Source organism: Durio zibethinus, chromosome 2, assembly GCF_047325235.1.
Source record: "Durio zibethinus cultivar Kanyao isolate XHJ-2024 chromosome 2, ASM4732523v1, whole genome shotgun sequence".
In the NCBI taxonomy this organism is placed as follows: domain Eukaryota; kingdom Viridiplantae; phylum Streptophyta; class Magnoliopsida; order Malvales; family Malvaceae; genus Durio; species Durio zibethinus.
The window spans coordinates 8,315,311-8,437,206 of record NC_143163.1 but is presented as its reverse complement, the minus strand read 5'-3'; the positions used below and the strand labels follow the sequence as shown (position 1 = coordinate 8,437,206).

General features: G+C 30.4%; 1 pseudogene; it reads right to left on the bottom strand.

Moving 5' to 3' along the window:
- Positions 1-363: 363 nt before the first annotated feature.
- LOC111308095 (putative 3-hydroxyisobutyryl-CoA hydrolase 3) lies at positions 364-72,141 on the bottom strand (annotated as a pseudogene).
- Between the last annotated feature and the right edge of the window lie 49,755 nt (positions 72,142-121,896).

The following is a 121,896-nucleotide window of genomic DNA, read 5'->3' as shown; positions in this document are numbered from 1 at the left end:
CTAGGTTCTTCGAATTTGGGAGTTTGGGGTTTGGGTATTAAATTTGGGGTTTATTGTTTAAGAGAAATTAATTTGTTTGGGGTTTAATTTTATTTTTTTTTAATTTTTGATCACGTAAGTAATTCATATTATGTTTACACGTCATTTTCTGTCCATATGACAGATTTTTATTAGTTAAAATAGTCAAGTCAACATCTAGGCTAACGGAATTAACTTTTAGATCAAATTAATACATAATTTCATAATTTAGATATTTGTTTAGCAATATTTTTAGTTTAGATATCAAATTCACTAAACGGCAATAGTTCAAGGGCCATTTAGGATATTATCCCAAAGAAAAACCTTACTCTCGTAAGCATAGAATTAATCTTTCTTACTAGAATTGTCACAACTACGCATCACCACTGTAGAGCACAACAACCACGACTCCACTACTGCAACTTCCAATCCACAATCTCTGATTTCCTCACCAAAACCAATCACCATTATCATTAGCAGTACGTACCAATCAACGCCAGAGTCTCCACTATTACATGAGAATCCATAGAGCAATACATATCATCCCAAAAACAATTCCCCAGTCCCTCCCTAATATACACAACATGTTGCAGCCTACAACAGAAACCATTAAAGAATTCATTCTTTACCATCGTAAGCCCACCACGTCGCCAAAATAGCCTTATCATTTTCTGCTGTCTACTGCTTGAACCACCATACAGCACAACTTGAGACTCCCACACACATAACCCACAGTCCAAATTGCCACAATCCACACACGATGATAGCAAGAATTAAACACAGAAACATTTTTTGCTTTGAGAAATAAATTCCTTATAGGATTCGGGCTCAGTTACCTTTGGATATTTAGGGTGCTTCGAATCGAGATTAGATAATAAAAGAGAGAGTGGATCTCGGTTGATTAAAGACAACGGTGAAGAAGGCAGGTGTTTTGGGTTTTTGGTTTTCTTGAGTATTAGAGATTCGAACCGGTGAGGAGAAGCGAGTTTCGACAGTTGAAACACCTAGATCGGTGGAAGCCATGGCTTTGAAGGGTTTCTAATTTCCTTCTTCTCGTAAGAACTTTCAGTCAAACAAAGGAAAAGAAAAACAAAGCTAGGAAAGAAAGAAGAAGATAATTAGTTGTGGGCAATTCAAGCTCCACAACAATGCTGCTGGTTAGAAACGGAGAGGTACCATGGTCAGTAGCAACTTTTGGTGTGTTGAAGAAATAGAGGAAGAAAGTAAAGAAGATAAGGGAAGCTATTGAGGTTGTCAGCAACTGGAGTTTAGTGGTCGATTTTTTCTGGTCTTGTAGAGAGGCAAAGGTTGGTGCTGTTTGAAGAGAGACTAAATGTATATGAATTCAATATGCTTTAAATAAAATAAGATAATAATTTAACTATTATTAACATTATATATTTTAAAAAATAAATAAAGTTCTCCAATTATGAAATTTCCAAAATCAAGAATGACTGATTTTTAAAAAGTTTTAGGTAAAAAGTTTTCTCCTAAATATTTCCAAATGATGGATATTAATTTAGATAAAAATTCTATAATAATAATAATTGTCATTTGTTTTCAATTAATAATAAAAATGAACAATTTTAGAATTTTTGAAAATAAATGAAATTATCTAATGATAAAATTCTAAAAATCAAGAACGGTTGAATTTTTAGAAAATTTTGAGTGTAGAATGGTGGAAAATTTACATAAAATTTTCAATAGCCATATTGATATTTGTTTTTAAATAATAAAGAAAATATAAATTAAAATTTAGAAAATTTTAGAAATAACAAAAATAAATCCTAAAAATAAAAAGAAGGTAAATTCCATCATGAAATTCTAAGAAATTGAGAATAGTTGATTTTCTTCGACATTTGTAAATAAGAAGATATTTCAAAATAATTTTTTAATGATGAAAATATTAGATATATTTTCAATAAAATAAAGGGATTAAAACAAACTAAAAAGGAAATCAAATAAACTATATTGAATGATGGGGTCTATTCAAGCATATAATTGGGTATTTTTAAATACTTTTAAGATAAAGAATTTTTTTAGAGATTTTACGAAATGGTAGAGAAGACCTAAAATTATTTTTAATATTTAAATGATGAAAATTAAAATACCATTTTAACTAAGATAATTTAGAATTAATTGAGGTATCCCTGGGATTGACATTGTGGTAGCATTAGAAACTTCCTCATGTAATTGAACTCCTAAATGCATTTTTGATTAATAGATTAAAATTTATTCTTTTAAAGATTTTTAATCAAATTTAAGACTTTTTAAAGGGATAAATTTATTTAAGTGACTAATCATATTAAAACAAAAATATTAGTGATAACTTCTTTTGTTGTGTCTAACGATTAAGTTTTTAAATTTATACGTTATGACAAACTCTATTATTCTTAAATTTTTTCTTTTATTATTGTTATTATTTTATAACCTCCATTATTGATAAGCATACTAATGGTTTTATCAGAATTACAACTTAAATAGAGTACATTTTCTAGCTTAACACACTTAAACCAATAAAAATATTAAAAAAAGTAAAAATAAAAAGGTTTCAGGATTTCCACAAGGGTGTGGTGTCCCATTTTTGACATGGCAAGACCAGACAAGAGCTACCTAAGACCAGACAGGAGATAGTTCAAATCTTGGATTTCAATGTTGGATTTCAATACATCAAAGCAGTTGGGCTGTCGTCGATGAACAGGAAGGCGTAGGACTTCCCACGGGGGATCATCAACCTTTGTAAAATAACGATCCACCGTTTCTTTGTTCACTGACTGCAGATTTGAAAGCTCCCACTAGTGTTGCATTTATGAATGATCAGAAAAACAAAAATCCAAATTAGCTCTTAAATTAACTTGGTAGGAAGACGGTTCAGCTATTATTCTTAAGTTTTAATTATTAATTAACACTTTTTTCTCTCTATTTTCAGCTAAGAAAATATAGCATCCAACATTTTGTACACTTTAATATAAGTAGTTTTTTCCATAATTTTGACAACATTTCAATAATAATAATAATAATAATAATAATATACAATAGTCTATAATTTTATTCAATAGAAGAATGGAAAATTGTTGCAAATATTAGATATCATCATATAATGTTAAGAATACCTTAGGTTTATTGTCCTTCTCAATTAGCTTGGTGTCCTTCTCAATTAGCTTGGCTCTTGTACCCTGCAAGCATATTGTATATATTTTTAAGGCAACATTATATTAATTACTACGAAGTAACAAATTAAATTAAACTAAATATTTAATGTTGAAACCGAGAAATCGTCAGTCTTTCATTGATAAGTACCTCGTACAAATCATTACCAATTGATCCTTGAAGAATGTTAGATGAGATTATATACTCACGAGCAAAGCACTGCTCAAGTGTTTGTTCTCCGCCTTCCCTGATCTGTTCATCGATCAATTTAAACAAAAATTCATAATCATCACGCCATTGCAATGCCCTACTATTTAAAATTATTGTTTTTTTTTTTTGTAAATAAATGAAAGAAATATATGAAAATCATCGATCACTTACTGATCCGAGAAAAATTTTAACGCTAATAGGACTAGCAGCTTTCATGGATTTAACAGCCTCGGTCATCCATTTTTCCGCATTATGTTCTGTCTCCTTCTCCTGCATACAAAAAGCAAAGCAAATTTGTTTTATTAATTTCTAAGTTCGTTCTTTTTTTTTTATCATAGAAAAATATGTGCACATTAAGATACACTTACAAGGGCTAATAATATTTCTTCAACAGTATTCTTTGACAAACATTTGTTTATAATCTTCAATCTAATTCAACGAAAAGGTAATAAGAAACAAAAAAATTATAATAAAACCATGCAAAAGGAATGTATATGAGTGAACAATTATTATTTCCTTGCATAAGCACTCTCTCTCTTAACAGGTACTGCACTCGAGAATGCGTCAATTTTCCTGGCAATCTTTATTGTCTCTGATGTTCCCACTTCATTAAGTTCATTTTTGAGCAAAACTAGGTCCTAAAACATATATCAAATGTCATGTTGTTTGTTAATAGTATCGTATTTGGGGAAAGAAAATCCCTTGAAGCATTAAGAATTTACCTTTGACAGAACAAAATGAGCTGCAAGTCCACAAGCAAGCATTTCCATTCCATCCAACCTTGCGCCACTTAGTCCCAAATATTCTCCTTCATTAATATTAGACATGCAGGATTAATTTAACAAAAATATTAATTTGTTAATTCCATACAAGTTTAATTTCAATTTTGTACGTTTGCATCGATCAGGAAAAGAAACCGTAACCGAAATAGCCAGGAAGTATAGAAAGAAAATAGGAAGCTCCAACATCAGGAAAAAGCCCTACGGCTGCTTCTGGCACGGCAAACACCTGTTCAAGTTTTCCCAAGTTCCTTTTAATGTGCCAAAATAAGTTCACTAAAAGGGGAAAAAAAGAAAAAAAAAAAAACTTACAGCATTTTCGGTAACAACTCCAAACTTTGCATGAATAGACATGCCAGCACCACCTCCCATAACAACACCATTGATAAGTGAAATCTTACCAAGCGTTTCTTATATGTTGCAAGTAGGTAGTCTAAAGCATATTCTTTTCGGTTAAAATCTGCCCCGAAACTCCAATGACCTGATTAGTTAATGATAGGGGATTTTATATTATGTATGAACAAAACATATATAAGTGATATATATTAGAAAAAGGAGTAATTGTGTAAAAAGTAAGTATCCATCAACAAAATACCCGTTAAAATCTTTAATAATTTGTCCAAAGTAGGGATGTTAATTTTATTTATATCTAATGAGAGATTTGGTTTTTATTTGAATGGAGATGATGATAGATATTACATTGTGGGTACGTGACGAGGATATGTATAATTTTAAAATTTTATTGGTATGAAAATGAAAACGAGTAACATAGCACCTGCTCAGTATCTGTCTCTTACATATATTTATTTAATAAATAGATTTGTATTAAATAATAATATAAATGATTATTTTAGATTAATTAGAATTAATATATTTTTATTAAAATATATATTAACATATATTTATAAAAAAATTATCTAAATATACAAAATAAAAATAAAAAAAGCTAAAAAAATAAATTTTTATTTTTTTTCAAAAAGCTATGGGTATAAGAATTGTCCATATTTATTAAATATTTGTGTTCTGTAAGGATGAGAATAAAGATAAATTTGAAATACTTGTTAGATATATGTATGAAAATGGATATAAGATAAAAATTCGGTCACAAAGATGTGGAATATTCTGGCTGCCTTATATCCTAATCATTGATGTCCTTAATCCAAAGTCTAACTCAACCTAGTTATAAAGTCCCGTTTAAGCTTATTACAATATAAATTTTAAAAATTATTTTTATATTATTTTTTAATATTTTTAAATTAAAATTATATAAAAAATATTAATAAAATAATATCGAGCCGAGCTGAACCCTATTTTGCTAGCACCAATTCCGGAAACAATATCACCCCCGGCACAAAATGCTCTAGTGTTGCCCTACACGATCACTACGTATGATCATTAGTGATAATAAATGTGTCAATTGTTTGGATATATAGCTGGAAAGTGAACCAACACAATGACCAGTCTAAAACTCTCATAATTTTTTTTTTGGTGATAGAAAGTCTAAAACAAAATTAATTAAAAGATCATTAATTCTTCAGTATCTTTTTGGATTCTGACGATCAATTTTACCTTCAAAATCACAAAATTTGTTGTAGAATCTTTCTTATATATTTGGAATTTTGTTAGCATTTGACAAATCTGCAAACCAAGTAGAGTTCATTCAACAAGGTAACTTATATATAAGCATATTTTCATAAAATAGAAGAATTAAAATTTAGTAGATATAATATATAATAAGTATAAAATCTCAACATTTCATAATTTAGGATATTTAACTTCTTGGGTCTATTTAAAATCACCTTCTTCACTAATAAATCTCCTTCAAACAGTACCTATCTAGGTTATACCATGAAATTTTATGTCACTGAAACCAGTAATCACAGAAAAATGCAGCAAATGTCTACTTCTATGTTTATCAACAAAATATTAAAAGAAATGACGGGTTTAGGTTTAATTGTAAATAAATATAAAGAAAATGTGATAAAGAAGGAAGAGCAAGAATTTAATTGTAAACTGACGGTGCTCTTTTTCTGATGTATAATGGAGGGATATCAACGAAGTGTTGGTTCCGTGATAAACAATCTGATTCTAAGCAAATTTTACTTGCCAAAATGATAGAGATTCGAAATTTAGAGAAAACCTTCGTTGAGAAGAAAAGTAATTTAAGTGAACATTATTCTTATATGACTAATGCTTCACTTCTCAAAATGATGATATCATTTCCACCACCACTTTCTTACAAAAAAAATTGGAGGGACATGATTATATTAGTTTTTTTTTCCTTTCTAACTTATAATGTTAAGAGTAGTCGCAATTTCAAGGCTAGGAATAGCTCAAGCGTGAAAGCTATAAATATATAGAGAGAGAGACTATAGAGTCTTGTAGTCAACGCTTGAGAGTTTAAATATTATCGGTGTTTATTATCAAGAATGACAAGTACTATGTTATGCTGAATAGCTTTTGGTCTCCAAGTTTAAATATTATTGTTATTATCATAACATATAAATAAGAAATTTTATAGTTAGATTTAACAAATAAAGTCATCATTAATCTTTTTTACTAGGTGTGATTGGTCACCTAAAGAATCTATCATCTTAAGGAACTCGTAAGCTTGATTAAGGGTCCCTAAAAGAATTGGTTTGAGTCTACAAACTAGAACATGATTCGAGAGTTCGGTTACATATGGGAAAAGTTATAGCACCCCCACATGCTCATCCAAATGATGGTATCATTTTATTTTAAATTTATTCTAAGGTCTTGACTTTAATGGTTTCAAAATTTTATGTTAAATATTGAAAATACTTCATAAGATTTTTTCATCAATTTGGTAGAATTTTAAAAAATATTTTTTCACCTCAAGAATATTCAAAAATCTTATTTGTTTTTTTGAAGAGGCTCCATCGTCGGAAAAAAGGTTGAATTATTTTTTTATTTGAAAATACATATAATTATTCCACTATTTAGGCTAAATTAGAAATATTTTCTCTTTCAAAATTTTTAAATTCTCCACCATTTGGGCCTATTTGGAAATTCTTTTTATTATTATTTTTTTTGGAAAGAAAATAATATGACAATTATTTTTCTTGAAATTTCATTTAAATTTTTCGACCATTTGAAACAAATTTAAAGAAATTTCTTACCTAGAGATTTCTTAGGAATTTATTATTTGAAACTTTTAAGAATCTTATCATTGGATAATTATCAAATATTTTTAACCAAATTTGGAAAAGAATATAATTACTTTTATTAAAATTTCATCTAAATTATTCCACAATTTGGGACAAATTTAGAGAAATTTCTCACCTAGAGATTTCTTAAAAAATTTACCATTTGAAATTTCTAAGAATCTAATCCTTGGGTAATTTATATTTTTCCAAAATTTTATTAAATTTTAATTTTTTTTAATTTTTTTAATTTTTTTTTTGAAAATAATATTAATTATTGCGATTGAAATTGTATCTATATTATTCCATCATTTGGGACAAATTTAGACAAAATTCCTCACCTAAGAATTTTATAAAAATTTATCATTTGAAATTTCTATAAATTTCATCATTGGATAATTAATATTTATTCTAAAAAAATATTTTATTTTTACTTTTTATTTTTTTCCTAAATTTAATCATGCAAAAATACTAAAATATAAATAAAATACTAAATAAAATAAATAAAAAAAACCAAAAAATAGAAACCACTCAGTTGGAGCTGCTTGACGTGACTCGGCTTTAGGCACAGAATGCAGCTCAGGGACGAGGCTTAGCAGCTCGGCTTAGCTGAAGGGATCGACTGGTACACGGGTAGACAGAAACGGATTATGCTCGGGTCAGGTCGCCCGAATAAAAAACGCTCGGATCTTGGGTCTTCTTAAAGTGAAAACAGCGTCGTTTTGGCGAGGCTATAAATGCCTGAATTCTAATTTTTTCCTTAGATTTTCCTGCCCCATTTTCTTTCCTCCATTTCTTTTCTCTCCCTCTCTTTTTAAACCCCCTAAGAACACCGATTTAATTTCACCAGATTTTGAAAAATCTTGTTAGAATCTGGGTTATTTATCGAAAGTTCACTGAAAAATTTATCGATTTTCTGGAAATGTGACGTTAAAAACTGGGGATCTCGCTTGAAACTGGGAATTTCACTAAAAATTCACTGAAAAATTTAAATTTCATCGAAAAATTCAACCGAAATCTAAAAAATTTTAAAAAATTTCTAGAAATTTTTTAAAATTTTTTAGATACTAGAATTTTTTTTACCCAAAAATCTCTCTACAAACTCCTGAATGCTTTTTTTGCATGTGCTTTTCCTGATTTTTGCCTTTCTTATTTTTTGTGTGTCATTTTAGCCTCTAATCAGTGGGTATTTATAGGGTTTAATCATAAGAGTTTCTGATTAACTCTAACTCCCACTTTGATAAGATTTCTGCATTATCCCGTAGAAATTAAATTCATCCACGACTTTGTCACCACCCCAATCTTGGCAAAACTTTTTTTTTAATTTTTTCCTTTTACTCTTATCATTATCCTATTATTAATAACTAATCTAATATTAAAAAAACCAAAGATAAATCAAATAGGAAATTAAAGAAATTAAAGATAAATAAAAATACAGAAACGAATAATTAGAAGATAAAAACCAAAAAACAAATAAATAAAATATAAAATATAAAATATAAAATATAATGATTAATTAGGCTAAATATATTGGACCTTATTAGACCAGGCTCAATTGATCCAGATCTGGGCCAAATTGGGTATTTACAACTACCCCTCTTTTCGTATTTTTTGTGCAACAAGAATTATGCAAAGACGTAGACACCTATCTTATCCAAATAACCATCTCAACATATTCAAAATTTTTTTTGACTCAAACTCCTCGAATAACATAAAAACTCCTCTAAACAAAGACTCTACAACTTGAAAAAAGTAAACAAAGCTCTTTTAAATAGAGGCTCAATGACTTTGAAAAAGATAAATCAAGCTCCTATAATAAGAGGCTTAACGACTTTTAAAAATAAATAAAGCTCCTCTAAACAGAGATTCAATAACTTTGAAAAATAAAGGATTCTCTAATCAGAGGCTCAACAACTTTGAAAAAGATAGATCAGGCTCCTTTAGGTAGAGGCTTAACAACTTTAAAAAATAAACAAGGCTTCTCTAAGCAAAGGCTCACAACTTTTGAAAAAAATAAATAAAGCTCCTTTAAATAGAGGCTCAACAACTTTGAAAAATAAAGGCTCCTCTAATCAGAGGTTCAACAACTTTGAAAAGTAAAGGCTCCTCTAAACAGAGGCTCAACAACTTTGAAAAAAATAAAGGCTCTTCTAAGGAGAGGCTCAACAACTTTTGAAAAAATAATGGCTTCCTGACAATTATGTCTAGAGGAGTCATAAATCGTGTCTGAAAGAATTTTAAGAGATTATGCCCGAAGGTCTTACAGATCGTTCCTAATACTGAAAAATATCCTCTCCCAAAGATTAGAATATTATCTTATAAGTTTATTTCAAACAAGAATTTAAAACTCTTTCATTGAAAAGTTTTCACATCTGTGGGATCTTGAAATATCTCTGCTTCCTAAATTCATGCACTAGATCTTCTCAAATGTATGATATGCATTAGACATTTAAAAATGTAATGCATCTATGCAAATATTGGTTAATTAATTTCTCTTTAATTGTGGTACTCAAGTTTCTCAAGCTCTTTTCTTAGGCCCCAAACCTTTCAATCTTTAGGTACTAAGACCAGATCAATGTCATTATCAATCATCCATCTCCTTTAACTCTCATATTTTCTTTAAAGAAAATTTTTTTTCCAAATTTAATGTCCTTATCAGGAATTGAACATTTCATATTTGTCACTTTCACTCTTAACTTTTCCAATGTAGTGTAGAAATCTTTCATGTTGTTATTCATTTATCAATCATTATTTCAATATCAAAGAGTAAAAATGTAATCATACATTTCTTCATTGTAAGGTAGTAAAGAAAAAAAAAGTTAAAATGGCATGAAAATAATCATCAAAAGAGAAACGTAAAGAATGAAGTGGAATATCTCTTATTAGCAAAAATGATAGCACAACTTTGGCCAATGTGAAAAGAAAAGAATTACAAAAATGGGTATAGGGAGACAATGCCCAAAATAAACAATCAGACAATCTTGATAACATATCTTGAAGTCCTTTTCAAAAAACTCAACCACTTGATGCACTTAACAACTTAGAGCTCATTAGAACATGCTAACCTCTATGCTAGTAAATTTCTAAATTTGATGCTGTATCTTCCTTATCTAAGTCACTTTTTGAGGTTTTCAACTTAAATAAATCCTCTTTGACTTAAATCGCCCTTTTGGGATTTTTGACTTAAGTTCTCTTTTTTTATTTTTTCTCTTTTTTTAAGTATAATATTTCTTCACAACATTAGAATTTATAGGATGAGGTAGGTCATCTCCATCCATCTTAGTTAATATCAATGCCTCACCTGAGAAAGTTCATTTCACAACATACGACCCTTTCCAATTCAGAGTCCATTTTCTTTTATTATCATGCTGGTTTGGGAGAATTCTTTTTAAGACCAACTCTCATTCCTAAAAACATCGAGGTCAAACCTTTTTATCATGAGCTCTTATCATCTTTCTTTGATATAGCTGACTATGGCACAACGTTGTCAATATCTTTTCTTTAATGAATTTCAACTTTTCATAGTGCTTTCAAATCCATTTAGCCTCTTTCAGTCCAACTTCCTTTAAAACCTTTAAGGATGGGATTTTCAATTCTATTGGCAATACAGCTTCTATCCCATAAATAAAAAAGAATGGGGTTGCCCCAGTAGGTACACACTGATGTCCGATAAGCATGCAGCATAAATGGTAACTTCTCATGCTAGTTTTTATAAGTCACGATCATCTTTTCAAGGATTCTTTTTATATTCTTATTTGTTGCTTCAACTACCTTATTCATTTTCAAATGGTATGGCATCAAATCATGATGCTTGATTTTATACTGAGTACATATTTCCTGTATCATCTTACTATTCAGATTCTTAGCAATATCTGAAATGATTCTTTTTGAAAGTTTATATCTACAAATAATCTCTCTTTTTATGAATTTACAAACCACAGATCGTGTTACACTTTCAAATGATGCTGCCTTCATCCATTTTATGAAATAATCTATCATCACGAAAATGAACCTATGCCCATTAAAAGCCTTTGGGGTAATAGAACCAATGACATCCATGTCGTACATAGAGAATAGTTAGGGTAATGCCAAAACATGTAAAGTAGACGATGGAGCATGAATCTTGTCAGCATAAATATGGCATTTGTGACATTTTTGAGCATAGTCAATGTAGTCACTCTCCATTGTCAATCAATAGTACCCTGCTCTCATGATCTATCTTAGCTTTATATGTCTATTTGCATATGCCCCACATATTCCATTGTGCACCTCCTTAATAATTTTATTAGCCTTGATCTTATTTATACATCTTAATAATACTTGATCATGGCCCCTTTTATACAAAACATTTCCATCTAGGAAGGAGTTCATAGCTAGTCTCCGAATGACCTTTTTTCATTCTCAGTTGCTTGGATGGGGTATTATTGGTTCTTAATGTACTATAAGATATCATAATACCAAGGCTTCCCATCTTCTTCCTCTTTTACATTAGAACAATGAGCTAGCACATTCTTGACATCTAGGTTAATGAGCTAAATGTCAGTATTATCACTAATTCAAATCGTTACCACCAAGGTAGCCAAGGCATCAACAATTAAATTCTCCTCTCGAGGTAAATGATCAAACTGAATATCTTCAAACTACTTGATCAACTTTAGGATATACTTATGACATAGGATAAGTTTTAAATCTCTCATCTCTCATCTTTCATTCTTCATTCAATTGATATATAACTAGAGTTGAGTCTTCAAACACTTTTAATGCTCTACCTCTTTTGTCTATAGCAGCTTGTAAACCCATGACACATGCCTCATATTTAGTGATATTATTTGTGCAATTGAAATTCAACATCGCTGTTATAGGATAGTATTATTCTTCTGAAAAAATTAAAACTCCTCCAATTTCATATCCCAAGGCATTGGCAGCTCCATCAAAATATATTTTCCAACACTTCTCTTCATGCTCTTCCTTTTTTAATTGAGAAACAATTATCAAATCTTCATTTGAAAATTCCAATCTCATTGGCTCATAATCCTCGACAACACGATCTATGAGAAACTCGATTATAACGCTCCCTTTTATTGCCTTCTGGCTCACATATACTATATCATATTTTGAGAGCATTAATTGCTATCTAGCAATTTTTCAAGACAAAGAGGACTTTTTGAAGATGTATTTAATTGGATCTAGTTTTGCTATAAGCCAAGTGATATGATAGAGCATATATTATTTGAATCTTTTGGTAGTCCAAGCTAATGCATAATATATTTTCTCTAAAGATGAATATTTGGACTTGTATTCTGTGAATTTCTTACTTAGGTAGTAAATAGCTTTCTCTTTTCGGCTAGACTCATCTTGCTGTCCCAACACACATCCAATTGAATTTTCACACACCGTTAAATATAAAATCAAGGGTCTTCTTGGAATAAGTGGTACTAGTATCGAATGATTTGATAAGTAGTGTTTAACTTTATTAAAAGCTATTTGGCATTCCTCATTTCATTCTCTAGGGTTACTCTTATGGAAAAGCTTAAAAATAAGATCACACTTATAGTTAAGCTAATATATGAACTAAAAAATGTAGTTCAATCTACCCATAAAACTTTGAACTTCTTTCGATATACTTAAAGGTGATAAATTTTAAATGGCTTGTATTTTATCTGGATCTACTTTAATCTATTTAGCATTTTTCATTTCATTCTCTAGGGTTACTCTTGTGGAAAAGCTTAAAAATGGGATCACACTTATAGTTAAGCTAATATATGAACTAAGAAATATAGTTAAATCTACCCAGAAAACCTTGAACTTCTTTCGATATACTTGGAGGTGATAAATTTTGAATAGGTTGTATTTGATAAGTACTGTTTAACTTTATTAAAAGCTATTTGGCATTCCTCATTTCATTATTTAGGGTTATTTTTGTGGAAAAGCTTAAAAATAGGATTACACTTATAGTTAAGCTAATATATGAACTAAGAAATGTAGTTCAATCTACCCAGAAAACCTCAAACTTCTTTCGGTATACTTAGAGGTGATAAATTTTAAATGGCTTATATTTTATCTAGATCAACTTTAATCCTTTTTTCACTGACCACAAAGCCTAGCAATTTTTCTAACCTTGCCCTGAAAGTGCTTTTAGCTGGGTTCAACTTGAGTTGAAATTTTCTCAACCTCTCAAGTAGCTTTTTGAGGTTGGTGACATGACTTTTATCTTCTTGAAATTTTGCTATCATATCATCTACATACACTTTAATCTCTTTGTGCATCATGTCATGAAAAAGCGTTACCATGGCTCTTTGGTATGTTGCTCTAGCATTCTTTAAGTCAAAGAGCATGACTTTATAGCAAAATATCCCTCACATGGTCACGAAAGTGGTATTTTCTTTATCATCTACAGCCATCCTTATCTGGTTATACCTTGAGAACCCATTCATAAAGAAAAACATTGAATGCTTGGTCGTGTTGTCCACTAGTGTGTCAATATGAGGTAAAAAAAAGTTATCCTTTGGGCTAGTCCTATTCAAATCATGATAGTCTATGCACATCCACACTTTTTCATCTTTTTTAGGGATTGGTACTATGTTGGCCCCCATTCTAGATATGTGGCCACCTGCAAGAAACTTGCATCAAACTACTTTTTCTCCTCTTCTTTGATCTTTAGCAACATCTCAAGTTTCATTCACCTTAATTTCTGTTGGATTAGTTTACATTTTGGCATTAGAGTTACTCTATGTTCAACTATTTCTATACTAAGCTCAAGCATATCCTGGTAAGACTAAGCAAACACATCACGAATTCTTGAAGTAGATTTTCCAATCATTGTTTGTCTCCTGATGAAAGTGAAATGCCAATTCTAACCTTTTTTTTATTCTCTTTATCTCCTAAATTCGCTAATTCAGTTATCTCTTAATGAGGCTCAATTGGTTTACTTTTTTACTCAATCAATCTCATTAAGTCTGAAGGGATAACATATTCTTCAGAATCATTTTCATTATCATGTTCATCAGTATTAACTGATTTTTCAAAATTAACCCCTCGATCGTTATCATGATTATCTTTTTGTTCATTTAAGGACCTGAAATTAAATGAAATGGGATATGTTGGCAATATGTGTTTAGAAAAATGAAAAACTGAAAAAAATGAAGGCACAAGAAGAAATGAATGAAAATGCATCCTTCATAATCTTTATTAAAATAATAATAGATAAATGGCCCAAACAAGAAAGACCACCCCAATGCCTTAAGCATAAGCTATTGGGATGTATAATTACATTGAATTAGTCTTAAGAGTAAAAGGCATTTCGATGATACTTCAATTGTTCAGCTCATGATTTAGCAGACAAGGGTGAACCCATATTTCTTGCGCATGCCCCTTTTCATCTTCAATTGCATGGATAGACAATTGAGCGAATGCCTACTCCATACTTTATTCTAAATCTTCTTTTGTAGTTGGGTACATGAACCCTTCAGGTTTGAAAGTCTCGTACAAGTGTGGGATGATCATTAGTCTTGCTATAACTACAGGGTTTTAGGTTTTTAGTGGCATTTTTTTAACGTTTAGCAGCGTTTATCAATGCCACTAAAAACTTTATGGCGTTTGAGAAAAATGCCACTAAGAGTGCTGACTATACATGCGTCATAAAAAATAATAGTGTTTTTTAAAAAATACTTCAATATTAGCTACGTTTATATCTGAAATATCACCATTTTAGTGGCGTTTCTATCTTTGAGATGTTGCTAAATTAGTGGCATTTTTATGAGAAAAATACTGTTGCTTTGATGGCGTTTGTAACTGAAAATACTGCTACTTTAGAGGCGTTTGTATCTAAAAATACCTCTATATTAGTGACATTTTTTTCTTTAAGATGCCACTAATTTAGTGGAGTTTTTATGAGAAAAATGCCATTGCTTTGGTGGTATTTGTAACTGAAAATGCCTCTATATTAGCAGCGTTTGTATATTTGAGACGCCGTTAATTTAGTGACGTTTTTATGAGAAAAATGCCGTTGCTTTGGTGGCATCTATATAAAAACTCCACTTAACTAGCGGCATTTGCTGGTAAGAGCGTCACTACTTTTAGTGATATTTTATGATACAAAGGCCACTAAATTATTCATTTAGTGACATTGTTGAACGCAAACACCGCCATTATGTTAAAATATTTTTTTTAATTTCTATTAATAAATTTTATTTTCATTAAAGAGCTTAAATTCAGAAACTGAAATTAATATAAACATAATTCATGTTTAAATATGCATATAATTAATACAAAGTTTAATAATTAGTATAATAACATTCAAATATTTTTAATACCTTAACAAAATAAAAATTTAAAATGTATGAAATGGATGATTGCATACATTTTGTTGGTTGCCAATTGATGAAGAAAATTTGTCACCTTTGTCACTAGCGTGCTCAAAAACCTACTGAATAATACCATACAATTTTTAACACTTCATTGTAAGCTTTTTTTATATTTAAAAATTTAAATATTTACTAAATAAAATACCTGACTTGGTGAAGCATCAAGATCATTTCTTAAAAATTGTTGTTGCATAAAATTCATAAGATGATCGAATCGATCATGCAACTATTGAAATTTTGCACGCTCTTACTCCATTCTAGCACGTCTTCCCCAATTTTGGCATGCTTATGTTCTCTTTCTGCTTCCATTGCTGAAAACATTGTTGCATAGTTTACAACTCTCCTCTCAATATTGAAATGTCTCGCGAAGAATGACTTACTAAGAATGTAAATTGCTGAAAGCTATGTCCATAGTAGGCAGATGGTGTTGGACCCAATCCAAGGCCTCAGACCTGTCCATGCCTTTCTTTTCCAACAACTTCTATGAATATTCGATTTACCATTACTTGCATGTTGAAAGAACCATTAGATGCTACTTCAATATCAGTGATCATTTTCTTTTTTCGCTTTCTTCTATGAATTTGTCATATACAACTATCAAGTTTAATGATTAATTGATAATATGTTAAAAAGAGTAAATATTTACTTTCTATTAAAATAGATGATACAAATTATCATAATTTTTTGTGTTTCGACATTCATGTAAGATCTGTCTTTTTTTGTGTGTGTTATGCGAAAAAGTTCCACACATCCAATTGTACCGCCCATCCCATTCTCCTATATAAAAACATATGTTATTTGATAGGATACATATTAACCGCATCTTATTCATGCATATCAAGCCTATCAATCAAGTATTAACATTTTGAATAATTTTAATCTCATGTATTTATATTTTGACCTTGTAACAACACAATAGTCTTAAACATACGCAAAACAATAAAAGCATTTTGGGCTTTCACACATATCGATTATGGAAACTAAATTCAATTATTTTCTCCTAGTTTAATATCAAGGATTGAAGCCATTCAATATGTTGAAAGCCATCCAAAAGTTTAATTTATATATTTGCCTTTTATATGGAAAAATAGTCCCAAATAGACATAAACAACAACTTTTTCTCTCATATCAACCGTAGAAACCAAGTTCAATCAATCGGACAAGTTTAATATCAAGTATTGAAGCCATCCATACTGTTGAAAGACAATAATAACAACAAATTTGTATTTTAACCTAAATATACGTAAACAATAACTTTTTCATACATATCATCCGTGTCAACTAAGTTCAAAACTTTCGATAAGTTTAATATCATGTGTTGAAACTATCAAAACTATTAAAACAAAACAATAATTGTTAATTTGCATATTTGCCTTTTAATGGCAAAAAAAGTTCATTCATTGGAATAAGTTTATAATCATAAACTTACATTTCTTTTTGTTTTCTTGCAAAATTTTTTGATCCACTTGTGTGGCTATATTTTTGTTCTTTTTTGCTACCAATCCCAATTTGTTCTTTTTTCTGTCATAAAAAATAATTACGTGTATGATAGAAATACAAATATTACCAACTTAAACCAAAAAACACTTTCATCATTTCATTCTACTATACAAAGTTATAAACTAGTACCTCTATTTTTCTTGAGAACCAAAATCTAACTAGTTGTTCATATTGCCACCTTATCACATTGCGAGGTAGATTTTCCATCATCGCCTCTACAGTAGTATTTCGATCGAAATACTTATTCTTCCAACTATGCTTGTAATCTTTCCATTTCTTTCCTAATGACTTAAGCATAAATGAAGTTGGTATTTCAAGTACAAATCTTGACTGTAATAATACAATAAAAAAAGTTTAAATAAGTAAACAAATGTAAAATAAAAGTTTTTTATATCTAATTAATTATACTAATACCTCAATAAAGTTTAAAGCATCAGCCTTAACTTCTTTTGAAACTTTTTGCCATGTTTCATAATGAATAAGCAATTTCATTCCATTACGAGCTAGCATGCCTAGAAATCCAACCAACAGTTGAGTCTCTTCATCAATTGATTGCCTATCAGAGTTTGCAGACACTACAATACACTTGTTAGGAGGTAGTGCAAACAATTCCTTCAAAGTTGTTCAACTTTTGGTCTTCCGTTGACCATTTTTATCAACTGCAACAAATAAAAAATGAATTTGTAAAATCATAATACTTTTATCATTATACTCGAATTCTAAAATTGGAGTATATCATACCTATATTCAAATTTAAAGCATAATCAATTGATGGGTTTGTAGACACCCCAATCTATCTGGGGTTCTACAAGATCAACTTGACAATTAAAAAATTAAAAAAATAATAAAAATGAAAAAACAAAAAAAGGTGTTTGAGTTTGCATAAAACTGGGCTGCTAGAGTTTGGATTGGATTCAAAGATTGAATCTCAATCACAAGAAGGAATTAGGATTGATCAGAAACTCCTCTGATCAATCCTTAAAAGTAAATGCTAGAACACACAAGAAGAGGGAAAAAATTGACAGCAGGCAAGGGAATGTGAAGCTGCTGGCGCCAAAAGAAAAAAAAAAGAAGAGGAACCAAAAAGAAGACTGGGCAGCAAGAACAGAAGAAGCTAGCAGGAAACAAAAAATAGCGGAAGGCAATAGTGGAGGGGAACCACATGTGTGTGGAGCAAGTGCCTTAGTGTGCTTTGATGCTTTAGTGTCATGTGATAGGTTAGCACATTGATTTGGTAGAATTTTATCCCAAAGGCTCACGGCAACTTTAGTACTTTTACTTGATTTTATTTATTTATTTATTTTTTCAAATTCTTTAATTGTTTGGTATTTATTTTTTTCTCTTTATTTGATTGTTTATTCATTTGTTTTGTTTTATGCATAATTGTTTATTTATTCACTTTGTTTTATGGTTTTCATTACTTGATATTAAATTTAATAAAATAATAAAAAATAAAAATTTTGAGAATAAATATTAATCATCCAATGATGGAATTTATAAAAATTTCAAATGATAAATTTTTATGAAATTCCTAGGTGAGAAATTTTGTTTAAATTTATCCCAAATGGTAGAATAATTTAGATAAAATTTCAATAACAATAATTAATATTTATTTTCAAACAAAAAAAATTAAAAAATTAAAAATAATAAAAAACATAAAAATATAAAATTTTTGGAATTAAATACAAATTACCCAAGGATAATATTCTTAGAAATTTCAAATGGTAAATTTTTAAGAAATCTCTAGGTGAGAAATTTTCTCTAAATTTGGCTCAAATGGTGGAATGATATAAATGAAATTTCAATACAAGTAATTGTATTCTTTTCTAAATAAAAATTTGGATTAAAAATATTTGATAGTTATCTAAAGATGTTATTCTTAGAAATTTCAAATGGTAAATTTTTAATAAATCTCTAGGTGAGAAATTTTCTCTAAATTTGACCCAAATGGTTGAATAATTTAGATGAAATTTTAATAAAAATAATTGTCATATTATTTTCTTTCCAAGAAAAAAAAGGAATTTCTAAATAGGCCTAAATGGTGAAAATTTTAAAAATTCAAAAGAAAAAATATTTCTAATTTGGCCCAAATGGTGGAATAATTAGATCTATTTTCGACGAAAAAAGAATATAATAATAAATAATAATAAATAAATCTTTTTTTGACGACAAAGCCTCTTCAAGAAATCAAATGAGATTCTTGAATACTTTTGAGGTGAGGAAGTATTTTTTAAGAGTTCTACCAGATTGATGGAGAATCTTAAAAATTGTTTCCAATATTTGAAACCATTAGACTTTGATCCTTAGGATAAATTTGAAATAATATGGTACCATCCCTTGGATGGGCATGTGGGGGTGCTATAACCTTCCACATATGTAACCGAACTCTCGAACCTTGTTCTGGTTAATAGACCCGAACCTATTCTTTTAGGGACCCTTAGTCAAGCTTAGAAGTTCTTTAAAAGGATAGATTCCCTAGGTGACCAATCACACCTAATAAAAGATTGGTGGTGATTCCATTCATTTGTTAAATCTAGCTATATATTTTCGAATCTATATGTTATGACAGTTTGGTGACTCCACTGGGGACATTAAAGAGTCAAGCCATAATTTCTGAATTTATCCTATCCTTTGAACTAATGGCTTTAAGTTATTTGTTTACTAACATTTTTTCTTTTTCGGTTTCTTATTTGATTTATGGGATTGATAATTTTGTGTTCCTTCACATACACTACCACATGCATTTGCATTACATGAGCTCTATACCTAGGCTTAGTCCCTCTTAGGAGGAAGTAAAGTACCTATGCTCTAGTGAAATGATAATCTTCATAATGGCTAGTGAAATACTCCCACTCAAATTGAATCCTTTTCATTGGTAGCCTGTGATGGATGAGGATTAGACTGCCTTATTAGTTTGTGATGGACAATGATGTAAGGAACAATTTGGGAACCTTTTAGTGGTTAAAAATTTCTAACCCTGCATATAGTTCACCCCTAAAAAACCAACTTAAGCCCTTCCTATCCATCAATAGATACAACCCAAAATTAGGGCACAAGAAGGAACAATTTGTTATCTAACCATTTTGTCTGCTTGATTTTGTGCATCTATATGTCATTTCATTCTTATGTTTTAGCATTATCATATCATCATATTTAACACTATCGTTTGCATCATTTTCATATAGGAAATATTTGTCGCATATCAGTTATTGATAAATTAGATCTTACACTTACATCCATAGAAAGCCAAATGCAACCAAAGTCTACATCAGTCCACTATGAGTCTGTTCATCAATTGAAAATTAAGTCAGAAGAGGGTCAAAGAAAACAAGGAGATTGCTTACCTAAGGATTTTATTTCATCATTACTCGAAAGAGTTCATTTAGAGCTACAGTAAAATGATCTATCCGACTTAAGCAGTATATGAGGATGCATGAATAGAATAAGACAGGAGGAATTTGAGAATATATATGGAGACATAACTTCACTGCTACAGGTGCAAGTGGATAATAATTTGATTAGGGCTATCATTCAGTTTTAGGATCCTTCATATAGATGTTTTGTTTTCAATGAAGCAAACATGGTGCCCACAATTGAAGAGTATATGGTCCTACTTCATTTCGATCTAGGAAACCCAAACAAGATTTATTGGGCCAACAAGGTGGGCTATCGTAAAAACTAGTGCAAATGCTTGGACTTAGTTTGCTTCAAGTCAATTCATGTGTTAAGATAAAAGGTGAAAGTAAGGCTATTCCATGGAATTTTTTACGAGATTTCATCCAGGGGCACATAGATGATGATCATGGATTAGTAGCTATGGCTATAGCTTTATATGGATTGGTGATCTTTTCGAAAGTCATCAGATATGTTAATGTTGTAGTGGTGGATTTTGTTGATCAGTTAGCATATTAGGTCAATGCAGCACCAACCATTTTGGTAGAAACCATTCAATCTCTAAACTTTTGTCATAGAAACGGTAAAGGTCGACTTAATGGATGTTTACAGTTGCTTTATGTATGGATCAAGAGTCACATGGAATGTAAAGAAAGTCAATTTTGCAAGCCATACCTTCGTTCCAATATCCCTATCAAAGAATTCTATTATAGCACATGACCTCAAGCAAAGTCAAAAAAGGAATGGGTTTTTTATTTTCGAGCCCTTGATAGTCAAGGGATAGTTTGGAGAGCACCTTGGATACGTCATGATATGATGTTATACAGTTGTGGAAATCAGCCATGGGTGTTTTTATTAGGCCTATAGGGTGCTGTTACTTATGCTCCAGCTTTAGTGAGAAGACAATCCAAGTGTGAGCAATTCATTCCAAAAACTTATGGACTTAACCAAGGGGAGTTCTCATTCACTGATAAAGAGGCATATGGAATGGTTGAAAAGATCAATGAAGCATGGAAGCAAACCACCAAGGTTAACCAAGGGAGGTTTATTTATGACGTCACTCCAGAATATAGTGTATGGCATACGAGGAGGGGAAAAGACAATGTGATTCCCAGTGAACAGTTAGGGCATTCCCTAAAACCCATTCTTCAAGATCCTTTGCTTAAAATGAAAATAGCTAAGAGAAAACTCCAGTCTGAGAAAGATGAGTTAGAACAAGAAAACAAGCGATTGAAGATAGAAATGAGAGAGTGTTCATGACTTCAAGAATTGAAAATCCAGAGCCTTACAAAGTAAAAAGATCAATGGAGAGCCTTATTTAATGATTTAGATATGACACATTCGTCAATCACACCCGAGCTTGCCTGGCTTTTAAAAGAAAATGAATTGTTAAAAGCAAGGGTGGAGAAAGAACAAAAGGCTACTACTAGGGCATATAGACATAGCCAAATGCTATAATAGATAGTGGATTAATGCACAGCACAAGTAGAAGCTTTGTCTGATGAATGCAAGAAACAAGCTCAATAGAGTGAGTTATGGAAAGACATGTGTACAGAAAAACAAAGGCATCTAAGGCATTTGTTTGATTAGATATGCATTGTTGCAGACAAAGCATCAGAAATTGAAGAAAAAGTGAAAAGTTTGAAGGCTATGGTGCAACCAGTGGGAGTACATGGGTGATATTTACTTGATTTCCTAGATGAGGCACAAAATCATTACCAATAAGCTAGGAAGTTTATAAGGAGGCATTAGAAATAAATAATGATGTTTAGGACTTTAGAATATTGCTTTGACTTTATTAGGATGTAATTTTGAAATTTTATTTAATAAAGTTTCAAATGGAGATTTCTTTTATCAATATCAATGATGTTGCAAACATTAGTACATTTCATGCATACATTTGCATATCATACATAGTTTCTAATTGTAATTGTGATGCTCCATCCAGTAAAAACCCCATCCACCGATATAATACAAGAGCCAAGGGCAGACAAATGGAGCAAAAAAATTCTCATCAATTTGAAAAATTAGAAAAAGCTTAGAAAAAGATTGAGAATGAGTTAAGTAAAATTTTGGATGCTCTCAACAAATTAAATAAGGGGAAATGAGTAGAAGAGAACACAAGCCAACAAGGTCCTGTATCACAAGAAGTGACTAACCCCTTATATCCATTCGGTTTTGGTCCACCTCAAGCCTAGTCTACATAAGAGGTTCCACCATAACACTTCACATATCCTACATATCCTGGAATGCCATCAGCCTCTAATCCAGGGCATTACCATAGCTATGTGAATCTTATCTTTACTGAAAAGGCAGTTGAACCAATTCAAATCCCTGATCTGGATGAACTGAAAGAAAAAGACAAGGAAAAGATAAAAGTGGAAGCTCAGGAAAATTCTAAAATTAGTATGCTAGAACAAAGGCTACGGGCTGTGGAAGGAATTGGTTTCTATGGTTCAGTTGATGTTACTGGGCTTTGCTTAATCCCTGATGTGGTCATTTCTCCTAAGTTTAAAATACCAGAATTTGAAAAATATGATGGCACAAAGTGCCCAAAAACTCATATTATCATGTATTGTCGAAAGATGACAGCCCGTACTCATGACGAAAAGCTACTAATGCATGTTTTCTACGACAATCTTACTAGTTCTACTGTTAGGTGGTATATAAAGTTAGACAGAACTCGTATCCGTTCTTGGAGTGACATGGCCCATGATTTTATTAGTCAATATCGACATATCATGGATTTGGCCCCTGATTATTTGTCTTTACAAAATCTGAAGAAAAATGCCAATGAGACTTTTAAAGAGTATGCCTAGAGGTGAAGGGATATTGCTTCTCAAGTACAGCCTTCTCTGACTGAGAAAAAAACTACAGTATTGTTTGTTAGCACTTTGAAATCTCTCTATTATGAAAAGATGATAAGGAATGCAACAAAGAATTTCATCGACATGGTGATCTCTAGAGAAATTATTAAAAGTGCCATCAAGAATGGCAAGTTGAAAGGAGGAGAAACCAAGAAGGCATTAGAAAATAAAGAAACTGAAGCTCAAGCTATGAGCTTTGATAAACAACAATTCAGGGGTTATCAACCCTATCCACCCTAAGGTTACTCTCCATACTATCTTGCTGTGAATAATGCCTCATCCTACCCATACCAGCTAGCTCCACAACCACCTTATTCATCCACATACTGATCAATTTTTAGCCTTCAAGATCTTACATATAGCCTTAAAATTCAAACTCCTGCAAGAGCCCAAATTCGCCCTACTAACCCAATAAGTGGTTCACAAGAGCAACTGATTACTCAAGAAAAACTTGTATTTGATCCAATCCCCATGACTTATATTGAGTTATATCGAGAACTCTATAATAGCCACTTGATTGGCCCCAACCGTGTGGAGTCACTCAAGCCACCCTATCCTAAGTGGTATGATCTTACAGCCCACTGCGACTACCACTATGAAATTACTGGCCATTCTACTGAAAATTGCACTGCTTTAAAGCATAAGGTGCAATGGTTAATCAATGATGGAATGGTAAGTTTTGATCAAGGAAGAGCAACAACACCTAATGTTAGTGGCAACCCATTACCAAATCATAATGCTCTGAGTGAAAATCAAGAACACATTGGTCAGAAAGGGTCCGGAGAGTCACAATGAATTGAAGGGCAAGATGTCAATAAAGATTCTTCACCTGATCGGATAGGGGGATAATTTTAGAGAATGGAGATAAGGCTGATTGAAAGTTTCTTGTCATTTTAAGATTTTATTAGAGTAATGTTAGGTTTCTTTTGGGCAGTAGGATTTCATTTGTTATCATTTCAATAAAAGGCAATTTAATGTATTTCATTACATTTTTTTCTTCATTCAACTACTGTTCTATACTTTGTCACCTTTCATAACTTTTGTTCCCATTCTTGAATTTCAAACGATGAATGTTTAGACAATGGTAGCAATAATTTTGAAATTTAATTTTGAGAACTCATTCACATTGATTTAAGGAGATTATTGAGCAAAAAAAAAAAAAAAACCAGCTACTAACAGATGTGAGATTAATATATCTTGAAGATGGGCAATTTTTTTTTACAAATCCGTGAGCTTGTTCTTGCTCAATAGATGAGGTTCAAGAAAAGTATCCACATTGCGAAGAAAAATGGCCATATTTCTTTTACTATTTGAAAAACCATTCATTGCTACCCTTTTGAGCCTATTGTGATTTTCTTTTCTAAAAAACCTTGACCAAGGATCACCCTCCATACTAGGGGATAATTTTTTTTGAAAAAAAATAGTCTAAAAGATCTAAAAAAAAAAAACAAAGAAAAATGCCACAAATGATTTGAGGTAAAGAAATGAGAATCTTTTTATGAAGAATGAGATAGAAAAAGAGAAAAGTAGTAAAATGATATAGAGTGAGGCAAAATGCCAAGCTGCATCAAGTGATGATCTTTTAGTTTTGAACCCTTTAAACATATATATTGAGCCTATTTTATCCATTTCTTTCATTACCCCATACCATGGCCTACATTACAACCTTGAAAAGTCCATTTGGATCAAGTGTGAATGCTCAAATTAAATAATCATATGTTGGGCAAAAGCATGCTCATGATAGAATCATGTTATTGCCCCAAAGATTAATGTGTGAGAGATATCAACAATGGATGAAAAATGAGAAAAAAAGAAAAGAAAATGATGAAAGATGAAAAAAAAAAGAAAAATGGGAAAATGGATGAAAAAAAAGAGAGAAAAAAGTAAAAAAAAAGAAAGAAAAAAAGAAAAAATAAAAAAATATTTGAAAAGAGAAAAAAAGAAGACTCAAATTGAAAACCCGAAAGGGCAATTTGGGTAGACCAAATTTTTGAGTTGAAAGTTGGATAAACAGTTCAAATATATAGAAGATCAAGGCATCTAAAGATCCTTGAAGGCTAGGGTAAAGTTTGATGAACTCAAAATGATTTTGATAATCAATGAAATGAGTTTTTGAAAAAGAATGTTGAATTAATGTTCAAAATTGTTTGAATATTCATTTGTCCCAATGTCATACATCCAACTTGTTTCTTTCCCTATTTGCTTTGGTACCAAGACTCACTTCTCATTCTCTCAATGCACCTTTTGCTCTTTTGTTCTCACATCTCTAAAATGAATTGAGAAAATGCTTGATTGCATTGTATTTGTCAAGAATTGAAATGATAATGAATGAATGAATATGTGCTTAAAAGAGTCTTGCATTTATTTGAAAAGAAATCCAAGTTGATAAAGAAAAATGAAGAAATCGTAGAAGCCTGAGAAGGATGATTTGAGATAACACGTGGTGTGGTCAAATGATGAAAATGGTGATGGGTTGGCCAACAAATGAAGAAAATGCAAAAACTTGAAGAGGTGATATGACCAAGTGATGAATTGGTCGACATGACTTACGAGTTATGATTGAATGATGAAAATAATATGGATCGGTGGATAAAGTGGTTAGGGTTGAGAAACTTATGAGTGTATCATAGTGACGGATGATGAAGTTTGTTCGAAATGGTTAATGTTGAGACACCTATGAGTAGTGACCTAGTGATAGTGGATGAAACTTGTTCTAAAATTTATTAGTGTTGAAAAGCCCATGAATGATGGTCAAGTGATAATCGATTGATGAAACTTATCCCAAAGTATTGAGAAATTGAACAAGGAAGAAATTCGAAATGGTGGAGTTTTGAGAGCCATATTACCACAATTATTTAGGATTTCATGACATTATTAATATCCGTATTATATGTATCATGTTGGCATCATTGCTTGAATAATACATGCACATAATTTGATGAATTAAACTTTTTTTGGACATGTATGGCACTATGAGAATCTAGGTTGTTGCATTTGCATCATTAAGAAGGCATTTGCATTTTTGGTCATAACATTCATTCATGCAGATTTTTGAGTCACTTGAAAAACAAATTATGAATATTTTGATGAGAATTTTTGAAAACTCAAATGAGAGTCTTTGAGTTTCAAAATGAAAATCTTTAAGGAGTGAAACCCTAAAGTTCATCGAATGTGAATCTTTGAACAAATGAAAAGTTTTGAACTTTTGGATGTGAATCTCCAAAATACAAAGCTTCAACTTTTTGGATATGAATTTCTATTGTTTTAAATGAGAACCTTTGAACTTAAATGTGAAATTCTAAGTTTTATTGCATGTGAGCCTTTGAACTCAAATGAGAAGCTTTGAATTTTTGGATGTGAATCTCCAAAATTCAAATAAGGATCTTTAAATGTTGGATGTGAGTCTTGCAAGTTGCAAATGCAAATCTCGAGATATTATAAATTTGAATGAAACTGAAATTTTGAGAATCAAATTTCAGTAAATTCTTATGAAGTTGAAAGATTCTTGTGAATCTGAACCTCTGAATGTTAAACTCAAATTGTGAATCGTTGAGTTCCCATTACCAAATTCCTTCAGTCACGATCTATAACTCCTTTGGACATGATTGTTAAGGAGCAATTTATTTTTCAAAGTCGTGGGTGCCTCTATTTAGAGGAACAATTAACTTTCAAAAGTTGTGGTGCTTCTATTTAGAGGAGCAATTTACTTTCCAAAAATTGAGGTACCTCTATTTAGAGGAGTAATTTACTTTTCAAAGTTGTGGTGCCTTTATTTAGAGGAGCAATTTACTTTTCAAAAGTTGCGATGCCTCTATTTAGAAGAGCAATTTACTTTCAAATATTATGGTGCCTCTGTTTGAAGGAGCAATTTACTTTCAAAGTTGTGGTTGCCTTTATTTAAAGGAGCAATTTACTTTCCAAAAGTTGAGGTGCCTCTATTTAGAGGAGCAATTTACTTTTCAAAAGTTACAGTGCCTTTGTTTAGAGGAGCAATTTACTTTCAAAAGTTACGGTGCCTTTGTTTGGAGGAGCAATTTACTTTCAAAGTTGTTGTGCCTTTATTTAGAGGAGTAATTTACTTTCCAAAGTCGTTGAGCTTTTGTTTATTTTTAGAGCCTCTGGTTAGAGGAGCTTTATTTATTTTCAAAGTCGTTGAGCCTCTATTTAGAGGAGCTTTGTTTATTTTCAAAAGTCATTGAGCTTTTATTTAGAGAAGCTTTGTTATTTTTTCTTTTCAAATAAAAAAGTGTCAAATTGATTAGGTTGTCTACATCTTTGCACAATTTTTGTTTCATAAAAAATGCACAAAGAGGGGCAACTATAGACACCCCAATCTGTCTAGGGGTCTATAAGATCAACTTTGACAATTAAAAAATTAAAAAAATAAAAAAAATAAAAAAATAGAAAAAAGTGTTTGAGTTTGTATAAAACTGGGTTGGTAGAGTTTGGATTGGATTCAAAGATTGAATCTTAATCACAAGAAGGAATTGGGATTGATTAGAAACTCCTCTGATCAATCCTTATAAATAAACGTTGGAGCACATAAGAAGGAAAAAAAATTGACAGCAAGCAAGGGAACGTGAAGTTGCTGGCACCAAAAGAAAAAAAAAAGAAGAGGAACCAAAAAGAAGACTAGGCAACAAGAATAGAAGAAGCTAGCAGGAACCAAAAAACAGTGGAAGGCAATAGTGGAAGGGAACCACATGCGTGTGGAGCAAGTGCCTTAGTGTGCTTTGATCCTTAGTGTCATGTGATAAGCTAGCACATTGATTTGGTAGAATTTCATCCCAAAGGCTCACGTCAACTTTGGTACTTTTACTTGCTTTTATTTATTTATTTTTTTTTTCAAATTCTTTAATTGTTTGGTACTTATTTTTTTTTTCTCTTTATTTGATTGTTTATTCATTTGTTTTGTTTTATGCATAATTGTTTATTTATTCATTTTGTTTTATGGTTTTCATTATTTGATATTAAATTTAATAAAATAATAAAAAATAAAAATTTTGGGAATAAATATTAATCATCCAATGATGGAATTTATAAAAATTTTAAAGGGTAAATTTTTATGAAATTCCTAGGTGAGAAATTTCGTTTAAATTTATCCCAAATGGTGGAATAATTTAGATAAAATTTTAATAACAATAATTAATATTTATTTTCAAACAAAAAAAAATTAAAAAATTAAAAATAATAAAAAACATAAAAATATAAAATTTTTGGAATTAAATACAAATTACCCAAAGATGATATTCTTAGAAATTTCAAATGGTAAATTTTTAAGAAATCTCTAGGTGAGAAATTTTCTCTAAATTTGGCCTAAATGGTGGAATGATCTAGATGAAATTTCAATAGAGGTAATTGTATTATTTTCTAAATAAAAATTTGGATTGAAAATATTTGATAATTATCTAAAGTTGAGATTCTTAGAAATTTCAAATGGTAAAATTTTAATAAATCTTTAGGTGAGAAATTTTCTCTAAATTTGACCTAAATGGTGGAATAATTTAGATGAAATTTCAATAAAAATAATTGTCATATTATTTTCTTTCCAAGAAAAGAAAAGGAATTTCTAAATAGGCCCAAATGGTGGAAATTTTAGAAATTCAAAAGAAAAAATATTTCTAATTTGGCCCAAATAGTGGAATAATTAGATTTATTTTCGACGAAAATTGATAATAATAAATAATAATAAATAAATCTTTTTCTGACGACAGAGCCTTTTCAAGAAATCAAATGGGATTCTTGAATACTCTTGAGGTGAGGAAGTATTTTTTAAGAGTTCTACCAGATTGATGGAGAATCTTAAAAATTGTTTCCAATATTTGAAACCATTAGGCTTCGAACCTTAGGATAAATTTGAAATAATATAGTACCATCCCTTGGATGGGCATGTGGGGGTGCTATAACCTTCCACATATGTAACCGAACTCTCGAACCTTGTTCTGGTTAATAGACCCAAACCTATTCTTTTAGGGACCCTTAGTCAAGCTTAGGAGTTCTTTAAAAGGATAGATTCCCTGGGTGACCAATCATACCTAATAAAAGATTGGTGGTGACTCCATTCATTTCTTAAATCTAGCTATAGATTTTCGAATTTATATGTTATGACAGGGGTATTATCTAAACCTGGACCTCCTGTATTGCCAGATCCAATATCAGTTGAAGGTTTAAAAGTGACGGAGTTAGATCTGATAGTACATTCATTTCCCTCCAAAGGATTCAGTCCAAAACCAATATCTACAGGTCTTGCAGACGGTTTTGAACTAATAACTCTGATATGTTTTGCTTTCAACTTACTCCTTTGTATTGTAGCTACCTTATATCATAAAAGTGAATATAGAAAAGATATTAGTTTAGAACATATATAAAGACATTGAGAAGTTAATAAATCAAAACCTACGATATATAAAGAACATATCAATTTAATTAAATCAAAAGATAATGTATGATTTAGAATACAATAATTATACAATAGCAAATGCAACATTAATTACATACAATCATTTACTACATTATGTCTTAAACACTCAAATTGTAAATTATAGATGCACCATTTCATGGTTCATAAATATCTTCAGTAACATCTTCGCAGACCCACTGAGCGTAGGTACTGGAGATATTTTCATCTAAGTTTTGTTCAGCAAAAGGATAACATTCAGTTCCATGTTTAACATCATCTTTGGTATCTAACCCCATATCAAATAAGTCTCTAGGTGTGTTTTGAAGAACAACAAACCAACCCAATTCTTTAGGATCTTCAAAGTAAAATACTTATTTGACTTGAGATGAAAAAACATAAGGTTCATCATTGAGTTATTGTCCAGTGTGAATTAATCAAGAAAAATTCACAATTGTAAATTCATACTGATATTTCTTAATACCCCTCGTACTATTCACATCAGCCCAATCACATCAAAATAAGATGACTTTTCACTTGCCATAATAATCTAACTCAATGATGTCATTAATCATGCCATAATAGTCAACATTTTCCTCTAAAGGGTTTGTGTCCCTAGTACTAGCATAGCTAGTAGTTAATGAAGTCACAACAACTCTTGAATTTTATGTACTTCAAAATCTCTCATGGGATTTAGTGTAAAATCTAAATCCATTGATGATGAAACTTTTGTACCATTTCACAATCCAGTTTGGATTGTGTGAAAGACACTTCACCTCTTCACTAATAAGTGTTCCACTTCAAACATATAAATGTGGAATAAATATATATATGTTATTAATGTTATTTATACCATAAGCATTCTATGTAGATTTCTCATAATGGAAAGTATGACATTACTTACAGTTGCTCCTAACCATTCATGAAAGTTTTCAATGAACAAGTTATCAAACTCTCGAGGGTTTGATTGTCAATAATGTGTAGGATCTCTCAAATTATTTCTATACTCACTATAAAGTATCATGATAAAGTATTAACAAAAAAAAAGACAATAAATTATGCTTGCTAAAAAACTTACGTGCAAAATGATTCAATTGAGTCATGATGAAAAAGAACTTATCAATGTGTTTGTACCTAAAATTTATCATTTAACTCCACCAATTCAACTTTGCTTATTGGTTGTCCAAAACTTTGAAAAAAATAATTGTAGGCAGAGTTTGTATGCTGCATACCAACATTTCTCGATGGTCTATTAAATCTCATTTCAACATTTTTCAAATAATGAGAACAAAATGTCATACACTCTTTTGCTAAATATCTTTTAGTAATAAAACCTTTTGAAAAGTGTTTATTGTGACAATAAGACTTTAACTTCCCCAAAAACCTATAGCATAAGTCATATGTTATTTTAAGTAGAGTGGCTTGATCATCAATAAAAACGTAATCAATTTATTAACAAATAATACCTTCATTGATAATAAACTGGCCCACCAACTTTTACTTCATATGAAAGGTGGATAACCAAATACATTATAATAGTGAAGAAGTTTGGAGGGAAGATCTTCTCTAAATGACATAAAGTAATCGCGGCTTGATCTTAAAGTTTGTCAAGTTTTTCCACATTCAAACATTTCTAACATAGAGATTTAAATATGTTACTTAATTCAATTATCACAGAAGTGACTTGGTTTGACATTGATGAATGTAAAGCAATCAGAAATAAGTCTTGCATCAAAATGTGATAATCACGTGACTTCAATGAAGAAAGTTTTCAGTCTTATAGATTAACACATATCGATATATTTGACGCATAGCCATCCGAAACTTTGACATTTTTCAAAACCCTACAAAACACATCTTTTTCAGCTTTAGAAATCCCGAAAACAAGAAGCAGGCAATCGATATTTACCATTAAAAAACAACTTTAGATGAAGGTCTAAGCGAATCCCCATATCAACTAGGTCAAGATGACTCTTTAAGTCATCATTGGATCTTTTATTTACATTGAGAATTGTCTCGATAAAATTTTCATAAACATTCTTCTCCATATGCATCAAATCAAGGTTATGACATAATAAATTATATTCCTAATATGGTAACTAAAAAAAAATACTTCTTTTTTTCCATAACTCAAACTCGGTAGGGTCATTTGCTTCATTGTCTTCTTTATCAATTTGAATATCACGATCACCAACTTGCGTAATACGAGGCCAGACACCTTCAAAGATGTTCTTCACTCTTTTCCTTGATAGAGTCATTTTTTCATAAAGGAAATTGATATCTTTTAACTTTGACAAGATATTAGACCCATTAATGTGGAAAGACGATCTCCTCAACTTTTCAATTCCATCAAAGAGATGTTTTTAGAATTTAAATCGATGATTTGCATCTAACCATTGATGATGCCCCATATAACATAACTTTTTATCATTAGGTAACCACGTCGAACATGTCTGTGTAGCACAACATGGACAACCATAACGACATTTTGTACTCTAACCAGATAAATTCGTATAAGCAGAAAAATCATTGATAGTCCATAATAAAGCAACATGCATATTGAAGTTCTTTTCTTTTAATGCATCATAGGTCTCAACTCTTTCCCATAATTACTTTAACTCTTTAATAAGGGTTGTAAGTAGATGTCTATATCATTACTCAGATATTTTTCCCCAAAAATTATAATAGACAATATAAATGATTGTTGCTTCATAGCAATCTATGGTGGTAAATTATAAGGAATCAATATAATTGGCCAAGTATTATAAGAAGTAGTAATCATTTTGAACGGGTTGAATCCATCAGATGCTAGTCCAAGCATAACATTTTGAGGATCAGATGCAAAATCTGGAAACCTAGAATGAAATGATTTCCATGCCAAAGAATCTGTAGGATGCCTCAATGATCCATCATTCGTCCACTTTTCATGATGTCACCTCATTGAATCTACAGTTTTGAAAGACATGAAGAATCGTTGAAGTCTTGGTATTAATGAAAAATAGCGTAAAACCTTAACATGCTTCTTTTTGACATATACCTCATCACCATCCTCATTCAATCTTTCATCAAGGTTTTTGTCTACCAAATGAGAAATACCACACAAATGACAAGATTCTTGATTTTTTCTATCCCCCCAATACAACATGCAATCATTGGGACAACTATGAATTTTCTCATATTCGATACCAAAATCTTTGATCATCTTTTTTGATTTCTTATAAGATTTAGAGATTTTTACAAAAAGAAATATTTCTTTCATAAACTTTAATAATAAAGTTAGAAAGTTTCCTGTCCGTCCATGTAAGCATTTCAAGTGAAAAAGATGAACACAGAAAAATAATCTTGAATGCTTCGATCCCTCAAAAAGTTCTTCATTCATATCCTTAAGCAACCTATAAATTTTTGATGCTTCTCATCTAGGTTATTGGTCACGTACACCTATCCCAGGTTTACCAAAATCATGCTTTTCAACATTAGACTAATTAAATACTTCATTTTAGGGAGAATGATTATGAAAATGTTGGTTATGAATGTTAAAAGCATCTCGCAACATACCTTCAATATCATTTATTATAAAAGGATCATGTTGGTGTTAAGGAGCCCTTGAAGTTGAAAAAACTCTAGTGGAAGACCTTGACGGTATAGACTCTTCATGAAAATACCAATTAACATATCCCAAAAAAAGTTCAATACAAATTAAATGTTCAAAAATAACTTGACGGATTTGCCACTCAATATTAGCACACTTTACACATGGGCATAATATCATATTATCTTCACTTATATTTTCAAATACAAAATTAAGAAAAATTTCCACTCTATCTCTGTACTCTTGACTTAATCTTGACTTTTGCATCCAACTCTTATCCCTTTAGTACTTGCTACATTATCAGATCAAATGTATATAAATAATTTATATGAAAATGAACATGTACAATACTTACATTTACTATGTTTTAAACAAGAGATAATAACAAGACCAATACTTACACAAAATAAGAACTCCTTGTTGTGAAGTAATTTATTAGCTACCAGATATTATGAATGTTAAAACTCTGCTGCTAAGTAGATAGTATCCAAGAGTATTTGTAGTTAGGGTTGAAATAAGGTGAAATAAAGTGAAATAAGGTGGATTTTGAAGAAAATTGTTTACACAAAAAAAATTACGAATTGTAAAAGGTAAAAGAATAGTCGAATGAAGTAAAAGCTAAAGTAAATAAGTAATGAATAGTCAAAATAGAGTTCTAAAAGACAATGCTCAAATACTAAAAGCTGAAGGAAAGGGAAAGTAAATTGTACTTGGTCTGGAAAGAAAAATAATATAATAATAAAGATGAAGCTTGAAGTTAGTGATTGGATGTGCTAAATTTGAGAAGATTTTTATTGGACTAGATTATGGAAGGTGTTTACTAAGAAAAATGCCTGCAATAATTTCATCTTAAATATTTTTTGAATATATTATAGGCGTCTTCAATAGAGTCATAGTAGAATTGTTTGGGATTATTAAAGGCATTTATGCCATAAAAAATGTTGTCACTAATTTATCTAAATTTTTGTGTATTTATTGAAGGCATTTTTTACATAATATGCCTTTAATAACTCTCTCATTTTTGTCTTACAATATCAGTGAAAATGATTTTCTACAAAAAATACCTTCAATAATTTCTTTTTAAAAATTGTTTGAGATTATTAAAGGCATCTTCTATTGAAAACGTTTTTAATATTACACAACTTAAATTTTAAGAGGTTGTTGAAGGCTTTAATTCCAGAAAAATACCTTGACTAATTCGTTTTATTTTTTGAAGTAATTTATTGAAGGCATCTTCTAGTGCAAAAAGTCTTTGATATTCTATTGCTTAAATTTTAAGACGGATAGTGAAGGTGTTTATTGTAGAAAATGTCATTACTAAATGCTTTTATTTTATTTTAAGTACAAACGCATTGAATAATTTCTAATTAAAATTATTGGTATTATAAATGGCATTTTTCTAATGAAAAATGCCTTCAATAATCGAAAACCAAAATTTTTAACCGTTAATGAAGGTGTTTATTCTGAAAAAACACCTTCACTGAGTACAATTCATTATGTACATAATTATTAAATGTGTTTTTTATAACAATTGCCTTCAATAATTTTTGTTTAAAAATTTTGAGATTATTAAAGGTGTCTTCTACTGAAAAATGTCTTCAATATACCACTATGATTGTAAAAGGCATTTATTCTATAAAAACACCTTCAATAATTTCCCTTTAAAAAATTTTGAGATTATTTAAAGCGTCTTCTATTGATAAAGGCCATCAATAATTCCTTTTAAATTATCTACATAGATATTGAAGGCATTTCATGATAATAAACACCTTCTAAAATTTGTTGAGATTATTAAATGCGTCTTCTATTGTAAAACGCCTTCTATATATAGCTACACAAATTTTAATACGATAATTGAAGGCATATATTCAAGAAAAATACCTTTAATAATTCCTTTTAAATTTCATAGATAATTAGTGAAGACGTTTACAGATAACAACCGCCATCAATAATTTTTTTAAAAAAATTTTTGAGATTATTAAAGACGTCTTCTACTAGAAAATGCCTTCAATATACAACTACAGTTATAAAAGGTATTTATTCCAGAAAAATACCTTTAATAATTCCTATAAACTTAGTAGATAATTACTAAAGGCGTTTGTTATTAACAAATGCCTTCAATAATTTCCCTCTAAAAATTTTTAGAATTATTAAATGCATCTTCTACTAACAAACGCCTTCAATAATTCCTTTTAAATTATCTTCATAAAAATCGAAGGCATTTTTTGATAATAAATGCCTTCAATAATTTTCTTCTAGAATTTGTTGAGATTTTTAAAGGCGTATTATACTGTAAAATACCTTCGACATACTGCCACACAAATTTTAACACGGTTATTGAAAGTGTATATTCAGGAAAAATGCCTTTAATAATTCTTTTTAAATTTTATAAATAATTAGGGAAGGCGTTTATAAATAATAACCGCCTTCAATAATTTCTTTGAAAAATTTTTTGGGGTTATTAAAAGCATCTTTTATTATGAAACACCTTCAATAGTTTGTTATAAACTTTTAAAGTCCATAATTATTGAAGGCGTTTCTATATAATACGCCATCAATAATTTCCTCCATCCTTATCACAAGCATATCAATGAAGGTGATTTTCTACTCAAAACACTTTTAATAATTTCTAAGAATTATCAAAGGCATTTTTTTGAGGATAAATGCCTTTAATAAATTCATTGGGAAATTATTTTTTGGATTACTAAAGGCATTTTTTTTGTAAAAAATACCTTAAATAATCTCCATTAAAATTTTAAGGGGATTATTGAAGGTGTTGTTTCCAAAAAAATACCTTTAATAATTATTTTTATATTCATTTCCCTGCCTTGAATATCGAAATCACAAACTGTTAGTATATAGAATGATTAAAAGCTGCGTTATTCAACCAAACCAAACCCTTAAACACATTTCTATCAGACCATTGGTTTCTTTATCCCTATCGTCGCTACCGACCTTCAACAAATCAATGGTGTGCACCTCTTTTTTTATCGATAAGTCTTTTTTTTAGTTTACTGTATTATTTATAATATTCGATAGAGATTTTTTTTTCGATTCCTTAATATTTACATATGCGTTTATATATTTTCATTAACTTCACCGTAAGCATAGTCGTCCAAGCACTTTTAATTGCTTGTATGCTATTCTATGTAGTACGCCTTAAATATTGTGATTTGTTAAACCTTGTTGTCTGATATTTTTTTGTTGAATGGTATTGTATGATATTGAGGGGCTGAATCATATGTTGAATGGTTTGCTGAATCTTGTTGTCTAATATTGTTTTGCTGAATGGTTTCGTATGATATTAGAGGCTTGAATTGTATGATGGATGGTTTGCTGAATGGTGTTTCTAAATGGTTTACTGAAGGGTGTGTTTGAGCACATTGCTAATTGGTGTGCTGAATGATGTTTTTGTACGTAGTATGGTATTGGTTGTATTTAATTACGTATGGTGTTAAATTTAGACGATCATATTATGTAATTTGTATAATTATGATCAAAATTACAAGTATCATGGACTCTGAAAAAGATCATTCTCTTTTTAATAAACATGCATAAGACATAATTGGAGGCCAAAAAAGAAAGAGAAGGGGCTCAAATAAACAAATTAAAGTGAGTGACATAAAAATTCATGTTGACTTCAATGAAATTGGGCAGCCTATGTCTAAAGGAGCTATCAAGATGTCTACTCATATTGGAGCCATCGTCCATTATAGGATTTTCATTACGTACACCGATTGGTGATGAGTTTTTGATGGTCTAAAGGATGATATATGGCAGTCGATTATGGTATGTTTATTCAACTATTTCGTAAAATTTGTTAAATGATCATTTAATTGAATTTCAATGTGTTCATACTAATTATGTTAACTTATTTAGGAACAGTTCGATGTCCTAATTAACTGTAAAAAGATTGTGTTGCAATCTGCTAGAAAAGCATTCAGAGACTTTAAAAGTAGATTGACAACCCAATATATTTTACCGTTGGTTAGTGAAAGTGATGTATTGGCTATTCCACTTGCGGCATATGCAGATGTCATAAGTGTTGAAGATTGGATAAATTTTGTTCAATATCGACTTTTAGAAGATTTTTCAATACGCAAACCCATTACCAAAAAAATTGTTTATAAGTCTTTATGCAATATAACCTTTGATCTTAATATGTGATTGACGTAATTTCTTGATTTTGTAGAAAATCAAAGAATAGCAACGGGACATTCAGGCCAAACAACAATATCACCATCAGATAGTGAGAAAGGGATATACAAATGTGAAGTATGAGCTTGTATGTATTCGTACAATTATTTTATACTCATTAATGAATATTTTGAACATTCATTTCATACATTCTGATTCAACTTATTACGATAATTTAATAAGAATCAATGAGCTCTGGCACAAAAGTTTTCAGATGGGATGTCTAGAAACAAAGACATCTACAAAAAGATGGATCTTTTGTAGATGAAACAATCGAAGAAATGGTAAAAAAGATTGTATGTATAACTATTTTTTTAGTATAATGTATGATTGACATTGTTGTTGTTTGCATGAGTGTCTACTAGCTTGTATAGATTTGTTGTTACATTTCATCTTATTATTATTTTTTAGGATGATTATGCTGCCAAAGTCAAATCTGGTGAACTGGCAACCCAGTATGGCAAAGATCCTTTGTCTTTAGCATTAGGTGCTAAAAAAAGGCCTAGTCGGGTTCGTGAGATTGGTAAATTTTTCTTGCCATCAAAGTTTTTTGGTAATCAACAAAAAACCCTGCGAATGAGAAATGCACAATATGAAGAATCATTGAGCAACAACAGCAATGAATTGATTATCAAGAGCAATGCCTCAATGAGCAACAGCAAAGACTCGTTGCTTTGGACTCCATGTTGGCAGCATAACATGCCAGTACACCGGTCTGACAACATCATCTTCGTAGGTGAAGCTTCTATTGCAAGTAAGGAGGCGAATCCATCCTCCGTTACCACCTAAAAAGTATGATATTGTTTATAATTTTAATATTAATTTGTTTATTATATTGATTGATTTGGTTTTAATACTTATATTTCATTAAATATTATAGCAGGATGTTCGGACTTATAGTATGTCCCATGGTCAGGCTTTCATGGATAAGTTATCCAAATATTCGCTGGAGCATTTATCCAGAGGAAACTTCATAACCATTGAGTCTGAGGAATGGTTATTTGATAAACCATTATTTTCTTTCACTAGTGTGGAGGAGGTTAAAGAATTTTGTGAACTGGATGAATTATTAGTTGCTGATATCATTCCTTATATGAGGTTAGCTTATAAATACAAATATATATTCAATATGTAGTAATCTATATTAGGGTGTAATACTAACTAGCAGTGTTGATTATTATCATGCAGCTTCCTATATAGAGAGCTCAAGGGGAGATAGTTGACCAATAGATTTAGATTCATTGACCCTAGCTTTATTAGTGAGTAAAGTGGCACAGTCGCTTATCTTGCTAATCATGTGATTCTATATATGAAAAGACCTGTTGATTATTATTTGCTCTTGTATAATGCGCAGTAAGCTATATTCCAACCTTAATTACTCCAAACTTACCCAATTCTAATCTGATGCGTAATATGAGTATATCATTGTTATTATTTTACAGTCATCATTGGGTGCTTATTGTGATTGACACCAAATCTTTAATGCCATACTTACTTAATTTAGTTAATCCAACGGCAATGCCTAATCCCGATATTCAAACGTTTATAAAGAGGTATTATCTTTATTATATTATATATCTTCTGTTTCTTCATAAGTAATTTTATTTATGTATTATGTAGAATATTAAGGGCATTTTGGGTAAAAAATACCTTCAAGAATCTATCTCATCTTTTTTGTATAAATTTTTGAAGGCATTTTAAAAAAATGTCTTCAATAATACAAACTAAAAATTAATTGAATGGATTGTGAAGGGCATTTTCCTACGGGTAACACCTTGAATAATCCCTAACAAAATATTATTGAAGGCATTTTTGAATATAATTGCCTTCAATAATCTGACCATTAAAATTTATTGTCTAGAATATTAAGGCGTTTTGAGCCAAAAATGCCTTCAAGCATCCGTTCAAACTTTTGTCTATGGATTATTGATGGCATTTTTGACAAAAACTGTCTTTAATAATCATAAGAAAAATTTATTGATTTGATTATAGAAGGCGAGTTCGACTAAAAATGCCTTCAAAAATTGGCTTTATATTTTTTCTATGGATTATTAAGGGTGTTTCTCTGTGAAAAACGCCTTCAAAATTCTTTGCAAAATTTTTTAAAGCAATTGGTGAAGGCATTTTTACTAAGAAAATGCCTAGAATAATCAATTACAAATAATCTATGCAAAAACCTAAAAAAGGCTAAAGGGAGGGATTAAACCTACAACTTTATGATTAACATCCGTACGATCTAAACATTTTGATATGATATTTGTTAAAGGCATTTTTGAACAAAAATGACTTCAATAAGCCTATAAAATTTTTTGATCCAATTATTAAAGGCGTTTCTTATAGAAAACGCCTTCAATAATCTCATATAATTTTTTATTAGGTGATTATTGAAGGCGTTGTTTGCCAAAAATACGCCTTTAGTATTCACTAAATTTTTAAGGCATGATTACTCAAGACATTTTAGTCAAGAAACGCCACTGATATCAAGTCTTGGGTGGTATTTATAAGTAATAAGCCACTATTTAAATATTTAGTAGTATTTTGATAATAAATACCTTAAGTTTTATAAAAACACAGAAGCTAACGATGTTTGTAAATGAAATGCCACTACAAAATTACTGCTAATATGTCATTTTCTTGTAGTGTATCTTACTTGCTTGTCTCCTTTTGACCTCTCATTCTTTTGCTTCATGGCCTAGGCCTAGTCTTTCACTGTTGTCCATCATTGTTGGGGGCTTCTTTATCATTTGCAAATTTTTTCCTAGCCCTACTCTAAGATACTAGCCTTTATTGATGACCTGACTTACCACTATCTTTAAGAATTGTTGGTTTTTAGGTCTTTTCCCCACAGAATTGACCAATTCAAAAGACCAATAAGAACACTCCATTACTTTTTCAATAGCTTTCATATATGGGGCATTTAAGGGTTGAGTTACTAGCATGTCTTCCTCTCCAAATACCACTACCAATTGACTTTTTACATTAAACTTGATATTTTGGTGTAGGGTAGAGGAAATAGCACCTGTCATGTGAATCCATGGCCTTTTTAACGAACAACTATAAAAAAATAGAGATATCCACCACTTAAAATTTTACATTGAAAGTGCACGATCCAATTTATAAGGGTATTTCTATATCTCTCAAGACTTTTTGCCTTGTCCTATCCAAAGCTCGGACAACCATTTGGCTATCTTTCATATGTGAGTAGTTGACAAGTAGCCTCACCAAGGTTGACATAGGCATGATGTTGATAGCGTAACCATTATCAATAAGGACCTTGGCTATGATATGGTTCTTGTACGTGATCATGATATACAAAGCCTTGATACTTCTTCTTCCCTTTCGGAGAAATTTCATCATCACTAAATGATATGTAATTTGGCATGACCAGATTTCTAGCTAAGTGGTTCACTTGTTCAATAAACATATTATACACCATATATGCCTAGTTTAACACATTCAGTAAGGCATTTTAGTGTGGTTTTGAATTCAATAGCAGTGATAATAATGAGATTTATATTAGCAGCTTATTCAACTGTTCAACTATGGAGTATTCATTATGTTTCACCAGTTTTAAGAATTCAAAAGCCTATTTTTTTGACACTAACTTCTGATGTTCTTCTTTAGGTACCACTTTCAGACCATTATGCTTTTCTCTTACCTTGGTTTTTTCTCTTCTGGCCCTTTTCAGCATTTATAGAGTGTAATATCTTCCACTTAAGGTGATGCCCCCTATACCAGTTATGTTGGTGGCATTAGACTTAAAGACATTCTCCTTTTGCCCTTGGACTATGATGTCGTAACCATATTTTTAGGGTGCTGCATTATCATCCTTATATAGGAATAGAGTTGGAACTCTAAAAGTTACTAGCCTAGGAATAAGCTTGTCTATCACTAACTTTTGCTTATCCCCACAATGAATTGTTATTGGTTTTGAAAACAGTTTCGATGGCCTGTCAATCATAGATACTTTAACACTCTTTGAATTCTCTTTTTTTTTTTTTTATAAAATTCAATATGGTATGAATCTATAAGCTTTTGTACCTCATGGTGAAACTACTTGCAAGTCTCAATAAAATGGCCAGATGCCCTAGTATGATATTTACAGCTTTCACCTGCTACATATGTTTCATGATAACTGCATGAACTTATCGGCTGTATCATGTTAGCTTTCCATAAGGTATCAAACAGCTGATTGAGAGGTATCTTAATTTTTACCAACTTTTTTTTTCAAGTGATGCTCTCGTTTCTCACTCAGAGCATTCACATTATGGTTAGGCAAATGATTACCATTAATGTTTGGTGTAGTTACCCTTTTTGTATCAAAATTGATCATTCTATCATTGATCAATCATTGCACTTTGTGTTTTAAGGTAATGCAATTCTCAATGGAATGGTCAGCAATCCCATAATGATAGTCACAATAGGCTATAGGATCATACCACTTAAGGTAAGGTGGCTTGAATAGCTCTAATCGGCTATGAATGATCGAGTGATTATTGTAAAGCTTTCGATACAATTTAGTATAAGTCATAAGAATTAGGTCAAATACGAGTTTTTCACGAGTAGTTTGTTGCTCTCGTGAACTACCCATTGGGCTAGCATGATAGGTCTAAGGTCTCGAAAGAGGTTGAGTGTTAGGACTATATGTAGTAGTCTGAGGTCTAAAAGAGGTTTTATAAGTCGTAGGGTAAGATGGCTATGGGTTTGGTTGATATGGGTAAGAGGAAGCATTATTCATAGTGGGATAATATGAAGGGTAACCCTATGATGGATAGGGTTGATAACACTTGAATTATTTTCTATCAAATCATATAGCTTGAGCTTTAGTCTTTTTTTTTTTTAGGGCTCTTTTGATGGATACTTCCATTTCTTCTAATTTGCCATTCTTAATGGCATTTTCAATGATTTTGCCTGAGATCACCATGTCGATGAAATTTTTTGTTGCATTCCTTATCATCTTTTCATAATAGGGAGATTTCAATGTGCTGACAAACAACACTATGGTTTTTTTTTTAGTTAGAGGATGTTGTACTTAAGAAGCTACATCTTTTCATCTTTGGGTGTATTCCTTGAATGACTAATTTACTTTTTTCTCCATGTTCTGCAAAGACAAATGATCAGGAGTCAAATCCATGATATGCCAATATTGATAATGAAGTCATGGGTCATATCACTCTAAGAATGAATACGGGTTTTATCCAGCTAGACATATGACCTAGCAATGGAGTCGGTGAGGCTTTCTTGAAAGGTGTGCATTAGTAGCTTTTCATTATAGGCATGGGTCATCATTTTTCGATAGTACATGGTAATATAAGTCTTTGGGCATTTCATATCATTATATTTCTCAAACTTTGAAAATTTAAATTTTAGTGGTATAACAATATATGGGACTAGACAAAGCCCAGCAGCATTAACAGAACCATAAAATCCAATTCCTTTTACTACCCGTAACTTTTCTTCCAGCATGCTAATCTTTGAGTCATTAAGAGACTCAACCACTTTTACTTTTTCTCTTTTTTTTTTTCTTTCAAATCATCCAGGTCAGAAACCTGCATTGGTTGCACTACCCTTTCAGTAAAGACAGGATTCACATAGCTATGGTAATACCTTGGGTTCGAAGCTGATGGCATTCCAGGATATGCAATGTATGTAAACTATTATGGTTATACCTTTTATTTGGACTGGGCTTGAGGTGGACCAAAACTAAGTGGATATAAAGGGTCAATCTCCTCTTATGATGGATGGTCCTATTGGCTGGTATTCTTTTTTATTCCCTTCCCTTTGTTTAACTTATTTAGATCATCCAAAATTTTACTCAACTCATTTTCAAGCTTTTTTTGGGCTTTTTCTATCTTTTTAAGATGATAAGAGTTTTCTTGCTCTATTTGTCTAGCTTAAGTCCTTGTGTTGTATCGATGAGTGGGGTTTTTACTGGGTAAAGTGATCTTTAAACCTTGAATGCCAAAGTTATATGATTATTAGAAATTATGTGCTTTATGTTTGATATGTTAATGCATGAATAAAATGTACTAATATTTGCCACACCACTATTACTGATAAAAGAAATCTTAACTTGAAACTTTATTTAATAAAATTTCAAAATTACATCATAGTAAAGCCAAAGCAATATTTTAAGGTCCTAAGCATCATCATTCATTTCTAATGCCTCTTTATAAATTTCCTAGCTTGTTGGTAATGATTTTGTGCCTTGTCTAGGAAATTAAATAATTGTCGCCTATAAGTTCCCACTAGTTGCACTACAGCCTTCAAGTCTTTCACTTCTTCTTCCATTTTTGATGCTTTGTCGACAACAATACATAGTTGATCAAACAAATGGCTTAGATGTTTTTCCTTTTTCGTGTACATGTCTTTTCATAGCTCATTCTGTTTAGCTTGTCTCTTGTATTCATTAGACAAGGCTTCTACTTGTGCTGTGCATCGATCAACTATTTTTTATAGCATCTGACTATGTTTGTGTGCCTTAGCAGTGGCCTTTTGTCCTTTTTCCACCTTTGCTTTCAATAATTCATTTTTTTTAAGAGTTGGTGAGCTCGGGTGTGATTGATGAATGTATTTTATCTAGATCATGGAATAAAGCTTTCCATTGATCTTTTTGCTCACTTAGGCTCTGGACTTTCTGCTTTTACAACTTCAAATTTTCTTTCATTTCTTCTTTCAATCTTTTATTTTCCTGCCCAACTTATCCTTTTAGTTTGGAGCTTTCTTTTGGCTATTTTTACCTTGAGCCTAGGATCTTGAGGAATAGGCTTTGAGGAATGGTTGCCTAATTGCTCTCGAGGGAGCGTAATGTCTTTACCTTTCCTTGCATACCATACAATATATTATGGGGTGACGTTATAGCTGAGCCTCCCTTGGTCAACTTAGATGGTTTGCTTCCATGCTTTTTTGATTATTTCAATCATTTTATATGCCCTTTTCTCAATGAAAGAGAATTTCTATTGGTTAAGTCCATGGGTTTCTGGAATAAATTGCTCGCATTTGGATTGTTTTCTCACAAGAGTTGAGGCATAAGTAACAGCACCCCATAGGCCTAATGGAAACACCCAAGGTTGATTCTTACAACTATACAACACTGTGTCATGATGCATCTAAAGAGCTCTCCAAATTATCCTTTGGCTATTAAGGGATCGAAAGTAGGAAACCCATTCTTTTTTTGACTTTATTTTAGGCCATGTGCTACAACAAAACTCCTTGATTGGAATGCTAGAATGCAGGTATGGTTTACGAAATTGGCTTTCTTCACACTCGATGTGACTTTTCATCCATAGATAAAGTAATTGTGAGCACCCATTAAATCGACCTTTACCATTTATGTGACAAAAGTTCAAGGAGCGAATGGTTTTTGCTAAAATGGTTGGAGCTACATTGACTTGGTATGCTAACTGATCAACAAAGTCTATCATTGCGACATCAACATACCCGATGACTTTTGGAAAGATCATTGTCCATATAAAGCTATAGCCATTAACCCCTGATCATCATTCACATACCCCTGGATGAAGTCTCGTAGAAAACTCTATGGGATAGTCTTACTTTCACCTTTTATCTTGACACATGCATCAACTTGAGGCAATCTAAGTCTAAGTATTTGCACCAACTTTTTACAATAGCCTACCTTATTCAACCTGTAGATCTTATCTGGGTTTGGTAAATTGAAGCAAAGTAAGACCATATATTCTTCAATTGTGGGCACAATGTCTGCTTTGAAGATGAAACACCGATAAGAAGGATCTCAAAACTGAATGATGACTCTAAATTGGTTATTGTCGACATCCACTTGGAGCAGTGAAGCTATGTCTCCATATTTTTTCTCAAATACCCCTGCCTTGCTCTACTCATGCATCCCTAGACATTGCTTAAGTTAGTCAGGTCATTTTGTTGAGGTCAAGATGAACTCTCTCGAGCAATGGTGAGATAAAACCTTCAGGCAAGCAATCACCTTGTTTTTTTTAAACTTTCTCTGACTTGATTTTTAATTAGTGAACATATTCATGATGAATAGATGCAGACTTTGATTGCATTTGGTTTTGTATAGATGTAAGTGTGACATCTGATTTATTAATAACTAATATGTGGCAAATATTCCTTATGTGAGAATGATGTAAATGATAATGTTAAAACATGAGCATGAATTAAATGATATAGAAATGATGCAGGAGCACAAAATCAGTCAAACAAAATAGTTAGATAAATAATATACAAGTTGTTCTTTTCTGTGTCCTAATTCCAGGGTACTTCTATTGACAGGTGGGAATGGCTTTATCCTAAGGCTAGCCTCTTAAAGGTGAATTATATGCAGGATTAGGTAATTTTGACCACTAAAGGTTCCCAAATTGCTCCTTACATCATTGTTCATCACAGATTAGGAATGCAGTCCAATCTTTACCCATCACAGGCTACCAGCGAAAATGATTTAATTTGAGTGGGAGTATTTCACTAGCCATTGCGAATATTATCATCTCACAAGAGTATAGGTACTTTACTCCCTCCTAAGAGGGATGAAGTCCGGTATAGAGCTCATGTAATGCAAATGCATGTGATAGTGTGTGTGAAAAAACATAACATTTTCAACCCCATAAATAAAATACAACACAAAAAGGAAAAAAGGTTAGTAAACAAATAATTACAATTTAAAACCATTAGACCAGAGGATAGAATAAACTTAAAAAATTATGGCTTGACTTTTTATGGCTGCTTCCAATAGAGTCACCAAACTATCATAACATATAGATCCAAAAATCTATAGCTGACTTAACAAATGGAGTTGCCACTAATCTTTTTTACTAAGTGTGATTGGCCACCTAAAGAATCTATCCTCTTAAGAAGCTTCTAAGCTTGACTAAGGGTCTCTAAAAGAATGGGTTCAGATCTACAAACCAGAATAGGGTTAGTGAGTTTGGTTACATGTGGGAAAGGTTATAACACCCCCACATGCCCATCTAAAGGTTGGTATCATTTTATTTTAAATTTAACCTAGGGTCTTGACTCTAATGGTTTAAAATTTTTATGTTAAATATTGGAAATACTTCATAAGATTTTTCCATTAATCTGGTAGAATTCTTAAAAATATTTTCTCACCTCAAGAGTATTTAAGAATCCCATTTGTTTTCTTGAAGAGGCTTCGTCGTTAGAAAAAAGGTTTAATTTTTTTTATTTAAAAATACATCTAATTATTCTACCATTTAGGCCAAATTAGAAATATTTTCTCTTTTAAAATTTCTAAATTTTCCACCATTTAGGTTATTGAGAAATTCTTTTTATTTTTGTTCTTTTTTTTTAGAAAGAAAATAATATGACAATTATTTTTCTTGAAATTTCATTTAAATTCTTCCACCATTTGGAACAAATTTAAAGAAATTTCTCACCTAGAGATTTCTTAGGAATTTACCATTTGAAACTTTTAAGAATCTCATCCTTGGATAATTATCAAATATTTTCAACCAAATTTGGAAAAGAATATAACTATTTTTATTAAAATTTCATATAAATTATTCCACCATTTGGGACAAATTTAAAGAAATTTCTCACATAGAGATTTCTTAAGAAATTTACCATTTAGAATTTTTAAGAGTCTCATTCTTGGGTAATTTGTATTTTTCCAAAATTTTATTAAAATTTTATTTTTTTATTATTTTTTCATTTTTTTGTTTGAAAATAAATATTAATTATTGCTGTTGAAATTTTATCTAAATTATTTCATAATTTGGGATAAATTTAGACAAAATTTCTCACATAGGAATTTTATAAAAATTTACCATTTGAAATTTCTATAAATTCCATAATTGGATAATTAATATTTATTATAAAAAAAATATTTTATTTTTACTTTTTATTTTTTTTCCAAATTTAATCATGCAAAAATACTAAAATATAAATAAAATACTAAATAAAATAAATAGAAAAAACCAAAAAATAGAAATGGCTTGGTTGGAACGGCTCGACGCTACTTGACTTAAGGCACAGCATGCGGCTCGGGGATACGACTTGGCAACTCAGCTCAGCTAAAGGGATCGACTGGTACGTGGGTCGACAGAAATAGGTTACGCTTGAGTCGGGTTATCTGAATGAAAAATACGCGGATGCTAGGTCTTTTTAAAACGAAAATGACGTCATTTTGGTGAAATTATAAAAGCCCGAATGTTGATTTTTTCCTTAGATTTTCCTTTCCTACTCTCTCTCCTTTCTTTCTTTTATCTCCCTCTCTCTTTAAACCCCCTAAGAGCACTGGTTAAATTTCATCGGATTCTAGAAAATCTTGCTAAAATTTGGGTTATTCGTTGGAAAGTTCACTAGTTTCTAAAAAGGTGATGCCGAAAACTAGGGATCTTGCCAAAAACTAGGAATTTCATCGAAGAGTTGTTGAAAATTCAAATTTCACTGGAAAATTAAACCGAAATCTGAAAATTTTTAGAGAATTTCCAAAAAATTTTTTTACCCAAAAATCTCCCTACAAACTCCTAAATGCTTTTTTTGCATGTACTTTTCTTGATTTTTGCTTATCTTCTTTTTTGCATGTCCTTTTGGCCTTGATTAGTGGGTATTTATAAGGTTTAATCAAAAGAGTTTCTGATTAACTGTAACTCACACTTTAATAAGATTTATGCATTATCTAGTAGAAATTAAATTCATCCACGACTTTGTCACCACCCTAATCCTTAGTAGAACCTTCTTTTTTTATTTTTTTCTTTTATTCTTATCATTATCCTATTATTAATACCTAATCTGATATTAAAAAAACCAAAGATAAATCAAATAGGAAATGAAAGAAATTAAAGATAAATAAAATACATAAATGAATAATCAGAAGATAAAAACAAACAAAAATAAAATATATAAATAAATAAATAAAATATAAAATACAATGATTAATTGGGCTGAGTATATTGAACCCTATTAGACTCGGCCCAATTGATCCAGACCTAGACCAAATTGAGTGTCTACGATTATTTAAATATTTTTAATTAATTAATAAGAAATAATTATTTAATTAAACATGTGCGAATCACAATTTTACTGTTCTTATTTGCTCTTCGTCGTAGAATGAAAATTATTTCATAAATTATAAATAGAGTTTTTTGTATATACTTTATCAACATGATTAAGAGGCTTATCACATTTTTTAGAATATATTAAAAAATTAAAATTAATACAAAAACAAAATATCCATGATAATTTTTTAACGTCACTTCTTAAATTCTAAAAATAGTAGGTTTAATTTATGTTCAACTTAATGATAATTTTTTAACATCATTTCTTGAATTTAAAAAATTCAAGGTTTAATTTATGCTTAACTTAATAAAATTAAAATACACAACATATGTGATTGCACTTGGTTTACCTACTATTTGATTTGTGATTTTGTTTTTCATCTTTTAGCATCATAGGTGAAGCTTTCGACTATTTTCATTAAAACAAAATATTAAAGGCATTTTGATCTTTCATTTTTTTTAATATATTTTTAAAACATTTTAGGTGAAAGAAAATATGGAAAGAAAGTTTAAGGCAACCATATAAGAAGAAGAGATAATAGAGAGGAGAGGATAAAATAAATAATACATATTTATTGTGCCAAACAAAAAATAGAATAAAAATCATATATAAGATGTATTATAGACATAAATAAAATTTTTATGCTAAACAATAAAGGCCAAGTTCAACTTGTATTAGTCTAAAACTTTTTGGTTTTATATATATTTTTTAATTATTGATTTAAATAGATCCAAAAGAAGAAAGAGACAAGTAAAAAAATATTTAATGTCATCTTTTACATATATTGAAATCAATGGTTAGGATAAAACTTTTTTAATTTTACATTGGTTTAAGTTGATCCCTTCCCAAATAACAAAAGCTAATAGTATTAAAATAATTATAATTATATATTTAAATGTTTTTTTTTAATTATATGATTGATTAAATTGTTATATGAAACACTAAGGCTATATTTGGCACATAAGATGATGGATAGGATAAAATGATAATTAGCATATATTATGTTTGGTTTATATCTAAAGAAGTGGATTGGATTGTAAGTAGGATTAATCATTCTTTTTGTATAAGATGATTTAATACTTTATAAGTGATGCTGATTATTTTTAATTTATGAGATTAAATTTATATGTCTTATTATATCTTTAAAAATTATATCAATAATTTAAATTTGTATAAACTTTGATAAAGATAATTTTGACTAATAAATAAATTATCCTATCCTAATTTTTGACTAATAAATAAATTACCGTATTTTAATTTTTGTACATATCAAGCAAAAGATAAGATAACATTATTTAATCTAATTTATTTATAATATTATTTTATCTTATTCCATCATAATCTTGTTTATCAAAAGTTAATAGTATTTAAATAATTATAATTATATATTTAATTACTTTTTTTAATTATATGATTGAAGAAATTGTTATATGAAACCCTAAACTCTTTCCTAAACATTAACTTTTTTCTATGAAAAATATGATTATTTACAAAAATTGATTAGATTAATATTAATATATACTAATATATACAAAATATAAATTATTTTTATTTTTTAAAATATTTTAAAATTAATAAAAATTTACATCATATTTTTCCAAGCAAATTTCTAGTGTATATATATGTGTGTGTGTGTATATATATATATATTTCGCTAGTGGAGTTTTACCTACATTTAATGAAATTAAGAACAAATATGAAAACAAGTGTGGTATGGAATTGTTGACAAATAATGCTAATTTTTTGTTTTATGTTTTTAAGGGTTTTGGGTTTGTTTTATGTTCAATTAGTTGAAATTGAAAACATGTTTAATTATTATGCTTTAGTTGCAATAATTTGATAATAATAATTCTAAAAAGTTAAAGTGGTTAAAGTCTTTTTTTTTTTTTTTTATAAATGAAAGTTTAGATGGAATTGTGAAAGGAAAATTAGTAATAATTGAAAATTGAGCTTGTTCTAGTTGAAATTTAATTTTTTAAAAATAAATAAATGTTTCGAGCTAAATTTTAATTAAAATTTTCAATTTGTGTATTTATTTCTTTGGAATTTGGGATTTCCTTACCAAAAATTTCGGCACTTAAATGGTTCACGTACTGTTCACCCACGTGGCAATAGTAAAAAAAACGCTTCTAGAACCTTTGAAACACATTTTCTATTTCCAATAAATTTCTAAATTTGTTTTTATTTTTTATTTTTAAAAACAAAAACATAGTCACCAAGCACTTTTTTATTTTGGTGAAAGAAAAGCACGTTGTTTTCACGATCCTAGTTGCTCGTTGTTAAATTGAGAGAGCCAACCAATCCCAAACAACAATGTTTTTTATTTTGTTATGTACTATGCAAAGCTAAGCAGTGGAAAAAAAAAAAAAGCATAAAAATACAAAACTTTTGCCTCTTTCGATCTTATGTTATTTTATTTCTTAATAAATGTATAAAGATTTGTTAGATTCATTAAAAATCAAGTAGAATTGTTTCTCTCAACTTTCCTAGTCTTTTTTTTTTTTTTTAAATAGACTTTCCTAGTCTTCTTGATTGCAATATGGAGGAGGGAACATGGTGGACCATTATTTTTGTCTCCTCCGAATTCAAAGATGGGGTGCTGAAGGTTTATTATTTTATTTTATTTTATTTCTTTTCATTCATTTTGCATTTGAAAGTCACATGATAACATGCATTTCTTTCCAAGAAGACTTCCATGAGTTTTTTTTTTCTTTGCCTTCCCGAACACTTCCCAAACTAGAATCATAATGATGAGTTGTAGTAGGCCAGACTTCTTTTTTTGTTTTAATGCACCAGCCATATTCTTTCATCTTTCATATATCTCAACTTGCTCCATTTGTGTATTTGGAAGTCTACCCATTCTTCTTAACAAATAGGCCACCTACTCATATTTTGGACTTTCTCTCGTAACCTTTGCGGAACAAGTTGAGTTCATTTGTTGATTATATGCAGTGTCTTAAAGAAGTTTAAGCTCAACTTGAAATTTCATATTTGAAATTTAATTTGAGTTTTATTGAGTTTAAAATTTGAAATATGAACTTGATTTAAGATAAAAATTAAACTATTTAAGTTCGTTTGGTTAAGTTATTTATCAAATAAAAAATAAGCATGATTCTCATATTTAACTTCAAGTTTGATTATTTTTACATGAATTTGAATTCAAACTTGAAATGATATATAAAGATAAAATAGTATTTTTAATTAAAATAACAAAAATATATATTAAAATATAAAAGAATTAGCTTGCAGTCTACTTGAGTGAGTAATAAAATACTCAAACTCAACTGACTCGATAAGTCAAGTTGCTTGAGTTCAATTAGACTCGTGAGTTTCATAAGGTATAAGTTCGTGAGCCTATTGTTAAATATAACACAGATATCCTAAGATTGATTAAGGCTTCTAAAAAAATAGGTTTCTAGCATATGTTTTCAAAACAAAGTTCAAGATCTCAATTACATGAGAGAAGGATTATAACACCCCATAATGCCCATCGTAAAATTATACCATTTAATTTTAAATTATTCTAACAATCATCTTAGTTAAAATGGCTTATTATTTTATTTAAGTTTTATTATTTAAATAATAGAAAAAATTTTACGTCTTCCCCATCATTTTGTGAAATTTTTAAAATTTTTATTAATATTTAAACTTTTTATCATTTTGGAAATATTTGGAAATATTTTTTCTCTTAGAAAATTTTTAAAAAATTAACCATTCTTGATTTCTTAAAATTTCACCAATGAATTTACTTTATTCCTATTTAAAAATTTTATTTTTATTATTTCTAAAACTTATCATTCCTATTTTTATTGTTTACTAATGCTTAAAAATATCATTATTGAAAATTTATCTAATTGTACTGTCATTCTGAAAAAATTTAGAAATAACTTGCTCATATAGAAAATTTTAAAAAATCAATTATTCTTGATCTTCTAAAATTTCATCGTTAGAATAATTTCTATTTATTATAGCTTTATTATTGATTTTGTAAATTATTTTTTATTGAAAATTTCCATCTAAATCTTCTATTATTTTTGACAATTTTACAAGAAATTTTTTTATCTAGAAAATTCTAATAATTAACCGTTCGAGATAATTATCATTTATTTCTAAATTTTTTATTTTGATTTCTCTATTAATTTTTTGAAAATAAAAATTATTTTTATTGAAACTTTCATTTAAACTTTTCCACCATTTTAGAAAATTAAAAAAAAAAACCATCTCAAAAAATTTCTTAAATAAAACCATTTTTTAAAATTTTTTTAAAAACTTCATCAACGAAATAATTTACATTCACTTCTAAAAAATTAATTTTCATAATAAAAAAAATTTAATTTTACTAATTTGTTTAAATTTGCACATTTACTTTATCAAAAGTTATTGGAATTGTTATTATGTTTTGTATATGCCTATGTATTTTATATTAAATATTTTCTAAAAATATACATAATAAGAAATAATAAATAAATGAATAGAAAAAAAAATTATGAATGACGTTGTAACGGTTTTGAGAACTATTAGACAATTTTAAAAATTTCAAAACAAAAGGGAGTTACCAACAATTTTTTTTGGTTAAGTGAGATCATAGTTATCAAAATCGGACTGGATTGTCGGTCCAATAGGATGAACCTGTGAATTGATGTTGAAACTGGTTTGGTTCTATAATTAGACTAATTTTACTATTAAACTGCTTTAAATCGTTATGAACCGACAGTTTACATAATAAACCAATAAATTAGACGATTTTTTTTAACCAGATTGGTTCAATATTAACTAATAAGTTTAGGTAAAATATGAAAAAAAAATCTTCAAGTATTTAAAATAATCTAATTAAACCTTTATACTACTATTTCATCTAAATAAGCCCCCCTAATTCTTATTTTCTACTATCAATATCCTTGTATTCTTATATTAATAATATGTTGGCATATTTTGAGACATGTGGATAATTATATTGTAAAAACCTTATACCTATATAAAAATAAGTAATTTTAAAAAGAGATGATCTAACAAAAAATGTTATTAAGTGATATCATAATTAAAAATAATTATAAAACTAATATTATATAAAATTAATAAAAACTAAAATTTTAATAAAAATGATTAATTATTTGACCATGATTGAAAATAATTAATAAAAGAAAATGTATATGTAAAATTAATAAAAAAAGCTACATTCATATAAAAAATATAAAAATGATTTTAATTTCCTTTTTACTAATTTTCATATAAATATAAATATTTCCTTTTTATTAATTATATATAGATATTTTTTATTATATAAAGATGAATTATTATAGATTAATAAATATAAAATATTTATATTTTAATAAATATAAATAATAATAATTTGTTACTTATTATTTATTATATTTATTAAAATATAAATATTATTTCTACCTATTAAAATATAAAATATAATTTTAATAAAATGTTAAGTAATTTCATTTCTAACTAGTAATTAATTGTTCTATGAATTTTATGTTTTAAAATTTGTAGTATATCATATACCTTAAAATTTATAGTTAGTTTTATGGTTGAATTATTAAACTATAACTTTAGTTAAAATTTTGAATTTTGAATTTTTAAAATATTTATATTTTTATAATATTTTTTATTGAATCGACAATTGACTCGTTGACCCGATAATTGAACCATTGACTTGATGACTCGAAACCTTAAACGGTTTAATGTCCGGTTCGGTTCTGAAAACTATGGTGAGATTGTCCATAAAAAAACTTATAATTTTAATAAAATTTTAAAATTAATCCAAGTTTATTAAAAAGATAATTTTTGAGTTCGCAAAAACAAAGCTGGGTTTGGGAGAAGATTACGCGTAAGGTGGAATTAGCACCCTATAACACTCATTTTAAAAATGATACCAATTAATCATGTGATCCCTTTAACCTTGATAAAATTAATCTAACTTTTGATATTTAAAATAGTTTCCTTAATTTTTCTTATTGCAATAAAAAACATCTTTTTGTTTTTGTTTTTTTTTTTCATTTTTGATCTTTTGTTTAAAAGATAAGTAAAAACCTTGTGTATTGGAAAATTCTAGAAAAAATTCCAATATTTTGATATTATTAAAAGAAAATTTTTTACCTATGGATTTTTTAAGAATCACCATGTAGACTTCTCAAGTATCTCATTTTTGGTGATTCATACCTATTTTCAAATTCAACATTTATAAAGCATATAACATGATGCCCATAATTTAATTTAAATGACATTTTTTTGTTTTATCATTTATAAAAATTCATTTCTTTACGAGGGAAAGGTAAAAATAAATTTATTGAAAATTATTCCAAATACTTTAGTAGTTTGGCGGTATTTTAAAAAAATTTTTTTCATCTAGAGATTTCTTAAATATTACAATTCCAACTTCTTTAGAACCTCATCCTCATAGATTATCATTTTTATTTTTTTTTATTTAAATAATAATAATTAATTACTACAATATATTTATGCATTATTATATATAATTTTATTTCTAAAAAGGTCTCATTTTTCATTATATCATTTTTTTTATTTTTGTTATTATTATTATTATCATTATGTTTAAGTCTAAGAACCTGTCCATTAAATATAAAAAAAATAAAGTTGTCACCAATTTGTTATCTAGGTGTGATTGACCACTTAAATGAATATATTCATTTTTAAGGTTGTTCTAAGTTGAAACTAAGCATCCGTAAAAAGAATAGCTTCTGATTTACATCAATAGAACTATGTTCAGGAATCAGTTACATGTAGAGAAGGTTTTACTACCTCACAATACCCAAAATTGATACCAAATTAGTCTTATGTTATTTTGTTTAAGTGTTAATCAAATATGTTTTTTTTTAATTAATTTTTATATTTAAATATTAGAAAAAATTCTTTAGGTTTGCATCAAAAGAAAAAATTTTCTCACATTAAAAGCATTTAAAATAAACTCGTTATTCACTTGAAGAGACTCTAGCTTTGGATTTCTTATGAAAATATCAAATTTAAATTCCCTTTATTTATTTACAAAATAATGTCATAAGAATTCTATAAAAAATACCATGCAAACATGCAAAATAAAAATTATGCAAAAACATCATGCAAATAAATGAAATCATGCAAAAATATCATAATAAAATTATGTCAAAAATCATGCAAAAATATCATAATCATGCAAAAATAAATAAAATCCATGCAAAATATCATGCAAGTATATAAACTAAAATCCATGCAAATAAATAAAACCCATGCAAAAATATCATAATAAATTCATGCAAAAAATCATAAAAAATCATGCAAAATAAATCCCATAATAAAATCATGCATGCAAAATAAATAAACTATAAAAATCCTACCAAAATTTCTTTCTTTTTCTTTTCCTCATCACTTTTAATTCAATCACAATTAAAAATAATAAATAAAAAACCAAAAAAATTTAAAAACAAGAAAAAAATATAAAAATACAAAAAAAAATCAAAATCAAAATATAAAAAGAAAAAACAAAAAGAAAACCTATGATCCGATTAGGTTAGTAGCGGGTCAGAGCACGGGTCACACGTGGGTTGAAATGCGGGTCAACCCTCCAAAGTGACGTCTTCCTATGTTTATTAGAAAATCCAAAAATAGTTTTTTTTTCTCAGATTTATTCTTTCCCTTCTTTTTCTAGCTTTTCTTCTTTCTGCTTTCTCTCTAAAAAAACCATGTGAAATTCAACGATCTTAGAAAACGGCCACCACTTGTAGAATCTAACACTAGAAAATTCAAGTAATGCCAAAAAACTCAAACTTTTCCTAGAAAATTCAAAGAACCTAGAAATCAGCCGTCGTGAAATCTTTTGACTTCTATGAAACCCACTGAAAAATTCAAACTTATGTTGAAAAATTCAAAGAAAAACCCAAAAATTTGACTAAGATCCCATAAAAACCTAAAATTCTTAGAAAATCCAAAAATTTAACTAAAATAAAAAAAAATTGAAACTCAATTCCAACAATCAAGCCAACGGATTAGAAACCTAGAAAATCAAAGACCAAAACAATTTTCAAGAACACCAAAAACTTGAACCAAATTCCTAGAACCCAAAACCTAGAAAGTTTCTTATTGGATTAAACTCTGTTTATTGAGTGATTGCTTGTTAATTGCTTATTGTTGGTATGATTATAGATTGTGAACTTTATACAAGGATTAAATCCCTTTCAATTTGGAAAACCTTTGATTCTATTGAATCTATCAAAAGTTTTTTCAATTTTTTTTTTAGGGTCATTCCTTTATCCAACACCTTAAGCCTAAGTATTTACAAAAGCAATTGGTCATTAAAGTTTTCAATCTCAACAAGATCTACAAAATCAAATCCCAAGCTTTCTTTTTGCAAAATTCAATGTTTGTTTCCTTTTTTTTTTTTTTTTTTTTTACTTTTTTGACTTTTTTGATTGAATAATAAGACAATAATAATAAAAACTAAAATAAAAAACTAAAAAATAATAAAAATATACTTTTGGGCTTTTAATATTGGGCCTAAAATCTAATTTCATAATTAAGGCCTAATTAAATAATTTTCAAGTCATCATCAAGACAATGTTCAAAACCCATTAAATATAAAAAAAAATTATTAGACAAAATGGATGTCTACAATTGCGTCTCTTTGAACAATTTTTTTTGTGAAACATGAATTGTATGAAGACAAAAGGCAACCATTTTGTTTGGGTCAAGAAACATTACCAAAGAAAAATGAAAAGGCTTATCCTTAATGGAGGCTTTGACACTTTGGAATTTTAAAATGCTCCCCTTAATAGAAGTTTTGAAACTTTGGAATTTTAAAATGCTATCCCTTAATAGAGGCTTTGAAACTTTGAAAAATTTAAAATGCTCCCCTTTAACAGAAGCTTTGAAATTTTAAATATTTGTAACAAAAAAAATTCTTTTAATAAGAGGTTTTAAAACTTGAAAATTCATAAAAAGCTCATTTAACCAAATGTGTTAAATCTTTTAAATAAATAAAAGAGCTCATTTAACAAGACGCTATGAAACTTTAAAATTCACAACCAAAAAGCTTTTCTAACTAGAGGCTTTGAAACTTTAAAAAATCAAATTTGAAAAAGTACTTAGAGGTTTTAGGAATCATGGCTTGAGGTCTTATAGATCATGCCTGGGGGTCTTGGAGATTATGCCTGTAGGTCTTAAAGATTAGGTCTAAATGTCTTACAGATTATTTCTTATTTTGAAAAAACTCCTCTTCAGTAGAGGTTTTGAAACTTTAAAATGTCAACATTTTTCTTTTGCCAACATAGTTGGGCTTAAATCTTATCATGTGCTAGCTAATCTTAAATCTAGTCATGTCAAACATCTTCAAATTTTTTCAATTAAGAATTGTCAAGTCCAAAATTTTCATTAAAATTCTTAGAATTTTAGTTTCAAACTTAAAAGTCAAGATTAAATGCAATAAATGCCATGAAGGCAATGCATGAAATCCAAAAATCAATGTCATGTATCTCTAATTGTGGTAAAAGGTTCTTAAGACTTTCCTTCACATCTTCTCTCCTTTTCAGCTTCCCATTATGTTTTTCTTTAGTTTTTTAAAAATTGGCCAACAAATGTATCAACCAATTTGTGACCCAAAATCTCCTTTCACTAGTTTCATCAGCAATTGGAAAGTTTTTTCTCTCATTTATAAGCTACATGGATCAATTTCCTTTTAAACTTCTTTCATCATTTTCATTTCATTTTCAATAGGCCATAGCCATTTTCAACTATCTTTTTGAAGTAATGTAAGGATCTTTCATATTTTTCATTTATTCATTCATCATCATTCTAATTTGATGACAAATGTAACCTACCACATTTCTTTAATTCATCATAGAAAAAGAAAATAAATGGTGAAGAGTAAGGAAAATCAAAGAAAGGATATTCATATGGGAACAAGTCTGGTAAAGAACAAATAGGAAAAGAAACCATTTTAAAGTAAATTATCAAGATAAGTGCTTGGAAAGGTTCACAACATTTAAGATAATGAATATTTAGACAATTCTAAATAAATTAATTTTGAACTCTTTTTCGAAAACTCATTCAGTGACATTGTTGTTCTTTGAACTCATCAATCCAAACATTATCCATACCTTATGAGATTCTCATATGATATTAATCTTCATACATTAAAGTTGTTTTTAAAGTTTTCAATTGAAAATATCTCCTTCTTACTTAAATTGCCTTTTTAGGTTTTCAATTTAAGTATTATTTTTTCTTTTTTTTTATTTTTGCATATATTTTTTTACATCTTTTTTCTTTTTCATTTCTTTTTCCCTTGACTCATTAGTGACTTCTCCATCAAAATCCAAACAATCTCATTTTGACAACATCACAAGTCTACCTTAGTTTAATTCACGATTCTCTGATTTGAGCATTTACATTCGATCAAAGTGGACTTTTACGAGATGTAATGTAGGCTAAGGTGAGGGGTTATAGAAAAATGAATAAAATAGGCCCAAAATATATTTGAAGGATTATAAACCAAATGATCATTTCTCATCATGTAGAGCACTTTGGCATTTTACCCTATTAGTTTTTGTTGTTTGTTTTTTGTTTTCTCTTTTTCTATCTTTTATTCATATTTTCTCTTTCACTTTTGAGTTTGCATTTTTTTTTATCATTTTTCAAAAAAGATTCAAGTACAAAAGAGTTTTGCTATTAAAATCATTAAGGACTGTCGCTTTCTTTTTTGTGAACAAACTTTTTTTAAATTTTGTCTCCCAATGTGGAGGGTAATCCTTGGTTATGATTTCTTTAAAAAGAATTCAATAAGCTTAAAAGGGATAGCAAATGGATTTTTTTTAAGGGAGAACAAAGATGGTCATTTCTTATTTCAAACATGAATACTCTCAATGAAGAACTTTTATTGACTAAGAGCAAACTTGTGAATGAACGATCACAAAAACCACATATTATTTTCATCTTTTAATGGGTGAAACTCCTTGCTAGATTTGACTCATTTCATAAATTTTTTTTTTTTACTTCAATAATCCCAATCGATTAGGAGTCTCAAATTACCATTATGAATGTTGCTTTCAAAATTGAATCTTGAATTATTATTGTAATTATCTAAACATTTATTGTTTATAATATGAGAATGGGTAAAATATGAAAGAATATATAAAGGCAATGGAATAAAAGAGGAAATATAATGAAAATGCATATGTCATTTTATTGAAATGATGAAAGATAAATAAAAGACTAAGATAAAAGAACTCTCAAATGTTACTATGTATTTAAAAACTTGCATTATTTCTTGCAATTCTTAAAGTGATAGGCATTCATAAAAATTTCTTTAAAATTATGCCATTGTGTGATAGTAAAAGGGTTTCCAATGACACTCGACCCTACTTTTTGATCAAAATTCACCAAACCATATTTGACAAAACTTTTCACTTTATAATTTAATGCCATGCAATTTTTTGTAAAATGGTTGGCAATCCCATTATGATAGTCATAAGTAGCATTGGTATCATACCGTTTAGGGTAAGAAGGCTTCAAAGGCTTTAAATAGATTGGTGCAACCAAGTGACTCCTAATGAGTTAGAGGAGTAATTGAATGTATGTTATAGGGATTGAATTTATGGGATCTTTTTCTCTTTTCACCAAATTCTTGGGTTAAACAGCTAGTTAATTTGTAAGGGTAAGGTTAGGTGCAGGTGCCTGAAAATTTGTTTGCAATCTTGGTTGCGTAATTGGTTAATAAGAATAAGGACTTGGAGAGATGATGTTTAAGGTTAGTATATCGGATAATGATAATAAGGGGTGAAGTCTCTAACCTATTATCCTTCATGAATTACAAATTTAGCATTTTCTTCATTTTTTTTTGTGTAACCCTTTTTTTTTTTGCATTGGTTGCATCACCACCTTTAAGTTTATCATTCTTGATTGTATTTTCTATTATTTTCCTAGAAATCACCATACCAACAAAATTTTTGGTTGCATTACCAATCATCCTCTCATAGTAGAGAGCTTTAAGAGTATTAACAAATAAAATTGTGATCTTTTTTTTAGTGAGTGGGGTTAAACATGGGTAGCTAAATCTCACCATCTCTGGTCATAATATTTTTTAAAGCTTTCACTAGCCTTTTTCTCCATGTTTTGAAAAAACATACAGTTTGGTATCAAATCTATGATATACTTATATTGCATAACAAAGGCCCTTGATAATTCCCTTCAGCCATAGATATAAGATTTATCTAGTTACACATATCATTTGGCAGCAAAACTAGTGAGATTGTCTTTGAAAACATGAATGAGCAGCTTCTTATCATGTGTATATATAGCCATCTTACTGCAGTATATTGCGACATACGTTATAGAATACTTAGTACCATTATATTTCTCGAACTTAGATACCTTGAATTTCAGTGAAATCACCACATAAGGAACTGAGCATAGTCCAACAAGATCCATTGATCCATAAAAATATGTCCCTTTAATAGCTCTAAGCCTTTCTTTAATAAAATCTATCTTTTGTTGTGATCTGAAGCCTTCTTTTGTTTCTATTATGCTTATTTTTAAATTTTCTTATTTTTGTTGATCATCTAGATTAAGAATATGAGTTGGATCGGATGGTTTGACATCAAGAATAAGAGTGATGCTCTTTGAAAATGAGTAGGAGCAATTGTTAAAGGCATATTAGTATGCATATAAGGGTAGCCTCTAGTAAATGGCACTTGATGTTAGGCCCTTTGAGATGTTTATGCTGAGTATAAGCCAAAACCAAAGGGATACAATGGATCACTTTCATTTTGAACAACCATCTCTTCCACCACTTTCTTCTCCTTATTCAAAGTTTTTAGCAATTTAGTGATAGTTTTTAGTTGTCTTTTTAACTCCTTTTATGCCTTTTCTAATTTTTGAAAATGAAGAGTGTACTTTCTTCCATGATCCTTGCTTGATATCGAGTGTTGTAGTGCCTCAGATTATTTGAAGATTAAGTTATCCTTGACCCTACGATTGAGTTAGTAGCAGGTTGGTAGTGGGTCTCCAGTAGAGTTGCCAAATTATCGTAATGTTCAAGTCTAAGAACCTGCCCATTAGACAAAAAAAATATAGAGTTGCCACAAAAATTTTTTTTTTATCTAGGTGTGTTAACGACCTAAATGAATCTATTCATTTTTAAGGTTCTCCTAAGCTTAAACTAAAGTCCCTAAAAAGAATAAGTTTGGGTCTACATCATTAGAACTAAGTTCAGGAGTTGGTTATGTGTAGAAAAGGTTTTAGCATCCCATAGCCCAAAATTGGTACCAAATTTGTCTTATGTCATCTTGTTTAAACCTTAATCTAATATGGCTTTTTATTAATTTTGATATTTAAATATTAGAAAAAAAGTCTTCAGGTTTGCACTAAATTTTTTTTTCTAAACTTGTTGTCACTTAAAGAGGCTTTGATGTTGGATTTCTTATGAAAAAATAAAATCAAATTCCCTTTAATAATTTGCAAAATAATATCATATGAAATTCTATAAAAAATATCATGCAAACATGCAAAATAAAAATTCATGCAAAAACATCATGCAAATAAATGAAATCCATGCAAAAATATCATAATAAAATCATGCAAAGATGTTACGCGAAAATATCATAATCATGCAAAAATAAATAAAATCCATGCAAAATATCATGTAAATAAATAAAACCCATGCAATTATCATAATAAATAAAATTCATGCAAAAAATCATAATCATGCAAAATAAATCTCATAATAAAAATTACACATGCAAAATAAATAAACTATAAATCCTATCAAAATTTCTTTCTTTTTCCTCTTTTCATCACTTTTAATTTAATCACAATTAAAAATAATAAAAAATATATAAAATATATATAAAATAAAAAAATCAAAATAAAATAAAATTAAAATTAAAAAATAAAAAGAAAAAAGAAAAAAAAAAGAAAACTTTGTGATCGAGTCGAGTCGGTAGCGGGTTGGCATACAGGTCACACGTGGTTTGAAGTGCATGTCAAGCCTCCAAAACGACATCATCCCAAGCTTAGTATAAAAGCCAAAAATAAACTTTTTTCCATAGATTTCTTTTTTCCTTTCTCTTTCTAGCTTTTCTTCTCTTTGCTTTCTTTCTAAGAAAAGCCACTATGAAATTCAATTATCCCAGAAAATGGCCACCAATTCTAGAATTTGGCATTGAAAAATTCAAATGGTATTGGAAAATTTAAACTTTTCTTAAAAATTCATAGAACCTAGAAATCAATCATAATGAAATCATTTCGCCACCATGAAACCAATTGAAAAATTTAAACTCTTGTCTAGAATTTCAACTAAAATCCCATAAAAACCCAAAATTCCCAAAAAATGCAAAAATTTAACTAAAACCCAATATATTGAAACTCAATTCTAACAATCAAGACAATAGACCACAAACCCAGAAAATCAAAGACCAAAATAATTTTCAAGAACCCTAAAACCTTGAACCAAATTCCTATAACCCAAAACCTAGAAAATTTCTTATTTGTTTGAGATTTGTTTTTTCATGATTGCTTGTTATTGGTTTGATTACAGATTGTGGACTTTATATAGGGATTAAATTCCTTTAAAATTGGAAAACCTTTGATTCCACCAAATCATTCACAAATTTTTTAAAGGTTTTTTCTAGAATCTTTCATTTATTAAACACCTTGATGCCCAAGTATTTCCAAAAGCAATTGGTCCTTAGATTTTCAATGTCAACAAGATCTAAGAAATTAAATCCCAAGCTTTCTTTTTGCAAAATTCAATCTCAGTTTTCCTTTTTTTTTGGCTTTTTTGATTGAATAATAAAACAAATAATAATAAAAACTAAAGCCACAAACTAAAAAAAATAATAATATAGGCTTTTAATGTTAGGCCTAAAATATAATTTCATAATTAAGGCCTAACTAAATAATTTTTAAACAATCATCAAGTCAAAATGGGTGCTCGAGAGAGTGAGTGCCCCGTTATGCTTAGACCCTGTTTAACCACTAGGCACTATTTGCGAGTCAAGTTGTTTGGGAATGTAGCCCTAATCGGGCAATAAATTTTGTTAAAGGCTAAATACGGGTAAGAGACCTATAGCGAACAAGTACTATGAGGGAAAGATAAAAAGAACTTTGAAAAGAGAGTTAAAGAATGCTTGAAATTGTTAGGAGGGAAACGAATAGGGGCCGTTGATGCACCCTAATCGGACGTGGAACAATGAAAGCCAATCTATCGATCGGTTTGAGGCTTGGGTCGAGCAGGTCATGGTGGTTTCCCAAGCTTGGGCTTTCAATATGCTCATAAAGATGTTATCATTGCACTTGTGGAATGCAGCACAAGCTGTCTTAGGCTATTAAATATCGATAAAAATGCTCGGACAAAATAGAGTGTCTATAATTATTTTATTTTTTAGGCAAATAAGTATATAAAAATATTTTGTATTATATATTTTTCTAAATACTCTATAACTTTGGTAGTGTTTTAGAAAAGTTTTCTCATCTAGAGATTTTAAAAAATTATTACTCAAACTACCTTAATATCTTATCTTCAGAAAGATTTTCATTTTAATTTTTCTATACTTTTTTTAATTTGCTAAAGTTTTTTTAAAACAAAATTTTATTTCTTAAAAAAAGTATTTACCCAAAACAGGTCGATCAACGTTGGTCAAAGGTTTAGAAGCGGTTCAACTAGTTTGATGTGATTTAGAGCAATTTTTCATGGTTTGGAGTAGTTCATAAGCAATTATGAGTGGTTTGTCCAGTGGTTTAGTGGTCCAAGTTCAGCTTTAGGCAGTTTAAATCGATTTAGCTTGGTTTGGCTCATAGTGGACTTAGAAATTGAGTTAGGCGAGCGAAACTTGGTTTAGATCTGGGTCTACACATGTAACCTATTTTTTTTCTCTATAAAGCTAGTTTTTTTATTCTCATTTCCAACTTTTCTCTCCAAAAAAAATTCAAACCTCTCTCTACTTTCTCAATCTAACCATTGGTAGCCACCCTTCTTTCCATATTCTTGTATTGGTCCATTACGTAGTCATCACCGTTATCAATTACTGATGTTGATCTGCTATAAAAAATACACCAAAATGATCTTCTTCTCATTTTTTTCCATTTATTTTCTTAGATTTCCCAAAAATAACATAGATTTGCCCAAATCTATGTTGAAAACCGATGGTTTTACAAAAAAAAAAACCCACTTTCAGCCACTTCAATCATAGCCATTACGAGCCATGTTTTTTTTTTTTCCCTTTCTTTTAACCAAGTTTCAAGACCTAAAGCTCTTGCAAAATCTTAATGCCAAACCCTATTCTTAAATCAAAATGCTTTATCTATTTTTGCTTTTATTTTTGTGTTTATCTTTTACGGTTCCTTTATTGGAGATATGGTTCATTTTTAATTTTTTGGATCTTGGATAGATGGGTTTTTTAAGTGTTTGGATAGTTTAGGGATGGTTACAAGTGAGTTTAAGCGATTTGTTGAGGTACAGTTGGTGGGCTAGGGTGTTGGCTAGTTGAGGGTGGTGGTAAGTATAGGTTTTGATTTTGTGAATTGACAGTGGGAGTCTTAGGTTTGGTCGATGGGAGGTTGTAATGTTATTACTATTGGAAATTTTGGTGAATGAGCATTTGGCTTGTGGTGGCTGGAATAGTGGTTTTGAGTATGGTGTAGGGTTCTTTTGGTGGTTCAAAAATGGTTTCAGCATGTAGGGGATGGTTGTATATGGTGGTAGTGGGAAATGAGGGTGGGCAATGGTGATTGCTTTAGGGCTTTGTGGAGGGTAGTATAAAGTGGGCAAGGGCAGGCAGTGGTGCACATAGTAGTGAGGTTTTAGCTTTTGTGAATTGGCAATGGGGACTTTTTTTTCTTTTTTTAATCTTTTTTGTTATACTTCTCCCCAAACTATGTATCTTATGGCTTTGTCGACTCTTTACCAAAACCTTCATTCTACAAAATGAAAATTGGTTGTTGGTAGAGTCAAAACCCTAGTAGGGCAAGCTTTAAGCTTTTTTTCATTTTCATTTTTGTTTTTTTTTTTGGGATTTTTATAATATTTTAATTAATCAAAATTGAATCTCGGCCTTAAATTAAATTTAGGCTTCAATTTTCCTCCAAACCCATATAAGATTAGCCTAAATTGACTTGGAATGGGCTTTGAAACAAGCAAAATGATGAAAAATTATTCATCTTAAACAAATTTCAAACAAACCCAATTTGGTAAATCCATTGAAGAAGCTTAAGCTACCCCTAGATTGAAATGTTCAAATTAAGCTAAATATCAAAAAAATTTGAATAATCCTGAACAGTCAAATAAAGACATATACAACAATTTTGTCCATAGTTAATGACTAAAGGATTTTTTCAAAACTTTTTTTTAACATTTTTATTTCTAATTATTTTTAAAATTTTGGGTTTTTTTTTTTTGGATTTTTTCCCTTTGAAACTCCTTTCATTAGAAGCTCTATAACTTTTAAAAATAACTATAAAAACTCATTTCATTAGAGGCTTCATGACTTTTGGAAACATAGCATGATAACTCAAAGATTATGCCTGGAGGTTTACAAAGTGTTTTTATCCTTGCCTATAGGTTTTGAAGATTATGGTCAGATGACTCACGAATTGTTCTTATATATACTCAGAGGTCTTAAGAATTATGCTCAAAGATCTTACAAATCTTAATGCTAAAATAGACTCTGCTCGAAAAACTTATGAATCTTGCTTGGAGGACTTAAAGACTAGGCCTTTAAAGTTTTCTTATCTAGGAAAACTTAAAAATTCTCAACATTTTCTTTTCTTAAAAAAATCTTCTAACTAATACTAGATCTATTTTCTTTTTTCTTTGACAACTTTCTCGAGATTGAGCCTAGAGGTCTTATGAGTCCCAATTGATTTTGCATGAAAAACTTATGAATCTTACTCAAAGGACTTTAAGACTATGCCTTGAGGTCTTATAAATCTCAATACTAAAGTGGATTTAACTTGAAAAACTTATGAAACTTGTCTGAAGGATATAGAAATAACACTTAGAGGTTTTGCAAATCTCAACACAAATAGATTTAACTTGAAAGACTTACAAATCTTACTTAGATGACTTAAAGACTAATTTCAGAGCTTTTATAGAGGTTAAACAACTTTAAGAATCTGATTTGAAAAAGATACTTCGAAGCAGAGGCCAAATAACTTTAAGAATCTCATCTTGACAAAACTCCTCCCTAAATAGAGGTTAAGCAACTTTAAAAATCTTATCTTAAAAGAATCCTCATAAATAGTGGCTAAACAATTTTAATGATCTTATCACTTTTTATTTGCCAAATCATCTTATCACAATGGTCAAAACCATTTTTTTAGGGCTTTTTCAAGTTTGAAAGTCTTTCTATCTCAAAACTTTCGAAACTTTAGTCTTAAAAGCTTATCAATTTTTATCTTAAGAAGTTTTCTTTCAAATATTTCTATCATCTCAATATTTCGTTCCTTAAATTTCACTTTCATTTTTCTTTACAATCTCTTCTTTAAAAAATTTCCTTTTCACAAACATTTTATATTTTAGAGAGACATTTTATTTTTCATTATTTTTAAAGCTTGCAAATCAACAACTATGGTGTTTGATAACAATGATGCAAATGCAAATGCAAATCTACAAATGTCTATTTCAATGATGTAAATGAAGATGACTTTACTAAGATGCAAATGCAAATACACTTTATAAAGATGTAAATCTAATCCTTAAATTTTATGTACATGCTCACTAGATGATGCAAATACCTGAACAAAAAATGATGTAGATGCCCTTTTAATGATGTAGACACAAACATCTTTACCAATGATGAAAATGCTTTTTTCTTTTCATGATTCAAATGCCTCTTACGAATGTAAGTGAAAAATTCCTTACCATTGATGCAAATGCTTAAAAAAAATTTTCTTTTTGTTTGCAAAATTTTTTTCTTTTCAATTCCAAATCATTCGATTATTCCTCTTTCCCTATAACATCATTTTTTAACTTCTTCTAAGAGATTTTCCTTTTTATTCCATCCTATCTTTCTTTTTGTTCTTCGTTTTTCTTTCACTTTCATTTTTACTTTTATTCATATTTTTGAACCCAATCACGCAGCATACTTATGATTAGTGTCTACTCTATATCCCATGGCAAATTTAAGAAAATAAACCAATATGTTCTTACTACTCATTAAGTGCATATAGACGGAACATATTTTTTCATTTAAAAAAAAAATGTTCTCTTTATCATGTTTTCTTTTTTTGCCTAATATCATATGCACTTATTAACCCTTTCACTATAAAATGATCTCATTTATTCTCACCAAAGTTGATTTTTCCTTTTCTTCCTTAAGAAAAATTCTATTTTTTTCAAAAGACTGGTTTTTAAGCAAAAGAACATTTTATTTAATCTAAACTCACCTTGCGTTGTCAAAATTTTTGCTAAGTATAATTTTTCTTTTATACCAAAATTGATTTTTTTACTCTTCACAAAAATGCCTAACAAATAACTTGAAATTGACTAACAAATTGCCCCATATAACTAAATTCTATGATAAAAGATAATGAAATATTCCAAAAATGTAACTTACAAGTCTCTTGACAACTGTTGTTCACTATTACGGATGATAGAGGTGACAATTTACCCTTTTCATACAAATTGAATGGCTTATCACATAAAGATTTTGATTCATCAAAGAATGCCACACAATTTGATAAGAAACATGAATTATCTCTCATCTAGGCTCACGAATGAAACATAAAATTTTTTAAGGCTATAAATACCTTAAAAATCAAACATTTGAAATCATTTTGAAGGGTGATCGAACTTTAACATTCTTTTAGCTTTCAATTATAGCATTTTGATAGGTGTTGAGACCAACCATGATAGGTTTAAGATTTGGAAAGAAAATTTGGATGGGAAAAAGGCCCAAATTTCAATGTCAATCTCTTGAATGGATCACACACTTTCAAGGCATTGACACTTTTGAACCTTTTAAAGTTCATGGTTCTTTAACTTGACTCTTTTCATTTCATTAGACAATATTAACAATGGCTTCAAAGTCTTTAAGTTTGCTCTAGTATGCCTTTTTTCAAAGTTTTCACCATAGAGCTTCATTTCTTAATTTTTTTCATTTTTTCTTCTTGATTATTCCATCATGCACTTAGGAATTTAAATTTCATCCAAACTGAATTTATGGATCAAAAAGGATAATTTTCACAAAAAAAAGAGAAGTAAAAGCTTAGTCAATTATGATGACTTCTCAAGGAAAAAGCTTTTCAGTTTAAGCATCTAGGCTTGATTAAAATGGATTTTTCACAGCTTGTAACATAGGTAAAGATTTGAGGTTTTGAAAAAAAAGGATAGATAAGCCCAAAGTACGTGTTTAAGGGTGATTAAACTAAGGATCATTTTTTGTAAAGGGTTTCTTTTGGGGACCTTTGCCTTTTCATTTTTCCACAGTTGTCGTTCTATTATTTTATATTGTTTGTTGCTTTTTTTACTTTGTCTTTTCCTTTTTTTTTATTTTTCTTTACATATATCCCTTTTTGATTGAGTGAGTTCAAAACTTTATGGAAACTCATTTTATTGGACATTTGCCTTTCGACATATAGGATTTTTTTCTTTGTACTTGGAATAAGACTTCACCATACATGATTCTTGAATATGCCTTTTTTCTGCCCCTTAATGCAAAAGATGGTTCTTGGTCAGGGTTCATTTAAAATGAATTCTTTAAGCTTAAGAGGGTAGCAAGTGGATAGTTATGTGTTTATGAAAAGATAATGATAGACGATTATTTTTTATTTCAAGCATAATTTTTAAATTGAAGAGCAATTCTTTTTGGGAAATGAGTTTAAAGAAAGGTTTTTTTTTTTCAAAATTTTCTTTCTCAAGATTTTTTGGTTTTTCTTACTTTTTCTTTCTTTTTTTTTTTTTAATTTTTGGCTTTCTAGTTTCCTTTACAAAATTTTTGGCTTTTCTCTTTATTTTTTATTTTTCAGATTTTTTAAAGCCTTTGTTTGAATTTGTTCAAATTTCTCAAGTACATGATGGCACAACCATTTATTTTTTTTACATGTCTCCTATAGCTTAACATTGGTCCACTTTGCCAAATGTGATTCATGAAAGATGTCCTATTTTAACATGCTACATTTAATAAAGGTCAATATGATAGAAAAAGTAATATAGAATGTACTCATTAGGTGCATCAAATTGTCCATGTCATTTCACAAAAAAAAAATGTTATAACTTAAGTTGTCTTAGGGGAAATGAATAATCTTGCTCTTTTGGTCGTTGTGGAATAAGGAGAACTTCAGGGAAATGACTTGTATTTATGGCCTTTTGAAGGGACTTGGGTGAATGGGTTTCATGTTTGAAGAACTAGTATAATCTTGAAATATATCAAATTGTTAGCATCTAAAGCCTAAAGAATGTTAGGTTAGCTTAATTTTCAAAAAATCCAAGAAAAACATTTCTCAAATTAATTGTTTCATTAATCATTACCTAGGAAAAGATTATGATCCTTTTATATATCATGGTATGATCAGGTAAAGATGGGATTGAAACTTATCAAGTCTCTTAAGTGGTTTTTGTCAATTGGTTTGGGGCATGAAAGCATTTGTAAAAAGGTATTTTCTAGGGTAAGTTCACTCTAAATAATGATCACCAATTCTTTTAGATTCATCACGATGAGTTTGAAAACCATTTATTTCGCTTCTTACTTTTCCTCTATCTAAAAAGTAAGCTATATGTGTTTTCTTTTTGAACAATTATTTACAACAAATAAAAAAATAAAATTACATAAAAAGCTATAAAATACTCATTCAAAAATCCAACAGTGTTGATTCTATGCAATAGATACAACCTAGCAACATCATGTGCATGCCGTGCATATACATACAAAATAGAACTCCAAAAGTTTAAGAACTGTTCTCCTAAAGCTCATTTTTTGTATCTTAACCCACAATTGGATTCAAGACAAAGTAAATTTCCATTTCTTTATAACTTCCGGAGTAAAAAGGCCACCATCGATATGATCTTCTATCTTTTCTTTCAATTGCTCGCATTTTTTTGTCAAATGACCAATCGCTTCCATGTGATAATCGCATTTGCTATTTGGATCGTAACGACTTGTCCATGGGTTTGGAGTTGTTCTCAAAGGCATAAAAATGAGGTATCGAAGTTTTACTAGTAAAGACAAAAGATAAAAAATGAGGATTGGGAGTTTCTCTTGACTATTTCTTGGTCTTCTTTGGCTTTTCATTGGTTGGGTGATAGACCCAAATGCATGGATAAGATTGTGAGTAGGACTTTAGGAGTTGTTGCTTGTGATTGTGTAGTAAGATTTGTATATGGGGCAGGGGTAGTAAGGAGTGAGATTCTTTGGTGGTTGGATTTCATAAGTGATTGCCTACATTTCTTCTTCATTTTTTTCATTTTTCCCACCTTTATTTAAGTTGGATGCCTCACCTTCATTAATATTTCCATTTATAATGGCATTTACTATCAGCTCTTTAGAAATCACCATATATGTTAAGTTTTTCATGGCATTATTGACAAGTTTGTCATAGTAAGGTTCTCAAAGAGTATTGACAAAGAACATTGTAGTTTCTTTTTTCGTTAAAAATGATTATACTTGAGCAACAAGATCTTTTGATCTCTAGGTATACTCCTTGGAACTTTTATCAAAATTTTCTCCATGTTTTACAAAGACAATCTATTGGGGGCCATGACCACTATATGCTTATACTGAGCTTTGAAAGCTCCTACAAGATCCTTTCATGAGTGTATATAACTTCTATCCAACTAGACATACCACTTAGCTATCGATCTGATAAGGCTATCTTGAAAATAATGGATTAGTAATTTATCACTATAAGTATGGCCCTCATCTTTTGATAGAACATTGTTATGTATGCGAATGGACACTCAATCCCATTATACTTTTCAAAATCAGAGACTTTGAACTTCGATGGAATCACCATATGGGGGACCAAACTAAGCTTAATCGCATTAATACTATTAAAAGTATAATTTTCTTCCACAGCTTAGAGCATTTCCTCTAATAAGTCTTACCTTTGTTGTATTCCCATTTTCTCAACTTACTCTGATACTTTCTTCAACTTCTCTTGCTTATTGCAGTCATCTAGATTTGGGACAAGGATTGGATTTGTAAGGGTACATCCTTGATTTACCCTAGTTTGTCTTTGATTTTTCTATTAACTTGCAAGCATATTTTTATTGACAAAAGCATAAAATTGTCCATCTATTAGTTTTGGGTACTTTCCTTTAGAGGCTCGAGCTCGGGCTAAGGAAAAACCAAATAGGTGGAGTGACTCCTCCCTATTATTGTTTCCTTGAGGTTAGGATTCTTCCCTTGTAATAGAGATTTCAACAATGCCTTTTTTCTTAGCTACGCCCTTATCGACTCTGTTGTTTCAAGCATTTGTTTCCTCATCTCTTTTTGAATTTTGGCTATTCGTTTTTACATTACCTCTTGAGTCTTCTCCATCTCTTCTATCCTAGCTAACTGTTCGTGTTCCATAATCATAGCTCGTGATGCAAATGAGCTGTTTAAAATTTGATTGCCTTGTTATTTTGGTATCCTAAAAGGATCCAAATTTATTTAACATGAAATGGGATTGCATAGTATCATGCCATAAAAGAAAAGATTAAGCATGAAATAATGATTAAATGAATGCCAAAAAAATGGCTTAGTGACTGAATGATGTATAAATATAAAATGCAAGAATATTTACATGAATAATGATGCATATTATTTGTGAATGCAATAACTTGTTAAATAAATGATGAAACACGCCTAAATGAAAACACAAAATGCAAATCTAATAATAAATCATACTATTATTGAGTTTGCGTATACGAATGATGGAACACACTTACATGGAATGCATAAACATATTACATGCATGGTGAGGTATGTTTATGTGAAATGCATTGCATGCAAATATCATGTTATTTGTGAATGTGAAATATGATGAATTGAAAAAGAATCACAAATCATGAACTGCAAGAAGTAAAATAACATTTAAAGTAAAATTTTTTTTTTTCTTTTTCTTTCTTAGAGGGGAAAAACATATGAAATGACAATAATTCAAATATTACTTGAATCAAAGAAAGAAGATTTTGTTTTTTGTTGAAGAAATAAAAAGACCCAAAAAAGTTTAAGTATACTTTTCTAAAAATAAATAAATTAGCTATAATCATTTTCTAAAATGGCAAACAAAATGAAATATAACTTTATTATTGAAAAAGAAAAATTTTTGAAAAAAATTTCCTTTTCGTAAGCACAAAGCTTGAAAAAACACTTTTTTTTTTAATATAGAAACATGAAAAAAATTATTGAAAATGCAAATCTTGCACATCTACAAGATGAATTAGCTTAACTTGAATAACATCCTAAAAAGCTTTTTATTGAGAAGGTCTTTGTTTTTTTTTTTTTTTTTTTGTACTATTTTCCCGAAAAATGAGTGGTTCATCAAATTGTCCCCTTATGTGTCCTAATTTGGGTAATTTCTATAAGAAGAATTGGCATGGCTCTAACTATGGTGAGCTCCAACTATGGTTGGCTCCTTATGGTTTACTATATGCTTGGTTTTGGTTTAACACGCCTTAAAAAAGTTCTCAAATTATTCCTCACTAGCGTTTGCACGAGACTAGTAAGGCACTCTAATCTTCATCCATCATAGGTTATAAAATGGAAAGTGTTCAATTTAAGTAAGAGTACTTTGCTTGCCATTGCAGAGGTTATCACTTCATGAGAGCATAGGTAGTTTACTTCTTTTTAAAAAAGACAAAGCCTGGGTATAAAACTCATGCATGATATGAATGTGCTTTGTGAACGGGGGTACATAACATTGTAACTTTTATCCTAAAGCTTTGCAATTTACTAAGAATAATAACACATAAAATAATAGATGCATGAAGACAATTAAAATGAAGTGCAAAGGATTTTTCTTTTTTCTTTTTTTATTATTGTTTCTTAAAAAGCAAAACCAAAATAAAAAAGATTAAAGTTAAATATCAATTAAAACTATTTAATCAAATTAAAGATAACACATAATTAATTTTGGATTGACTCTAAAAAAAGTTGTGACTCTAGTAGAGTTGCTAAGCTGTCATAACAGTTTTGGAGATTGCTAAACGAAAATTTCAAAAATTTCAAAACAGGGGGGAGTCGCCAAAATTTTTGTTGGTTGGGTGAGATTGGGCACATCAAAAAACTTATCATTTTAATAAAAATTTTAAATTAATTAAAACTTAAAAAGAATTTTTGGGTCTGTAAAAACAAAGTAGGGTTTGGGAATGCAATTATGCATAGGAAATGATTAGCAACCTACAACACTTGTTTTAAAAATGGTATTAATTAACCATGTGTTATCCTCTTAACCTTGATAAAAGTGGTCTAACTTTTGATATTTAAAATAGTTTCCTTAATTTTTCTTATTACAACAAAAAACATCTTTTTGTTTTTTTTTTTTTTTCCTTTTTTGATCTTTTGCTTGAAAGATAAGTAAGAATCTTGTGTATTGAAAAATTTTCAAAATTATTCCGAAAATATTTTGCTACTTTGGCAATATTTAGAGGAACTTTCTTACCTAGAGATCCTTTAAAAATCACTACTCGAACTTCTCAAGAATCTTATTTTCAATGATTCATACTTATAATCAAAATCAATATTTATAATGCATATAATATGATGCCTATAATTTAATTTAAACAATATTCTATTTTTTATCTTTTATAAAAAATTATTTTTGGATAAATTGTAATTTTATTATCCAAGAAGTAGCAAATCACTGCTGTCGTAAGATAGCATATACAATTTGGTATCACTTTACTTATTTACATTACAAACTTCTCTTTGCTTAGGTCACATCTTTCACACAATTCTTCATTAACATGATCCAAATTAACATGCTTTAATCCTGCCATTCTTAGCTTGACTACCTCCTTAATTTGTCTTTAGATATGCTCATTATTACTTTCCTCTGACTTGAATTGCCTTTTGTTCCGTTCGTTCGTTCCAAATCAAATAGGTGTAAGCTCCTCCCCAAGCCAATCTCCATATAACAGAGAACGGAGCCCTCCCTCGGAGTCTAGCAATTGCTCACTAAAATTCATTCTCCCAATCCTCGACTTCTTTTCGTAGCTGATAGTGCTGCAAGACTTGCCTCCATATTGCTTTAGAATAGCTGCACGCAAAGAAAATGTGATTCCTACATTCATCATCCTGTTTACACAATACATAGCGCCCATCAGTTGTAATCCCCCATGCATTCAAGCTGTCTTTAATAGGGAGCCTATTGAGAATAGCCATTCATACGATAATTGCATGCTTCGGTACATGTGGCTTACACCAGACAAGCCTATGCCAGACAATTTTCTCCTGTTTAGGTCTTAATTCCTCCCAAACACCTCTAGTAGGATAGCTTAAGCAACCCTTCGCTGACATTAAAATCCTAAAAGCAATGTTCCTCATACTCCAACTACTGTTTTGAGGGACTGGTACATCCCATAGGCTTCTTCCTTTGACCACATAGCTATGTGGCTATCCAAATTGATTCTGCTTGTGCAAGTAGAGACCATAAATGCTTGATTATACAAGCTTGGTTCCATGTTGAGATATCCTTCAGCCTTAACCCTCTTTCTGACTTGGGACTACAAATGGTTTGCCATTTGATTGTAGCCCCTTGTGCTGTGCCCGATTGTCATGTCTAGAAATAGCTTGAGCAGAGCCGAGTAATTCTCTTTATGACCTTCTGAGGTAGGATAAAATGCCTACACCAGTAGCTCTAAATGTTGTACAGGATAGATTGCATCAATTGCAGTCTAACTGTATATGGTAGGTGCTTAGCTGTCCAGCTCTTAATTCTGGCAGTAATCTTTTCTACTAGCGGAATGCGATCTTTATATGTCAGTCGTCGGGTAACTAAAGGAACACCGAGGTATCTAACAAGAAGTGTGCTAAGCTTAAACCTTGTTTCGTGCAGAATTGCATGTAGCTCTCTCTTTTGGACTCCAGTGCAATATAGCTCACTTTTTGCATAATTGAGATAAAGGCCAGAGAGTGAATAGAAGGCCTTCAATATTTCTTGAATGCTAACTATAGAATCCAGACTCCCCTTTGTGAATATAAGCAAGTCGTCCACAAAACACAAGTGTGTCAGCTTGACCTTTATGAATTTAGGGTGACAGGGAAAAATCCATAGGATGCAGTAGTATCCAGAAGCCATGATAGCACATTCATGGCTATTACAAACAAATATGGTGACATAGGACCACACTGCCTCACCCCTTTCTCCTTTAAAATATCCCACCAAGCCCCTATTTATGGATAAAGAAAACATTTGAGTTGTTAAACAATACTGTACCCAGCCTACAAACCTCCTTGGAAAGCCCATGGCTAGTAGCAGTGTGATTATGAAGTCCCAATTTAATTAGTCAAAAGCTTCCTGCAGATCAATCTTTATTGAACATCTTGGGGATAAAGTTGATCTATTGTACCCTTTAACCAGCTCTTGTGCCATAAGCATATTATCAGTTATGCTTCTTCTTTTGATGAATGCACTTTGGCTACTACTGATGAGAGTTGGCAAATGCTATTGTAACCTTCCTGCTAGTATTCTAGTTATGCATTTGTAAATGATTAAGCAACATGATATGTGCTTGTAATTTGCCTGGCTTTTTGGTACCAATGCAATAATTGTCGAATTAAAGGCAGGAAGTAACAAAACCTTTTGAAAGAACCACAATATGGCTTCTATTACATCACCTTTTACTATACTTCACACAGCTTTGAAAATGTGAGCATTTAACCAATTTGGCCTTGACGCTTTATCCCCATTTTGAGTTAGTATAGCATTCTGGATTTCCTCTCAAGTGACATCCTGTGATAGCAAGGTTTGGTGTTCCCCATTTTAGGTAACTTGAAGAAGTTCAGTTAAAAAATCTTGCGAACACCCTGCTACCTTTGTATCCACTGTGCCCAATAATTGCTTGAAAAATTGCCTTCGCAAAAGTCTGTGCATAGGTTTCCAGTTTGTGGCCCTCTCGATCCACCAGCATCTTAATGGTGCTTCTCCTTTGTTTGACATAAAATTATCTAGTGTTTTGATCTCCCTCCTTTGTCCATCTAACCCTGGATTTTTGCCTCATCATACTTTGTTCAGCCTGTAATAAATCCAGGAGTTCCAATGACAACTTATTCTCCTATTCCACATTTGAATTAGGGATTTTGTCATTATAGTAGTTTGTGCCACAGCCAACTGCTCCCTTTTAACTTTCACTTTTTTAGTCAAATCACTATATAGTGAAAAATCAAACCTCTTTAAACTCAATTTCAACCTTTTGAGATTTCTATGTAGCTTGGTCATTGGCGCACCCTCTACTGGAAGTTTCCAGGAATCTTCAACCAGCTTTAGAAACTCTAAGTTCTTGGTCCAGAAGTTAAAACATTTAAACGATTTGGGAGGGGATTGTCCAGGCACATTCATTTTGAATAGAGCAGGGCAGTGATCCGAGACTTCAAGAGAAAAAAAATTCTAATGTGGATTCTTCCATCTGCGTAAGCCAGTTATCATTTATTATGACCCTATCCAATTTCCTGAAGATAGTATGATATTACCCCGAGTGAATTGTGGTCCTTTGTAAGGGTGGTCTAGAATGTCTAGATCACGCATACAACTTTGAAGCTCCTTAGTTCCCGTGCTTGAGACTTGGGATCCATTGTAATAAAAACTTTCCAAAGCATGAGTTACTATGTTGAAATCACTAGCCAAGGCCCATGGAAAGTCTGCTGATGTGGCATGAAGAGACCGAAGATGCATCCATAATCTTCACCTTTCTATCTCATCATTGTTTCCATAGATAATAGTGAGATAGTTCTCCTTATTGGCATATAAAACTCTGCATGTTATACTTTGATTAGTGGCTTCCACAAGTTCAACATTCGACTTAGCTTACCACAATATCCATATCCTCCCATTGTATGTAATAGAGTAGTTGTGGAGATATGTGTTGGGAAATCAATACGCACACGCAACATCCACGAATAAAATAGCAAACTCAAATAAAATATAAGAATACACAAATATATTTGTTTTGACCTAACTCAAAATAGCCTACTCTAAACCTAATCCACTAACAAATAAATCTTTACAACTGAGAGACTTTTGAAATGAGAAAAATCACCAAAAACTCTTTACTCAAAACTTAACCCAAAACCCAATTATACCTTTTTAATAGCCTACTCACCTAGCTATTCTCTTGGTGTCTAATTATCTGAGATTACCAAACTAAAACCAAAACATTTTATTTATAATGGTGAAAGTCAAAACTCTTATAACTTTTGATGTGGGATTCTGAGATTCAAGGCAAATCCCAACAAATCCTCTCTTGAATTGAATCTTTAAACACTTCAATAATATCTGTAAAGCTGACATGTTTGCCTTTTTTCTTTTTTTTTCATCACAAGAATCCTTGGAACTAAGCCTCCATCAAGCATGTATAAGTCATCTTTGACCTTATTCTATTGTAGAATCACACTATAATTCTTATACACTTTCAATGAATCATTACTACCATAGTATGTGTACCTCTGAGAAGCTAACTCACCCAAAGCAATTAAATTGTAGCTACAACTCGGTACATACCTTACATAACAAAGCATCCTAACAACACCATTGTGAGATCTAAGACGAACACTCCTAGCGCCTCAAATTTGCACTTTTTCGTTGTAGACATCCTATTTGGTCCAGGCCCATATCAATTGAGCATGGCCCAATAGTGTCCGAACAATAAGGTCTAATTACCCATTATTTCATTTTTTTAGTTATTTATTTATTAGTTATCTATTTATCTATTTGTTTATCATTTATTTATTTATTGAGGTTTTATCTTTTTATTTATTTATTTGTTTTTTGTTTATCTTTCAATTTTTTTCATTGGATTTATCTTTAATCTTTTTGTTTTATTAAATTAGGTAATGATAAGATAATAGTAAAAAAAGGGGAAAAATAGAAATAAAAATAAAATTGATAAACATGCTGTCTAGAATTGGTGATTGTAGAATTTTTAAGGGATTCAATGTCTATGGGATAAATATGACGTTTTTGTTAACGGTGGATTCTTGGTTTATGAGGAACTCTTCTGCCTTTGCCCTATAAATACAGGATTGAATCCAGCAAAAAAAAAACACATACAAGCAGAAATAAAAAATAGTGTCCAGAAGAGCCAACACATGAAAACAACTAGCAATTATAGAGTTTTTAAATTTTTTTTTCAAAAAAAGTTTTGGCAGTTTTTTTTTGGAAAAATCTGAAAATTCCTAGATTCTTGCAACTTTTTCCAGTTTGTGGTGAATTTTCGATGCTGGTTGAATTTTTCAACAATTTTTTTAGAATTCGGTTGAAGAGTCCAACAAAAGTTAAACTTTTTGGTGAACTTCCAACGAACCAACCCAGGTTTCGATGAGATTTTTAGAATCCCGTGAAGATTCAACTGGAGTTTTTCGAGTTGTAGAGAGAGAGGGAGAGAAAAGAAAGGAAGAGAGAGGAGGTGAGGAAGAAAGCTAGAACTTGGGCTTAAACGACATCGTTTTCACCTTAAAAAGCCTTTAAGATCAGTACGTTTCCACTCGAGCCAACTTGATTTGAGCGTAACCCACTCCGTTGACCCGTATCCCAACCAAACCCTTCAGTTGAGCCAAGCTTTCGAGCTGAGTCTCCTAGTTGCTTTCTGTGCTTGAAGTCAAGTCACGCCGAAGCCGTTGAGCCGAGTCGATTTTGTTTTTGATATTTTTTTTAGTAATTCTATTTATTTTTTAATTTTTTTTGTATGATTAAATTTTGAGAAAAATAAAAAAATATAAAACAAAATAAAATATTTGAGAATAAATAATAATGATCCAAAAGTGAAATTTTTAGAAATTTTAAATGATAAATTTCTATAAAATTCCTAGGTAAGAAATTTTTTTTAAAATTTGTCATAAACGGTGGAATAATTTAGATAAAGTTTCAATAATAATAATTAATATTTATTTTCAATTCCAAAAAAAAGCAAAAAAGAAACAAATAATAAAAAGGAAATTTAGTAAAAATTTCTGTTTAAAAATATTTGACAATTATCCTAAGTTGAGAATGTTAGAAATTTTAAATGATAAATTCCTAAAAAATCTCTAGGTGAGAAGTTTCTTTAAATTTATTCCAAATGGTGAAAAAATTAAGTGGAATTTCAAGAAAATAGTTGTCATATTATTTTCTACAAAAAAAAAAAAGAAGAGAATTTCTAAATCAACCTAAATAATGGAAAATTTAGAAATAAAAAAAAAAATTGAATTAGCCCAAATGGTGGGAAATTTAGAAATGAAAAATAAAAATAAATAAAAATAAATTTTGATGATGAAATTCTTAGTAATTGCAAATGGTTGATTATTTAAGAAATTTCTAGGTGAGAAGATATTTTCAATTTTGGCCTAAATGGTGGATGAATTAAAAATATTTTCAATAAAAAAATGATTAACATTTTTTTGATGGTAGAGCTTCTTCAAGAAAATAAATGGGATTCTTGAATACTCTTGAGGTGAGGAAGTATTTTTTAAGAATTCTTTCAGATTAATGAAAAAATCTTAAAAAATTATTTTCAATATTTAAACATTAAAATTTAAAACAATTAGAACCAAGACAATTGTTAGAATAATTTAAAATTAAATGATACCATCTAGGATGGGCGTTATGGGTGTGCTATAACTTTTCTCACACGTAATCGAACTCTCAAACCCAGTTCTGTTCAGAAGGTCAGAACCTATTCTTTAGGGACTCTTGGTCAAGCTTAGGAGTTTTTTAAAATGATAGATTCATTAAGTGGCCAATCACACCTAGTTAAAAAAGATTGGCAGTGACTTCTCTTGTTACATTTAGCTATAGATTTTCAGATCTATATGTTATGATAGTTTGGCCACTTCGCTGGGGATGCTATAGAGAGTCAAGCCATAAACTTTTAAATTTGTCCTATCCCTTGAGCTAATGGTTTTTTTGTAATTATTTGTTTGCTAATGTTTTGTTTGTTTTTTGTCTTTTATTTATGGGGGTTAAAAATTTTATGTTCCTTCACACACACACACTATCACATGCATTTGTATTACATAAGCTCTATATTGAGGCTTCGTCTCTCTTAAGAGGGAGTAAAGTACCTATGAGATGATAATATCCATAATGGCTAGCGAAATACTCATATTCAAATTGAAAGATTGAAATGTCTTACTAGTTTGTGATGGACCATGATGTAAGGAAAAATTTGAGAACCTTTAGTGGTCAAAGTCACTTAACCCAGCATATAATATACACTTAAGAGGCTAGCTTTAAGATAGAGCCACTCTACCCGTTGATAGATGTAACCCAAAGTTAGGACACAAAAAGAAATAGTTTGTGATCTAACCAGTTTGTTTGTTTGACTTTGTGCATTTACATCAGTTCAATTAGTGCTTGCATTATCATATCATGCATCATTTTCATTGTCATATTTTACATTGTGTATTTGCATCATTTTCATATATGAAATATTTGTCACATATTAGATCTCATATATGGAAATGTACATTCCATTCATGCATTAAAATATCAAAAACAAAGCATAGCATTTTTGATAATGTAATCATGGTATTCAAGGTTCAAAGATAACTCCACCAAGCAAAAACCTCACACAGTCGACTCACCAATACAATACAAGAGTTCAAGCTAGACAAATAGAACAAAAAAATTTCAATCATCTCGAGAGGATAGAGAAAGCTTAAGAAAAGCTTGAAGGGAAGTTGAGTAAGATTTTGGAATCCTTGAATAAATTGAACAAGGGAAATGGTATAGATGAAAATACTAGGTTGTAGAATCATCCATCACAAGAGGTGGTGGACCCTCTGTACCCTCCTGATTTTGGGCCGTATAAAGCCCAGTCCATACAAGATCTAGCACTACAATAGTTCACATATACTATAAGGTATACATACCTCAAAATGCAATCATATTCAAATTCTAGGTAATACCAAATTATGTAAATCTTATCTTTACTGAAAAGGTAGTAGAAACAATACCAATCCCTAACTTGGACAAATCAGAGGAGAAAGAAAAGCTGAAGACTAAGGAGAAGGAAACTTTAGAAGGTTTAAAAGCTGAACAGAAGATGAACTTGTTAGAGGAAAGGTTGCAAGCAGTGGAAGGAAATGGCTTTTATAGTTCTATGGATATTGTTGGGCTCTGTTTAGTCCTAGATATTGTTATTCCTTCGAAGTTCAAAATGACAAAGTTTAAAAAATATGATGGTACAAAGTGCCCAAAAACTCATATCACCATGTATTGCCAAAAGATGGTTGCCCATGCTAATAATAAGAAGTTGTTAATGCATGTATTCCAAGATAGCCTTACTAGTTTTACTACTAGGTGGTATGTTAGTTGGACAAGACTGCATTCAATCCTAGAGTGATATAACCCTTGACTTTATTAGTCGATATCAGCATATTATAGACTTAGCTCCCGATCATTTTTTTTTTTTGCAAAATATGGAAAAGAAGGTGACTGAATCATTCAAGAAGTATGCCTAGAGGTGGAGGAACATAGCTACCTAAGTGTAGCCTTTTCTTACTGAAAAAGAGACTATGGTGTTATTTGTAAACACTTTAAAATCTTTATATTATGAAAATATGATAGGGAATGCAATGAAAAACTTCATTGATATGGTGATTTTAAGAGAAATTATTAAAAATGTCATCAAGAATGGCAAGCTTTATGAAGGAGAAACCATCAAGAAATAAGGGTTGCCTAAAAATTAAAAAACTGAAGCCCAAGCTGTAAATTTTGATAGGTAACAAGTCATACGCTATGCTCTATATCTACTGCCTGTTTATCCTATCTACTATCATGTAGTTAATGGTATTGCACAGGCCCCTTACCAATCATATCTACAATCAACTTACCCACCAACCTGCCAATCAGCCTCTCAAGTACTTACATATGGGTCTAGTCATATCACTACATTAATTTCAAAGTTTAACAACCACACGAATGGTTTAAAGAGATCTTAGCATAACTAAGAAAAGGCTCACATTGATCTTATCCTCATGACTTACAATGAGTTATTTCCAGAATTGGTCAAGAATAATTTGGTATCTCCAGTTATTCTAGAACCATTGAAGCCAACCTATCCAAAATGGTATGATGCTAATGCGACATGCGATTATCATAATAGGAATATGGGTCATTTTATTGAAACTTGCCCTATTTTCAAACACAAAGTGCAAAGCTTGATCCAGAAAGACTTAGTGAGCTTTGATGAATTAGGGGGCAAGATGTCAATAAAAATCCTTCACCTGATCACACAGAGGTATAATTTTGATAAGGATGTTAAGGTTGGTTGGAAGTTGCTTATCATTTTAAGATTTCTTTCAGAGTAACGTTAGAATTTCTTTTATGTAATAGGATTTCATTTTTTATCATTTTAATAAAAGGCAAGTTGAAGTATTTCATTACATTTTCTCTTTCATCCAAGCCATTATTCCATGCTTTGTTATTTCTCATATCTTTTCATTCCCATTCTCAAATTTCAAATAATGAATGTTTAGACAATGATAACAATAATTTTGGAATTTAATTTTGAAAACTTATTCACATTAATAGAGTTCAATATATGAAAACTTTTTGAGCAAAAGAAGAAAGCTGCTAACAGATATGAAGGGGATATGCCTTGAAGATATACAGTCCTTTATAAAGATTCATGAGCTTGTTTTTATTCAATAGATGATTTTCAAGGAAGCATTCACATTTGAGATGAAATATGGCCATTTTTCTTTTACCTTTTGTAAAACCATTCATTGTTACCCCTTTTTAGCCTATTAGGATTTTTTTTTAAGAACCATAAGCAAGGATCACTTTTCATACTGGCAACAATTTTAGGAAAAACATACTTGAAAAAGAAAAAAAGGTAAAAGATCACAAAAGTCCTAAAAGATAGATAGTCAAAAGGAAAAAAAAAAGAAAAAAGAATGCCACAAATGATTTGGGGCAAAGTAATGAGAATCTTTTGAGAAAAATAAGATTAAAAAAAGATGAATAGAAAAAGTAGTGAAATGATGGGGCAAAGTGCCAAATTACATCACATGGTGAGAAATGATCATTTGGTTTTGAACCCTATAAACATGTGTTTTGAGCCAATTTTATCCATTTCTTTCATGAGCCCTCATCATAGCCTACGTTACAACCTTTAAAAGTCTATTTTGATCAAGTGTGAATGCTTGAATTGAATGATCATATGTTGGGCTAAGGTATGCTTATGATAGAGCAATGAAATTGTGTTATGTTATGTGTTTTAGAGATTGATGTGTGGGCGATATCAATAATGAAAAAAACGAAAGGAAAAAATAAAAAAATGAAAAAAAATGAAAAAAAATAAAAAAGTGAAAAAGAAAAAAAGAGAAAAATGAAAAATGAAAAAATGGAAAAAATGTAAAAAAAGAGAAAAAAAAGACTTAAATTGAAGATCTGAAAGGGCGATTTGGGTAAAAAAATATCTGCGTTGAAAGTCGGATAATAGTTCAATATATGGAGATTAATCCAAAGATCCACTGAAGCTGAGGCAAAGTTTGATGAGTTCAAAATAATTTTGATAGTCAATGGAACGAGTTTTTGAAAAAGAATTCTGGATTAATGTTCAGAATTGTCTGAATATTCATTATTTGGATATACCATTCATCTTAATGACATGCATCGAACTTGTTTCTTTCCCTATTTATTTTTGTACTAAACTCGTTCTTGTATTGATTATCTTTCTTCTTATTCACCTTGTACTCTTTTATCCCTAGAATAAATCAAGAAAATGTATGATTGCATTATATTTGTCATTATTTGAAATGATAATTAATGAATGATAATGTTCATAAAAGCTGCCTATATTCCTTTGAAAAGAGATTTGAAAAGACATCTAGGATGACCAAGTGATGAATATAGTAATGGATTGGTTGACATAATCTAGGAGTTATGATCAAGTGATGAAAACAATGTGGGTCAGTGGACAAAATTTATGCTGAAATTGCCAGTGCTAAAAAGCCTATGAATTGCAATCAAATGATGCAAATGATGTGGATCAGTTGACAGAATTTATTTTGAGATAGCTAGTGCTGAATAGCTGAAAAGGGAAAATATGGGATGGAGAAGTTTTGAGAACCATATTACCATAATTAATTAAAATTTCATGACATTTATCTGCATTACATGCATTATGTTTGCATCGTCATTTGAACAATGCATGCACATAATTCGGTGAATATTTAAAACTTTGTTTGGACATACATAAGCCAATAGATATTTGAATTAAGACTTAGAGTATGCCATCTACATTATTGTGAGAATCCAGGTTGTTGCATTTGCATCATTGATCATGACATTCGTTACATGCAAAATTTTGACTTCAATAAAAGTTTGAAAGTCATCCAAAAAAGAAATTTTGAATCCTTTGTTGAAGTCTCTTAAGATAAAATATTTGAGTTTTAAATGAGAATCTTTGAGTTTCAAATGAAAATATTTGAGATATAAAACCCTAAAATTGTTGGATGTGAATCTTCAAACTTGAATAGGAAACTTTGAACTTTTGTATGTGAACCCCAAATTTTTTTTTGAATGAAAACCTTTGAATTTAGATGAGAAACTCTAAAATTTTTCGAATGTGAATCTTCAAAAAGCTTTGAACTTTTTGGATGTGAACCCCAAATTTGTCAAATGTGAACCTTCAAATTTAAATGTAAAACTCTAAATTTTATCAAATGTGAATCTCTAAATTTTTGAATGAAAATCTTTGAACTTAGATGTTAAACTCTAAGATTCATTGAATGTGAATCTTTGAACTCGAATGTTTGGATGAAATCCTGAAGTTTTTAAATGAGAAATTTTTGAATAAAAATATTTCAAATTTGGGAATTGAATCCCTAAAGTTTTTTTTTTTTTAAATATTTATAGCTTTTGGGTGTAAATCTCTAGAATTCGAATGTGAATCCTTAAAATTTGAATCTTTAAATGTTGTATGTGAGCCTTGCAATTTTCATGCAAATCTCGAAATTAAAATTTTTGGATGTGAATCTCACAAATGTGATCTTGAAATCTTGTGAATCTAAATTCTTGAGAAGCCAAATTTTTACAAATCTAAATTCTTACAAAGCTGAGAAATCTTGTAAATCTAAAATTTTGTGAATCAACTTCTTGTGAAATTGAAAATTTGAGAATAAAATTTTTATGAATTCTTGTGAAGCTGAAAAATTCTTGTGAACCTAAAAATTCTTGAGAATATGAAATCCTTGTGAAATTGAAAATTTAAGAATTAAATGCTTGAGAATAGGAAATCCTTGCAAACCTGAAAATTTTTACGAATCTTTGAACTACAAACCTTTGAATTTTGAAATTGTGATTCTTTGAACTCAAATTGTGAATATTTGAGTTTCAATTGCAAATGTCATATTATAAAATTTTGAATAGTTTAACTTGTGAATCTTTGAAGTTCCAAGATTTTGAAAAATTGTTGTTTAGTCACACCCGGACATAATGAGGTGTTTATGTTTGTATTTATTTTTCCAAAGATGTTGAGCCTCTGATTAGAGAAGCTTTATTTATTTTTTCAAAATCATTGAGCCTCTGTTTAAAGGAGCCATATGTAATTTCCAAAAGTTGTGAGCCTATGCTAAAAGGAGTTTTGTGTCATTTAGCAAGTTTGATTATTAAAAAAAAATGTGTTAGGATGACTATCTGGATAGGAGGGAGTGTTTACGTCTTTGCACAATTCTTGTTACACAGGAAATGAGCAAAGAGTGTCAGTTGTAGGCACCCTATTTGATCCAAGCCTAAATCAATTACGCATGGCCCAATAGCATTTGAACAATAGGGTCTAATTACCCATTATTTCATTTGTTTTTTTTTTTCAGTTATTTATTTATTTGTTTTTTTATTTATCTTTCATTTTTTTTCATTGGATTTATCTTTAATCTTTTTGTATTATTAAATTAGGTAATGATAAGATAATAGTAAAAAAAAAGGGGAAACAAAGTAAAAATAAAATTGATAAGCATGCTACCAAGAATTGGTGATTGTAAAATTTTTAAGGGATTCAATGTCTATGGGACAAATATGATGCTTTTGTTAACGGTAGATTCCTGGTTTATTAGGAACTCTTCTGCTTATGCCCTATAAATACAGGATTGAATCCAGCAAACAAAAAACACATACAAATAGAAATAAAAAACAGTGTTTAGAAGAGCCAACACATGAAAATAGCCAACAATCCTAGAGCTTTTAGGAATTTTTTTGAAAAAAGTTTTGGCAGTTTTTTTTGGAAAAATCTAGAAAATCCTAGATTTTGGTGACTTTTTTCAATTTTGTTGAATTTTTTTACTCGAGTTGAATTTTTTGATAGCTTTTCCAAAATCTGATTAAAAATTTTGACGAAGGTTAAATTTTTTGATGAACCAACCCAGATTTCGGTGAGATTTTCAAAATCTAATGAAGATTTAGTTGGAGTTTTTCGGGTTGTAGAGAGAGTGAGAGAAAAGAAAAGAGGAAAGAGAAAGGGAAAGGAAAAATTGAGGAAGAAAGCTAGAACTTGGGCTTTTATATCCTCTAGAAACGACACCATTTTTGCCTTAAAAAGCCCCCAAGATTCACATATTTCCACTAGGGCAACCAGATCCGAGCATAACCTGCTCCGCTAACCCACATCCCAACCAAACCTTCCAGTTGAGTTGAGCTCCGAGCCGAGTCTCTAAGTCGCTTTTTGTGCCTAAAGTCGAGTTGCATTGAAGCTGTAGAGCTAAGCTATTTTCATTTTTGGTTTTTTTTAGTTATTTATTTTTTAAGTTTTTTTGTATGATTAAATTTTGAGAAAAATAAAAAAATAAAACAAAATAAAATATTTGACAATAAATATTAATTATCCAAAGATAGAATTTTTAGAAATTTCAAATGGTAATTTTTTATAAAATTCCTAGATGAGAAATTTTTTTCTAAATTTGTCCCAAACAGTGGAATAATTTAGATAAAATTTTAATAATAATAATTAATATTTATTTTCAATTAAAAAAAGTAAAAAAGTAAAAAATAATAAAAATAAATTTAGTAAAAATTTTTATTTAAAAATATTTGACAATTAATCAAAGATGAAAATCTTAAAAATTTCAAATGGTAAATTCCTAATAAATCTCTAGGTAAGAAGTTTCTTTAAATTTGTCCAAAATGGTAGAAGAATTTAAATAAAATTTCAAGAAAATAGTTGTCATATTATTTTCTACAAAAAAAAAGAGAATTTTTAAATAGACCTAAATGGTGAAAAATTTAGAAATCAGAAAAGAAACTTTTTGAATTGGCCAAAATGGTGAAAAATTTAGAAAAGAAAAATAAAAGGAAATAAAAAAATTTCAATGATGAAATTCTTAGTAATTGCAAATGGTTGATTGCCCAAAATGGTGGATGAATTAGAAATATTTTCAATAAAAAAATGATTAACATTTTTTCAATGACAGAGCTTTTTCAAGAAAATAAATAAGATTCTTGAATACTCTTGAGGTGAGGAAGTATTTTTTAAGAATTCTTTCAAATTGATGGAAAAAATTTTAAAAATTATTTTCAATATTTAAACATTAAAATTTAAAACCATTGAACCAAGATAATTGTTAGGATAATTTAAAATTAAATGGTACCATCTAGGATGGGCATTGTAAGGGTGTTATAATCTTCCTCACACGTAATCAAACTTTCGAACCCAGTTCTGTTCAAAAGGTTAGAACCTATTCTTTATGTACCCTTGGTCAAGCTTAAGAGTTCTTTAAAAGGATAGATTCATTAGGTGACCAATCACACCTAGTTAAAAAAGATTAGTGGTGACTCTTCTTATTACATCTAGTTATAAATTTTTAGATCTATATATTATGACATTCGTTTTTAGCAACCACAATATCCCTATACTTTTCATTCTCATCTAACTCCATAAAATAATTTCTATCATTGCAAATATGGATTGTAGCAGCTAAATTGAAAATCCAACCTTTATCACTTTTCACAGTCTAAATCTTATCCATACAAGTCGTCAAACTGACATTATCATCATCAGACACAACAGCAATAGTATCACTTTTTCTTTCATCTGATTTTTTTTCATCTTTCACCTTTTTGAAAGTAGCCATATCCCTTATCAGCTTCTTGAAACGCATTTGGATATGTTCTTTTTCACTACAAAAATAACATCTATGTCATTGTAATATATGTTTCTTGACTTGGATCTCCTTCTTGATCCATCAATTCTCTTTTGAGTCCTCTCTCGATTAAAACCTTTTATAGCTAGTGTACTCTTTTCAGATGATGAGTTTTGTGTTCTTATAAATAAAATAAGTAAACCCACCCACCAACAAAATTTTGAACTAAAGGCCTATAAAACATGAATAAATATGATAGCAAAATTAAAGCTTTCTTCTCATCTTTCAATTCATCAACAAAAATCATAAGCAATTAAGAAACTAATCTATTAAACTTATTCAGGTAATTATGAAGACTCGTACCTTCTTTCATCTTTAGAGAATACAGATCCATCTTTAAACATAATCTATTAGTTAATGACTTCGATGCATAAATACCCTTAAGCTTATCCCCTAAACTCTTTAGAGTACTTACTCTTTAGAGTACTTTCAGTTAATACACTAATTTTACCTCTAAGGCTAGCGCCAATCTAATAGTACTAACAACTTTCTTCTAAATTCTATTCCAATTATCATTAGACATTTCCTCAAGCTTAATACTCTTTAATGCTTGATCTAGCCCTTGTTTTACTAACAGATCTTGAATCATACTTTGCCATAACATAAAATTACTCTTTCCATCAAATAATGGAATCTCAAACTTAGGCATAAAGGTACTAGATATACCTTTTTCAGACACCTTAAAATACTTACTTCACAATCACTTGGGCCTGCCTTTTCTTTTCATGAACCTCAAACCTCGAACCTTGCTCTAATAACCCTTGTTGGGAAATCAACATGTACACCAACACCCATAAACAAAATAACAAGCTCAAATAAAAAATAAGAACACACAAATATATTTGTTTTGGCCTAACTCAAAATGGCCTATTCCAAACCTAATCCAATAATAAATAAATCTTTACAATTGAGAGGCTTTTGGAATTAAAAAAGTTATCAAAAACTTCTTACTTAAAACTTAAGCAAAACCCAATTAAACCTTTTTAATAGCCTACTCACCTAGCTATTCTTTTGGTGCCTAATTATCTCGGATTACCAAACTAAAACCAAAACATTTTATTTATAAAGGTGAAACCCTTATACTTTTACTAAACTCTTAGTGTATGATACAAGATGCTCAAAACTCTTATAACTTTTGATGTAGGATTCTAAGATTCAAGGTAAATCCTAACAATATGACCAATCAGAGAAATGATTATCCAAAAATTTCCTCATGTTTTACTGCTTTACTTTTGTTGCTATCATACAAACAATGCTTATTTTCCATTTTCTAATTCTACTAAGTACTTTTTTTTTAAAATGCATTTAACCCTTTGACATTTCGAATGAGTAGGTTCATGCTGATTGGATGGTGGAAGATTGACATCCCAAGGCAAAGTTTTCCACCTTAGTTCTTTCCTTTATCCATTAGCCCTATTTTTTTTTTATTTTTCAATTGTTTCATCAAGTCTGGTACTCTTGCTGCTATTATTGCTCAGACCTTCATTGGAGATTGAAAATTTGGCTCTTCCACCATTCTTTCAATGGCATCAATCTCTTGTGAGAATATTTCACTTATTTGTTTCTCTCCTTCATCCACAGTATCGAATATGGCAAATTTGTTCATAGAACCAGACTTTGCCTACATCTTTATTATAGTAGAATGACTAACCTTCAAATTGGTAGGCTCTTTCTCTACCTGTTCAGTTTTTACTGGTTTTGCACTGATCTCTAGATGAGGGTTATCAACTTGCTTTTTGGTTGCAAAACTTTAGTTGTAGCAACCATTAACTTATATAAGCAATCCTTAATGCCCCAAAGCCCTACAGTTTTGGCACAGTAGTGGTAGCCGTCAAACCATTACTAAAATAAAAAGGTTCATTTTTTTTGCAAGGTAAAAAGAAATTTATTGAAAATTACTCTAAATATTCCAATACTTTGGTAGTATTTTAGAAAAAAAATTTCACCTAGAGATTTTTTAAGAATCACTTCTTGGACTTTTTTAGACTCTAATCCTCTGAGATTTTCATTTTTGTTTCTCCTTTTTTTTTATTTAAAAAATAATAATTAATTATTGCAAATAGTATTCATGCATTATTATAGATAATTTTATTACTAAAAAGGTCTCATTTTTCCTTTCATCATTTATTATTATTTTTTTATGGAAATAAGTAAACAAAAATCTTTTGTATTAAATAATTTTCTAAATACTCTATTACTTTGGTAGTGTTTTAGAAAAGAAAAATATCCTCACCTAAAGCTCTTAAGGAATCACTATTCAAACTACCTTAATATCTTAGCCTTGGAAAGATTTTCATTTTCATTTTTCTTTATATTTTTCTATGCATTTTTTTGAATTTGCTAAAATTTTTTTAACACTAATTTTTATTTTTTTAAAAAAAGTTTATTTTAGGGATTTAAAATATAATATGCATAGATGGATGAATAGATACCTTAGAAATTAAAAAAATTTAAAAAATTACCAAAAAAAAGTTAGTTAATACTAATCAACTGTTTTGTGTGATTTTTCACGGTCTGGAGTCATTCATTGGTGATTCAAATTGGTCTGTCTAGCAATTCAACAATCTTGGTCTAGTTTTAGATGGTTTAAACTGGTTTGACCCAATTCAGCTTAAACGGGACCTAGAAACTAAGTCAGGAGTGCAAATCCAGGGTCGAATTAGGGTCCACACTTAGATCTTCCTTTTTTTTTTGTATAAAAGCCAAAGTCTTTTTTATCTCATTTCCAATTCTTCTCTCCAAAAAAACTCAATCCTTTCTTCACTCTCTCAACCCAATCATAAGTAGCCACCCTTCTTTCTAGATTTCGGTGTTAGTCTGTCGCATCGTCAATTGTTTGTTGTTGGTATCGGCCCACTCTAAAAAATACACCAAAATGATGATATTCTTCTTTTTTTTTTTCATTTATATGCTTAGATTTCCCAAAAATAACTTAGATTTGCCCAAATCTATGTTGGAAACTAACGATTGTACCTAAAAAAATCCACTTTCAATTGCTTCAATCACTGTCATTACCAACCATATTCTTCCTCCTTCCTAAGACCTTTCTTTCCACCAAGCTTCAAGACCTAAAGCTCTTGCAAAATCCTAAGCCCAAAACCCATTTCTAAATGAAAATGTCCCTTCTATTTTTATGGTTTTTTTAATATGTGTGTATGTATTTTTTTTTTGGTTCCCCTATTAGGGATATGGTTAATTTTTTATTCTTTATTTTTTATTTGTTTGGATTTTAGGTAGATAGGTTTTCTGAATGTTTGGGTAGTTTAGGGATGATCATAGATGGGTTTAGGTAGTCTGTGGAGGTAAAGTTGGTAGGCTAGTGTGTTATGCTACTTGAGGGTGATGGTGAGTATGGGTTTTAGTTTTGTGAATTGGCAGTGGGAATCTTGGATTTAGTCGATGGGAGGCTGTTATGTTATCACTATTGGATATTTTGGTGAATGAGCATTTGGCTCATAGTGGATGCAATGGTGGTTTTATGTGGCAATGGAGGGGGTTCAAAAAAGGTTTTGGCTAGCGAGCGATGGTTGTTTATGGTGGTCGTGGGAAGTGAGGGTGGGCAATGGTGATTGTTTTGGGGCTTTGTTAAGGGCAATAGATAATGGAAATGGCGTAGTGGTGTATACGATGGAGAGGTTCTAGCTTTTGTGAATTGGCAGCATGAACTTCTTTTTTTTTTCAGTCCTTTTTGCTATCTTCCCCCTTGAATTGTGTATATTGTGATTTTGAAGAACAATGGTTTGGGTAAAGAGTCATGGAAATAAAATTTTTTTGAGATTTCTTATAGCATTATTTATGTTGATTTTGGGTTCATGAGTGGTAGCATTGTTTTGGTCCAAAAGCTTAGAAAATTTGTGTTAAATTCCTAGAGGTGTAAAATGAAAGGGAAAAATGGAAGCCAAAAAATGGTGAGGCAATTTGGAGGAAGGGTTTTGGGAGGTAGAAAAAGTTAGCTACTTGTAGTGCAAGCTTCAAGCTTTAAGAACGTAGATCCCACATAAAAATCATTCAAGAATAAGCTTGCATTCTAATTATAAATTTTCGTGTGTGAATAATCCATCTCAAATCAACATAAGATATTTAATCAAAGCTAAGTAAACATGAAATCAACAAATACCTTCAAAGCATGAACAAATTTCATAGGTTCACTTTTCACATACCCTCTCTACTAATTTAGCCACAAACTTAATCAAAGATCAATAGGTCTTTATTAAGCTTGTAATGCCAAGCTAGGGTTAAATTAGGGTAAAAGAAAATTTAGGATTATAAAACCACAAACATGCATCACTAGGATCTTACTTTTAATAAGAGAGCTTCTAAGAAAATTTAACACCCCCCAACTTAAATTTTTCTTTCTTTTCTTTTCTTCAAACAATAACTTTCACTTTGATTTTCATTTATACTTTGCTTTATTGTTTTTCTTTTTTCTTTCTTTTTCTTTTTTGTCAAATGGTAACCACATTGATTTTCATGAAGAACTTTGCTAATTTCACCTTTCTTTTTCCTTTTCAATTATGTTTTTCTTTCTTTCTTTGAAAAGCTATTTTTCACTTTTTCTTTTTTTTTTTCTTTGCTTTAAAACATAATTTACAAGCTTTCAACTCTACCCTTCCTTCCCAATGAACATAACTCTCATAATACTTTGATTGATCCATATGCATATAGGGTAAGGTAGAAAGATAAAAAAAAATAAAACAAAGGGTAGCTTAATTATGTAAATGAAAACAAAGAAAGGGAATATATATTCATTAGGCTCAAAAGGGTGACTAGGGATATATATAAATGAAGGTTAGCTTGAAAGACTCAAACAATCCAAAAAATGGCCTAAATAATCTTTTTAGTTAAGTGTGGTATATTATTTCACCTCGAGGGATGCTCAAGCAAATTCTAAAATATGCACAATACTTTAAAGATCAATGCAACTCTACTTCTACCTAACTTCAATTAAACATACATGCATCTCAAAGATAAGATTAAGTGCTAAAGATAGTGGAAATATTGCAATTAAAAAGAAGTAAATTCAAGAATTCATCTCATGCTTTCACTACAATCAATCTTTTTCAAAAAGCTATACTTAAAATCAATCAAAGTTACCATCATTGCATTATGAGAAAATACTAAAAGGAATAATTATATAACGATTCTAACATGACAAATTAAGCTCAAAATAGAAAATTTGAAAAATTTTGAAAAAATATTTGCACAAATATTCTCTCCCCCAAACTTAAATAACATATTGTTCCCAGTGTGTGCAAATAAAGCATAAAACATTAAAGGAAAGAGACACCCCCTAAAACTTTAATGGCCAAATATAAAAACATGTAATTCACCATGGCCAAATGTAAAATTGCATGAATTCCATCTTGTCGCAACATGTCTAGCTTCTTTAGACCTAATTCCTACAAAAATAAAATAAAGAAAAACTAAAGCATAATCTATCCTTAAAAAATGGAAAATAAACAAAACAAAAATCAACGTGCAAATTGAAAAATAAAACTTGGGTTGCCTCTCAAGCAGTGCTAGTTTGAGTCATACTTGACTAACTTTTTCTAAAACTATTCAATCACATTACAATCTTTCCCCTTCTTTTAAACAACACAATCTCTTATCTTTCTTTTCTTCTTCGCAGGGCTCCTATATGTGGGCCTAGGTTTGGGCTTTAAGGCTTTCTCTTTAGCTACTTTTTAAACTTTTTTCCCACTTCACTAACCACATCAAGATTGACAAACTTAAACATAATTTCTTTATTCTAAAATTTCATTGTAATTTCCTTTGTTCCAACATCAATCAAAGTTTTAGTAGTGGTCAAGAATGGCCTCCCTGAAATAATGGGGATATCATCATCTTCCTCAATGTCCAAAACCACAAAATTAGCAACGAATGCGTACTTATGCACTTTTACAAGATATTTTCCACTATACCTAAAGGAAACCTTTTAGAACTATCACCAAACTTCAAATATAAGCTAGTAGACTTCATCTTCACAATCCCTAATTTCCTGAAAATGTACAAAGGCAAAAGATTATTATATGCTCTAAGATCTATCACAAAAACATTTACCATTATGACAAGTGTCATAACGTCTAGATCCAAAGATCTATCGCTAGACATTGACTTGAAGGAGTCGCCACCAATCTTTTTTATCTAGGTGCGATTGGCCACCTAAAGAATCTATCTTTTTAAGGAACAGCTAAGTTTAAGGGTCCCTAAAAGAATAGGTTCAGGTCTACTAACCAGAACAGGGTTCGGCAGTTCGATTACGTGTGAAGACGGTTATAGCACCCTCACAATGCCCATCGAAAGATGGTACCAGCTAAATTTTGTGTTATCTAATAAGTTTTAAAAATTTACCAAGTAATTAATTATTGAAAATTATTCTCAATTGACTCTATAATACTTTTAGCAAAAAATTAAGAAAATTTTCTCACCTCAAGAGTATGCAAGAAAACTACTGTTTCACTTGCAGAGGCTCCATTGTCGGATTATTTAACATTAAGGAAAATTCAAGAAAATAAAAAGGAAAAAGAGAAAAAAAATGATTGCTTTAGACATAAACTCTTTTTTTTTTTCGAAAATTCATTGCTTTTGTACAAGGAAAATTCATACTTTCAACTTTTCCCTAAAATATTTTTTAGAAACTTTAATTTCGAGGAAAATTGATACTTTCAACTTTTCCTAATAAAAAACCTTTTTTTTTAAACTTATTTTTAAGGAAAATTGATACTTTTAACTTTTCCTCAGGAAATAATTTTTAGAAAAAACTTATTTTCAAGGAAAATTAATACTTTCAACTTTTCCTCAAAAATATTTTTTAGAAAGCTTATTTTCAAGAAAAATTGATACTTTCAACTTTTCTTCAAAAATATTTTTTAGAACACTTATTTTCAAGGAAAATTGATACTTTCAACTTTTCCTTAAAAATATTTTCTTTTGAATTTTATTTAAAGAAATAATAAAAAATAAAAAAAATAAACATAGAGATAAAAATAGAATAAAATAAAATAAAAAATAATAAATAATTCTAATATAATCAACAAATAATAAAAATAAAATACTAAAAAAATGAAAAAAAAAACCTGGGAATGGCTCGGCTCGGCTTGAGGAAGAAAGGACGGCTTGAAGACGCAACTCGGCTCGACTCGACTTCGAAAATGGCTCGCACTCGAGTCGCACTCGGGTCAAAGCGGGTTGGCGCTCGGATCGGGTCACTCGATTTCAAAACGCGCGGATCCTTTGGGCACAGTAATGCCAAAACGATGTCATTTTCAACAGGTATAAAAGGTTAATTCCTCTTTTTTTTAGCAAACTGATCTTTCCTTCTCTGCCTCTTCCCTTCCTTTCCTTTCTCTTCTCTCTAAACAGATGAAGAACTCCGATTGAATCTTGTCGGATTCTATAAATTTCATCGAAATCTGAGTTTTTCACCAGAAGTTCATCGAAAAGTTGGTCGATCTCTAGAAATAGTTACCGAAAACTGGGTAACGGCCGGCAAATTCAATGGTGCCAGAAAAGTCACCGAAAAATTTAAACTTCATAAAAAAATTCAACCGCAATCTAAAAATTTTTCAAAAATTTCCAAAAAAAAATTCACCAAAATTTCTAAAAAATCTTGAAATTGATTCTGACCTTTCTGGACGTCTTTTTGTTTCTCTTTTCACTTTTTTTCTCAGTCAGTATCTGCGTTTTCGTGTTCTGGTCTTTGTGATTCGTGGATCTATTTATAGGGATTGATCAGAAGAGTTTCTGATCAATCCCAACTCCTCCTTGGATTGGGATTCAATCCTTGAATCGAATATAGATTCTAATTGAATCTCAAATTCACGGTAGAATTCCAAATTTTCATCCCAATCTTAGTCGAATAAAAAGAAAATCAAATCAAATCAAATGAAAAAATGTTAATAGATAATTAAAAGAAAATAATTAGATAAATAAAAATATTAATAGATAAATAATAATATATAAATAGATAAATAATAATAAATACATATATATTAACAGATAAATAATAAAAAATATAAATAAATAGTAATAATAAATAAATAAATAATAAATACATAAGATAAAAATAAATAAATAAAAATACAAAATACAAAATACAAAATACAAAATAAAAAAATAAAATGAGCCAACCCATTTGGACCAGGCCCAATTGATCCGGGCCTGGACCAAATTGGGTGTCACAGCTGCCCCTCTTTGCATATTTTTTGTGAAATAGAAATTGCGCAAAGACGTAGACACCTATTCAAGACTCCATTCGACCTCTTTTTTTCATTTTTTTTGTTAAAAATTTGATCAAAACTCCCCTAAGCAGAGGCTTAATGACTTTGAAAAACATAAACAAAGCTCCTCTAATCAGAGGCTCAACGACTTTAAAAATAAATAAAAATCCTCTAATCAGAGGCTCAATGATTTTGAAAATAAATGGCTCTTCTAATTAGAGGCTCAACAACTTTGCAAATAGATAAAGCTCCTCCAAACAGAGGTTCAACGACTTTGAAGATAAATGGCTCCTCTAATCAGAGGCTCAACAACTTTGAAAATAAATAAAGCTCCTCTAAACAGAGGCTTAATGACTTTGAAAATAAATGGCTCCTCTAATAAGAGGCTCAATGACTTTGAAAATAAATAAAGCTCCTCTAAACAGAGGCATTAGAACTTAAAAAAAAAAGCTCCTTGACAATCATGTCCAAAGGAGTTAAAAATCATGTTTGAAGGAATTTCAGGAGATTATGCCCAAAGGTCTTACAAATCAACCCTGATACCGAGAGAACATCCTATTTCAAGGATTAAAAACTTACATGACAAGCTTTTTCTCAAATTTGAAAATGTCTTCACATCTGTTGTCTCTATGTGGGATGTTAGAATACCCCTACTTCTTGAATTTATGCACTATATTTTCTTGAATGTAGTATATGCTATACAATGCATGTGAAATTCAATGCATGCTATGCAAATGTTGGCTAATTGTGGTACTCAAGTTTCTCAAGCTTTTTTCTTGTGCATCAAACCCTTTGTTCTTCAAAAACCAAGTTACACCATTCTTCCAAGATCGAGCCAATGTAACTCTAAACCATCTCTTCCATTTAATTCTAGTATCCCTTCTGCAGGCAATCTCTTCCCAAATTCAATGTCCTTATTGGGAATTGAACATCTCAAATTTACCTTTATCACCTTGACTTATTCAATGTAACGTAAAAATCTTTCATGCCATCATTCATTTATCAATCATTATTTCAAACTCAAAAAGTAAGAATGCATTTGCATATTTCCTCCATTGTAGGGTATTAAGAAAAAAAATGAGAATGGTTAAGAAACAGTCACTAGAAGAGGCACACAAATAGTGAAATAAAATGTCTTTCATTCGTAAAATGTTGGCAAACTTTGGTCAAAGAAGAATTACAAGGATAAGTATGGGGGACAAAGCCCAAAAATGAACAATTGGATAATCATGATAACACATTTTAAGGTTTTTTAAAAACTCAACCATCTGATTTACTTAACAACTTAGAGCTCCTCCGAATTTATTAGCTTCTATGCCAATGGATTTTCAAATTTGATGTTGTATTCTCCTTATCTAAGCTACTTTTTCAGATTTTCAACTTAGATAAATCTCCTATGACTAAACTGTCATTTTAGGGTTTTCGTCTTGAGTCTTCCTTTTTCATTTTTTCATTTTTCCATTTCATTTTTTCTCTTTTTTTTCAACCATAATATTTCTTCACAGCATTAGAATTTATAGGATGGGGTAAATCATTTTCATCCATTTCAGTTAGTATCAACGTTCCACCCGAGAAAGCCCGTTTCACCACATACGACCCTTCTCAATTCGGAGTCCATTTTCCTCTATTATCGTGCTGGATTGGAAAGATTCTTTTCAAGACTAACTTTCTTTCTCGAAAGTAACGGGGTCGAATCTTTTTATCATGAGCCTTCGTCATTCTTCTTTGATATAGCTGACCATGGCACAATGCAGTCAATCTCTTTTCTTTTATAAAATTTAATTGTTCATAGCGTTCTCGAATCCATTCAGCATCTTTCAACTCAACTTCTTTTAGAACCCTTAAGGATAGGATCTCCATTTTTACTGGTAGTACAGCTTTCATCCCATAAACCAAAGAAAATGGGGTTGCCCCAGTAGAGGTGCACACTGATTTTTGATATGCATGCAGTGCAAATGGCAACTTCTCATGCCAATCTTTATAAGTCTCGATCATTTTCTCAAGAATCTTTTTTATGTTCTTGTTGGCTGCCTCAATTACCCCATTCATTTTCGGACGGTATGGTGCCGAGTTATGATGCTTGATCTTGTATTGAGTACATATTTCTTGCATCATTTTACTATTTAGATTTTTGGCATTATCTGAAATAATTTTTTTTGAAAATCCATATCTACAGATGATCTCTCTCTTTATGAACTTGTAAACCACAGATCGTGTTACATTTGCTTATGATGCTGCCTCCACCCATTTTGTGAAGTAATATATCATCACAAAAATAAATCTATGCTTATTAGAAGCCTTTGGGGTGATAGGACTAATGATATCCATGCCTCACATTGAGAATGGCCAAGGTGGTGCCATAACATGTAAAACAGATGGCAGAGCATAGATCTTATCAGCATATATCTGGCATTTATGGCATTTACAAGCATAGTTAATGCAATCACTCTCCATTGTCAACCAGTAGTATCCTGCTCTCATGATCTGTCTCGCCATCATATGTCCATTGATATGTACCCCATATATTTCATCATGTACCTCTTCAATGATTTTTTTTGCTTCAACCTTACTTACGCATCTTAGTAATACTTGATCACGGCTTTTTTTGTACAGAATATCTCCATCCAAGAACAAGCTCATACCCAATCTTCGGATGACCATTTTATCATTTTTTGTTGCTTGAATTGAGTATTGTTGATCCTTAGTAAACTATAAGATATCATAATACCAGAGCTTCTCATCTTTCTCCTCTTTTATATTAGAGAATGAACTGGCATATCTTTAACATCTAGCCTGATGGGCTGAATGTCAGTATTTTTATTAATTCGAATCATTGTGGCCAAAATAGCCAATGCATCGATAATCAGATTCTCTTCTCGAGGTAAATGGTCAAACTAGATATCTTTAAATTGTTTTGTCAACTCTAAAATATACTTATGATATGGAACGAGTTTTGAATCTCTTGTTTCTCATTCTCCTTTCAACTGATATATAACTAGAGCTGAGTCCCCAAATACTTTTAATACTTTTACTTTTCTATCTATAGCAGCTTGTAAGCCTATGACACATGTATCATATTCAACGATGTTATTTGTGTAATTAAAATTTAACCTTACTGTTACAGGACAGTATTGTTCTTCTGGAGAGATCAGAATTGCCCCAATTCCATGTCCCAAGGCATTGGCAGCTCCATCAAAATACATTCTCCAATATTTTTCTCCATGCTCCTCTTTCTCCAGTTGGGAAATAGTCATTAGATCTTCATCAGAGAATTTCAACCTCATTGGTTTATATTCTTAAGTAGCACGATCTACAAGAAACTCCGTTATAGCGCCCCTTTTATTTCCTTTTGGCTTACATATATAATGTCATATTTGGAGAGCATTACTTGTCATCTAGCATTTTTTTTAGACAAAGACGACTTCTTGAAGATGTATTTAATTGGATCCAATTTTACTATGAGCCATGTAGTATGATAGAGCATATACTATCTGAGCCTTTTGGTAGTCCACGCTAATGGACAACACATTTTCTCCAATGAGAAAACTTGGATTCATATTCTGTGAACTTTTTACTTAGATAATAAATAGCTCTCTCCTTTCAGCTAAACTCATCTTGTTATCCCAGCACACATTCCATTGAATTTTCACATACTGTCAAGTATAGAATTAAAGGTTTCTTTAGAACAGGTGGCACTAACACTTGAGGGTTTGACAAGTATTGCTTAATTTTATCAAAGGCCACTTGACATTCTTCATTTTATTTTTCAAGATTATTTTTACGGAGAAGCTTAAATATGGGATCACATTTGTAGGTAAGCTAAAAGATAAACCGAAAAATGTAATTCAATCTTCCCAAAAAACTTCAAACTTCTTTTGGTGTACTCGGAGGTGACAAATTCTGAATGGCCCGTATCTTATCTGGATCAACTTTAATTCCTCTTTCACTGACCACAAAGCCTAGTAACTTCCCTGACTTTACCCCAAAGATGCACTTGGTAAGGTTTAACTTGAGCTGAAATCTTTTCAACCTCTCAAATAACTTTTTGAAGTTGGTGATATGATCTTCATTCTCATAAGACTTTGCAATCATATCGTCTACATACACTTCAATCTTTTTGTGTATCATATCATGGAAGAGTATTACCATGGCCCTTTGATATGCTACCCCAGCATTCTTTAACCCAAAGGGCATGACTTTGTAACAAAAGGTTCCTTACATGGTCACAAAAGTGGTTTTTTCCATATCATCTGCAGTCATTTTTATCTGATTATACCCTGAGAAACCATCCATAAAAGAGAAGATTGAATGTCTAGCCGTGTTATCTACCAATGTGTCAATATGAGATAAAGAAAAGCTATCCTTTGGACTAATCTTATTCAAATCATGATAGTCTACACACATTTGTACCTTTCCATCTTTTTTAAAAATTGGTATTATATTGGCTACCCATTCTAGATACTTAGCCACTTATAGAAAACCTGCGTCAAACTGTTTCTTTACCTCTTCTTTGATCTTTAGTAGCATTTCAAGCTTCATTCACCTTAATTTTTGTTGAATCAGCTTACATTCTGGCTTTAAGGACAATCTGTGCTCTATTATCTCTATGCTCAGCCTTGGCATATCCTGGTATGACCAAGCAAAAACATCAATGAATTCTCGAAGTAGATCTACCAAACGTTGTCTATCTCTTAATGAAAGTGAAGTGCCAATTCTGACATCTTTCTTATTCTCTTTATCTCCTAAATTCACTAAGTTAACTATCTTCTGATGAGGCTCAATTGGCTTATTTTCTTGTTCAATAAATCTCATTAGGTCATGAGGTATAACATATTCCTCAGAATTCTCTTCATTGTCAAATTCATCAGTGTTAATTAAATTTTCAAAACTAACCTCTTGATTGTTATCATAATTATCTTCATATTCATTTAAAGACCTGAAATTGAATAAAATGGGATATGTTGGCTAGATGTGTTTGGAAAAATGGCAATAATGAAGACAAGAAGAAATGAATGAAAATGCATCCTTCTTAATCTTTATTAAAATAATAAAAGATAAATGGCCCGAACAAGAAAGATCACCCCAGTGCCTTGGGCAATAGCTATTGGGATGTTACAATTACATTATATTAGTTTCAAAAGTCACATGCATTTCAATGGCACTCCAATTGTTCAACTCATAATTTGACGGACAAAGGCGAACCCACTCCTCTTGATTAAGTTCCACTTCATCTTCAATAGCATTAATAGTTAACTGGGTAAAAGTTTTTTTTACATTTTTTCCTGTATCTGGGTATATGAATCCTCCAGGTCTGAAAATCTCGTACAGGTGTGGAATAACCATTAGTCTTGCTGTTTTACCTGTTGGCCTTCTCTTGATCTCTCATTCTGCTACCTCATAGCCTAGGCCTAACCTTTTACTATTGTTTATCATTGTTGGGGATTCTTTTATTCCTTGCAAGTTCTTACCAAACCTTAATCCTGGATACCAGCCTTTATTGATGACTTGGCTCATCACTATTTTTGAAAAAGGCTAATTTTTAAATCCTTCACCTACAGAATTAACTAATTCAAAAGATCGATAGAAGTATTCTAATACTTTTTCGATAGCATTTACATATGGAGTATTCAACGGTTGGGTCACTAGCATGTCTTCCTCCCCAATTACCACTACTAATTGACCTTCTACATTAAACTTGATCTTTTGGTGTAAGGTAGAGGGCACAGCACCTGTCATGTGAATCTATGGCCTTCTCAGTAGACAGCTGTAGGAGGGAGAGATATCCATCACTTGAAACTTCACATTAAAATTGTAAGGCCCAATTTGTAAGGGCATCTCGATATCTCCAAAAACTTCTCTTCTGGTCTCATCGAAGGCTCTTATAATCATCTGACTATTTTTCATATGAGAGTAGTCAATGGGTAACCTTGTCAAAGTTGACATAGGCATGATGTTGATAGTGGAGCCATTATCAATAAGGACATTGGCTATGATATGGCTCTTACACTTATTGTGATATGCAAAGCCTTGGCATTTTCTTTTTCCTCCAAGAGAATCTCATCATCGTTGAATGAAATGTGATTCAACATGACTAGATTTCCAGGCAGGTGGTTCGCATATTCAATAGATACATTATGTGCCATATATGCCTAATTTAATACTTTCAGCAGGGCATTTCAGTGTGACTCTGAATTTAATAGTAGTGATAGTAATGAGATTCGTGCTGGCATTCTGTTCAACTGTTCAACCACTGAATACTCATTATGTTTATCAGCTTCAAGAATTCACAAGCCTCTTTTTCTGACACCGACTTCGGGCGATCTTTTTTAGGTTCTACTTCAAGGTTATATCGTTCTTCTCCTTCCTTGGCCTTTTCTCTTCTAGCCTTTTCCAATATTTTTGGAGTGTAACACCTTTCACTTCGAGTAATACCTCTTACACCAGTTATATTAGAGGCATCAGCTTTAGAGACATCCCCTTCTTGCCCTTGAACTACTGTATCACAGCCATATCTCTAAGGTACAGCTTTATCATCCTTATATAGAAAAAAAGTCAAAATTTTAAAAGTTATCAGCCTGGGAATGAGTTTGTCTATGATTGACTTTAGCTTATTCCCACAATGAATTGTCACCGGCTTTGGAAACAATTTTGCAGGCTTATCAGTCATGAACACTTCAACACTTTCTAAGTCTTTTTTTTTCGTAGACCTCAATTTGGTATGAATCCAAGAGCTTTTGCACCTCTTGATGAAATTGCTCACAAGTTTCGATGGAGTGACCCATTGCCCCGCTATGATATTTACAACTAATGTCAGCTATATATATTCCATGATAGCTGTGTAGACTCACTGGTTGTATCATGTCAGCTTTTCATAAAATATCAAATAGCTGACTAAGAGGTGTCTTAATATCTGCCACTTTTTTTTTCAAATGGCGTTCTTGTTCTTCACTTAAAGCATTCACATTATGATTAGGTAAGGGATTGCCATTAACATTTGGTGCAGTCACCCCTCTTGTATCAAAGCTAATCATTTAATCCTTGATCAATCATTACATTTTTATGTTTTAAGACGGTGTAATTTTTGGTGGAATGATCGGTAATCCCATAGTGATAGTCACAATGGGCTGTGAGATCATACCACTTAAGGTAAAGTGGCTTGAGGGGCTTGAATTTACTAGGAACAATCAGATGACTGTTGTGAAGGTCACAATATAATTCTGTATAGGTAATTAGGATTGGGTCAAATACAGGTTTTTCGTGAGTAGTTCATTGCTCCCATGAACCACCCATTGGGTTAGCTAGACGAGTTTGGGGTCATGGGGTAGGCTGAGTGTTAGGACTATATGTGGTATTCTGAGGCCTAAGAGGAGGTTAATAAGTTTAGGGATAAGATGACTGTACAAATGGTTGGTATGGGTAAAGAGAAGTGTTATTTATAGTAGGGTAATATGGAAGGTATCCTTATGTTGAGTAGGGTTAATAACCCTTAAATTGCTATCTATCAAAGCTCACAGCCTAAGCTTCAGTCTTTTTTTTTTTAGACTCTTTTGCTAGATGCTTCACTTCCTTTCAACTTGTCATTCTTGATGGCACTCTCGATAATTTCTCTCAAAATTACCATATCAACAAAATTTTTGATTGCATTCCCTATCATCTTTTCATAATAAGAAGGTTTTGAAGTGCTAACAAATAGCATTGTAATCTCTTTCTCAGTTAGAAGAGGTTGTACCTGAGAAGCTACATCCCTCTATCTCTGGGCGTATTCTTTAAAAGACTCATTTGCTTTTTTCTCTAGGTTCTGTAAAGACAAATGATCAGTAGCCAAATCGATAATATGTCAATATTGACTGATGAAGTCATGAGCCATATCACTCCAAAAATGAATGCGAGTTTTATCTAACTGGACATACCACCTGGCAGCAGAGTCTGTAAGGCTATCTTAAAAAATATGCATTAGTAATTTTTCATTATAGGCATGGGCTGCCATCTTCCGGTAATACATGGTGATATGAATTTTTAGGCATTTCGCACCATCATATTTCTCAAATTCTGGTACTTTAAACTTTGGTGGAATAACTACATCTGGGACTAAGCACAGCCTAGTAGCATCAACAGAACCATAAAATCCAATCCCTTCTACGGCCCGTAATCTTTGTTCAAGCATACTAATCTTTGGATTTTCTTGAGATTCTGCCACTTTTGCTTTCTCCTTATTTTTCAAGTCATCTAGATCAGGAACTAGTTCTACTACCTTTTCAGTAAAGATAGGATTTACATAACTATGATAATGCCCTGGATTAGAGGCTGATGGCATTCCAGGATATGTAGGATATGCGAAGTGTTGTGGTGAAACCTCTTGTGTAGACTGGGCTTGAAGTGGACCAAAACCTGGAGGATACAAAGGGTCAGCCACTTCTTGTAATGGGGAAACTTGTTGGCTTGTATTTTTTTCTACTCATTTTCTCTTATTCAGCTTATTGAGAGCATATAGAATCTTGCTCAACTCATTTTTAATCTTTTCCTGTGCTTTTTCTAGCTTCTCAAATTTGTGAGAGTTTTTTTACTCCATTTGTCTAACTCTGGCTTTTGTGTTGTATCGATGGACAGGATTCTTGCTAGATAGAGCTATCTTTGAACCTTGAGTACTATATCTTAAAATTAGTAAACTTGCATGATTATCTCATGGTTACTTTGTTAAGTGTAATGAGTGAGAATGCAATGAATAAGAATACATGTATGCAAAGAACATTTGCCTTAAAGATGGTATTTAACTAAAAGATTTCATTTATTCCAAAAAACTTTTATTTACATTGAGTTTATCATCCTAGAATTATAACCATAAAATTATTTGATCTGTTTATACTAGGCCTTGGCTTCTTCGATAAAGTTTAATAGGCGTTACCCATGATATCCTACTGGGGTCACCACTTGTTTCAATGCCTTTACCTCTTTCACCATCTCTTTTGCCTTACATACCCTTTTACAAATTTGGGTCGTTAGGTGCTTAACGTATTTTTATCTTCCTAAGTTCTCTATTTTACCACACCAAACTTGGTATGATAGCTCTCTATGCTCTCTAACCAATACAGCAATATGGTCTTCTTGTTCATTCAACTTTTGTCTCAACCTACTTAGATAGCTATTTAGCATGTTATTCTCTGTCTATACTTGGGTACTCTCTTCTTCCAATTCAGTATACTCTTGCTTCAATCTTGCATTCTCTTCAATCAGCTCAACAATGGTTATCTTTTTGGCCTTTTCTCTCACACATAACCTTTTATGTTCTTAGTGTAGCTCTGCTAAGTCTTTAATAGCTGTATCACGTTCTCTAGCAATCTTGCAAACTTTGGCTTCATCTTTAGCTCTATCTTTCCACTGGTTTTTTTTTTCTCAAAGCTTCTGGATTTTTTGCTTTAATTTACCTTTTTCAGACTCGAATTCTTTTGTTGTAAGCTCTAATTCTGATGGTATCTCTTCAAGCTTTCCTTCTATTGGCGGTTGAAAGCTTTCATAAGTGAATACCATTTCTTATCTTTGTTTTGCTCTCCAAACCAAATACCCTAAAGTGATTTTATCAGTAAACGATCTATGACTTACTCTTCGGAGATTTTTTCATGCTTTAATCATCTCATTCATCCTCTGAAATGCTTTCGGTTCACTGTAAGAGAAATCTAACTAATAAAGCCTATGTGTCATAAGAATGAACTGTTCTGCCCCAAACTGCCTTCTCACTAGGAGTGGTGCATAATTTTTTGCTCCCCATAAACCTAAAAGTGGGACCACTGTGTTATCCCCACAATGATACAACATAAGTTCACGATTCATCCATGGGGCCAACCATCTTACTTCGGCACTGGTCAATTTTTGTAGGAAAGTTATCCATTCCTTTTTAGACTTTTGTTCTGACCATTCATTTTCATAGAATTCTTTGATCGGAGCTCGATTACGGACATAAAGCTTGGAGAAAATGCTTTTCTCCATTCGAAAATGGCTTTTCATCCATAAGTACAAGAATTGTATGGAACCTATAAAATGCCCTCCATTCCGATGATAGTAACTCAAAGATCTAATAGTCTTGCAATATTACCTTTGAAAGGTTACAACCATTGATCACACTCTCGAAAAAGTCAACCACCGCTATCTCAATATAATCCAAAACCTTTGGAAATATGACCATTCTGTATATGGCTAAGATAAATATATCTAACCCCTGTTCTTCGTTGGCATGTTGCACTAGAAACTCATGAAAGAACTTCCAAGGTAGGCAAACCTGTTCTTGTTTCTTCTTTGTATGAGAATCCACAACTTCTTTGTCTATCCCCATGAGTTGAGCCAAACCCTTAAGAAATCCTGACTTGTGTTTTTTGACATATATCTTATCGGGAGCCTTGAGGTGCAAACCCAACAAAGTCGACTATTCTTCTATGGTTGGTGTCATATCAACTTCATTGAAGATGAAGCACTTGTATGCAGGATCCCAAAATTACGCTACAGCTTTGATTAGTTGATCGTCGACAACTACTACAAGAAAATGTGCTATATGCTCGTATCTCTGACAAAACTGCTCTTGTCTTAACTGACCCATCTTCTCCCATATATCAACCAAATCCTCTAGATTATTTTTGTTTGAGGAGGATAGATGTTTCTTGAGATAAAGTAGAATTATATTCGATTGGTAAACAATCCCCTATCTTTAGTTGAATCGTTTTTTACTGGACCCTTACTTCGTTGGGTAACTCACAAGGTGTTAATACAGATGAAGAACAAACTAGTCATTTTGTAGAGTCCATGAAAAATTTTGTTGAAGACCATCTTTCAAGCAAATATTTTTTATGCAACTTTATGATATGAGCATGAACCAATGCAAAAGAATGAGAGAAAAGGTTAGTATGCCCAGAAAAAAAAAAACAAATAAATAACTAATTAAAACATCACACAGAATAAGAAGAATAAATCCTATGCTTTTGGTTAATTCTAAAAAGGAAGAATGATGGGTCTATCTATAGGTTAGGCATTCTTAAGGTTCGCTATATGTGGTTTGAGGTTAAAGTCTAAAGGTTCCCAAATTGTTCCTTACATCATTGTCTATTACATACTAGTAAGGCATCCTAATCCTCACCCATTACAGGCTACAAGCGAAAAAGGTTCAATTTGAGTGGAAGTATTTCGCTAGCCATTGCAGAGGCATTAAACCTCACAAAAGCAATAGGTACTTTACTCCTTCTTAGAGGGACGGAGCTCGGGTATAGAGCTCATGTTATGCATATGCATATGAATGACATAATTAATAAGGTAAATTAACATGAATGAATAAAAAAAATCTATACAAAAGGTTCAATTTTATTAGGCTTTTGGATAAACCAAATTTATTTGCTAGCCTAACTTTCAAACATCCCTAGTGGAGTCGTCAAGCTATCATAACATCTAGATCCGAGGATCTATCGTTAGATATTGACTTGAAGGAGTTGCCACCAATCTTTTTTATCTAGGTGCGATTGGCCACTTAAGGAATCTATCCTTTTAAGGAACATCTAAGTTTAAAGGTCCGTAAAAGAATAGGTTCAGGTCTACTAACTAGAATAGGGTTTGAGAGTTCGGTTACGTGTGAGGAAGGTTATAGCACCCTCATAACGCCCATCGAAAGATGGTACCAAATTAATTTTATGTTATCCAATAAGCCTTAAAAATTTACCAATTAATTATTGAAAATTATTCTCAATTGACTCTAATACTTTTAGTAAAAAATTGAGAAAAGTCCCTCATCTCAAAAGTATGCAAGAAAACTATTGTTTCACTTGCAGAGGCTCCATCGTCGGATTATTTAACATTAAGGAAAATTCAAGAAAATAAAAAAGAAAAAGAGAAAAAAAATGATTGCTTTAGACATAAACAATTTTTTCTTCGAAAATTCATTGCTTTTGTACAAGAAAAATTGATACTTTCAACTTTTCTCCAAAATATTTTTTAGAAACTTTAATTTCGAGGAAAATTGATATTTTCAACTTTTCCTTAGGAAATATTTTTTAGAAAAAACTTATTTTCAAGGAAAATTGATACTTTCAACTTTTTCTCAAAAATATTTTTTAGAAAGCTTATTTTCAAGAAAAATTGATACTTTCAATTTTTACTCAAAAATATTTTTTAAAAACCTTATTTTCAAAGAAAATTAATACTTTCAACTTTTTGTCAAAAATATTTTTTAGAAAACTTATTTTCAAGGAAAATTGATACTTTCAACTTTTCCTTAAAAATATATTTTTTTGAATTTTATTTAAAGAAATAATAAAAATAAAAATAAAAATAAAATAAGAAATACTAAATAATTCTAATCTAATCAACAAATAATAATAATAATAATAAATAATTAAATAATTAAAAAATGAAAAAAAACCTGAGAACGGCTCGACTTAGCAGCTCAGCTCGAGGAAGAAAGGACGACTCGAAGACGCAGCTCGGCTCGGTTCGGCTCAACTTCGAAAATGGCTCGACTCAGGTCGTACGTGGGTCAAAAACGGGTTGGCGCTCGGTCGAGTCACCCGATTTCAAAATGCGTGGATCCTCTGGGCACAGTAACGCCAAAACGACGTCGTTTTCAACATGTATAAAAGGTCAATTCCTCTGTTTTTCAGCAGACTAATCCTTCCCTCTCTCTCTTCCCTTCCTTTCCTTTCCCTTCTCTTTAAACAAATGAAGAACTCCGATTGAATCTCATCGGATTTTGGAAAATTTCATCAAAATCTGGGTTTTTTACCGGAAGTTAGCCGAAAAGTTGATCGATTTCTGAAAATAGTTGTTGGAAACTGGGTAACTAGCCAGCAAATTCAAACAGTGCTGAAAAAGTCACCAAAAAATTCAAACTTCATCGAAAAATTCAATCGAAATCTAGAAAGTTTCCAAAAATTTTCAGAAAAAAATTCGCCAAAATTTTTAAAAAATCCTGAAATTCATTCTGACCATTCTTGACACCTTTTTCTTTCTCTTTTCACTTTTTTCTCAGTCAGTGTCTACATTTTTGTGTTCTAGTCTTTGTGATTCGTGGATCTATTTATAGAGATTGATCAGAAGAGTTTCTGATCGATCCCAACTCCTCATTTGATTGGGATTTAATCCTTGAATCCAATATGGACTCTGATTGAATCCTAAATTCATGGTAGAATTCCAAATTTCCATCCCAATCTCAGCTGAATAAAAAGAAAATAAAATCAAATAAAATGAAAAAATGTTAATAGATAGTTAAAAGAAAATAATTAGATAAATAAAAATATTAATAGATAAATAATAATAAATACATATATATTAACAGATAAATAATAAAAAATATATATAAATAAATAGTATAATAAATAAATAATAAATACATAAGATAAAAAATATAAATAAAAATACAAAATACAAAATAAAAAAATAAAATGAGCCTACCTATTTGGACCAGGCCCAATTGATCTGGGCCTGGACCAAATTGGGTGTCTACAACAAGGAATAAAAAAACTCCTTAGATTATAAAGCTTTGTTGGCAAATGCCTTTAAAGCATAGTACTGCACTCATTCACAAATGTAGCTTCCTTTAACTCACTTAATAACTTATCCAAAGGTGGCTTTCTAACTTGTTGTGTAAGATTAAATTGTAGCCTTTTTCTTGTAGACATTATTGGAGTAAGCTTCATTGAATTTTCCCTTGCCTTTTTTCCATTTGTAATTTCCTTACTTTCAATATCTTTTTTCTCAGCTGGTTCATCCTTCTTATTATTATCATTATCATCTCTATAAGCTTTAGGCTTAACCTCACTAGGATCTTCCTTAATCTCATCCTCTATAGGCTTCTCAATAGGCTGAATTACTGCCATTACCCTATTTGGCCCCTAACCTTTTTCTAAAGTGAAAATGCCATTCATTTTCTCCATACCTTGTCTTTTAAGGTTTTGCTTAGTGGTGCTGGGCAAGGTACCTTAGGGTGGTTATTAAAGGCATTTGTAAGCTATCTTACTTGTACTTTTAAGATCTTTATGGATTCTACTTGGTTTTGTAAAATTTAGGTGAACATCTCCTTCATTGATGATTTCTTTTCTTGGGGTATGGAGGTGGATAGTATTGTTGAGGTAGTGGTGGCGGTGGATGGAAACCAAATGGGTTTATAAATCTAGTATAAGAATTAAAAACTTGCCCCTAGTTATTACCTTATGAAAAATTTAGATGTTTCCTCCACTTAGGATTATAGATATTAGAGTAAGGGTTAAACGGTTGCTTGGGTTGAGCAATATAGTGGACATGTTCTACTCTAATTGGGCACTTATTTAAGAAATAGTCCTCCTCCCCCATAATTATCACAAGAAATAAAAGGGCTTTGGATGGCATTGACATGGCTAGGCACAAGGTTGGATCTTAAGATTTCAATCTTTTTTTCTAAGGCTAAAACTTGAAAAGTTAAAGCAATAAAGGCATCAAGCTCATAGACCAAGCAAGTTTATTAGAAACTAACCTTTCATTGGCTCACTCATAATTATTCATGGCTATCTCCTCAATAAGATCATATGCTTCACCAATGGACTTAGCCATTAAAGCCTCACCACCAGCAACATCAATGGTAGTCATAGCTTACCCCACTAAACCATTATAAAAAATTTGAACTTGAAGCCATTAGGTAAACCATGGTGAAAGCACCTCTTTAACAACTCCTTATATCTTTCCTAAGCATCAAAAAGAGATTCATCCTCTATTTGCTTAAAAGATGTGATATCATTACACATCTTAGCCATTTTTTATGGAGGGAAGAAATGAGCTAAAAACTTTTGCACAAGGCCATCCTATGTTGTAATAAAACTAGAAGGGAGAGACATAAGCCAGCTCTTTGCTTTATCCCTAAAAGAAAATGAAAAAAGTCTTAGTCTAATGGAATCATTAATAACATCATCTTGCTCAGAAGTATCACAAATCTCAAGAAAATTAGAAAGATGTAAATTAGGGTCATCACTAGCTAACCCTATGAACTGTATAGAATTTTGAATCATGTTGATAATGGATAGTTTTAATTCAAAATTATTGGCCTAAATGGTTGGCCTATTAATACTAGGTTGAAAACTATCTAGTTGAGGGATAGCATAGTCCCTAAGTGTTATTTGATTATTTTGTTGCTTTGCCATGACTAACTTAGGGGTTACTTGCTTTTTACCCTTTTTTATTTTTCTAAGTGTTCTCTCAATTTCCTTATCTAAGGGTACTAAACTAGCACTCATAGTCCTTAGCATACAAAACAAGATTAACCAAAATAGATAAAAGCAAGAAAATAAAAGTCTAAGCTACAAGTAGAGAAATTAGTATTGATATTATGTAGACTAAACAATCCCTGACAATGACACTAAAAACTTGATTGATGATTTGCAAACACATAAAACTATACAAGTAGTAATATAATGATTGTTCCCATGGAAATTGTAAATAGGAATACCCAAGTACCAAAATTGTATAACTTAAACTTATATTTAAACAATTCGAATAAAAGATATTAAAATTGAACAAAAGAAACCCTAAAAACATATAATACTATAAATTAAAGCTAAAATAAACCCAACAAACTCTAAACAACCTAGAATAAATAAAATCGAATCCAATATAGCAAACTAAAGAAGGATCGAATTAGCATAAAGCTCAATACCAAAACGGAAATCAATATAGAACAATAAAACATGTAATTAACCAAACACCAACTAAACAAATCTGAAAGCATAAATCAAAATTAACAAAACATGAATTAAGTAACTAACATGCAATATTAAACAAAGTAATAAGAATTGAATGCCAATAAACAAGATATAATTAAACTGAATGAATACCTTAACTAAATAACATGCAAACCATGCAATCTAAGCAAATCGAAAACCTAAATAAGCTATAAAGCATACAAACAATTTAAATTAAATATCTAATATGCTATAGAATTAAAATAAATCAAAATAGAAATAAAAATAGAAACTGAACCAATATTGAAACCTTAAAACTCAAAACCCTAATATGCAATTTGTTAAACCCTAATATAAAAACCCTAAACCAATTTTTATTAAACATAGCTATCAATGGAATAAAACCCTAAATTGCAAAACACTAAAACACAAACTAATCAAAAAAAATATCAATTAAAGAACATGTAAAAGATTATGCAAGAAACAAGATTCAAACCCTAAAGCATGCAACCCTAAACAAATTAAGCAAGAATTGAATTCAATAAAGCATTAAACCAATGAACCAAATGCTTTAAAAGAAGATTAAAGATTGCAATTGAACCAATTAAACTCCAACACAAAGTAGCCGAATCAATTAAAGAAGACTAAAGATCAAATCACAAACTTTAAACACCAAGAACCATAAAACCAAAATCAAATAGCAAATCTTTAACCACTAAGAACATAAATCAAACTAAGGAAGCTCTTAAAAACTAAATTAGATTGCTTGAAAACTTAAAAAGAATGTGCTTAAACAAATCTTGAAAACCAAAAAATTAAAAGAACAATAAATCTTTAAAATATAATCTTGAAAACTAAAGAAAGCTTAAGAAAACTAACGAAGAAAAAATTAAAAAGTTGGTCTATCATCCCAACCCCTTACACCCTTTTCCTAAGAGAATATTATGTATTTATAGACCTTTAATAGCCCTAGATAGGTTTGGCCAAAGAAAGAAATCCAAGAAGACTTCTCCTAATTTTGGTTGAACTTGAACTCTTTAATCCAAAATGTTTCTTTAATTAAACTTCAACAAAGACTCTTAAAAGAAAGCTTCTAGATCTTTACCATACTATAACTTATCATTTAGCAACTCTTCCATACCATAAACATGCATTGGCCAAACCTTAATATAATCTCAAGCATGCTTTCTGCCAACCATAATTAATCTTCAAGTTGCCTTGTTCTTGCACTAATTTTGATCATCTATGTAATCCATGGCTTAAATGAATTTCTTGTATGAAAATAAAATTTTACTACATGTAAAACTTTGCATTGCCGCCTCTAAAATAATGGGAATTAAATACTTCATGCAATCCTACTCCAAGTAGGAATAGGAATTAGAATTACCACCTCATCATGCCATATCATCTTACTTAACCATTAAGAAAACTTTTAAATGCCATGTCATCCCATAATAATCCCATGCATGTGCACCTACATGAGCTATCATGTGCTTGCAATATGTGAAATTACAATTTTACACCTATTCTTTGTCAAAATTCCAACTTCAATTCTTGCATGAACTTTTTTTTTCTTTTTTCAAGATTCATCTTTCCATCTTTATTAGACTCCATAAAGCCAATCTTGAACTTCTCTTCCATTTTTGAACTTTAAGATTTTTAAAAAAATTAAAAACTTCTAAGAACATCTCAACTATCCATAATATGATCAAGAATCATCTAAGAATCATCAAGAATCTTTATGAATTACCAAGACTCATTCTTTTCTTAAAGAAAACTGACAAAGCAAAAAATTATGCCATTTAGGAGTAAAAAAAACATTATTTTGCAAAGAACTAAGCAAAAATAACTTAATTAAGTACTAAAAACAAGCGTAAATAACTCTAATTTTTAGAGTTATCATATGACTTATTTCAAAGGTTTGTTTTCCTTTTTTTTTTTTTTTTTTGAAATACTACCTAAATAGAAGTGAATAATTTAAAATTTTGAAAAAGGTTACCTGGAAGTTTTAAAGATCATGCCTAGAGGTCTTTGAGATTATGCCTAAAGGTCTTATAGATCATGTTTGAAGGACTTTAAGATTATACTTGGAGGTTTTACAAAGCATTTTTATCTTATGCCCCGAAGGTCTAGTCGATTATACCAGCAAGTCTTACAAATCATGAAAAAGGTACTTAGAGGTGTTAAAGATTATGCCTAGATATCTTATAGATCACACCTAAAAGACTTTGAGATTATACCCAAATGTTTTACGAATAATGAAAAGGCTCCTTTAAACAAAGTCTCTACAACTTAAAATTAGAAAAAGGTACCCAAGGGTTTTGAAAGGTCATGGTTGGAGGTCTTATAGATTATACTAGGAAGACTTTAAAATTATGCCTGGAGGTCTTGATGATTATACTTTAAGGTTTTACAAATCATTCTTATCATTAAAAAAGCTCATTTAAATAAAGGCTCAACGATTGTAAAAATTTAAAAGGTACCCAAAGGTTTTGGAAAATGATACCTGAAAGTTTAACAAAAATACTTTGAGGTTTAAAAAATGATAACAAATACTTGGAAGTTTAATAGAAATACCCTGAGGTCTTAAAGGTCAAAACTAACAAAAAAACCTTGAGGTTTTAAAGATTGAAACTAATACTTTAAAGTTATAAAAAAAAATCTCATTTGAAAAATGATCTCCTTATTAGATGCTTCTCATAAAAAAAAATATCTTGAAAGGTTTTTTTTTTGTCTCAATCAAAACTTTAGGCCTAAGCTTTTATCTTTCCTATCTATCGAAAACATGTAGTGAATGGAGTACATGGAATGCATGCAATGAATATAATGCATGAAATAAAAAATTCGTGTTAATATGATTATTAAAACCATCTATTCTTTCCAAATTTCCACCATATAATGTCAGAATTGGCTGACAAGTTTTTTCTTGAACTGAAACAAACATCCTTAATTTTTTTTTTATTCAAAGCATTTTATTCTTGAAAACCATTCTTCTATGAATCTTTTCCAATAGTGGTCCTTTACATTAGGCATTCTCCTTGCCCCAAAAAGATCACTTTTATCATAATGATCAAGAGTTCATCTATTTCCTCCCAATGGCATTAAAATTGAAAAAAAGTATTTGTACAAAATGTTTTAATTTTTTCAAACCTTTTTCAAAAACTTTTAAAAAAAAACAATGGCAATGCCCCACATAACTATTTTCATGATCAAGACAATGCTTTTTGCACTTTTAAAACACACAATCTTTTGAAAATAAGTTATTACTACATCGAATGAATGAAGTGAATCAAAACTCAATCTTCCCAAATGGATAAAATAATTTGGCACATCAAGATTTCAATTATCAAGAGAGGCTTTGTCACTAGGAGAGGGAACATTAATGTTTCTTTATGTAGGCTCACAATTGAAATGCATGAATTAATTGTGAAATGATTTGTTTAAGCACAAACTATTTTTGACACTCTCTTAGTTTCTGACTTTCTAACATTTTAATTAATGTCAAAACTAATTATGGTAAGACCAAAAATTTTGGGAAAGGAAAGGCTTAAATTTTAAGATAATTCTTCAAAGCAAGGTTATGTTACATTTCCTAAAGGTCCCAACGCACCTTAGTTCATTCAAAATGTGCCTCTCTAATTCTTCTTATTACAACCATGCATAAAATTTCATGAGTTATTTTCAAGGTTTCAATCTTACTATTGATTACCCTTTTGGATTTTTACCCTAGAGGCTCATTCCTTAGCTTTCTTCTTTCTTCCTTTTTCTTTTTATTGATTACTCCACCATGCACTTAAGATACCAAACTTTATCCAAAACCAAACAATGATGATAATTTTCAAAGAAAAGTTCTTTAATTTAGGTATCCACTTTTAATCAAAATGGATTTTCTAAAGGATGTAATGTAGGCCGAGGTTTGAGGTTCATAAAGAAAGCAAAAAATGGCCAAAATATGTGTTTTAAAGGTAATTAAACTAAGGATCATTTTCTTTTCTCGAAACATTTTCTTGTTTTCTTGAAACATGCCTTTTCATTTTTTTTCATTTTTTTCCTTTTTTCTTTTTCTTTTTTGTCGTTTTTTGCATGTTTTCACTTTTAACAAACCAAGTTCAAAATTTTGAAACTCCTTTCACTTTAGAATTGCCCCTTTATTCTAAGCATTCTTTTTTAGTCCTTAAATTTGGATCTAATATTTTCTCAAGAAGATCTTTGTCCATAGTTGCGACCAGTGTGGAGGGTAATCATTTTTTAGGATTCATTTAGAAAAGACCATTCAATAGGTTGAAAAGGGTAGCGAATGGATAAATTTTTTATTTCTTTTTTTGTGAAACGGAAGATGAAATATGGAAATTTATCATTTTAAATGTGGAAACTTTCATTAAAGAATGATTCTTAGGAAAATATTTGATTTTAGAATTATTCAAATATCTCAAGTATATGATGTTACAACCAATTCATTATATTTGTTTTTGCGACTCATGTTCATAATGCATCATCTCAACTTTCTATCCAAGTGGAGCATAATGTAACAATTGCCATTTTCACAGTTCAATTTGGATGTTCATCATTTGGGACATCATGTAGTTTGGCCTTTTTAGTAAATTTGCCCTAAGATATTGGTAAAGGACTACTTGGTGAAGGACTGAGGAGGAAAATGTTTTAATCTTCTTTAATTATTTCACAGTTATTAAAAAAACAAAGTAAAGAAAACCTTTTTATTGAAAATTTTTCTAGATATCCCAATACTTTGATGGTATTTTTAAAAAAATTTTCTCACTTAAAGATTTCTTCAAATCTTTACTTGAACTTCTTTAGAATCCCATCATCAGGGATTTTATTTACTTTTTCCTTTCTCGTCTAATTATTTATCTTAATTTTTAATTCTTATTTTTAATCTTTAATTTTTAGAAAATAGTTAATTAGATCAATTTCATTACTAAAAAAGTCATTATATATTATTATATATTAATATCTAGCAAAATTTTAGAAAAATAGATAAATGAAAATCTTTTGTATTGAATATTTTCCTAAATACCTCATTACTTTGATAGTATTTTTAGAAAAATATACTCACCTAGAAATTTTAAGGAATCATTACTTGGACTATCTTAAAATTTCATCATCGGAGATTTTTATTTATTACAATTAACATTATTAGTGTTATTATATATATATATATATATATATATATATTGGTTCATAAAGCTACTGTGCACAGAAAATAAATTGAATCAAAAAATAATTTACAATAAAAAAATAAATTGCATGGAATTAATTTTAACATGAAAGTTCAAAGCATACAAATATCATAATACATAAGATTTAAGCTTAAATTAAACATAATAGCATGAAAGAAATAGACATATAATAAGTAAAAGACAAATGTACTATAACATTTATTAATTAAAAATGGAAACATGAATGGTGGGATCTAGGATAAAAAATGGGTATGAAAGCTTTGATATTCACGATGTGATCTTTTTACTTTATTTCATTATTATATATTTTTTAGCTTAAATTGGACTAAAGAATATGACAAAGAAAGACATAAATGATATAAAAACAAATTTACGATGTAAACTAGTAACCTATAAAACTTAGAGTAGGAAACATGAGTGTGAATCTTGAAATGATGGCCTAAGTTTGAGTTTTCCGCCACCCTAAACGGCTTCAACATAGATGATTATTAAAAATGTAAAATTCACAAACTTTCCTACAAATTATGGTTTATTTTTCGGTCTTCTCCCCATCCTTTATATGATCACTATCCAAAATAAGCAATGGCAATGAAAGCTTTAAGCTTTCATGGAGTCAACAGTGGGACCTTAGTTGAGCTTTAAACTTTCTATTCATTACAAACAGCCACCATGCAGTGGAAGAAGGTGTGAAAACCTATCTTATGTTCAAAGACTAGGAAAGATGGGATGAACTTTCAAAATGGAAAAGTTGAGAAGAGCTTTTAAAAAAAAACAAACCATACTCCGGAAGAAGAAAGTCTGAAGTTTTCAAAACAGAATGAAGTCTCATAAAATGGCGATCATGACTAAAAAGGATAAGCCTCTACCGTTTTCAACAACCCAGTGTAGAAAGAGGAAAAATATAAAATCACGGACGAAAAGAGGCTTAAAGTTTCCTCCTTTTTTATTTAACGAGAACATGCCTAAGAAGAGTAGGGTTGTCAACATTTCATGGAAGGAAGAGAACCGGATTTTAAGTTCAAAAACCATTTCTTTTGGCGTTACCAGATGCAGAATGAACATGGAATGAAGAAAACCAGGTTTTAGGTCTAGAAACCATTTTCCTTTAGCATTACCAAGTGCAAACCGAACATAAAAGGAGTAAAACGAGAAAATTTTTTTCATTTATTATTTTCTGTAACAGCAGCATTAAAAGAGAGTGGGATGCTTTTGTGGAAGTGTTGCCTTCAAGAAAAAAAGAAAGGAGCTTACTTCCATTGTTTATAGGTTAGTGTCGTGGTCATAGAAGGGCAAGACTGTATAGAAAAATGGCAATTTAAATCATTTTTAAACTTGCATGAGAGATATATGACCTTATGCAAGAGAACTTGACAGCGGTTTCATGCTTAAAAAAAAAAGGTATGCCATATGGAAATATTCAAGTTAAGAAAAAGGTATGGCATATGGAAATATTCAAGCTAAACAAAATACCACATTTTTCGCTCATGACTCTTTTTCAGTCTTCCTTTTCGTTCCTGTTGGTGGTTCCTCGATTCTCTTCTCCTTGCTATTGTTTTTTTTGGCTGCCTTTGGATCCTTTCTCCGATTTTCTTCCTTCTCTGTTTCTTCTATCTTTTTTTTTTTTTTGTTTTTTTGGGTTTTCTCCTTCTTCTTTTTTCCAAAACCGAAGACCTCTCTCAGCTGCTTCTTCTTTTTGCCCTTTTTCCTTCCCCCTGAATTCTCCTTTTCCTTCTTTTCAAGAGACCCCTCTTTGTAAAGAAGAAAGCAACCAAAATATCTTTGAAAGATTCAATATAGACCTTTGGATCAAATCTCATCCAAGGGCCAAAGTTCTTCCCTTTCTTTAAGGAGCAATTTTTAGCCATTGGATCAAGGTTCAATATGAGATCTACTAGTCCATATTATTCAATGCAAAGGTTGGATTTTTATAGTCCCTAAACATAAATGAAAAGACCATTTTACCCTTAAAACAATTTTTTCTGTATTTAGGTCATTTTTGTAGAAATCAATGTTTTCATGCTCATTTTTTAGATTTTAAAGCTTTAAAGCACCAAAAATCATGAAATATTATGACATTGAGATGTGAAAATTTTCATGAAAATTCGAGTTTGGGAATATCAAATTATGAAAATACCCTTAAGAGGTATTTTGATAATTTTACACCTCTTAGGATATTGTTGTAATTTCAAATATACCAAAATACATCAAATATTGTAAAATTATAATCTAAAAAGTTTCATAAAAAATCAACCTCGAAAAGATCAAATTACGAAAATACCCTTAAAGGGTATTTTGATAAATTCACACCTTTCAAGATTTAATTTAGGTTTTTAATGCATCAAAAATAAATAAAAAATATTAAGCTCTTATCTGAAAGTTTTTATGAAAATTTGATTTTGGAAAAGTTAAATTACGAAAATACCCCTAAAAGATATTTTGGTAATTTTGTACTTCTCCAAGTGCAATAAAAATTTTTTAGTATATTAAAAAATCATCAATTTTAACTTTAAACAACATTGATTGTAATTAGGTTGTGAATTTTGAGAATTATCTTGGATTCTATCTATTTTGACCAAGTCTTATACTAATTTTAACTTTATTAACTAGTTTAACCGGATTTGACTAGAGTTGATTTTGGGGCTTACTTACTTCATTTGTTCCTTACTCTTCATGCATCCATGTGAAAAGGTAGCCTCCACATAAATCCCAAGCAAAAAAGTTTGATAGTAATTATACGGGTCTCTTTTTCCTTCATTTATTATAGGCTTGAATATCGATGTATTTTATGGGTTTTTAAGATGAGTCTTCTTATGGGCTTTATTTAGGCTTATAATTGGGTCTCTAAATGGGTCAACTTGTGGGCTCTTTATGGGTTGTAAATAGGCTTGAGTCAACCATGTTAAAAAATGTTTCGAACAAAATGCAATGTCTACATATATTTAAGCGCTTTTTTTTTAATTATATCACTGAAGAAATTGTTATTTGAAACCCTAAACCCTTAATATTACATCCTAAACATTAACTTTTTTCAATGAAAAATAAGATTTACAAACTTTGATTAGATTAATATTAATATCTAGTAATCCATACAAAACATAAATTATTTTTTATTTTTTTAAATTATTCTAAATTTAGTAAAAATTTACATTGCATTTTTTGCAAGTAAGTTTCTAGGATATTTATATATCATACAACTCTTTATGCATGTGAAGTTAATTCATCTCTAATCTATACATACAATTTAAGCAAAAAAAAAATGCAAAACATGACATCAAATATAAACTTAAAGATAGAACATACTTCATATGTTTACTTTTCTCATTCCCTCTCAACTAATGCTAGACTTACATTCTGGACTTAAGATCAAAAGGTCTTTTAGGCTTGTAATGTAAAGCTTGGGTCAAGATAGGAAAATGAAAAATTTAGGTTTATAACCCTTATTGCTTACTTTCTTGAAATTTTTTGGGCTATTGATTTGATTTGAAAACTTGAAGACTTTTCAAGACTTCAAGGCATTTTTATTTTGGCAAATTTTTTTTTTCACATTGCCATTTTTGGATTTTATTTTTCTTTTTCGTTAAGCTTTTATTTTTTTTTACTTGATTTTCTTTCGCTTCCCTTCTTTCCAAATTTGTTCTCTTGAAATGTCCAAATATGCATAACCAATATTAGGTTGGGTAACAACAAAAAGAAGGATAAATTCAAAGAAAAGGCTTGGGCTTATTACTATGGCTAAATAATAACAAAGGAAAGAAAATATAAAAGGGCTCAAAATCAAAAGTACCAAAGATGCATTATTAAAGGTGGGCTTGAAAAGGCTCAAACTGTCCAAAAAATGCCTAAATCATCTCTTGAATCAGATATAGTGTAGAATTTCACCTTAAGGATTGAGTAGGTAAATTCTAAAATCATATTCATACCTTA